The following is a 125,416-nucleotide window of genomic DNA, read 5'->3' as shown; positions in this document are numbered from 1 at the left end:
CATTCCGGACACATTCCATTATAACATGGTACACGTCTTCTAATACATCACATTCATCACAATTAGGAGAAGGAACTTTCTTCATTAAGTAACCGAATTGGTTCAATGGGATATGTCCAGAACGTAGTCTCATCATCAATACAATATCACGTCTATTAAGAAAACAATCAATCCACGGTGTCATTAGAGGATGAGGTTGGATCGTCTTGTACCAAATACCCTTTTCTGTTGATCTCTTATCAAAGTATTCTTTCCATAAAGTATAGGTTCTCTGTTTGGCTAAAATGATACAATCTGTATAAAAAGGTAAAGTATTACATTCTACTCCATCATGACAAGCCAGCCTGGCTATGGAATCCACTACTTCATTACCGGCTATACCTACATGAGATGGAATCCACTGCAGAATTATGGTCTTATCTTGCGATTGTAATTTGTCAATTATATTCAAAATGGAATAGGCAACTGGGAGACATCGAGCGTTCGTGGTACACCGAGCAATATGCTGCAAAGCACTTTTAGAATCTGACAGAATGACTATGTGATTGCAATCTAGTGATTGGATGTAGGATAAGGCCTCAGCAATGGCAACCAACTCGGCGTGCATTATAGACATATCATATTTTAAATGTAATTTAACCGATACATTCAATTGAGGGTCATAAATCGCAGCACCTAACGAGTTTTTTTCTTTAGAACCGTCGGTAAATATACGGTAAAATCCAGAGTAATTGGTACGTAAAAAAGCGTTAACAGTAGTTCTTAGGGAAACTTTGTCATACTCGCGCTTAGATTTGTCAACAGAAGTAATGTTTAAATTAATAGATTTAGAAACATCTATATGATTTACCCATTTGTCCAAAGTAAACATTTCCAATACTTTACTGGAATACATAGTTGTTGACTTATACATATTATGGGTAGTAAGAAGAAGAGGCTTTTTATTTCGCAAAGTGTCTCGATCTTGTAAGTCATTATTTAATCCATCTAAGAGTTTGATAGTTGTGTTGTTTTCAAAAGATCTAGATTTTAACCAAAACTTGGATGCTAAATAGGTGCGACGAATGTGCAACGGCTGCACACACAGTTCACATTCCATTGCGTGTATAGGAGTAGACTTAATAAAACCGCCGATAGTCCTCAATGACTGATTTTGAATTTTATCGAGTTTGTACAAGTGAGAATTGCAACTATCGTCATAAAGAAAAGACGCATAATCCATTCGACTACGAATTATAGCAAAGTATAATCTCCTGAGATGTTTTGGGTGTACACCCCATCCCGCTCCAACTAGAACTTTTAAAACATTGGAATATTTCTGAACCTTTTGAACCAATTCGTTAATATGTTTTTCCCACCTAAGAGATCGATCCAACCACATTCCTAGATACTTAACACACTCAACTAACTCTATTTTTTTATCATTAATTTTGATGCTTACAGGTTTTCTATTAATACCTTTTTTAAACAAACATAACTTAGTTTTAGATGTAGATATTTCAAGACCGAGATTATTCAGACATTTGTTAAAATCATTAAGGGACTTTTGTAATACATCCTCGGCCTCCTCTATAGATTTCTTTGTGACATATAAAATATAATCATCTGCATATTGTGAAAAGTAAACACCTGTAAGTGATTTTTGAATATGCATAGTATAAACATTAAAAAGCAATGGCGAAGTAGGATCTCCCTGAGCCAACCCGCGACCAGTAGATCTTCTTAACATAGATGTATCAGTTTGTATTGTGAGATATCTTTCCCTTAAGAAATTCCATAGATATCGACAAATGTGATGTCCAACTTGTAGCCTGTCAAGTATTTCAATTAAAATGGGAACATTTACATTATTATATGCATTCTCAATATCTATGAAACTCCCCAAGGTGATCATATTTTTTGAAAATCCGGTCTGAATCCGACTAACTAAGCTACTTAAATTATCCAAAGATGATCGACACTTTCTAAAACCAACAGTTTCCTCGGAAAACATACATCTTTTTTCTATGAACCATTCCAACCTCCTATTGATCATAGAGTGAAATATTTTACACAGACATGAAATTAAAGAGATTGGTCGAAGAGCAGAGTCAGAGGAGGGGTCTCTTCCGGGTTTAGGTATCGGGACTACACTAATTTCTCTCCACTGAGTAGGGACAAAACCTATGGAGTAGAAATTATTGTACAATGATAATAGTAAGAGTTTTCCTTTCTCAGGCAGATTTTTAATCATAGAAAATGCTATCCCATCATGACCCGGAGCCGTATCTTTTGGTTTAATGCAAGAATCTAATTCATGTAATGTAAATGGCTCGTCTATAACCGTGCTACCCGACTCAATCACTGGCGTCGACGGAGACACATAATCTGGCGTCAGAGAACAAAGAAGATTATGAGCTTTTTCTACACTAACATGAGGCCGAGAGGACCTATAGCCCTTTACCCATTTCATCCGAGACCAAACTTCAGAGGCTGATGAGGACTCGCTTATGGAGTTGCAAAATTGTTGCCAATTTTCATTTCTACGTGTTCTAATAAGTCTCTGAGTGTCTCTTATCTTAACCTGAAGTTGCTCAAGATTTTGTGGTGTAGGATTTCGTCTGAACAATGAGAGAGCTAAACGTCTTTCGGCAACGGCTTTGGATAAATCCTGGTTCCAGTACGGTTTTGGTTGGAATTTTTTTGCTGGCTTATTGTTAACTTTAATATACGGTATGAAAAGATCAGCAGCTTCATTTATAATACTTAAAAAACAATTATATGATTCTTGAGGAGCTTCAGGCAATGACAAATCAGCAAACTTATTTTCTAAATATATTCTGTACTCGTTCCATTGAGCCTCTTTATAGTTTCTCCTTGGTACAGACTTAACACAAGAATTTAAATATGTAGAAATCTTTATAATAAGGTGATCACTTCCTAGTGATTCTTTAATAACGTTCCAATTTAATGCAAAACAAATATCAGTAGATACTATAGAAATATCTGGAGACGACTCCTGTAACATTCCATTGACTAAGCGCACTCTTGTGTGGCTGTGATCATTAAGAGAAACTAGATTACAGTCCACAAGAGAATCATATATTTGACTACCCCGAGTATCCGTTTTATATGACCAATTGGTGTGATGACCGTTAAAGTCGCCCATGATAATCACGTTATGTTGCACGATTGAAAAAATAAAATCCCAATCACTCTGCTGAGTCACTACTTTAGACGGACAGTAAACTGAAATCACGTTTTTAATTTGATCACAATTAAACACTTTAACGTAGACGACTTGAACACCAGGATTAGGGTGTTGAACACGACAATGTTCAGACTTGATTGATTTATGCGTAAGGATTGCAACACCACCATATCCATCCGATCTGTCTGCCCTATATATATTATAATTACTAATGCGAAAATAACAGTCGGTATCTAACCATGTTTCACTAAGTGCCGCTATATGGATCTTCTCCTGAATAAGTAGATTTTCAAACGATGCTAACTTTGGTCTAATACTTTGTGCGTTCCATTGCAACATGTTAAGTCTGCACTGCTTTAAGTTATTAGCCATCTGTGGCGTTAAAAAAAGATTTTAAGCAGGACATATCAAGTATATTCTTCATAACAAAAGATAAAAGCCATTCTAATCCAGTTTGAACTCCCAATTTTATTTTTTCAACAATCGTCAAGTTTTTCATGAATATGATATCTTTTAATTTATCAATTAATGAACTAAATTTAAGTTTATTTTCATTTATTTCCTTTGGCTTGCTCGTTATTTCTGGTAGAACGTCATTGTCATCAGTTTCCATATTTAATAAGTTTTTATCAGATATACTATTATTACTATCATCTTCTTTTCTCACTTCGGGTTTCCTGTGTTTAGGTTTAGTACGGCTTGTCTTTTTAGGTGATGTAAACGATACATTATTGTTACCTGTGGCATCACTATGAACCACAGCTTGGGTCGTCACTATTTTTGCATATGCTGGTTCGATTACCGCAGGCTCCATTGTAGATCTTTCAGCCACCGAAGTCGTCTCAGTTGTCCTGAGGGTCGGGGGAAAGTTTTCCTGATACATAGATGCCGCCGGGGCTGGCGGGCTGCTAGAACCTGGTTCGTATTTATTCAACGCCTTTTTATATGTACAATTAAATTCAGCCATAATCTTCCTTATGTTTCTTTCTTTTTGGTAGAACGGACAAACTTTGTCTAGAGCCATGTGATTTCCTAAGCAATTACGACATGTGAAAACAGTTGTTTCGCAATTCGAATGAGGGCCTCCACACTTAGGACAAGTACATTTTTTGGAACACGTTTTCTTTGTATGGCCATACCGCCAGCAATTGGCACATTGTGACACAGGAAATAGGTATGGTTCAACCTTGACTCGCATTTCATGTATATAAACGTAAGGTGGTAATATGGGGCCTTTGAAACATACACGTACGGTCTCACTGTCCTTCCATCCTGATTCATCCGAACTTTTTCTACTTAATCTTTTTACTGAAACTATTTCTACTCCGCATGTCATACTTTCCATCATTTCTTTTTCTTTTAATTCTAAATCCACATCTTTTATAATACCATAAGAAACACCAACCTCGTATGTTTTTTGGCACCGCCAGCCCAACTCTTCGTGCATAGCAACCTTGGACATAAGCCGCTCAGCGCTCGTATCATTATCAAATTGGATAAGCACTTTATATGAATTAACGTACCTGACTCTAATGATACCTAGGATATCATGACTTTTTAACAACTTCGCTAGCGCAAATTGTTTCGGCAGGGTATCTTTGCAAGTAATGCTTATTTCTGTGCCCACGGATAAGTCTGGGTTAAACACATAACGGCGTTTTGGATTTTTGGTAACTAATGTCCATTCATCGTCCTTCCTCTTAGCCGCATAGGAATGATCTGTCGTAATCAATGTATTAGTACTAACCTTAGGAAACTGTCTAGGTTTAAGCTTAGCCTTGACCTTAGGTGACCTTAGGTCATCTGATGGATTTGTGTCACCATTATCAGGCGTCATTTCCTCTAACTCGAAGTCCATATCACGTTGTGTTAAGTCCATATAATCATTTTGTAGGCATACCTCAGACTCGGAGCTATTTACGCGATTTGTAGCTTCATTTGCGCCATCATCTCCATTGAGGGACATTGGTATCGGATCCCGACTGTTACAGTCGGGACCGCTTCAAATTTATGAAAAACCAGACAGTTAATAATTTATGAGTATCTTAAAACACAAATAACTGAAAGACACGCGTTAATTGAATATAAAATTAATAATTTTACACGAGAATTTTCAAAACACGTCCTGCCGCCATAAAGTTTTTTTTTTTTTAAAAAAAAGTAGTCAATGAGTTAAGCTTTGGATTCCTCCGAAAACGGTGCCGTCATATTACGGCCGCTATATAGCGTTGACTGACGTCACTAGAACGTTGTCTATGTAAACAAGATGGCGCGGTTTCCTAGACGGCGTTACGTTACGTTGATTGTCAACGTAACGTAAGATGACGGCCGTCATGACGGTGTCGATAGTTTCGTGAACGTTTTATTAGATAGCGGTGACGCCATTTTGAATAAATGACACGAGATTTGAATAAATGATTCCGTACTACGATTATTTTCCTCTTCTGATAATATTTCATCCTCCAAGTAAATTATAGATGTTCAAGCAATTCTTGTCAGTAGGAAAAGGCGCGAAATTCAAATTTTCTATGGGACGTTATCCCATCGCGCCTACATTTTTCAAATTTGCCGCTTTGACCTTGGTGGATGACGGTGTGTTATGACGCCGTGGTACTTTCCACATGTCGCCACCGTAAAGACGGCCGTCTTTTGCGGCCGCTATATGACGGCCGTCATATGACGGCACCGTTTTCGGAGGAATCCAAAGCTTAAAGCTCTTTTTTTTTAACGGACAGTTACAATAACGAGATTTTGCAGCATTATTTAATTTTAAAAAGACTACTATACGCGAACGATTTCACTTAATGTTGAAAAAAAATATTCATTTGTTTTAGTGAAAATATGCGGGGAAATATATTGTTTTATATAGCAACACTGCAAATCATTCACTTTGTAATTATCATTCAATACAATCATTCATTACATAGTCTGTGCTGCGCTGTGGCAAAGTGTCAAAGTCAAAAGTGTGACGCTGTCACTGCTGTATTGTGAATGTTGAGATTGTTGAGCTGTTGAGTAAACAAATATTTTTATAAATATCATAAATTAAGCGATGTCTTATAACAAACGGTGAAGCGTATAGGTTCTAAAAATGTTTCCTACAAATCATAAAACTATTTTCGTACTCGATCATACGCCATACTTTGGTATATCATCGGAGAATCCAATAGACTTCGATGTCTCTAAAAGCCGGGGCCCTGGCTATGTCCCTTTACCGCCTGTTTGCAAGTCTCTATGGACTTGCAGTGTGGAAGCTGCAGTTGAATACTGCCGTATAGTATGGGATTTATTTCCTGAAGGCAAACTGGTAAGGTTTTATATTCTTAAGTAATGTAAGTCACGAGCCTCAAGAGCATCTCAAGAGGTTATTTTTACACCTAGCTATTACTCTAATACTCGAATTCCGTATTTCAGGTCCGATTTGTTGTCAGTGATTCTGCAGCCCACATCCTTAATACTTGGGTTGCATCACAACAGAACTTAACCCATGTAAGTAGTTGATAAATCTAAAATGTATACATAGCAATTAATTACTACGTACAAAAAGCAACGACGTGAACGAAATCCGTGTGCCGCACATGAGACATGTGTGCATGGGGCATATTGAATAAGATACACGGTTTTGTTGAAACATTGCAGCAATATAGTTGAGTGTAGCGGTCTGTTCATTTGAGGGATAATCCAGCTATCTGGTAACTACACATGGCCTTTGTTCTGTCTAAAGTATTGTGTAATGAAACATGACAGAATCAATTAGAGAGCAACTGACTAATTATTTTGACTACTCTACTTTTTCTTATTTTATACCAGAGAATAAATGGAACAATACCCAGAAACACCTGTCCTCCTAATGTAGGTATTAAATAGTGTATCTGAGAGTTATGTAACTTAAAAACTATAATAGATGTCATATACTGTTCCTAAGTGGCAGTGGTGTCTGCATTAATGCATATTCTGTTTCTTATGTATATGACATTTATTTCGGTCAATCATTTTAATAATCTGTTTCGCTCAGGCAGGCACAATCGGTTGCGTTGTTCAAGGAGAGGTTAAAGAAGCTATGGCTATCTGATCTGACTGATTAATTTGTCTATATTTCTATTGTATAGTTGCTTTATATCTTTCTAATTCTTTCCAATTTTTAGTGTATTTTCCCCATTCCTTTTTGTGTAATATATGTATGTTTATCCTATACATTTTATATGTATTTATATCCTTTATCTTTCTGGTACCTTGTTGTACATTTTGCTGCATTTGTCACCCTCTTTTCACTTTCTCCTCTCATCTACTCAAAGGTTAACTGGAAGAGATCCCTCAAAGGGATAAGTTCGCCTTTGTACTTCTTACTAATTGTATGTTATTTTTAATATGTCTTTTTGTACAATAAAGAGTTTACTACTACTACTACTAATAGTCTTACTACCTAAAAACACAAATCAAAACACTAAATATTTATTGTTTGATTGGTTCTCTAATTGGAATTATGGAACATTTTAAAAGTGAATATTCTAGTTTAGTTAGTTTAATCTGTATTTTATTAAAAGTTAAAAAATAAACTTCAGTTCTAAGTAGTAAACTGTCAGTGAACTAACTATCCTCAGATCCTTAATGGCTTGTGCCTTGTTGGCGCGGTGCGGCGTGGTGCTGGAGGTGATGTTGTGGGTCTCTGCGCCGCCATTGAAGCCCTAAGTCAGCCATCACCCACACAATCTTCCAGGCCAAACTCGGAAGCACTTTTTCAAAACAGGTAAGCATGGAAAAGCAATATGCTGGGATTACTGGGTGACTTTCTGTAGAACTATGTTGATATGTTAAGCAGTAGCGAGGCCATAATAACACTAACATTACATACTTCTAAGAAGGGATGTTGCGGATGCCGATTTTTTGACATCCGCGGATGCGGATTTTTAAAGGCTCACATCCGCGGACGCGGATGCGGATGTGAAGATAGGTACATAAAAAACGTCAAATATTACAGTTTAGAAATTTTTATTTCAAAAAACCGGCCAAGTGCGAGTCGGACTCGCGTTCCAAGGGTTCCGTACATTAAGTCCCAGTCACGCTTGACTGCTAATTTCTAATAGGTTTTTTTGGCTAATGACTAAATTACCTAGCAGTCTAGCACTTACGTCGATGCTAAGACGTTCCTGTACCGACCTGTTCCACATCCGCATCCGCATTAAATCCGCATCGATTTTATGCGGATGCGGATGCAGATGCGGATGTTGAAAATAATGCGGATGTTCCGCGGTTGCGGATGCGGATGCGGATATTCGCAACATCCCTGCTTCTAAGTAGTGATGACAGTAATTTAATTTTGACATTTCGCTGTTTCAGAGGTCGAATAATCTGCATAACAAGTGCACGAGATGATGACTCTATAAGGAGTCTGGCAGAAATAGCATTGAATGCTCTCATCCAGCAGAACAAGAAAGCATCCAGTCAACCTAGTACATCTGAGTCAACGAGCACTGCTCAGCCAGAGTAAGTTTTATTATAAAGACTAGCGACCCGCCCCGGCTTCGCACGGGTTAACAAATTATACATAAACCTTCCTCTTGAATCACTCTATCTATTAAAAAAAACCGCATCAAAATCCGTTGCGTAGTTTTAAAGATCTAAGCATACAGACAGACAGACAGCGGGAAGCGACTGTTTTATACTATGTAGTGATGTTAATTATATTGATCTTAACCTCTCCGATCCCACGACCTCTAGACGCCTTATAATTACGACCCATATTTGAGCCCTTGGGATAGGACATAAAAAATAAACATTAGGCGAGTGCACACAGAACCAGCCGCCTCGCGAAGAGATTGCCGCTCGAGGTAGCTTGGTTTGTGGTACCCGCCGCCTATTGAAGTTTTATTCCGGCCAGATACCTAATCACTAAGAATCTTTTTACTTGACATACGTTACACGGCTGGTACTGAATGGCAGTATGAGTGTGCCTTAAACTTTCAAAAAATAATTAAAAAGGGAAATTGTTTTTGATATGAAGGTTCGATTTGAATGATGCTTTTTTGAATAATGATTATTTTACCATATTTTCTCGCATGGAGAAAAGCACTATACATGCCTCAGCAGGAATCGCAGTTCGTGGATTCGTCTTGGACAAAGTGAACTCGAAAATCATCCAAGAATTGCAGTTTCCCGGCCTCGGCGATTATGTACTATTAAATGTAACATCTACTTTAAAAATTTCAGGGTCTACCCTATCCAATATTGCCATTTAGTAATAATAAACGTTACTCCAGAGAAAGCCGAAATCAGAGTGAATAATCAACCATTAACAGAGGTAAGACATTAGACAATAAAGAAACATTGATAAAATTGTACTTTATTGCAGGGGTTCCTAAACTGTCCATTACGACTTAAGGTCAATGAAACCCGGTAGGTTTGCTTTGCTGACTTAGACTTCTAGAGATACGCCCAGTTTACAAGAAAGTCGCAAAAACATAGAACATGTAAAGGGTGTAGCATAGAAGAGAGTTTCTTTTATTTTTTGCCATTTTTATATATTGTGAATTTTTTTGCCACTTTTGTGTTATTTCTAGTCAGGATCGCGAGCCCTTTTCATCTTTATAGAAGAAAAAAAGTGTCCTAAAATTTCCATAAATTTTTCAAACTTTCCTTTTTGTTACCACCATACAAAGTATATGGGGAAAATGGTAACATAATAGGGAAAAATCTCTGGGACATCTTTTTACCCTATTAGGATCGAAAGAGCTCGTGATTCTGAGTAGAAATAACACAAAAATGGCAAAAAAGGTCACAATAAATAAAAATGGCAAAAAATAAAAGAAACGCTCAGAAAAAGTTTAGGAACCCCATTTTTATTGAAACATTATTTATGTATAGGAACAAAATACTCATTGCAACACAGGCTGCCAGTGGCATAACTATTTAACCGAGACTACCTGAGAATTTGACCAAGCACAGGCCTTGATTGCCTCCATTCAATGAATTTGCCATGCCCTTCACTTGGTACAAAACATTCTTCAGAATTTGAGTTTGTGAGGAAAGAAATCGAGTCGGGAAATAAAAAATATAGTCAGAAAGACAGATCATTATGGTGGGAGTTTCTACCTGCCAGACAATCTAGAAAGTTACGTTTGCGTACGAGTGAGTAGCATGGTAGTGCAAGAGTATAAGTAGTGCAAGTATTCGCTGCGTGCACGACTGGTGCTGCCCTCATTTTGTCGGACTTTCTACGTTAAATCTTATGGAGTAAAATTAGTTCAAGCGGCTGCCGCTAGTACTAATATCGGACATTCCATAAGATTACCTACATGTGTTTGTGACGATCAGTGCCACTTCCCCCTCCACCGACTTCGCACATTGCCAATAATAAGGGTTGATTTAGCCGCGCTACCCCCCAACCAGATCTGCAGTTCTGAGTTAGGGTACTATAGAAGTTATGAGAAGTATAAGACAAATTTTCAGCTTGCCTCAAATACCTACCCTAAAATGTCTACCAGCTCTCCCACTATTACATAAAAACGCCTGACTGTAAACATATTTTCTAACATTACACTTGATTCTAGATAATTAAATATTCTCGCCACATACGTTTCAGATGGGGAACGGACTGATGGGCGTCGAAGTGATAGTCTCCAGGGCAAGCGCGCTGGCAACACTGCTCGGCCGTTTGGTGTTGCCACATTACAAGCTGGTCACCACCACTGTCACCGGGATACCGATGAAGGTGATCCATCGATTTATAGTTGGTGAAGCAAATCTTTTCGGTAGCAAAAGACGGCATATTTGAAAAATCGCGCGTAGCAACACTACGTTGGAACTGTTCGAAAATCGCGTGTCATTTATATCTTATCTGTGGGACTGTTTTGTTTAGATTTCATCGTTGTTCGATGTACATTGCTGATTTTTGTTGCCTAGGGATACCATACTTTAGTTTGCTTTACATTGCTACTGACATATCCAGCTTGACAGACTATAGTATATTTATCTACACTCCATCATAAACAAAAACATAAATGTGCGTTCGAAAACCGCATATGATGAACTTCACTGTTTTGTTAGAACATAAACCATACCCATTCCTCTGGTTTTTAGGGTTTCGTAGTCACGTAGGAACCCTTATAGTTTCGCCATGTCCGTCTGTCCGTCCGCGACTTTGCTCCGTGATCGTTAGTGCTAGAAAGCTGCAATTTGGCATGAATACATTAATCATACATGGCGACAGAACGGTAAAAAAAAAATAGTGTACCTCTCAGTGTCAGTGTCAGTGTGTAGTGGGCCTGTGCCCAGCAGTGGGACGTATATAGGCTCAAATTATTATTTATTTTATTATTATTAGTGTACCTCTCCCATACAATATTTTTAAATTTTTTTTTGTTTGGTCCAATTGTGTGGGGTAACTGGGGTATCGTTGGATAGGTCTTTCAAAACGAATAAGGGTCATCGCAAAACGATTTTTTGATGAAGTGAATTGCTTGGAGAACTGAGTGACTACTAGCGCCATCTAGTGTCGAGTAGTCACATTAAAGGGTAAGGACGAACGGTGCTGTAAACCTTTGTTATATTAGCTCTATTTATTTATATTAGGAAAAAATAACAGTTTTAAATGAGTTTGGTGAGCTTAATTTGGTTTCTGTTTCGTAATTTCTATTGATCTCCATTTGACTGGATTTATTACCATATGGACGAAGTTTGTTTTTTAACAGAGTCTATTAAATATTTTATTTGTTTATTTAACCTTTATTGCACAATACAAGAAGGTACAAATGGCGGACTTAATGTCCTAAGGCATTCACTACCAGTCAAGCAGAAACTTACAATTGGTGCGAAAGAGAAACCCAGTGCAGAGCAGTGTGCAGAGAGATAAAAGTCACTTATCTAAATAGTACTAATATATGTATGTATGTATGTATGTCACTTTATTGCACATAAACAGGTTTACATAAAACGGACAAAAACAAAACAAAAATAAGAATGTTATGTACAAAGGCGAACTTATCCCTAAAAGGGATCTCTTCCAGCTAACCTTTGAGAAAATGCGAAAGGATCAAACACTAACAGGTGAAAGACAATTTAATATGGACAAATAGCAATATGAGAATTTTGGATACACATAAAGGAAGACGAGAGCAATAAATAAAGAGAAAACCAGTACTACCTACTCATAAATACGCATAAACTATAAACATACTTATACATATACTAAAAATAAATAAAATAGTACTAATATATATAAATATTCAAGATTAGCAACCTCCATACAATTGGAAGACCGTCTATTAGCTCCTCTACAAATGGACGAACGAATGAATGGTGTGATTACGATTAGCTCTGGGTTCTCTTAGGGAAATTTACTGCAATGTTTTGCCGCCAAAGTGCAGCACTAGCGCCTTTAGTAAACCATAGAGTAACTTATACATACTGTACCTTAACCTTTTCGACGCCGTGTCAAACACAAAAGCTGTCACGCTGACGCCACGTCACCGAAGTGTCAAAACTGAAATTGAACTTTATGCATATGCACGTAGGTCTATGTTGCTCTATGATATGTGACCGATTAATCGGTCTTTGGCGGTGCGGATATATCGTTCATTGGCGTCCAAAAGGTTAAACTGTTTTTGACAAGTTATCACAGACAATCAAATATGACATTGATACATCAAAGCGGTGTGTTTACAAAGGGCCTACCGGGAAACTCGAAATAGAAACTCGGCTAACTGCCTCTTTATCGCTCGAATATGCAAGAGTGATAGAGAGGATAGATAACAAAATTTCGACTCTCTCGCAGAGTTTCACGTAATATTCCCTATTCCTACACTAAAAGTCTCGTCAAGCTCTCAAATATGCTGACGCACTGACAGCATTGAGGTATATAACAAGAGACGACATCTCGAACAAAATGTTTCCGCACCTCAGAGAAGTGCATGCACTTCTTTGCTTTTAGTACGTCACCGACCACTGACGAGATGCCACACATGTACAGAAAATTTTAAAAAAATAATTAAAAAATGCCTTCGTGCGTGTTAAAAAGTTGCAACAATAGCACAAGAAAATATAATAAAAGGGATGGAATAACATTTCACCGGTAAGCAATGGAATAACTGTTGATTTACTATTATTTAGTTTATCACGAAACGTCACTTTCGAACATTCGCGGCTGGCAGCCATTTTCTTCGGCGCAAAGATTAATTTTCACAGACGTGACACATTGGTACCTACCTACGAAATGGTTGTATACGTTGTTAGTTAATTGCACAAAAGTTACGAAATATATATTTTTCTCGTTATTTATTGAATGTTTTAGTTATAATAACGTATTTACATTAAGGGTGGTAAGTGCAAAATTGTTACTGAGAATCAAATAGCAAATGTGATGAATCGTTAAAAAATTTAATATAGTCCGTGATACTAGTATGTACCTAGAATATTGTATAGAAATAATATTTTAGGAAAGAATCCTCGTTTTCACTCGTGCGATATATAAGTAATTTAAAAAAAGGTAAATTATATTCAAGTTTGCGTTTGCGGCAAGTTGCTCGGTATCACCTATATATTCACGTCGTATAATATTGCAGGTCATTAAAAATAACCCTGTACGTAGGCAGAATATGAGCAGCTGTCATAACAGTTTCGCCTCTGGCCTAGATACGCTTTTTCTTCACCTTAGTGACAGACGTCAAACGCCGAAAATGGCGGACACATGGTGGACAGAATTTGTTCGAGATAGCGTGTCTAGTTTACATATTATGTCTATGACTGACAGAGCTACATTTCCCACTTTTTGCTGTTTACGGCTAACGTCACTTCTGTAAAACGTTATATGATTACGATAACAGATGGCGTTATAACAGCGAAACTAGCCAACGAAAATTTGTACGACTACCCTTGTATGCCATCCGCCAACCAATGTCGTTTTACCATCGATTTTTTCTAAGGCCTGGCCTTTAAAAAAATATTTTTGGTGTGGCCTGGCGTTTATTTTTTTTATGTCCGGCCATCATACTACTATGAAAGAATTTATTTATTTGTACTACGTTATTTATTGTCTTCGGTTACCGCGATAATTACCAGGGATGTTGCGGATGCCGATTTTTTGACGGATATTTAAAGGCTCACATCCGCGGATGTCAAGATTAGGTACTTAAAAAACGTCAAAAGTTACATTTTTAGTATTTTTTTATTAAAAAAAAACGAAACGTTTAGTATTTGAGCAAGAACATAGGTGCGTTATACTTAATAAACAGTAACTTGGCCGACTTTTCTGGATCTAGACGATTTCGTAATACTAGGTAATGACGAAATTACCTAGCATTTACGCCGCCGCTAAGACGTACCTGTACCGACTTGTTCGACATCCGCATCCGCATCCGCATAAGCTCCGCATCGATTTTATGCGGATGCAGATGCGGATGTTGAAAATAATGCGGAAGTTCCGCGGTTGCGGATGCGGATGTTCGCAACATCCCTGGACTGTACTATCGTGTGATGTTTTATGCTTTTCATTATATAGCAGTCACATAAACTACTTTTTTCTCTTTTTTTATGATGTAGGCGGTAAAACAACAGACGAATCCCCTGATGGTAAGCGATTACCGACGCTCATAGTCACCCGCAACACCAGAGGGGTTGTAAGCGCGTTGTCGGCCTTTAAGATGGGAATACGCTCTTTTTTTGAAGGTTTGAAGGTCGTGTCGGTCCGGAAATACCGCCGGCGACATATCGTAACATAAAACATTCATATTTTCAAGATACTGTTAGACTTAATGCCAGAATATGTCAATAGATGGCGCTGTTCTGGGAGCGATTCATGGTTACAACTGTTTATTGTAAATTATACAGATTTCACGCGCTTGTCGGGTTATGTGTTCACTTCGAGGTCCTAGTGACCTTTGTTCCATTAGACTAGACGATCATAATGGTAATTTTTTAAGCTCCTCTCTTTTTTTATAGAGGGGCATAATTAAGCTTTGGTTTCCTCCGAAAGCGGTGCCGTCATATAGCGGTCGTCTCCATACAAATACTACGACATCCATATTTAGCCGTATTATTTAGTATGGAGACGGCCGCTATATGACGGCACCGCTATCCTAGGAAAACCGATCTTTACTAATCATTTATTATTTTATTTATTTACAATCGTGAATATATATTCTAGGAAACACCGTTACTCAAATACTCATAACAGCCTGACTCATGGCAATCAAATATATCAGCAGCATTGCCGGAACGGCGGTACGGATTTTTTCCACAATCGATTATTTTTCCCACCCCTACTCCTGGGTTGGTCGCGTTTTATAAAAGGTTCGTAACATATAATCGCTTTACTTTCTGGTTAAAAGGCATAATAACCATACCCCGCAACGGAGCTAGCAAAACCGTAGCATATGACAGTTTTGTGTCAGGGTTGGCGATTCTGATGAACCATTTTGCTTTAACTTTATTGTATGTAAGATTAATAAAATTGATCGAGAACCTTGTTGACCCTCTTCCGATATAACCCGGTTTAATTTACTGTCAAAATAATATAAATTAACAGGTCAATGTCAATATTAGATGCGTTTCAATGTATCTGTTATTTTGTTTATAAAATCACGTTTTTTTACGCATTTCTTTCAAATATTACCATGGAATTTTCACTGCTTCAAAATATTGGCGTGTTTGAAAACAAAGAAAAAATATTTTTTGTACTTTAGTTTATGCGTAGTAGTGATAACCCTGACGTACAACTGCTACAGATTTGCTAGCTCGGTTGCGACATAAAGTAAGTATAGTATAGAGTAATCGGCCCATACAAGCCTCGCTTAGTTCCACAAAAATCCAAGAGATGTCACTCAGAGCACCATTGGGCCTAAATATATATTTGTGTTATTTCAAATCTTGCCAATTTTTAAATTAACATGTATAGTTCTAATTTATTTAGCATATTACAACAAAAACCTTTTAAAACATCCATTTACACATAGTAAATCGACGCAGAAAAAAATAAATAAATAATGGCATGAACTATTCTAAGCGCCATCTATCGCATTACTAGACAGTTAGTTTCTTGCCGTTGTAACACACTAAATAGCTCGATTGTTTGAGAAAGACTATCAATAGATGTCACTGTAGTAAATCCTCATACTTTATGATCATATCACAGACAACATATCAACATTATTAAGTAATAAATAATATAATTTTTCTCAAAAATGGACGGCAAAGTCGACGTTGCCGGTTAAAAAATAGGTCGCGAAGTGTGTAGTTTATGGTCATTCTAAAAATTAAAAAGTTAAAAACATTGCTGTCTCGATTTCGGGACTGCAATGTTGCATACAAATTCCATTATTAAACGAGTTCCAAACTTTTTAAAACTTTAAATGGCCATATCAAATGAAGGCATAGGTCCATTAAACAGCCGAACAGATGATCAGCACTTATTATTAATATAATGTTGGTACCGCGACTATTTAGGTGTCTCAAATACGTTGGCGTATTTTCAGCAGAAAAATACACTTCTATTTTTTTTAAAGGCGGCAAGCAAATCTTTTTAATGGTTTTACTTTTCTCTGTGAAAATTAGAACGTTGCTTCTGTAAAATATCTCTTGCACCATTTTTGAGAAAAGCACTATATATGACTCGGCTGGAAGGCTACTTGCTGGCTTCGGATTCAATTAAACGGACTCCCAAGGTCGTCCGTTTAAAACGAATCCTCAGCTTGCAAGTAGCTACTTCCGAACCTCGACAATAATGTACTATTGTTCTTAGAAACGTGATAATAATTAAAATATATTAAACCTACATGGTATCATCAGCCACACTGTTAAGTGTTAACTGTACCGATGTACAGTTAGGAGTGTTGCTGTTTGTATATTAATTTACTTAACCTTACGCATTACAAAATTGTCCTCATATAGCTATACATATATTTTAGGACAGTCTTACACTAATCGACCTACTTGGTAACAAAACATTGTAAATTCTTGAGTAGTTTGAATAGCAGGGCAGGTGACAAAAACTTGCTCAAAAGCATAGAAGGTAGCATCCTATAGAAGTGGTGTACGCGTGCCTCCGTGAGGGACAAAACATGTAAATTCGACCAATCATAGCGTCGCATTGCGCCGCTATGATTGGTCGAATTTATTTGTTATGGTGGGCAACAAATGAATTCGACCAATCACGGTGGTCAATTTACGGTGGGGAATAAAACAAGATGTGAGACTGTGACAAGGACAAACAATAATAGCGCTTTCGCTGCTACTCCTACTGAAAGATACATAAGACTATCCCGTTCTGTCAGTTATCCCCTGCTTCTATTCATGCTCAAAAGAGAAGAGACATCCGACATTTAAAAAAATATCCCTATATGTATGAGAGCAATAATACAATGTGTAAATGTAAATACATACATATCTTATATTTTATGATCATATCAAAGCTGGAAGTCCTAGGTTCGGATCCCCCTAAAAGTGTATTAATATGGTGTCCCATGGTGGTGGCCCATTTGTCCCCGCCGCCATACAAGAGGTGTGGACAGATGGGAATAGATATAGACCATTAATATATACACACACAATTAAAAAACAAATAAATGTCCTATGAGGATTTGAACCCAGGACCTCCTACTTCATAGCACATAGCAGAGCAGGGTCACTGTCACTACTGACTAGCTAGGAGGCCGTAGAAATAATATACAATTTATATATATTTAAATTAAGTACAGTCAGCGTCGTATAGTAGGTCGCATCCAAAGTATTCAAATAGTTCAGTACGCCATACAAATAATATGGTGTACCGAACTATTTGAATACTTTGGATGCTACCTACTATATGACGCTGACTGTACTTATATAACAATTAACAAATCAGACTGGCAGCCACAGTTTAATGGCTAATCTAGGATTAAAACTTTTTAGTGGCTTGCCATTATGTTCAAAACATTTAGCTTCATACCACATCAAATATTTAAGTTTACCGCCATTGCCCGCCAGCATTGAACAAATTGGTTGTTAGTGGGTAGACAAAATAAAGTCACTATCATGTTAAACATTGAATTTATTAATTGTATTTTATTATTTTTAAGAGAATCTTCATAGCATGTGTCTGTCCGTTGAAACAGGAATCAATCTCAACCATCTTCCACTCAAAATATTTTACTTGTGGTACAGTCGCCATCAGATATATCGGAGCGGCCAAGGCGCTCACAAATATCTGAACACGCCTCTATTGTCAGGGCGTTAGAGTGCGTGTTCAGATATTGTGAACACCTTGGCCGTTCCGATATATCTGATGGCGACTGTACAGAGATGCATTGACTATTTCATCTTCACTCTCTTGTTGCATACATTGTAACTTCTAGTGGCTAGAGGCTGGGTCCTGAAATCAGAAACATATTTTTTATATATAAAATGTAATAATATCACAATAAAGTTTAATACACATTGCCTTCACATTGGAGTCTGTTTGCAAACACTAACCATTGTATAGATTTAGACCAAGAAAAGTATGCAGCGATATTGATCGCCTGCGCAGTACATGTGTTATTTTAAATGTCAAACATCTTTGAAATTATGACGTACCTTTCTTCTTTCTTGCTCTAACTCTAAATACTTTGGAATCTTTTGCTTGCTCGGGTATCAATATTAGCATGGGGGGTTAAAATAAAACTTGACAATAGTTATTAGTGGGCAAGGGGGCAAAGCAGTTGTTTAACCGCTCATGCTAATGTTGATTCCAGGGCAAGCAGAAGATTTGAACTATGAGCGTAGCGAGTGGTTCGAGAAGTGGAATCTTGAGCGTTGTGAGAATTCAAGGCACGAGGGTTAAACAAACATTGCCACCTAATGAAACACAGAATTTATCACCATGCCAATGCAGGGAAAATACCAACTATAAAATACCAAAAAAATCAAATCCACATGAACATTATAAAGAATTTATAATTCAAAATCATCATTTAAAAGTAAATTCTACCAGCTAACATAAGGAAACTCAAAATTTAGATCTGATTACTTTGCCCCACATGTGGGATAAATCATAAATGCAATTTTCTCATTAGTATTTGAACAATCAAGGGGGCCTTTACCAGTTGGTGTGGTGATAAATTATTTAATTAACCTTTGTATTCAAAACAAACTTACCTGAAGTGTTAATTTTTTATCAATTTTATCATTTATTGGCAAACAGTAGACACTGTCAGATTAATATGTAGGTTTTACCATTAGTAGTGTTCCGTTACTACATCGGCAATTCACGTCATCATCACAGGTCTTTTCGTCTATTGCAGACGATTTATGCATTGCTGTTTAGACAACGGGTTTGGTGATTGTGGAGGCCGATGCGTGAGCGGCACGACCTCCCACATTTTGGGCACATGTCACGCTTAGCACAGTCTTTAAAGCGCCACATCGGTCTTCCAACTTTCCTTTTAGCATACCTACGCAACTGCACCAAGCAAGACACGTCTAGGTATTCTATTCACGTACTTGTACTATAGTTCAAATGAAGCTATAATATGAAATTAATAAGTTTGTATAAACAGAAACAAAGCAAAGGCAACCAACAAACGCGGTGCCGCTTTGTGGCGACTTGACTATTTGACAGTTTATTTTTAGTGTTGCCGTTGAAAGTTCTTTCTTGTCCCTAAATAGAGCTTTTATGATTTATTATTATACAATATTATTAGTTCAAATAAAATATGATATTCCAAAAGACTACAAATAATATTATATAGTACTTAAATTCCAAAATAATGATAATTATGCCTCAGTGTCCATTTCTGAGGGCCTACCGCGAACCACGTTCGACGTGTTGCCTCTCTGTCGCACTTGTAAATTCGTACGTAAGTGTGACAGGGAGGCAACACGTCGAACGTGGTTCGCGGTAGGCCCTCAGCTTTTTTAAGGAACAGGCGTATAACATTACCCTGAAGTAGGGGACTAATTTTAAAATAGCAATAATCATTACTTGATGCCGTTTTTGACGTTTCTGTGCACGCTGTTGTCTGTCTATACTTATAGGTCACATAATTAGTGATACAAACACCTGCCTGGTCAATATACGCAAAATTAGATATATTTATTCTAATTATAACAGAAAAAGTTTATTAAAACAAACATTAAATGCTTTTGTATAATAATTTCAGGTTTGATAGGTACGGGTTTTGCCATGGGAGAAGTTGAAAAGGAACGTTATGAAAACATATCTTTGTATGTATAGGTACTAAGATGGTACAAATCATGTACAAATCTGTTGCTTAAAAATAAAAGCACGACGCGACGTTGCCAAACTGCTATGAGTTACTGCGAAGCGAGTCCAGTTTAACTCGACAACGTCGCATCGTATTGTTACAATAGGGTATTTTCGTACTAGTCAAATCAGTTACTTTTTTATAGTTATTGCAATGCAACTTGTATCGTAAATTTTTAGAAGGCACGATAAGAGTGAATTGAGCATGAATTGAGGTATTTTATCTCATTAGGATCGAAAGAGCTCGTGAATTTGAGTACAAATAACACAAAAGTGGCAAAAAAGATCACAATATAAAAAATGGCAAAAAATAGTAGTTTTCGATATAAGTGCGAGAAGTATGTCATTTTGCACGAGTACCGAGCTTTCGATTTTTCCGGAAATATACTGAGGGGCTACCGCCAAAACCGAAATTCGCAAATTGCGGGGATCTTTCTCTTTTACTCCAATGCAGGCGTAATTAGAGTGACAGAGAAAAATGCCCGCAATTTGCAAAATTCGATTTTCGCGGTTATAGCCCTGTCACTTACAACGGATGCCTTTGCTTTGATATCTGGTGGCGTTAAATTAACTCCAAAATCGTCTGAATCACTCATTTTTATTTAATAACTTATGCTTTCTTGGCAATTACTTACAAACATAAATCACTTTAAATGTTGAATAAAAAAGGCGGGAAGGGAATAAAAAAAGTTTTACTTTTAATTGCCATTTTTTTCAATGTGGATTCTGTTGTCACTGTTGTCAGCATTATGCCAATTGAAGAGAAATTGTATTATTAAAATTAATAAAATTAATTTTCAGAACATATAATTATACATGGTCAACCAGATCTTGACAGTAGAAAAAGGCGGCAAATTTGAAAAATGTAGGCGCGAAAGGATATCGTCCCATAGAAAATTTGAATTTCGCGCCTTTATTTTACTGACAAGATTTGGTTGACCAGCTATATGTAAAAAAACATGAATCTTTTGTTATTTCATTATATTGATATATATCTAATTAATTACATTTATATTAAGTGTATAAAGTGTATTGTACGAACGTCAGCTTCATTCTGTCGCGCGCTGTTCAAGTAATACTATTGGGTCTCGAATAATACTCCTTTATGCCCAATCGCGCGTTGTTCAGGTGGGTCATTTATAAGCGGGTCTCGCATAATACTCATTTATTTAAAATGTATCAATCAGATTACTTTTTAGCACTAGTGTAAAAAAATCAAACTTTACGCACGATTTGCAGCTACAAAAACTAAACTTTTTGAGCAATTGGATTAAAAAAATATAAAGAAACGCTCAAGTACCAGTGGCATGGTGGCATATAGACGGACTTACGCCAGTAGTAATGTCTAATCCTTTTGCCATGCACCAATGGTAGCATGCGCAAAATTATTATGACAGGTATTTATTTTCAGCCGGTTTAAATAGTTTCGGCAAGACTTATGTAGCATTCTTATAATATATAAATATTATCATCACCACAGTATCGTTTTCCGAAATTACTTTATGGTTATACCGTTTGGCTACGCTATTTCTCTGTACCCTGCCTCTCCCTTCCCTCCCTGTACTCCTTAAGTGCCCGAACTCTCTTTACTCATACTGAAAGATACATAAGACTATCCTGTTCGGTCATTTCCTTCCACCCCTCATGCTTGATCCAGTTTTAAACTAGATTCATGATTTATTCAATACGCTATAAAGCGACATCTGTTGATTACTTCTAATCGTTGGCAACGACATATGTCTACTAACTTTCAATGAAGACGTATAGATGTCGTTAGGAATTCTATGATTTGGATGTGACACAGCGCCATCTTGTATCCATGATAGGCAACAGTGCTTTTTCAGTGACGCCATCTGGTAATGGTGCGCTTTTAGGCGGTCACATTTGAATGTATGGGATAGCAGCGTCTGTATATATGTAGTCTGTGGTTGCGAGGTATGATAATAACAGATAAGGCTAGTCTTAAAATCAAGGAATAAAAGAAGCTAGTCTTTGGAGGCGTGCGGGACCGAAGCTAAACCCTTTTGATACTTTAATAAGATGTAAGGGGTACGATTTTTGACACTTTTTGTCTTAGTTTTATTTTCATATGGCGCTTACACCGTTAAGATATTACTGTATTGTGACCGATATTAAACTTTCGTGAGACATATTTTAAACTGTTTATACGACAACGGAAAACTCACTCACTCACTTGAATTTTTAGTCGCTATTGGCGACATGTTTCGGGCCCATCGGGGGTCCATCATTAGGCTCGAGTGCTCGCGGCGACTGCAACTCGTGCACTGATCGCGCCGCCCGCCTCGTCGCTCGTTGCGCGCGCGCTGACAGGGCGGGGGCGGGGGGCGCGATCAGTGCACGAGTTGCAGTCGCCGCGAGCACTCGAGCCTGAGGATGGACCCCCGATGGGCCCGAAACATGTCGCCAATACCGACTAAAAATTCAAGTGAGTGAAACCGTTGTCGTATAAACAGTTTACTGTATTGTGTTACAGGAAGAGCAAAACGCGAGCTCTAGCGCGAACTACGACGTAGAGATTATTCACTCGGCTGAGGCCCACGCCGGCCTCCGGGCGGCACAAACGGCAGCGGAGGCCACGGAATCTGTAAGTAAAATTTACAATTTTAGCTTACAAATTGTTTTGGGATAGCGTGATTATGACAAGGTCTTATATTTTCAATCACAATGTAATTAAAAGTGATCGGTATTTTACAGTACATATGGTGCTAATTTACGTGCGTGCGTCGAAAATTTAAAGGCCCATATGTACTGTAAAACGTTATAAAATACACGTGCGAAAAGGTAATTCGCAACTCGTGTCAATTTAAAATACGACCGAAGGGAGTTTGCGTTGCGAATTTCCTACTTTTCGCATTTGTATCGTAATGTACTAATAATACATTTATGGACCCCCTTATTCATAAACGCGCTACAAACCTCAATTAGCTTATCATCGTCGGTCCGTATCTGTGATTTTGATTTATGTATTTGTAAGAAAGGGATAAAACATAATAGGCTACACGACTAATTTTTTTTTATGGTATCAATCGATCGGGTTTGTTTTTAGGATCAAATGTCTATATGCGACTCATTGCATTAAAGTAACACAAAAGTCAGAAATTGTAGTCAAAGGCCGACAGTCGCACTTCACTAGCGAAACGCCCTATACAAAACGGCCAAGGGCCGTGACGTCATCGCCCATCTTGTAGTATGGACAAAACAAGAAAATTGCGTTTTTGTCGGTGAAATATTGCGTTTATGTATATTCATAATTCATAATTTATTTATTGCTTTTATGGGTTTTACAAGATTTTATAGTATTTACATGTTCCAGCATAAACCCCGTTGGGGCACAGCAATATACATAAAGACTTAAAAACTAATACTTATAAAACTAGCACACACTAGCAATTAACATTATTAAGACTTATAATTAAGATACTCCTTTATATTGTAAAATGAGTTTTCAACCAAATATAGTTGCTATACAATATTTTATTGCATGAAATGTAAGGAATCGAATGGTACCCTTACTTTTATCGTTTTTGGAAGTTAAAAAAAACTTAAATTTTGAAACTTTCAGGTCCTGTATTTTTGTAATTTTTCAATATTTTATTTTAATATCCACATTATTGTGATAAATTGCTCGTTTGCTATCTATTTTACTAGATTTTGTTATAAAATTCAACATGTGTCATCATCCCTATTTAACTAAATCAGGCCCGTAAAATTTTATGAATAAGGGGCACTTGCACCATTCACTAACCCGGGGTTAACCGGTTAAACCTGGAGTTACCATGGTTACCAGTACAATTTGACACTGAGTTAACGGTTTAACCGGCTATCCCCGGGTTATTGGGATGGTGCAAGTGGCGCTAAGGGGGTTATAATACGGCTGCGGGTTATCAATCTAGTATGGATGACAGGTGGTTCTGCGGTGGTGGACGCCGCGCGGCGCGGAGGGCGGCGCGGGGGGGTGTGGCGGGCCGCTGTGGCGCGTCACGCCCGCGGACGTGGCGTCCCGCCCCTCCGCCTGCCTCGTCAACTTCCTGCTCAACGGCCGCTCCGTCACGCTCGAGGTGCCCAGGTGAGCTGCACGGCGAGTGACCGTCACCAGCCCGAGCCCGTCACGTTCCTCCGAAAACGGTGCCGTCATATGACGGCCGTCATATAGCGGCCGCAAAAGACGGCCGTCTTTACGGTGGCGACATGTGGAAAGTACCACGGCGTCATAACACACCGTCATCCACCAAGGTCAAAGCGGCAAATTTGAAAAATGTAGGCGCGATGGGATAACGTCCCATAGAAAATTTGAATTTCACGCCTTTTCCTACTGACAAGATTTGCTTGATCATCTATAATTTACTTGGAGGATGAAATATCATCAGAAGAGGAAAATAATCGTAGTACGGAATCATTTATTCAAATCTCGTGTCATTTATTCAAAATGGCGTCACCGCTATCTAATAAAACGTTCACGAAACTATCGACAAGGTCATGACGGCCGTCATCTTACGTTACGTTGACAATCAACGTAACGTAACGCCGTCTAGGAAACCGCGCCATCTTGTTTACATAGACAACGTTCTAGTGACGTCAGTCAACGCTATATAGCGGCCGTAATATGACGGCACCGTTTTCGGAGGAATCCAAAGCTTAAGTGCCAGTTGCACCATCCGCACTTGACAGACTGATCAACTTCACTAAAGTGTCATTCAATAGAACTTGCTAACTATGTAAACAAAAGTTACTAGTAAATTGACATTCAGTGTCAATTTTAGTATGGCGGTTTGTTTGACACTTTACTAAGAAATTTGCCATACAATAAAAGGAGGATGGGCAGATTTGTATGGACATTGGCCTATGAACCAATAAGAATAGGCGACATACCATTGGATAGGTTTTTTATATACTCCATTTTTTTGTATGACGAGACTGGTCAAACGATTGGTTAAGTTTTGAAGGAGGAAACAGTCGAGTACGAAACCTCGATATTTGAGATTTTTACGCAGGATTTTTCGCCTTGTCCTTATCGCACTAGTTTTAGGAGCCGCTTCCGTTAGCGAGACGGGTATATTTACCTAAAATATTTAAATCTCAGCTCCTGTTGGCTCTTAATGATCTGCGACACAGGTACTTAGTATCGAAAAAAAACTATACAGTCACGTTTAAACTCACACTACTTTTTGCGGTGATAACTTTTTTCACACAAAGATTTGGGACTATCTGCCATAGTAAAAGTATTAGAACTTAGAATAAGCCCAGTGACATATTGCTTGTCCTATTGGCCTATGCCAATTTGCCCACCCTCATTTAGCGAACTATTTAACGATGACAAACAGTTTGGTGTAACCGACCCTAAGTGTAAGGCCTGAGTGGACGCTCGAGTTGGGCGTGTAGCGTCGAGCGGGGCGTCGCGGACAGGTTCAAACCCGTTTGAGATTTGCAGCGGTGATAAGAGCGTGCAGTCATGTCGAGCGAACAAATAACTAAAATATAAGAGTACCTATCACAGTATTAAAATTGATAAAATTGTACAAATTTTAATACTGTGATAGGTACTCTTATATTTTAGTTTTATTATTATTTTTCTCTTAGTTTATTGTTGTATGCACAAATAGCTCTGTTTTACTCTGTAGAAAACAATTTGAATTAACATGATGTTAAAATATTTTGATTAAGGAAACTGTAAGTCTAGTTTTAAGAAAATTTCCAGTGTTATATATAACTATAAAAGACTGTTTGTTTCTTGAATAAATAAATAAATAAATAAAATAATTATTGAAATACAAAATAAACCATCATCATCATACTTTAAATAAGAGTATTTATTTTCAATTTTATTATATTACCTATACTTATAATATCTTACAATTAATTTTAAAAATCAATCTTGTGCTCCAAAAATAGTCAGACAACTGTTCACGCACACGTCTAGAGGTTAGGGAAGAAAGCCGTCTGACATCGACGTCATGGTGGCTGCGGCCGATTCACACGAGCGGTGAGCGTGCACTGAGGCCAGTCTCTGGACGCTCCGCTCCGAGCGTGCACTCAGGCCTTACAACGTGTTACAGGAAGGGCGGCGGCAGGTCTGCGTCGCACGTGCTGGCGGCGCAGGGCGGCGAGCTGTGGATCGGCGCGCTGGGCGGCCGCGCGCCCTACGACGAGCCGCCCGCGCTGTCCGAGGGCGCCGGCGGCCGCGTCACCGACTACAGGTACCTCCCACCCCGCCCCACCCCCGCTCCAGGTACTACCCCACCCCCCCGCTCCAGGTACTACCCCATTTCGCACGTGCTGGCGGCGCAGGGCGGCGAGCTGTGGATCGGCGCGCTGGGCGGCCGTGTCACCGGCTACAGGTACCTCCCACCCCGCCCCACCCCCGCTCCAGGTACTACCCCACCCCCCCGCTCCAGGTACTACCCCATTTCGCACGTGCTGGCGGCGCAGGGCGGCGAGCTGTGGATCGGCGCGCTGGGCGGCCGTGTCACCGGCTACAGGTACCTCCCACCCCGCCCCACCCCCGCTCCAGGTACTACCCCACCCCCCCGCTCCAGGTACTACCCCATTTCGCACGTGCTGGCGGCGCAGGGCGGCGAGCTGTGGATCGGCGCGCTGGGCGGCCGTGTCACCGGCTACAGGTACCTCCCACCCCGCCCCACCCCCGCTCCAGGTACTACCCCACCCCCCCGCTCCAGGTACAGTGGGCCAAGAAAGTGGTCTACCAGTCTTGACAAAAGTTTCTGCGAGATCTAACGATAGCTAAGGTTGACAATGACGTACAGTTGACGTACGTGTGTCGACCTTGTCTCATGACGTTCAAACGAACCTCAACCGTAGGGTGGTAGACCACTTTCTTGGCCCACTATACTACCCCACCCCCCGGTCCAGTACCGCTGCTTGTGTAAAGGTGACGTTTGACAATACAGGTTCCACAAAACGGCTTCATATATTTCGGCTTTCAAAGCGCTGTATTTTTTCGCAGCCTCCGACTAGATCAGTAACTATTTGAGTGAATAAAACTTCAAATTTTAAGTTTTACACGTCCTCCGTAACATGATTCACCTCCTGCTAGCGCCATCTTGTGTTGAGTAGTGATAATCATTGTTGACGTTAGCGAACGAGTATAAACAATACAGCGCTCAACGCCTGTGTTTATCGTCGTACATTTTAAGTTTAATTTCTCTATTTCGTCCACTAGATGGCAGACCATCAAACGCGCCGATGAACTTCCATCTACTGTAGGGTGCAGCCTTCCTATTGGCGTGAAGTGTCTTTACACTTCTGACCTTTGTCAAGATAATGTTTTCGAGTTAAAAATGTTCAGGAAAACCAGCATCATTATCCTATGGACAATACAATAGTAAACGATTTGGGTACATGTTACTGACATTTTCATCCTACACCTTTTAAAAATAGAATGTTCGCATCTACCTCTATAGACGGGATTCCACCAGGGACATTGGTGGAATCCTGCCTTAAGGCGCGCGACACTGTTCTATGTCCGCAGGAAAAATGAGTAACCCAACTATATTACAAAAAACTAAATTGTCATGGGTAAAAGTGCATCCTAATATAATTTGACAGGATTAAAGAGTTCGGCGCGCTCATGCAACAGAACCGGCTGTTCCCGCTGCGCGGCGCCGGCGCCAACGCGCGGGCCAAGGCGCGCCTGCAGCGCCACACCACCTACTGGCCGCTCACCATCTCCTCCACGCTCGTCTTCAACCTGGGCTCCGTGAGTATGCAACAGAACCGGCTGTTCCCGCTGCGCGGCGCCGGCGCCAACGCGCGGGCCAAGGCGCGCCTGCAGCGCCACACCACCTACTGGCCGCTCACCATCTCCTCCACGCTCGTCTTCAACCTGGGCTCCGTGAGTATGCAACAGAACCGGCTGTTCCCGCTGCGCGGCGCCGGCGCCAACGCGCGGGCCAAGGCGCGCCTGCAGCGCCACACCACCTACTGGCCGCTCACCATCTCCTCCACGCTCGTCTTCAACCTGGGCTCCGTGAGTATGCAACAGAACCGGCTGTTCCCGCTGCGCGGCGCCGGCGCCAACGCGCGGGCCAAGGCGCGCCTGCAGCGCCACACCACCTACTGGCCGCTCACCATCTCCTCCACGCTCGTCTTCAACCTGGGCTCCGTGAGTATGCAACAGAACCGGCTGTTCCCGCTGCGCGGCGCCGGCGCCAACGCGCGGGCCAAGGCGCGCCTGCAGCGCCACACCACCTACTGGCCGCTCACCATCTCCTCCACGCTCGTCTTCAACCTGGGCTCCGTGAGTATGCAACAGAACCGGCTGTTCCCGCTGCGCGGCGCCGGCGCCAACGCGCGGGCCAAGGCGCGCCTGCAGCGCCACACCACCTACTGGCCGCTCACCATCTCCTCCACGCTCGTCTTCAACCTGGGCTCCGTGAGTATGCAACAGAACCGGCTGTTCCCGCTGCGCGGCGCCGGCGCCAACGCGCGGGCCAAGGCGCGCCTGCAGCGCCACACCACCTACTGGCCGCTCACCATCTCCTCCACGCTCGTCTTCAACCTGGGCTCCGTGAGTATGCAACAGAACCGGCTGTTCCCGCTGCGCGGCGCCGGCGCCAACGCGCGGGCCAAGGCGCGCCTGCAGCGCCACACCACCTACTGGCCGCTCACCATCTCCTCCACGCTCGTCTTCAACCTGGGCTCCGTGAGTATGCAACAGAACCGGCTGTTCCCGCTGCGCGGCGCCGGCGCCAACGCGCGGGCCAAGGCGCGCCTGCAGCGCCACACCACCTACTGGCCGCTCACCATCTCCTCCACGCTCGTCTTCAACCTGGGCTCCGTGAGTATGCAACAGAACCGGCTGTTCCCGCTGCGCGGCGCCGGCGCCAACGCGCGGGCCAAGGCGCGCCTGCAGCGCCACACCACCTACTGGCCGCTCACCATCTCCTCCACGCTCGTCTTCAACCTGGGCTCCGTGAGTATGCAACAGAACCGGCTGTTCCCGCTGCGCGGCGCCGGCGCCAACGCGCGGGCCAAGGCGCGCCTGCAGCGCCACACCACCTACTGGCCGCTCACCATCTCCTCCACGCTCGTCTTCAACCTGGGCTCCGTGAGTATGCAACAGAACCGGCTGTTCCCGCTGCGCGGCGCCGGCGCCAACGCGCGGGCCAAGGCGCGCCTGCAGCGCCACACCACCTACTGGCCGCTCACCATCTCCTCCACGCTCGTCTTCAACCTGGGCTCCGTGAGTATGCAACAGAACCGGCTGTTCCCGCTGCGCGGCGCCGGCGCCAACGCGCGGGCCAAGGCGCGCCTGCAGCGCCACACCACCTACTGGCCGCTCACCATCTCCTCCACGCTCGTCTTCAACCTGGGCTCCGTGAGTATGCAACAGAACCGGCTGTTCCCGCTGCGCGGCGCCGGCGCCAACGCGCGGGCCAAGGCGCGCCTGCAGCGCCACACCACCTACTGGCCGCTCACCATCTCCTCCACGCTCGTCTTCAACCTGGGCTCCGTGAGTATGCAACAGAACCGGCTGTTCCCGCTGCGCGGCGCCGGCGCCAACGCGCGGGCCAAGGCGCGCCTGCAGCGCCACACCACCTACTGGCCGCTCACCATCTCCTCCACGCTCGTCTTCAACCTGGGCTCCGTGAGTATGCAACAGAACCGGCTGTTCCCGCTGCGCGGCGCCGGCGCCAACGCGCGGGCCAAGGCGCGCCTGCAGCGCCACACCACCTACTGGCCGCTCACCATCTCCTCCACGCTCGTCTTCAACCTGGGCTCCGTGAGTATGCAACAGAACCGGCTGTTCCCGCTGCGCGGCGCCGGCGCCAACGCGCGGGCCAAGGCGCGCCTGCAGCGCCACACCACCTACTGGCCGCTCACCATCTCCTCCACGCTCGTCTTCAACCTGGGCTCCGTGAGTATGCAACAGAACCGGCTGTTCCCGCTGCGCGGCGCCGGCGCCAACGCGCGGGCCAAGGCGCGCCTGCAGCGCCACACCACCTACTGGCCGCTCACCATCTCCTCCACGCTCGTCTTCAACCTGGGCTCCGTGAGTATGCAACAGAACCGGCTGTTCCCGCTGCGCGGCGCCGGCGCCAACGCGCGGGCCAAGGCGCGCCTGCAGCGCCACACCACCTACTGGCCGCTCACCATCTCCTCCACGCTCGTCTTCAACCTGGGCTCCGTGAGTATGCAACAGAACCGGCTGTTCCCGCTGCGCGGCGCCGGCGCCAACGCGCGGGCCAAGGCGCGCCTGCAGCGCCACACCACCTACTGGCCGCTCACCATCTCCTCCACGCTCGTCTTCAACCTGGGCTCCGTGAGTATGCAACAGAACCGGCTGTTCCCGCTGCGCGGCGCCGGCGCCAACGCGCGGGCCAAGGCGCGCCTGCAGCGCCACACCACCTACTGGCCGCTCACCATCTCCTCCACGCTCGTCTTCAACCTGGGCTCCGTGAGTATGCAACAGAACCGGCTGTTCCCGCTGCGCGGCGCCGGCGCCAACGCGCGGGCCAAGGCGCGCCTGCAGCGCCACACCACCTACTGGCCGCTCACCATCTCCTCCACGCTCGTCTTCAACCTGGGCTCCGTGAGTATGCAACAGAACCGGCTGTTCCCGCTGCGCGGCGCCGGCGCCAACGCGCGGGCCAAGGCGCGCCTGCAGCGCCACACCACCTACTGGCCGCTCACCATCTCCTCCACGCTCGTCTTCAACCTGGGCTCCGTGAGTATGCAACAGAACCGGCTGTTCCCGCTGCGCGGCGCCGGCGCCAACGCGCGGGCCAAGGCGCGCCTGCAGCGCCACACCACCTACTGGCCGCTCACCATCTCCTCCACGCTCGTCTTCAACCTGGGCTCCGTGAGTATGCAACAGAACCGGCTGTTCCCGCTGCGCGGCGCCGGCGCCAACGCGCGGGCCAAGGCGCGCCTGCAGCGCCACACCACCTACTGGCCGCTCACCATCTCCTCCACGCTCGTCTTCAACCTGGGCTCCGTGAGTATGCAACAGAACCGGCTGTTCCCGCTGCGCGGCGCCGGCGCCAACGCGCGGGCCAAGGCGCGCCTGCAGCGCCACACCACCTACTGGCCGCTCACCATCTCCTCCACGCTCGTCTTCAACCTGGGCTCCGTGAGTACCCGGCGCGGCGGCTCCGCACAGAACGAGCCGCCAAGCGAGGGAATTGCCGCGCGAAGCAGCTCGGTCGGTGGCGACGTGCCTGCGGTCGAGGTACGTCTACACAGAACAGACCGAGGTGCTTCGCGCGGCAATGGGGTTGGGAACTGTCATAGATGGCGCCATCATAGCTTCAGTCCATAAATTACCCCCATAAATTACGTCAATTACCCCCCCCCCCCCCCCCCTAAAATCATCCAAAAATCATGCTTCGAATAACCACGTTTCCTCCTACGTCAGGCTACCATCATTCGATGACCAGACCCCCGGCCCCCTTTTTCTATGAGACTTGCTTGGCTTAAAGGGCTGGCATCCAGGGCATTAAAAAACTAAAATTTTACACTATTCTAGGGACTGACAGGGCAAGCTATGATGGCGCCATCTGCTAAATACTTCGACCGGCCAACCCCATTTCCTGGCGAGGCGGCTCGTTCTATGCGGACCCGCCTATTGATGTACTTTGTTAGAAGTTCAACCTTTCTTTTTCCTAGGATAGTGGTGCCGTCATATAGCGGCCGTCTCCATACTAAATAATACGGCTAAATATGGATGTCGTAGTATTTGTATGGAGACGGCCGCTATATGACGGCACCGCTTTCGGAGGAAACCAAAGCTTTACATTCTCCTGGGTGACTCTCTAAAGATCGGTTTTCCTAGGATAGCGGTGCCGTCATATAGCGGCCGTCTCCATACTAAATAATACGTCTAAATATGGATGTCGTAGTATTTGTATGGAGACGGCCGCTATATGACGGCACTGCTTTCGGAGGAAACCAAAGCTTAATACCGTTTTCTAAGGCAATTAAAGTCACCATACACTCTTTTGTGGTAGTTAAAGCTTATAAGCCCTTTCCATTGGTAGAAACCGAGCGCGTCAGTAAAACGTGGTGTACGGTATCTTCAAACAAACTAGGCATGCTCCTATTGTCCCCAGCTAACGGGACAGAATAACGACAAGAAATACTTGATCCGCCCTAGAATGAGTTCGACAGTGAGTGTTAGAATGGAATTTGCCGGTCGAAGCGTTTTACATATGACAATCCTATTTTAGTATCAAATTCTGTTTTTTTATGTCTTTTATGACTTTTTGACCCGTATCCATCTAACCAGACAACATGAAGAAGCAACTCGAAATTTCTATCATTACTTTAGCAGTCTTCTTGATAAAATGAAGCTTTACCATCTGTTTTTGAAGAATAAAATAAAGGGAGCCTTACGAGCTGGTGTGGGGAAACGTAATTAATCATAACCTATTTGAACGTCACGTAATTTTTTGTACGCGACACAAAAACAATTATATATTATTACGTCTACAAAAACTCCACTAGATGGCGGTGTTATGTATGATACCAAACTGGCTAACGACTCTCCATCGTAAGTTTAATTTATACGAATTGATGTCTCCGTTGTTACCGTTACCGTTACCTTTCCATATAACAGTTGACGTAGAGATCGGTTTCTCTACGACGTTTCCATTTGTGACGTTTATGTCACATAGTTTTTATAGGCCCGGTTCTTTAATACCGGGGCCGTTATTGTATGAAACTAGCAGATTCAAAATATGAAGTCCACAAGAGTAGGCCAGCCGTTTTTGAGTTACTTATTGCAAAAAGTCTTCTCTTCTTAGTAAAAAGACGTACAAAACGCTGCGAAAGTACTCCCTTATGCTTGTAATGTACATAGGTGAATCAACTTTTTGACATGTCTAAATGCCAATGCAATTGGTTTGACCAACTTTAGTTGATCCACCCTGGAAAAAAAAGTTAGTCACTTTTTTGCACGCGGCATGATACATACTTTTTACGTCTAACAAAAACGCCACTAGATGGCGTTGTTACAAGGCCCAACTGGCTAGCGTCTGGCCATCGTAGTTTAACTTTACGAATTGACGTCTTTCTATTAATTTATTATTATGACGGAATGTCGTAGAGATCGGTTTCTCTACGACGCGGTGTTGCCAGTTGTGACGCTTATGTCACATTATTTTTAGAGGACCGGTTCTTTTATACCGGGGCCGTTATTGTATGAAACTATTGCGTATCAAAGGACTGTCCCATTTCAGACTACGGCCACATTCGAACTTTAAGATACGTCAAATACTAGAGATTGAAACGATACGGTTTGGATATGTCAGTGTCAAAAGTGACGCGTTTGTTTGAAGAAACGTCACTTTTGACCCTTTTTTGACGTCGATATCGTTTCAATCTCTAGTATTTGACGTATCTTAAAGTTCGAATATGGTCGATAGACAGAGATAATCATACTATATCATATATTTGTCTTAACTAGTACTAGCACCCAAAAGAAAAGGATGAGTATAGTTTTTTTGTTCCTATTTACTGACAAATTGGTTTGACCAACTAATAGAAGATTCAAAATATCGGCCAGACTATGCTCATTGGCACTGTCGCAATCACAACCCTATTGGCAAGGTGCGCAGTCGGTGGAGGGGGAAGTGGCGCTGATCGTCACAAACACAGGTAATCTTATGGAATGTCTGACATTAGTACTAGCGGCAGCCGCTTGAACTAATTTTACTCCATAAGATTTAACGTAGAAATTCTGCCAAAATGAGGGCAGCACCAGTCGTGCACCTAGCGAATAATTGCTTAATGACATGTGTCTGCGTACCCATCGTAGGTGCGAAATACTTGGTTGATCGCTGACTGTACTTTTATTTTAACAGGCAGTTAATACAGTTGGTCAAACCAATTTGTCAGAACCAGGAAAACTATACTCATCCTTTTCTTTTGGGTGCTAGCACTAGTGTAAGACAAATATAGTATGATTCTCTCTATGTTTGAAATGAGTCATTTGACAAACTATACAGGGTCATTTTTGGATCGTTAGCCATATTGTGCGAGGTGATTAAGTAGGTCATACTGAACAACTTTTTCTATGGGACTAACCCCGAAATCCCAAAAAATTTTTTGCCTTCCCATAGAAAACGTCGACATCCACTCGACCAAAATGTATGAAAAGGCCAAAAAAAATTTGTGATTTCGGAGTTGGTCCCATAGAAAAAGTTGTTCAGTATGGCCTACCTAATCCCCTCGCACAATATGGCTAACGGTCCAAAAATAACCCTGTATATATGTATTTGGATTTGTTAGCTTTGTCCCATTGAGAGTTGCCTGCGGAAAGAAAAGTACAGTCAGCGACAAAAGCGTGTATCAACTTGTATTTTGGTATTATTTCCAAGGTGATGGAGCCCCTGACCCGGCTGGTGGTACAAGAGACACTGACGGAGGACGAGGTGGACACGTGCCGCGGCGTGCTGCTGGCTCTGCTGGGAATGGAGTCGCGACACGAGTTCCCCAATGCACAACTACCGTCAAACTTGAGGTACCTGCTACAGTTTGTATTTTGGTATTATTTCCAAGGTGATGGAGCCCCTGACCCGTCTGGTGGTGCAAGAGACACTGAAGGAGGACGAGGTGGACACGTGCCGCGGCGTGCTGCTGGCGCTGCTGGGAATGGAGTCGCGACACGAGTTCCCCACTGCACAACTACCATCAAACTTGAGGTACCTGGTATTATTTCCAAGGTGATGGAACCCCTGACCCGGCTGGTGGTGCAGGAGACACTGACGGAGGACGAGGTGGACACGTGCCGCGGCGTGCTGCTGGCGCTGCTGGGAATGGAGTCGCGACACGAGTTCCCCAATGCACAACTACCGTCAAACTTGAGGTACCTGGTATTATTTCCAAGGTGATGGAGCCCCTGACCCGTCTGGTGGTGCAAGAGACACTGACGGAGGACGAGGTGGACACGTGCCGCGGCGTGCTGCTGGCGCTGCTGGGAATGGAGTGGCGACACGAGTTACCCACTGCACAACTACCGTCAAACTTGAGGTACCTGCTACAGTTTGTATTTTGGTATTATTTCCAAGGTGATGGAGCCCCTGACCCGTCTGGTGGTGCAAGAGACACTGACGGAGGACGAGGTGTACACGTGCCGCGGCGTGCTGCTGGCGCTGCTGGGAATGGAGTCGCGACACGAGTTCCCCACTGCACAACTACCGTCAAACTTGAGGTACCTGAGCCATTTTATTTAAAGTTGTCCCCTACACTTTTTTTTTTCAAACTTGGGATTTTTTATGTTATTTCTACTCAGAATCACGAGCTCTTTTGATCCTAATAGGAGAAAAAAAGTGTCCTAAAATTTCCATACATTTTTCGATCTTTCCATTCCGAGACCGCCATACAAAGTCTATGTAAAATGGTACCGGAATGGAAATAAAAACCTTGGGACACTTTTTTCTCCTATTAGGATAGAAAGAGCTCGTGATTCTGAGTAGAAATAACATAGAAATTCACAAATTAAAAAAAAAGTGTGGGGGACAACTTTAAATAAAATGACCCACCTGTGCCCTGTTTATCAAAAGCTTGTAACTTGTAATACAAGTGGAAGTCCCTTTCTAACAAAAGCTGCCAAAAAGGGACTTCCACTTGTATTACAAGTTACAAGCTTTTGATAAACAGGGCACAGCTAGTGTTTTTTTTAGCATTAGAAATAAGGTAAACAATCTTGATGTTCCTTTTTATTGAAAAACACTTTTGAAAAATAAGCCACACCAAATATGAAACAATTATGAATCATATACGATTATTTACATTCTATTGCTTTTGTAAGTAATAGTAACTGATTTAAAAAAAAGCGTTTTTCAATTAAAAGACGCGTCAAGATCGCGTAGTCTTTTTCTAATGGTAGATCACCGCGAGCGCGGAGGTTTGGCTGAAAGATATCGTATTTGGCGGTAAGACGGATACATTTTAGGGGGTACAGTAGACTTCATAAATATATATACATTTCTTCACCTTAATCCATTGCAACAAGGTGACAAAATGTATACATATTTATGAACTCGACTACTGTACAACTTCAGAAGGAACTTGTTGTTACCGAATTTGTCGCTAGATGTCGCTGCGCTACGCCAATGGACATCGTACATCGCGGTGTTAAGATTTTTCCTGATTCAATGACCTTCTTCGAACAAGTTTAACTTGTTATCGCTTCTCGGCCTTTTGGCTAAGATCAAAGTGTAGTATCTGTTCTTTTCAGCTTAATATCTGAAAGTTCCCTCACTGAGGGACCAGTATATTAAACTGATTTTTGTAAACCGACGGGATGTTCGGTGCTCGCTCCACTCCCGTCACGGGTCGGCCCGGCATTGCAGTGCCGCCGGGATTGGCCCACATAATTACTTGAATAATTCTATATCTTTCCGTCGAAGTCTTAACATATTAAACGTTTGCGTTTTATCACTTTTATTAAAACGGGATCTCGTATTTTTCTCCTGCAATGGGAGGCAAACGTTTTAGATATAATAAATATGTATTTCAAATTACCATTCAATAGTAGTTTATGCAACAGTGATATAATAAGGGTTCTTAAAATTCAAGGGTCGAAGTTACAAAACGAGACGTAGTCGAGTTTTGTAAAAAAAGACCCGAGAATTTTAAGAACCAATTATGAGCTGTTGCATACATTACTTTTTCTATGACAGCTGCAGCAAAAAAAAAAAAAGAGTTGTTATTAAAAAAAAGAGTTATTATAAAAAAAAAGTTATTATTTAAAAAAAATTGAGTTATTATTTAAAAAAAAAGAGTTATTATTGTAAATGAAAACATACCTCTTTCAATCAAGATGATCGGAACTTGTATCTTTAAAAAAAATAAAGCAGTTGTATTATACTCATAAGATGACTGCTAGCAGTCATCTTATGAGCCTATAGACAAAGCATTCAAATGACATTGCTTTAGATATCACTGTCAGTCATTTAATTGACACATTTAAGTGCTGGAGTAGAAAAAAATATTTTCAGATTTCCGTCCGGTTATTAGGTTATTGACTACCAAAGTAAATTTTAGAAGGTAATACTTTGTTATATGTATCTTCCTTTTTACTCCGTGGGTAAATTTAGAAGGTCAATCTATAGTCTATACTATAGTCTCCTTCCTGATATTATTTACTAGGTACCCATTAGAATTAGTTACCTTTTAATCAATTACCTTCTTTTTTGACTCGTTGGGTGAATTTATTTTTATTTATTTATTTTCCATGAGGAAAAATTTGGATGGTAAAATTTTACAACCACATCCTTCCTTTCTAGAATGTACATTACCGCTCGAGTCAAAGAGGAAGTAAATATCATCTGAATTTTCCCAGTGTGATAATAAATATTTGATTCGTGATCTGGGGGCCGATTTTTGAATTTCGATCGCTCGATTTCGTCACTCGAAAATCGGTGGAAAACGGCGAAATGCTAATTTTTGAAATACGAGCGATCCAAATTTGGAATCTATTGGTATTGACCACTCGATTTCAATTCTATTAGTAGAATTTAAATGCCTAGTAGTGGAGATATTAATTAAAGAAATACACGAAATCGAGTGGTCGAAATTCAAAAATCGGTCCCCTGTCTTCCCGCAGGGGCAAGTCGAGCAGCCGCCGCGAGGAGCAGTGGCGGCAGGTGTGGAGCGAGCTGGAGGCGCTCGTGCGCGCGCACTCCGCCTCGCCCGCGCACCGCGCGCTGCTGCGCACGCTGCTCGAGTGCCGCGCGCACAACCACCAGGACAGTCAGTACAATACTACTTGAGCAGAGAGCAGGCGATTTTTTGTATGGATTTTATGGGCCGGTTACGAGAAGTTAAAGAGCTGGCGAGCGGCTGCCCCTCCTACAATTGCTACCTACCCCCTCTGTTAATTTTAACAGACCGCAGCCGCATTTTTAGGGTTCCGTAGCCAAATGGCAAAAAACGGAACCCTTATAGATTCGTCATGTCCGTCTGTCTGTCTGTCCGTCCGTATGTCACAGCCACTTTTTTCCGAAACTATAAGAACTATACTGTTGAAACTTGGTAAGTACATAGATGCATTCTGTGAACCGCATTAAGATTCTCACACAAAAATAGAAAACGAACAAAAAATTCTGGGGGTTCCCCATACTTAGAACTGAAACTCAAAAAATTTTTTTTTCATCAAACCCATACGTGTGAGGTATCTATGGATAGGTCTTCAAAAATGATATTGAGGTTTCTAATATATTTTTTTCCTAAACTGAATAGTTTGCGCGAGAGACACTTCCAAAGTGGTAAAATGTGTGTCCCCCCCCCCCCCCTGTAAGTTCTAAAATAAGAGAATGATAAAACTAAAAAAAATATATGATGTACATTACCATGCAAACTTCCACCGAAAATTGGTTTGAACGAGATCTAGTAAGTAGTTTTTTTTAATACGTCATAAATCCCCTAAATACGGAACCCTTCATGGGCGAGTCCGACTCGCACTTGGCCGCTTTTTTGAATAATGAATCTGTATCTTTCAGGTGACAACCGCGCATCCGTAATTCGAGCGACGACGGACTCGCCGCTGTCGCCGACGGGGGCGGGTGCGACGGCGGGTGGCGCCGCGGCGGGCGACGTGTGGGCGCCGCGCTCCGTGCTGGACGCGCTGCTGGGCGCGCCGCGGCCCTCGCGCCGCGCAGACTTCGCGGGCCGCATGGCCGCTGGCGGCCGCGTCGCCGTGCTCTACCAGCACCTGCAGCAGGATGTGGAGGCGCAGCATTAGGGGTCCCCCCCCTCCCCTCCCCTCCCCTCCCCCCGGTCTATTCTCATTCATACAATAGGGATGTTGACATGAATCGCGAATATATAATATGTTATGTTTTTACCATAGCAGGGAATATTAGAACGCGGAAAATCATATTTTGCAAGTGTAAATATGCGTAATAAATTAATTAAAAATAATCAAAAGTATTTAAAATAATGCCCAGTATCACGTGACTGCAAACGCCAATCGGAGCGCGTGACGTAATCACAGTGGAATCACCAAAGACAAGTTATAAAACGTATAAAACCTGCCTAAGTGTCTACAGATTATCGTACCGAAACGCGATCTTGGTGCGGTGCGGCGCACGAATCGATAGTGTGTAAGGTGGTGCGTTAAGGACGCAGCTATAAGTTAGAGCGAGAAAGAAGGTCGCTGTCCGATGCGGTAGTGTGTTAAGGCTTTAAAAAAAATTGTCAGTTGCCATATAAATTTAAAAAAATTACTGACAGCAGTTTGTTTAAAACGCCGTTACGTCATCAAGGTCACGTGACAGTTTGGTGCGTTTAGGCGCGAAATTTAACACGAAACTTATTATACATGTTTTTTTATTCAAAATTAATGAATATTTTTTTTTCTGTAATTATTACGTGTCTATCTACATGCTATCTACAAAATGAAACCAGTTCTAAAAAATTGTCAACATCCCTATTTTAATTGAATCGGAGGTGGGCTGAGTGCGGATGCTTGACCGTTCCAAAATTCGGTGCGACGTTTCACGTTATCCGTTTGTGTTCCATATCCTCTTCAGCGTAAGGTACTATAATTGCCTTTGACAAAAATAAAAAATGCCCATCTCTGCTACAGACCGCATGCGATTTTAATAGTACGGTTCGAACTAATGCGATTGTTAGTATTCATCGCTTTAAGGGCGTCCGCTAGCGCGGGTGCACGCACGCGGGTGTCATTGTAGGTAAGACCCGCAGCACGCGTCCGCGCTACTCGATTGCTCATACTATTTTTCGTTAACCCACGTCAGCTAGCCCTTAAATGTCCGTTTCCAGTGTAAAGTCCCGAGACTACCGGCTCCCAGTACTGCCACATGTAGATAATTTGTACAATTTGATGATGAATTCTTGTTAAAACTTTTAAGACTGGCGTAGAATTTTGTATAAATCATGCGTGTAAATAACCTGTGAAAATGTTCATCGATTGTGTGGTAATCAGACAATGCTATTGTAAATTATAAGGGAAAAATAATGAAACTGAACACAATGAGTGTATTGTGTGTGCTTGTTTTATGTCCGTGTAGGCGTGTAATTTAGTAATAAAGAATTATATTTTGCATCCCATGTTTTTATTTTCAAATACATAGGTAATCATAAAGTCCGTAATCTAGTTGCACTGTCAAGTTTGATAGGGTAGTTTGGGGGGCACCCAAATATTATACACCCTAATTTACATAAAAAGCACTAATAACGTCTTGAAGTGTAAAACCGAAACAATACTAAAGAATACTACTTTTATGTTACGCAGTCAGTTAACGAAAGGTCATTAATTTTTTTGATGATAATTTTCATCTTGATGAATTAAATTCCTTTTTTTTGGTTGAAAATCATTTATATTACGTTATCGTACTAATAACCTGTTTATTTACTCCCCAACCTATCCGATCGCCTTGAAAGCGCGACAAGATGCATACCTAAATATTTTGATGTTATTTTGTACCTTGGTAGTTAGTTCATCTCTCCTTTCAAGTAGCTAGCTTTCTAGAAATTATAGTATGATCATATTTACTTGTTTTCCTAGGATAGCGGCACCGTCAGTCATATAGCGGCCGTCTCCATACTAAATAATACGGCTAAATATGGATGTCGTACGTCGTAGTATTTGTAGACGGCCGCTATATGACAGCACCGCTTTCGGAGGAAACCAAAGCTTTAGGGCCACCCCACATCTAGCGTCTTTCGAGCGTCGGCGTCTACAACTCTATGGCCCTGCTCGACGCAACGTCGACGCAACTGCGCAGCGACGTCATTTTCCATAGCGCTGACCGACGCCGACGCTCGAAAGACGCTAGATGTGGGGTGGCCCTTAGTGTAGTTGTTCATTGTATCTGTTGGCCTTGTTCTATTTGACTCAGTGTAAGGCCTGAGTGGACGCTCGAAGCGAAGCGTTCGGCGGGGCGTGCAGCGTGGCGTCGGGGTCAGGAGTAATTTGAGCAGCGTGCACTAAGGCCGCTCCTATACGTTTGCAATTGCATTTGTTTAACATACACGCCGCACGCCCCGCCCCGCTGCACGCCCAACTCGAGCGTCCGTAGTATTCCCGTGGGGTGGATTATTTGACTTCAAACAGGTGTCAGTGAAAGAGAAATACATAAGATAAAGGAATTGTAGTTTGTTTGGAATGAAAATGCGACATTATGAAATTAATATTTTATATTTGTTCAATAAAAACTACATTGTGGGCCCGTGTAACACCCGGCGCCCGGGTAACACGTCCTTTGTATTATCTTGTTGCATATAAACTCTGCGGGCAGACTGTGTCATAAGGCAATGGTGAGTTGTCGTCAAGGCATCTGGTCCGGTAGCGGCAGCGGCCGCCTAAACGTACTTGTTACAATTATTGGAATGTCACGCGGGATGCGAACGTTCAAACATTAAAATTATTACAAAACAAAACCTAACACTAGGCTCAGTCGAGCCGCCGTACACTCGCGTCGCAGTACACTGAGTGCGCCCGGCATAGTCCGTCGATACGCATCCAAAATATCAATACCCTATAAAACTTACAAAACCGACCGGTAATCTTAAACTTAGGGCTAAGTTACAATTAAACGGAATTCAAAATAAATTACCTAGGTACAATAGCTTAGTCTACAAAGTTATTTATAGGCGCACGGGGTTTGGTGGGATGCGCGTGTCAGTGGGTGGCTTCTCGCAGCTTCTTGGCCACGGGCGCCGCCGGCGCGTCTAGCGAGTCTCCGAGAGAGTTCTCTTCCGCTGAACTCGCCTCCTCTAGTTGCCTGTCAACAACGATCCGCACGTTTAACATTGAAACTTACAATACATTAGGTCAAATAGGGGGTAGTGACAGCCTGGCAGGACAATCAAATTATTGTTTGTAGTGGCAAATCAAATCAAATCCTAGGTGGATATTTCATAGCAGAATATGAAAAACTAAGTTGCCATTGCATTTCCTGTCTAGTAAATTTGCATAAAAAATATGGTAGGCTGTTTAACCTTTTCGACGCCGCGTCAAACACAAAAGCTGTCTCTCAGACGCCACGTCACCGAAGTGTCAAAACTGAGATTGAACTTTATGCATATGCACCTAGGTCTATGTTGCTCTGTGGTCTATGACCGATTAATACGTCTTTGGCGTTGGACCTGCGGTGCGTATATATCGGTCATTGGCGTCCAAAAGGTTAATAAAGTATAGATTTCTCAGAATTTGTTTCAAAAGCAATACTGCATTTTTGTTGCGTAACAACAATAAGTACCTACCTACAAATAAATAATGTGGTGTTTAAAATAATTAGCGCAGCCAACGTGATGTGGCTTTTTCTCGATGCAGAACATTTTTTTGTATCTAATTAAATACATTTAATGTCACATAAAACTCATCAGTACACATAAACATTGTTATTACATTAGAAATCGCCTACATTATTTTGTCTTTTACGAGCGAACCTCATGCCAACCGATCAAAAGAAAGAGCGGGTGCTTAGACGAGCCGATCACGATTTGTTGGCCAACACCATCATTTATATTTGCGCGGCGTGGGCGGCTGGCTTTGTAGGCGGATGTCATTATTCAAACACGTTTGTTCAAACTTCGCTTTATGGATGAGCGGGCCTGTAGTGGCATACGATTCAGTGTAATGGTTGACCAAAAACTATGACTTAAAAAAATAAATAACACAATGCCAATTTAATTACGTCGGAATTTAAGGTAAAAACAATGAAATTATATCGCGGTAGACCCGTTTGTGTAATTAAATATGTGTACAAAACGCGAGAGTTTAAAGTGTTACAATGATAATTTGATCAAGTATGCATTTAAACATTTTTAATTGTATATAGGGTGGTAAATTAACTGAATGTGGGTAAAGGTGGCCCGTACCTGGGGCCCCATTGCGGCATGTTGGCAGTGTCACAGTGTGACCAAGTCTGGCTGGCTATGGAACATGTTTAGTTACCGTTTGGCGCGCGGCGTGCTGAAGGCCGAGTCGGAGTTGTCGCTGGGCGAGGCAGGCGTGGCGGGCGTGGCGGGCTTGGCGTCCAGCGAGTCCTCCGTGCACGACGTCGGCGTGTCCTCGAGCACAGAGTCGGCTGCTAGCTTGCCTGCAACCAATACATCAGCCGTTACACCTGTATGTTATGTATGGGCTAAATGTTGGGATAACCAAACTGTGTAGCAGTTTAATAATAAATAATGTGTCATTTAAAAGTAACACAGAATTCTGCTCTCAATTTTCATATTAACGTAGAAGCTGAAGTTATAAGCAAAATTTTTGATCTCTTTGAGAATTTTGCAACAATCTACAGACTGCACAGTTGGTAACATAACTAATCACATACAAATGCCCTGGATACTTAAGAATCAAGTGTATAGTGCAGCGGTCGGCAACCTTTTAGCAGCCAAGGGCCAGTAGTTAACGAAGTTGACACGGGCCGTACTTTGTTTATATTTATGACTTTATCAGGCATTGTCGTTTGTCAATATTACATACAAATTAACCAAGGGAGCTCGCGGGCCCGCAAGTGACAGGTTCACGGGCCGTAGGTTGCCGGCCGCTGCCCTAGTGTATACACTTGTTAAACTCAACTCAAACAGACTTTAGTTTGCTACTCACCGTTGCCATTGGTGGGTGGTTCAAGATTACTTTCGTCGCTTGGCAGCGGTGAGCCTCCGTTTGTGGGTGCTGGCGTCGAGCTGGGGGACTTTCCAATAAGTTCTGGCCGTAGATCTGACACGATGTTGTGTGTCCATATCGCCAGCTCAACCATGTGTGGGGACCATTTTGTGCCACAGCCATTTGTCTCCTGTCAGATAAGTTTGTTTTGAGAACATGACAACTTAATGGTTTTATTTTATAGGTATACTTACCTACTACGTAAAAAAAAACTATGGCCTCACAGGCGCTAACCTAGTGGCGCGGAGATGATTGATTTCCAGTGATTCGAGTTTTATTATTACAAACGATTCTGCTGCTTCTACTGTTGCCTATGTGTTTAAAGCTTTATACTGGCACATAGATGCTACTTGCTACTAAAGATCGACAATGTTGCAATAATGCGGCAGAAAGTATGTAGAGTGTATTCCAATTAGCATTTGCTTATTTCCAAATGGGTTACATTAGAGCTGCTTTGTTATTGTTAGTAAAATGTGATATTTAACTACATACCTTATTTAACCTATCACAGACGGTCTGTATATGTGAAACAAAATTGAGGTATTCCTTGGCAGTGAAGTCGCTCCCCTCCATCTCAGGGATAGCTTGTAGGCATTCGTCGGCCATGAAGGGTGCTATTTCCGGGCTCGCCGCCGCTAGTAGTGCCGATGCTGTGGCTGTGCCTACACCTTTTAAGTTGCTGAGTGCCGTCATAGCTGATTCGATGTTGGGCAGTTTACGGAATGCTTTCTTTGTCTCGGCCATCACAGCTCGTGGTGTGTTCACTTTTATCAGATATGATAGTTGTGGATAAAACCTCCCTCTCTGCAATGGTAAAATGTTTAATGTTTATTGATCTACTTGAAACTTTTTTTTTAATTAAAAGTCTTGTGTTTTAAGTTGCTAAAGGTTTTTTACTTTTTTGTGATGAGTTTATGATTATGACAAGTGATAGGGTTTCCTTATCCATACCTTGTTTTTTTTTCTTTAGCAAATTTCCTAGTTGTCGTGATAAAATTCACATGTCCCAAATTCAATATAATTTTGAAATTTAATATACATACTACATGTAAGTATATTTCATTGTAGGAAATTAAACCCATTTGCTTCGAATTGCTGAAACTAAAATCAATCGCTGCTTTGTCTATGAATTTATCAATTTTGTTTGTTGTTCGAGAAAAACGCAAATGGACGGAATAGGCCCTATGACGGAATTAGCCACATTGACCTTAGATAAATATAATATTTCTGATATTAAACAATTGACTGTGGTGAAGAAAATGTGCTGGCCACCAGCTGTTTTATTTCAGCTACATGTTATGATGCAGTGGCGAAGTGGGCCGTCGCCCACGGCCTCGTGGCCCAAGAGGGGCCTCGTGCGAGACCCCTTCGGGCACAGTGAAAGAAAAGGGCCTCACAGATGCGGTTTCGCCCATGGCTAGATTAGTTCACGCTACGCCACTGTTATGATCAGTGATCGGAATTGGTAGTGCCATTTCACGGGACTTCGGTGCGTAAGCTTAGTATGGATATACCTTTTCACCCCGGGATTTCATATTACCTACTTCAATTAAAGACATGCCAAAAAATTTTTTTGTGAAAAAAACCGGCCAAGTGCGAGTCGGACTCGCGTTCCAAGGGTTCCGTACATTAAGTCCGACTCACGCTTGACTGCACATTTCTAATAGGTTTTCCTGTCATCTATAGGTAAAGAACTATTTTGTGTATTTTTTTCAAAAGTTTAGTTAGACCCAGTAGTTTCGGAGATAAGGGGGGGGGTGGAATGGTCATTTATTGCCTATTTTCTTGAATAACTGCTAAATTATTAATCCTAAAATTATAACTGAAATCCTTACAATGAGCTCTTTCATTTGATATGTAACACGATATAGTTTGAAAAACTTTATTTTTTAATTTTCTCATTTACCCCCCAAAAATGGCCTCCATATTTAAAATTCACTTATTTACGTTACACGTCCATCTTTGGGTCACAAACTTACATATGTGTGCCAAATTCCAACTTAATTGGTCCAGTAGTTTCGGAGAAAATGGGCTGTGACAGACGGACGGACAGACAGACGCACGAGTGATCCTATTAGGGTTCCGTTTTTTCCTTTTGAGGTACGGAACCCTAAAAATTAGAGTCTTGGAATCCCGAGTCTTGTCCATGTTAAGTACAATGTTTGAGGTCATTTACCCCAAATGGCACTACCTATTCCGATCATTGGTTATGATGTATCAGTTTACAAACACTCACCGCTTGTTTCCATTTCATGAGCTGCACCAGCTCTTCGTGTATCATATGCGCGTCCTTGCCCCTCGACTTAATCTTCTTTGGTAATTCATTCTGGTACCTGGAATTAAAAAAAAAAACGCTTATTAGAAGAAATTAAATGCAAAAACTTCTTTAATTAAAGGCAAACTATATTGTTGTAAACCTTGTAACTCACAAATCGGGGAAGCCAATACAATATATTTTTTTTTATAATTCTGTATTAATGGGTATGTCTGATTTATTTTATTATGTATTGAAATGGAAGCAACTATATTTATAAATACAAAATTCTGGTGTAAATAAATTGCTAAAGTTAATTAAGTAAGTTAATTGTTAAAGTTAGTTGTTAAGTTCCAACTAATCAAGTTGCTAACAGTGGTGATAAAGTATGTACTTAGTACCTTAATTTAATAAATTTTACCTCTTTTTTTTAGTCCTAACTTAATTGATTTATTGCATTGGGAAATGGTGTGTTTATAGATTTACAATTCTCAAATAAATATAATGCCAATATCTTATAGGTACCTAGGTATTTTACGTCAGCCATTCTTGTTTTTAGGTTTCCATATTTTAGTTATTTATAACAAGTCAAACATGTGTTAAATAATTGAATAAATGTGACCTTGAAAATTACTGCTCTTATACCACAAGAGAAAGAAAATAATAAAAACAAAGGAAACTCAATGAAAATAAACAGGTAAGTATCAGGAAGAAGTTTCCTCAAAACAGTTTCATTATGAAACGTGCAAAGTTAGTCGTTAATAAAATGATGACTCATTGTGGTCTTAAAATTAAAAGTTGTGACATAAAGGGACCTTAAGCTGCATTTAGATATCCTTCTTAAAAAAGGAATAACTAAATACTCTGAAATAACATGAATAACATCCAAGTGGATACAAAATAAAAGACAGTCACCATTTTGAGCGGATGTTAGCGTACCAAACAAAGCATTCTCAATAGAGAATATAACATAAAGTAAGCATATTTTTTAATATAATAATATGATTATACGCTTTATCTTAAGTCCTAATTAGCAGAGGACTTAACAGAATTTACAGTAAAATGCTTTAACATAGAGTTAATTTGCACGTCATGATATAAAGGCAGCCACCATTTTATAACGCCCGAGCACAGAGATATTTTCCCTCATACTGCTTCAGGAAAAACGATAGTGTCAATTTGACATCGATCCCACGTGACGCAGTGATTTTAATGAGCGGTCCGCGAACTAGAGATGCAGTCCGCGAGGGAGGTAGCTATCAAATCAGTTTGCACGGATACACACACAATACAAGTTCATTGACACGCCACGGCCGCATTTTCTCCTCTCAAAGACGAACACACTTACCAGTTGTCTAATTTTATGAGCTCCTCTGGTTTCTTTGTTTTCTGTTCAGCTTTTAGTTTAATCGCTTGTGGGTATAACTTCAAAATAGTGTCAAATTGTTTTGCATCTGCCTCCAGAAAGAAAGTAGACGTGTCTTTCGCGGCAGCCATTGTGAACGTTCTAAATGTACAGTACAATACAACACTGCGTTATTTAGTTAGCTATAGCGCCGAACTCAACGCGGCGGCAGCACCTGGCAAACTGGGCGCCCTCTCCCCACTCGACGCCATCTTGTCGAGTGAACCTCGTTATGACGTTCAATATTATTATTTAAAATTGTCTTTTTTCTTAGCTATTTGTTAAAAAATACATTAAAACCTCTACAGAATGAATAGAAGTTATCAACGAGGACCTAATTAAGTCCTCTTTATAAAGTAGGACGTTCCAGAGCGCTAAATCAAAGTACTAAAATACACTTACTCGACATTACAAGGTCATATCGGCTACACTTCAAGTCGTGGCAGCGGACATTTGCCTGGCCCCAGGGAACATCGGGATAGGAAAAAATAAACCTCATTTTGCCTTCAAATCACAACACTTGATAATTATCAAGCACTCAAATCAAAATCACGAGTAGAAATGAACACTGTGTTCACAATTTAGTCACGTCGACCTCGGGGCTTTATCACAATTTCCTTAAACGTGACGCAACACACGACACCGTTCCACCGAAACGACTTTGGTAAACACGCATATTTTCCGTTGCATTGCAGTACACACTGAGCTCCGAGTAGTCATGAAGTAGTAACTAGCGTGTACATAAGGCATTTAGGTAGTAGGACGTACATATCACCGGGGTGGAACGTCACCACACCAATCGGCTTTGTTGTTTTGTTTATAGATCGCCATGTGCTTTAAATACTTACTCCCTCTTAGAATTCAGGTGGATTACGATTGATTGAGATTTGGATAACAGAGCGGTTCGGATTAACGCTTTGTTAAATTGTCGGACATGTAACATATCATTAATTATGCTTTAATTATCTATTAGTGCTTACCCATTAGCTAAAAATACTTTAGTTTTCTAATTGAACTTCAAGTTTTCCGTTACTATTACAATAAGTCGGTAACTACCCACCGTTTCATTCAAATTATTGTAGGTACTTACCCAGTTACGGCTGTAAAAAGAATTAAGTACCGCGTCCACTAAAATTCTGATAATACCTACCTCATATTTAAAAATGAGTTTACGTAATTCTTAAAACGTGTCGTGTGATCAGGCCAGTCCTGGGTAGATTTTGTTCTTGAAGATGGCTAACGATATTTTTAATAAGTCCCATCAAGTACATGTCATCTTGAAACTTAAGTCATTGTCAATAGAGGTGACAGCAGGGTGTCATCTATTGGGCATTAGCGTGTCGAGCACTAGTACGTTTACCTTATCTACCTACCTGAGAAATTCTACGAGTAAAGTGTCGTGATGCCGACATTTATTTAGATTACACAGAGGTACTTACCTATTATTTTAAATCTGAGCTCATACTTAAATATCACTATAACTTTGGGGCAGGTCCACCGGAGACAGACAAATCAGATACCTATATACATTTTAAGAGAATGATATTATTATTATATTTGTAGGTTGACTGTTGACCTAATCCTGCCCATCCTGTCGACCAACACGACAGACACGGTAACAGTGACACCGATTCAAATGTTCACCACGAATACCACGATATAGTTAAGAATTAGAACCTTGGCACACCAACCTTTATTACTTCTAATCGTTCTAATCCCAATAAAGTCTCCATACAATAAAATTTCGCTCACTGTACATAATACCTACACATACCATCTCAGCGATAATTAAATTGTGAATTATTATATCTATAATATAATAATAATGTGAGCCTAGCTATATACGTCCCACTGCTGGGCACAGGCCTCCTCTCATGCGCGAGAGGGCTTGGGCTATAGTCCCCACCTTTGAATTTCTTCGCAGATGTATGCAGGTTTCCTCACGATGTTTTCCTTCACCGAAAAGCTAGTGGTAAATATCAAATGATATTTCGTACATAAGTTCCGAAAAACTCATTGGTACGAGCCAGGATTTGAACCCGCGACTTCCAGATTGAAAGTCGGACGTCATATCCGCTCGGACACCGCCGCTTTATATCTATAAGTATCTTAAATATTTAGATATTAAAGAGTTTAAGCTCTTTGCTCATAAATTACTCTACGTAACTATGATACACATTTCAAATCTTGAAATGATTAAGTATGTACATTGGCTAAATAAATTTCAACAATTTAAAAATCTCAATATTCATTAAGTTGCGATAACGACCATTAACGCGCATTTACCTATTCTGCTCCAATTTTACTCGAGTCTTATCCAGCATTTAGGATGTCGCAAAATGCTATAATTATGAGTTTAGGGCCCAAACTAACTGTATATCAGCTAGGCTGTGTTGTTTAATATTTTTTCTTAGCCGACTCATTGAAGTAATTGAAAAGAAATACTTAGGCGAAGATTTCTCTATCCATGATATCCATCACGCTCCTGTGTTCGTGAAAAAAGAATAAAATAAATACTCGACCGAGTTTATACTCGGTCGAGTATTTATTTTATGCATCTTATGATGTGGATCGCAGCGGGGCTCCGTGGCCCCTCGTCCTTCGACAAGGGCACGTTATTAATGAAACCATCAAGTTCTCCTTCTCTTCTGTTCCATTTTGCACCGGCTCGACCGGCTTGCGTATATGGCTTACCTAATTGCTGAAGTAGTTTCTGTGCTGAGATAAAACGCAGAAACTTGTCAGTGCCGGAATTACTAGTTACATAGACAGTTTTATATTTTGGTTTCAGGACTGTCTAGATTTCCGTTTACATTACAAATGAAAAATATGTATATTTATTCCTACCCTACAATATTATAGTTATTTGTACAACAAGAGATCAAAGTTTGATATTTCTTCGAGTGCTTATTTTGAGTCCCGTGCAAGCGAAAGATTCTATACTTAGAATCTTGATCGTAGTAAGGGACTCAAAAGCGCACGAGATGTAAATAACTTTGATCTCGTGTAGTTCACAAAACTTTCACCTCAGCGGTGAGAACATATTAGAGAACCCGAAAAATGTATTCCTTCTTCATCACTTACCTCTATTCACTCATGTTTTCTTAAGATATACCAACAATTAAGTTTTCACCTCAGTAGCTCGAACAAGGGTACTTTGCTACTTAAAAACAGTGAGCAAAATCGCATTTTGCTCACTGAGTGAGCAAAACAGCATTTTGCTCATTTTGTCTCACTCAGTGAGCAAAATGCGATTTTGCTCACTGTTTTTAAGTAGCAAAGTACCCTTGTTCGAGCTGCTGAGGTGAAAAATATATTATCTACCCAAACGATAAAAATATCTATAAACGAGTATCATCCAAATCCCGTTTAAGGTTTTCTTATACAACTTGCTAAATAATAAAACATGAAACAAAAGAACAAGTGCCGGTTCTGTAATCCCATCCTATTATCAAAGACTTTGTTCTGTATTCAAATTCAAAGATAACGTGCCACAAACGAACTATTTGTGTCGCTTTACAACCCGAGTTCCAAGTGTTCCAACAAAATTATTATGGCTTCAAAAGGGTGCGGACTGGCAATACCCAGCCCCTAAAAGACGAGGGACGACACAAAAAAGTATAGTAGCTACGAAGGGAACAAACGCGCCGTGCGCCGAGGGTTCGACGGTTTTAGTGATGTTTAATTTTTTTATGCGAGCGGGACCGAAAATGCGGGCGAACAGCCGAGCCGACCGTCTGTTGGAATCGATTATAAGCAAATTTATGCAAATTTAAAAAAAAATAAGCGTTTTCAGGGATATTTTTGTAAAAATTTCCTGTAGACAAGAACATAAATTATAATTATAACACCATGTTAAAATCACAATAAGAGTACGGTATGTATACGTAGCGTCACAGAATAAATAATAGTACGTAGCGTAGAGATAGATTGTATCTACCTACATGATGTACCGATAGGGGCTTTAGTCGCATAAGAGCCTGCTAAAATAGTTTTAGATAAAGTTATAATGCGGAGGTAAATTAAAAAAAAAAGATACAGCTACGCTGATAGTTACAATAGCTATACAATACTAAGTATTTATAGTAGTGGACTGTATCTACTTAATGTATTTTATTAAAATTAAGAAATATTCGCATTGTAAAAAAAACTACTGCTCAACAGCTTGCTCAACTGTTTTACAAGTTTTAAAGTTCAATAAAAACTTCATTTTTATGCAAGAGTGACTACAACGTATACATACATATATCCCTAAATATATGGAACCTTACAAAGAGTGACGTATGTTTAACGACCAAATGTTTCCAAAAGCCCCTTATTAGTATGTCAAGCAACGCAACGAACATAATATATATCGCAGCACTATCGCAGTGGGAATTAAAATCGTTTCTTTTGCGCCAAGGCCGGCGAGTTGCGATACCTAATCACAATGTGCCGACTGAGCAGTTAGTCTTGACGCTTAACGACTGTCGCCTCGGGCGTACCAGTATTAATGTGATTTCTAGCCAAAGCATTGTTACGAATCGTGAGGTCAAGGTATACGTGGCGTGGGACGAGTTCAGAATAATCAACACAATGTTGGTGAATCGAGTAGGCGGCAACGGACGGGCTGCGCGGCCGGGCGATACGGATAAAGCGAGTTAATTTTACATCAGACCGTTAGCGCTATCTGTTGCCGATCGTTGGTAAGAATATGCTTGCGAAGCGGCCTCTATCGGATACTACGGTACTAAGTTATTTGGAGGGAATTTCTCTTTTTTCAAATAATTTTGAATGAAAATTCACGAATTATAATACATTCTGTTTTAATAAGCAAACCATCCATTCCTTTATCTAGGTCTATAGTGATATCTAGTATATTAGTATATATATCACTAGTACCTACACCTAATATGCTAAATACTAAGTATTAAATCCAGACGAAGCTTAACTCCCAACTACTTATACATTCATTTGCAAAACGCCAGCGTTACTATTACACTATTCTTCCCTAATAATATTGTCCTTGTTTTTCTTCGCAACCATCTTTTAATTCAAAATTATCACACGTAATGCAAGTCATAATATGTTGTAGTCTACTCGTAAACGAAATGCAAATAAAAATATCGATGATTCCAAATGCTCGCAAATCGTCGCCCTGTGTGGATACTGTGGATTCGACAAACTTGACGCTTGACAGGTGTATGAAATTATACAGGGTGACTTGAAAGGTGGGAAAAAAGTAGTAGGGTTCTATTTGTGTTCATTTTTTCAAAATAAGTCTGACCTTAATTTTTTTTATTGTTGTAAGTATGTAGTTTATTTAGGAGTTTGGCTCTTTTAGTTATATGTAAAAGTGAAAACTTAATTCATTTCATGCCGGATGGAATGACAATGACATTGACAACTCACTACTTTAAACACTATCTAATTAGTTTACATTCTTGAGCCCAGCCCGTATTTAATTATTTAGTATAGAAAATGTGGGTTTCTGAAAACAATTGTAAAAATACGAATACAATTTAGTTTAGTAGGTATTTTTAATAAATTCCCTACCAAACTGAATGTATTAACAGTGTTCTGTTAAATTTATAGAAGGTTCTATGTTCAATATAAAAAACTTCTAAAGTTTTTTTAAAAGAGATTGCCCGCGTCGCGATCGATCGCGACTCGCCACACAGAGGAATATCATTGGAAGCAACTACTCAACTCAATGAAAAGGTTTCACGATGCTTTCTTGAATGAATTGACGTCACTACGCTACGGTTACAGCTATTGTATTATGTAGGATTATAGTATAGATGATTGGGTTCTTTCTGGCGTCAGATATTCTGCTGTTGAAAATGAAATCACGAATTAGTCACAAGTCGGTAGCGATGTGAGCCGGACGCCACGCTCTTTGCTTGCCTTCGCGCTCTTTCGCGCCGCGGCCGGTTCCCCGCGGATTTAGGCCAAGTGTTTCTCTTTCCTTCCTGGCCACAAACGTAACTCTATCCCTTTCTCCTAGTGCTACTTTCATTGATGTAATCAGTTCAATGTTTACACTTAGATATCAGGTGATGAAAATTCATTGTGTTTTGAATGCTGATAAAGGATTTCTCAGCTGGGTGCCGAGCTTTATGTAGGTATATTTTCTAGTATTGATTAGTAAATTACAGGGTTTTGTGTGGAATGAGTACCTAACATATTTTCGTTGCGGTGCTGTCATTGGCCACATGCTGAGTTATCTTTTAAGTAGGTACGCTGTCGTATCAATAACACAGAAAATACGTCCGTTGTTATTGGTTTCGTAAATGTTGTGTAACAGATTTTGTATGTTATTGGATCTTGTTTACCTACCTTTACCTACCTCTTTAATGAATATTCAAGCAGAATAAAGATTTATATTCAATAACTTCGTTCTGATAGATTTACGATATTTGGTATGTATCTTCTATATGTCAACAAAAAAAAAACCTATTTACACATCAGTTACATAACGAGCGTAAATATACCTACCTATTGGGCTATTGGCTAACTTAAGCTTATTGGCTTTGGCTTATTAGTTCGTCGATTAAGGAAAACCTCGTATGACTACTTCAAGTAGGCACTTATGTTATAATTGGTTCCTCGTACATTATGGGGGTGTTTAAAAAAAAAGCTAAATTTACTTTATAGGGTAGGATTAGTTATAGGGTAGGTGTATGCACCCTGTTATTTGTTACGTATCTGAATTACTTATGTGTTTTGTAGAAAATGTAAAACGTACTTACGAACGGTAAGATTAATCTGTAGGTATACCGTATACCAACAAATTGATCAAAAGCAATATAGGTATACCTATATCTAATATTATATTTATATTCATATGATAACCTTGGGTTAAACATCGCTTTTGACTTTGTATTAGATCTTTTTACGTAAGAAAAGAAGAAATCCCTAGAATTCCAAGATTTCCAAGTAAACAACACTCGGAGCGTCTTTGCATATCAACCTAAAATGGCACAGCTCCAAGTCTGTTACTGGATGGCCTTTGTGCCTACACTGCTCTGAAATGCACACTCATTTCTTAGTGCCAAAGTCAATAGCGAGCAAGAGAAAAATCAGCTAATTTCCGACTACATTATACCTACCTATATTTTTCATTGGATTAAAATGTCTCAAGTGCAAAATATGGGACATCTATTGTCAAGTAGCAGTAGGTACTGATAAATCCGCTAGTTGACGCTAGATGTCGACTACGAAGATAATAAGCGTTTTGGTAACAAAACTGATGTATGGAATGAGCACTCTATGCTATTGCTTACTTATTTCTCTGTAGTAGTGAAATATACATTTTTACTACATACCATACCATAAAATGTATAATTTTCTGTCTCATCTTTGAAGTCACCCTGTATATGTTTTAGCGCACATAAAATAGGACATAAAAAAAATTTAAATTTAATCTGTTTATTTTCAAACAACAGGTTAGTTGTACAATCTCAGTTACAATCTCTATATTTGGAGATTATTTAAACTAAGCTTAGCCTTATATAATTATATGTAAACTTATTTTGTTTTGTTACAGTTAGTTTGTGCTTACATGTTAATACTAGTTATATCTTACATTTAATTCATGTTAATCTGTGCTTTCTTAAGTGTACTCTTTGCTTTATCAGGATATTTTTCTAAAGTTTCTACTACTTGTTTGGGTAAGCTGTTCAGGATATTAGGTAGGTATATTGACCAGAGCCTTTTCCCATATTCATTGGTATGTACATAAAATGCTAAGGTGATTTACGAGTCAATTATAGGTACCTAGTACTATAGTACACTATATATGAATGTATGTGACTACACCGTAGCTGCATGATAGCTGCCTACGGTGATACGGTGGTCGCTGTAATCCGGGCGGTCTCGTCGCGGGAGACTTTCACGATATTATATGTTACTTCACTTACTTCCCCGACTAAGAGCGCCTTCGATTCGAAATGAAGTCCGAACGTGTCAAGCAGAAAATTTTGCTGAGAATTTAGAATGTTGAGAAGAAATTTTGCAAAGATGGCAATTGGGAAACCTCTGTAATCCGTTAAACGTCCGGTTTTTGTCCGTTAATAAAGACAAGTACTTATAACCTCATACTTTAGTTACCGTAAAATGGGGTGAGTAGGCGTAAAACTGACATTCAAACCTAGTAACATTTTATTTTTACATATGCAAACTGAATGGTGTATATAATAAGTGTTCCGGACGTTTGTATTTTAGTTTTATTTTATTTTAGGGTAGTTCCATTTCATAACTTTGACGATAAACAGGAAAACCCACCTCACCCCGTAGTCCCTCGTATTTGGGGTGAGTTGGGTTTGCATACAAAGGTGATTTTGGAAGATTGTTGGATCGATTTTTTTTATTATGAATTATGAGTATTACTATATATAGCTCCATTTTAAATTGGAATACATTATTTTTGTAGCAGCAGCCTTAAAATCCCTTCTCACCCCCCTCTCAAACCTTCTCTCCCCATTCATAACCCACCTCTCCCCGCGAAACCTACTCACCCCGTTTTACGGTAATACAAAAAGTGCACTGATATAGGAGGATGCCTATTTCTTTTACTTCATCAATTGCCTGACTATAACTAACTCTAACTCTAGGTACAGGTAGGTATGGTATGACACATATTTAATGCAGGGGTCGACAAACTTTTGAACAAAAGCACACAAAAGATCCAGCCGGAGTTAAATTTGTAAAAGTCCTCAATTTCAATGACGAAGAACCACGAATATGAATTTAATATATTTAAATGTTCATTTTGGGATACTAAAGTAGGTAACTATATATGTATGTATTAGGTACTTAATCTTTTGAACGCCACGCCTACTATAAGGGCCACCCCACATCTAGCATCTTTCGAGCGTCGCGTCGGCGTCTACAACTCTATGGCTGCTGCTCGACGCAACGTCGACGCAACTGCGCAGCGACGTCATTTTCCATAGCGCTGACCAGACGCCGGTAGACGCCGACGCTCGAAAGACGCTAGATGTGGGGTGGCCCTAACAAGACTCGATCGTGAACTTGATCGGAACGCACGAACGTTAATTTGGCGGTAAAAGGATTAAAATGCCTTCAAAAATATCGCTGCCTGCCACGAGGCGTTGGTGGGCTTGGTGGCATATGCACACTCTGACATTCATCCATTATGCTCAATTTAACCCCTGCACGGTCCACAGTCCAAGCAACCAGTTAGTGTAAAGGACTTCCTCATTAGCACAATGAATAAGCGTGTATAAGTAGTTGAGTAAATGAAAAATTAGAGTAATTCAGCTCTATTACAATGCGTGCTGAAATGTTTACACTAGATATTTATTGATGTATATTAGGCTCCCCTTAACGTGTTTGGTTTGCCGCTTTTTGCCTTTGTGCTTTGTAGTGGGAGTTAATTTAAGTGAGGAAAGTTTTAGATGCCTTAAAATTAAAATTAACGGCACGTAACGTAGTATTATTTATTGACAGCAATGCCGAAGCGGGAGTGAAGCGTCTTGATCCTTTTCATTTTGGACAAAACTGCATTCTTAAGTCTGTCCGGCTGTTTTCCTCTTACAGTTTGCATTTCTCAACTGATTCTCGTAACGCTTTGTGAGCAGGTTCGATATTTATGTATCTGTAGTCAGAGATGTGAAAAATACTTTATAAAAAGTATTTAAATACAAAATACAAATACTTCCTTGATATACTATTTCAAATGCAAAATACAAAATAGTTTTTGAATTTGTATTTAAAATATAAAATACAAAATAGGTATTTTCAAAATACTTTTTAAAAATACAAATACTTTGCGATAGAAGGTACTCTGAATAGTGAATACCTAGTCTGAATTAAAAAGTATTACTCAGAATATCCGAATTGAAAAGACTCTCTTCATTCTTTGAAAACAGTGTGTTAATCAGTCCTCTATCTAAAGTGAAAATTTCTAGTTGTTTGCTCATATTAACCGGAAGGATGGATGGATGATGGTTTATAACGGGCAATTTTTAAAAGCATTAATTTAGATTTGTAATGTTTTACAGCTAGTATAATGCCTCTCGTTAGTGTGATGAAAACGTCTCGTTTGTGCAGAAAAGTTTCATCAGGGCAGAAAAGTTTGTTCTCCTCTCGTACCTTGAAACCCTCGCAACACTCAAGATTCCACTTTTTGAACCACTCGGTACGCTTGTGGTCATGTGCGACGTTACTAAACAGATTCAACAGTATGAGAGAGTTGCCAGGATTGTAACATCAGAAGAGATTGTAACTCCTACCTACATTACCTACTATAAAGTATTTTGTATTTTGAAAATAGAAAATAGGTCCCAAAAACTATTTCAAATAAAATACAAAATAGTTTTCTTCAAAAGGTATTTAAATACAAAATACAAAATAGGTATTTTGCATTTAGTATTTGCATTTTAAATACAAGTATTTCAAATAAGTCACATCTCTGTCTGTAGTTATTGACAGATTACCGAGGTCTACGATCACAGAGCCAGTAGTTTAAAATGAATCCCAGTTACAGACTTTACCACAATACCTCGGACTTTGCTCTCGAACGCACTCAATTACTACTAACCGATGTCACACAATACTGTGTATAATATTATGTATAAAAGCGTGTCACATAGAATTAGCGTGTTACTGGTGTAACGAACTTCGCTATCAGTAGCGGCATTGCTATCGCAACGAGTGGTGATCTCAATCTCTGGTCAACCAAGGTACTTATTTGTATTTTTTTACATAGTTTCAAATATTTGAAATGTCGCATTATCAAAATGAGCTGTAAGATTAAGGATATTGAGCGAATAAGGGGATTATTTTCTTTAATATACCTAGTGGTTAAAATATTCTGATTTAGGTAGTAGCTGTAGGTATCTTGTTTTTTTTTCAATATTTATTGTCTTAGCAAGCTTATAGACATATTGCACGAGGTGATTGATACGTTGATGTTTACTGAACAAATTTTACCGGAACAACCGGAAATTAAGAAAAAATAATTCGCTGTTTCAACTTATCAGAGAGTACCTAAGCTAATAGTTTATAGTACTATATTATATACATAGTAACAATAGTTGAAGATGTGTAACAATAGTTACTTAAGTAAGTTAAACATAATCGTACCTATAAAGTAAATATTTTGTGATCGGATCTGTACCATTATCTTTTACAAACCTACACTAACTTCTATTTATCAATACGTTGATTATGATAATATAATAAGCAGTATGATATATTTATGCACGTTTGTTTGATATAGGTATCACGTTTTTAATTGCCTACTTAAGTTGCCAGAGAGATAGTGCAGAACTTGACCCCTCGGCTTGCCTATTTTAAGATAATTAAGCACTTTTATTTCTTAGTGTTGGCCATTTGTGATAAATTATTGAATCATTCTTGATAATCACTTATAATTGCATAATATAATATAGGTACATACTGGTACTGGTAGGTACGGTTATCAAAATGGATCAGATTAATGCGTCAAAAGTATCTGGTATAAAACCCTGTACTTATGTAGAACAATTACTTAGACTTATAATTGCATAATAATAACAAAACTTCCGTGAGACAAAGACATATTAAATATATGCTCGACATGTTTCACTTCGTACCGAGAAGTGTCATCAGGAGCTTGCGTTTACGGTGACGGACCGGCGCAACTCGACACTTCTCGGTACGAAGTGAAACATGTCGAGCGTTTTTCGACTTAAAATACGTGAGTGACCCGTTTTTAATATATTTAATATGCATAATAATAATACATAATATACATACTGGTAACTGGTAGGTACGATATTATTTCGTTACGGTATAGATGGTACAATCAGCATCAAATTGGAACATTCGTGACCATGCAGCCAGCCACTTTGTAATCATTTTTAGGGTTCCGTACCCAAAGGGTAAAAACGGGACCCTATTACTAAGACTCCGCTGTCCGTCCGTCCGTCCGTCCGTCCGTCCGTCCGTCCGTCCGTCTGTCACCAGGCTGTATCTCACGAACCGTGATAGCTAGACAGTTGAAATTTTCACAGATGATGTATTTCTGTTGCCGCTACAACAACAAATACTAAAAACAGAATAAAATAAAGATTTTAGTGGGGCTTCCATAAAACAAACGTGATTTTTGACCGAAGTTAAGCAACGTCGGGCGGGGTCAGTACTTGGATGGGTGACCATTTTTTTGCTTGTTTTGCTTTATTTTTTGTTGATGGTGCGGAACCCTCCGTGCGCGAGTCCGACTCGCACTTGGCCGGTTTTTCCGTATGCCATTCTATTTTCCTTCTCGTGACACGTTATTGTACTGATGTGCCGTCGAAAAGTTTTCATAAATTGCAAATTTCCGCATAGATAAATTTCGGAAACATCTCATATTTTTATAGGACCCGAAATTTTCCGTTCAAAATGAAGTTTCCTTAATTTCCTATGAAATTTTCCTGAAGTTTCTCATAACTTTGCCAATTCTTTTAAAAATTTCCGCAACTTGCTTTCTTATCTTACCTGCTTACTTACATAACTTACGGTTTTGAACCGGCTTCTTCAGTTTTCACGGCTAAGCCGCGGTTAGCTGCGAAAGCTGAAGACGCCGATTTTAGTAGTTACATGACAGTTTACAAGACATAGGTACCTAATACGCGAGTTCTTTCGTTTAAGAGGCAGTTAAAACTAGTGCTAAAGTATAAGATATCATCAGTGATTTAATTAGTGTCACTTCAGGAAACGTCTTATTGTAAAAGAAAACAATAAACTTGTTAGTTTTAGCGTTCTGTAAATTACAGCGAGAAGGCCACTCTGGCCACTGAAACAACGGATACTTGGAATGGAAGCTGTCATATAATGTATGTAGTTGCCGAGGTCGTTTAGTTTACATAACATGCGGATATCGACCGCCGGTTATTCTTCAATCGAAAGCGAATATTCGATAAGTACTAACGTACCTAGTTCAGTGGTCTGGGTTTGGAGAGTATAGGTAGGTACTTATGTAGGGTTTTAGCCTGGGCTTTCTCTACTCTCAAGTCTCGAATCCTTCTTAGCCAAGTAAGTACCTCTATAAGTAGTTTCTTTCGCTTTCTTTACAAAAAGATAGACCAATTTATGTAGTTCCAGTAATTAAATAGTTTTTTTTAGCGTTAGAATTAGAAAGAAGGTAGGTTAACAATCTCGACGTGTCTTTTCATTAAAAATTTTTTGAATAACGCTTTAAAAAAAATAGTTTATTAGTAGTAGGAGATCCGGCATATATGGTCGACCTTCACCGATATGTCTGACGGATGAAACTTACATATTATGAAACAAAATATGTTCCTGAACATAAATTAATAGAGTTGCCTAAAGAAAGTCATGTCAGTATGGTCAAGGCTATTTTTAATTAATTAAAAAAAAAATGTTTCTTCAAATTTAACCGATCTGTCTGACAAACGAAATAATGTTCCAATGGAAAGTATACAACTTGTACAACATAAATCAACTAGGTTGCCTATCTTTTTCCGGTCACTATTATGTGGTTGCCGTGTTTAAACAGGTGACTTTTTATCGATAATTGCACTCATCTGTCTGAAGCTTGAATTATACATCAAAATGATGGTAATTTTGCGAATACAGTGGCATAGGGTTGCCTGCGAAAATCCGGTCACAAATAAAGGTTGCCAGGCTTTTAAATAAAATAAGAAGGGAAGACTTTTAGCGATAACTCATAAACGGCTTAACTTATCAAGTTTGTTTTAATTTTGTTTGAATGAGTTTTTTAAGCTCTATTTTTATGATTTTTTTCATATTTTTTGGATCGATTTTTCAAAAGTTAGAAGGAATAACCGTTTTTTGTTCTTTCTAAATTATTATTTCCGAAATGATTCACTTTATCAAAAAATGTTGTTTGCAGGCCCCTATTTATTTTTAAAGACCTATCCAACGACACCCCACACTATAGGATTAAAACGATAAAAAAAAATCACATACATTTTGTTTCGTTCAAAGCGATTATTTGTGACGTACCACGGGTAAAGGTACTTTATGGCGGTTGGCGCTTACGCTATTATTAACGCCGCTCCAATATTATTGCGGCGCTATGCGACGTAAGCGCCAGCGGCCATAAGGTACCTTTTGTCGTGGGACGTCACATTTTCGAAAACATTCACCTAATCAAAAAATGTTTTTCTAAGACCCCTATTTATTTTGAAAGACCTATCTAACGATATCCCACATTACGATGGTTGAAGTGAAAAAAAAACCTCATATACATTTTGTTTCGTTAGAAGCGATTATTTTCGAAAATGTTCACTTTATCAAAAAATGTTTGTTGAAGACTCTTATTCGTTTTAAAAGACCTATCCAACGACATCCCACACATTAAAGTTGAAACGAAAAAAAATCGCCACACACATTTAGTTTTTTTCGAAGCGTTTATTTCCGAAAATTTTCACTTTATCAAAAACTGTTTATAGAAAACCCCCATTTATTTTAAAAGACCTATCCAACAAATAAATAGGGTCTGCAAACAACATTTTTTGATACAGTAAATCATTTCGGAAATAATAATTTAGAAAGAACAAAAAACGGTTATTCCTTCTAACTTTTGAAAAATCGACCTAAAAAATATGAAAAAAAATCATAAAAATAGTGCTTAAAAAACTGATTAAAAACAAAATTAAAACAAACTTGATAAGTTAAGCCGTTTATGAGTTATCGCTAAAAGTCTTCCCTTCTTATTTTATTTAAAAGCCTGGCAACCCTTATTTGTAACCGGATTTTCGCGGGCAACCCTATGCCACTGTATTCGCAATAAAATTACCATCATTTTGATGTATAATTCAAGCGTCAGACAGATGAGTGCAATTATCGATAAAAACTCACCTATTTAAATACGGCAACCACATAATAGTGACTGGAAAAAGATAGGCAACCTAGTTGATTTATGTTGTACAAGTTGTATACTTTCCATTGGAATTTATTTCGTTTGTCAGACAGACAAACAGATCGACAGACAAATCGGTGAAACTAAAAGAATTTTTTTTTTCAAAAATTAATTAAAAATAGGTTTGACCATATTTCTTTAGGCAACTCTATTTATTTACGTTCAGGAACATATTTTCTTATATAATATGTAAGTTTCATCCGTCAGACATATCGGTGAAGGTCGACCATATCGGTCGATCTTAAGACTATAGAGTCTGTGCGGAAAGAGAAGAGTCGTGGAATGTATTGGGCCCCATACATTCCATGACTCTTCTCTTTCCGCACAGACTCTACTTATGAAAGCAAAAGAATGTAACAGATCGTAGGTATATAATATGATTTGTAATTTTAACATACTTGCTATGACTTATTTTTCAAAAAAAAAAGACATGTCAAGATAGCTTGTTACCTTCTTAGTTAGTGCATTGATATCGCAGCCTCATTGTTTGTACAAATATTTATGCTCATTAATATGATAATACTTACATGTAGGTAGGTATATCCTCCTCATTGAGGGATGACTTACTTAGGTGTCATGAAAAGGAAGAGAATCAAAGGGCATAAGCCCGGCAGTCGCACACATAAGTATGTATAATGAAAAAAAAATCGTTTAGATACTTAATGTCGGTCGTGTATTAAATAAAATAGGTTCAATTAAGTATTCATCATCCATTCCATTCGCTACTTTCAAAATCGCAATACTTACCAAAGTTTTGTACTTTTAAAGTAATATAAATTCAATTGTGGTAATTAGTATTTGCGTAAAGCACTCGGGTTTTATTTGATCGACTTTAATTTTCTCGGCAGGTATGGGCGACGTGATATCGAGTCGCCATGCCGATTCTACGCAACGCTGATCACCCCGCGTCGCAGGCCACCGACTCGGTGAGCCTGCGCTACGCGGTGGCCGTGCTAGGGGCCTGGGCTGCCGAAGGAGGTACGTGACGTCATCAGTCTAACACTCCGTATATTGTAGCAAGCCATGTCGGTTCTACGCAAAGCTGACTGGACTCTGTAAGCCTAACGCTACGGCTTACGTAGGCGAACAACGCGCGAACGCCGCGCGGCCGCCGCGCCGCTTCGCGTCTAAATCGCTCATGTACGAGTAGGACATACCTATACGTATCAACGGTTTGTTTCATCCTCGCCGCGCCGCGCCGCCGCCGCGTCGCGCCGCTCCTCCGCCGCGCCGCCGCCCCGCCGCGCCGCGCCGCGCACTGGCGCTGCGGGGTTATTCCCACTAGTTACCACCAAGTTGTTACCAGTAGTAACTACTAGGAAAATTATTCCCAGTAGTTACCACCAAGTTGGTTTAGTGGTAACTACTGGGAATTTTTATTCCCAGTAGTTACCACCAAAATTTTGTTAGAGTTAATACTAATAAAAACAGTATAAAATAGTATAGTTTAAATATAGAGTGATTTAATAAACAATTATAAGTTGATTAGTGTTTTAGTAAACTGCCTTAAACATGACCAAGAATATTGAAACAGTTTAACCGGTACTAGTACCTACAAAAACTATAAAATATGTAAGATAAATTTAATAATCCATTTAGATTATTTTTCAAGTGATTTTATTAGGTAATTCAAAATCACTATATATTTATACTATACTATTTTTATTAGTACATATTTAACTCTAACAAAATTTTGGTGGTAACTACTGGGAATAAAAAATCCCAGTAGTTACCACTAAACCGAGTTGGTGGTAACTACTGGGAATAATTTTTCCCACTAGTTACCAGTGGTAAAAGGTGGGAAAAAAATTCCCAGTAGTTACCACTGGTAACAACTTGGTGGTAACTAATGGGAATAACCCGCGCTGCGCGGTAGAAGTGTTCGGAGTCGGAGCCTGGGCTGCCGATGGAGGTACGTCAACAGTCCAGCACTTATTATGTCAGGGCATACTGCAGGCCATGTCGGTTCTACTACGCGACACCGATCTGACCGACGAGTCTGCGCTACAAAGTTAGGCACTCTTTACTTTTTTACTCGTTGCTATCAAGTAGGTACTTACCTTAGATATCAAGTTCAAAATCCTATTAGTCACCAGCCGAGTGCCGCCGGTGAATTCTATTCTACTAAATAAAATAACCGTTATCATTATCAACCTAGTCATCAGCCAAGGAACTCTTGTGGTTCCAAACTGTCAGTCGGTCTGTCCATCCCCTGCTTAGCTCAGTGACCATTCTAGTGCTTAGAAGCCCGTTAAGTAATTGATTAAAAATTGCTATTCTTCATTTCCATATTTAAGAAAATAATATTAAAGTGTCGTTTATTGTCATGCAGCTACGTACCCCTTCGACTTGACGAAGACGCGGCTGCAAATTCAGTCCGAAGTCGCAGCCGCTAACAAAGCCGGATATAAGGTACTATAATTATAATTTAATCCACATTTATAAGCTACTAAATCATATTTCATCACATCGTAGAATTTTTAAGCCTATAAGCCTCCCATAATCCCATAGCAAAACGTTTTATTTTGTAGATCGAGAACCATGGCATGATAAAAACAGCAGTTGGCATCGCAAAACAAGAAGGCGTCCTAAAACTATGGAGTGGCCTGATGCCCATGTTCCAACGACACATCATATACTCGGGCAGCCGTCTCATCTTCTATGAAGAATTCAGAAACAGGTTCAAGGATGAAGATGGAAAAACGTCTTTGAAAACCGCGTCTTTGGGTGAGTTTAAATTATCCATTTAAAGTTTTATCTCTTGAATGGTAAAGCACAAATTTGACTGCAAAGTTCTGGAACTGGTTCGTCTTTAGTGGAGTTCTGTATTATTTTCTTCATTTCAATGTACTATAAATAAAGCAGATAAGTTTTGTCGTTTCGTTGTTAAGCAACAAACAATGAATTCCGGAGAACAGTAAAAGCATTGTGTTCGAAAACAATTGACGCGTATTGAGAATCAGATTTGAATGAAAATAACACAGCAAGTAATAGTTATTTCTACAACAAGAGATCAAAGTTTGATATTTCTTCGAGTGCTTATTTTGAGTCCCGTGCAAGCGAAAGATTCTATACTAGATTCACGAGCGTAGCGAGTGAATCTAATTAAGAATCTTGAGCGTAGTAAGGGACTCAAAAGCGCACGAGATGTAAATAACTTTGATCTCGTGTAGTTCACAAAACTTTTCACCTCAGCAGTGAGAACATATTAGAGAACCCGAAAAATGTATTCCTTCTTCATCACTTACCTATTCACTCATGTTTTCTTAAGATATACCAACAATTAAGTTTTCACCTCAGCAGCTCGAACAAGGGTGCTTTGCTACTTAAAAACAGTGAGCAAAATCGCATTTTGCTCACTGAGTGAGCAAAATCGCATTTTCGCAGTTTTTAAGTAGCAAAGTTCCCTTGTTCGAGCTGCTGAGGTGAAAAATAAAATGCCGTCACTGCATTTATTTAGAGCTATTCCGGGAGCAAGCAGCAACATTTTATTATAGAGTTACTTGCTTACCTAATTAATATCATTTAATCATTTCATTTAATCATTTAATCATTGCAATTAGCATAATATGAAACGATAAGACGTATATAAACGATTCGAATCTTTCCTCACTGTTATTACCGAATTACTTACCTCTCGGAGAATTACCTCACCATATTGAATAAGTTACTGCTTCACGTACATTTCACGTAGGTGCATGTCAAAATTTACAGACCGTATTTTTTACGAATGTTCCACGATATTTACGCATTGTACCTATATCGTGGAACACTCGGCTGGAACGAAGTTAAGAGAGGGTCGTAACGGAAACTCGTGACGGACAAATCTTACTTTTTTCGCCTAGCCCCCATCCGCCAAGTCCTTACCGTCCGATAAGGAAAACTTCGTTCCAAAAACTCATTGCCTTATTACGCTTTGTGTGTTTAAACCACTGGTTTAAACGCGTGTGTTGTTGAAGCGAAGGCGGGCTGGCGGCGGGTGCGCTGGCGCAGCTCGTGGCGTCGCCCACGGACCTGGTGAAGGTGCAGATGCAAGCCGAGGGTCGCAGAGTTCTGCAGGGCAAGCCGCCGAGGTATACTGGCTGCTGGCAGACGTACAAGTTGCTGTATAAGGAGACCGGGATCCTGGGCTTCTGGAGAGGTAATTCATTATTTTTCATTAGACTATTAATTTTAAAGTAAAACTATGTGGATACCGAAAGCCCTGAAGCAATTAGAAGAAATCTCTGTCATAAGAAATTTAGCATAGTTTTCGTTGCTCATGTCTGTCTATACCCGTGCTGGTGAAAGCTGATGTAAGACCGAGGTCGAAGGGTTCTACGAGGTTTACTGCCATGCTTCAGGAGAACGGTATCCTGGTACCCGCCATTGGTCTTTTTTTTAATTTCCCTGTTATTAGGTACCTAACCCTACATATTATACTTAGGTGGTATTCAAGAGTAGCTTTGTAGATAGAAATTTTATCGTATTAAAAATTGCATATTCATCGTATGACCTTACGTTAGACATCTCCGCTAGCTCTAATAAAACTCTTGACTCTGTCTAGGTGCCGTCCCAAACGTGCAACGGGCAGCGCTAGTCAACATGGGCGACTTAGCAGCCTATGACTATAGCAAACAATTCCTGATGCGGGAATTCGGCATGGCAGACAACGCATTGGTGCATGCCGGAGCGGCGTTCGCGGCCGGTTTTGTAGCTGCCGTTGTGGGCACTCCGGCAGACGTGATGAAGACCCGCCTGATGAATCAGCCCATCGGTCCGGATGGGAGGTAAGAATATACACAGCTGGAGTCTCCAATTTTTTATGCCACTCTTTGACAGGTGTAAACGTTTATTCTGAGCAATAACATTCATAAATAGGGTGCGTGCATTTATCCCAACGTACTGTCCTTAATCATCCGATTTGATGTCCGTATTCTTCCCTAACCGCATCGGTCTGTTCATAAATGACGTCAATGACGTCATCTATTTTTGACGATTTTTAAAATCATCCAAAAATCTTGCTTCGAATGACCCCGTTTCCTCCTACGTCATGCTACCATCATCCGATGTCCAGACCCCCCCCCCCCCCAATTTGAAATGACGTAATTTATGAATAGTCCCCCATTGGGTAATTAGGTATAATTATTACGGACACAAGGCATTTTTGTTTATTTTCATATATATACCTATTATACCTAAGTACCTATTTTTTTTATACTTGTTGATTAATAACAGATAATTATTAATGTAAATTTTTTAGAGGAATGTCCAAAGTTTAATTATAAACAAAACGAAACTGATTACTACGTACTTAAGATTTTTTTTAAGTTTTCCCTTACGTGTCCGCAATAATCCCATCCTCCCCTACTTGGTACCTACTTACGTACTGGAGCGCATTCTAACTTTATGAATTCCCTGACAACTTTAACGGCTTCGTCTAATAGATTTGATTAGATGGGTTTCTTTAATTAAGTTACGAGCCCTTTGGGCAGAGCTTTACGTAGGTAAATGGAAACTTTCGACAAGTACCCACACTGATTGGTTCACCCATCCAATCATCATAATCAACACGACAAGTTGACAGTCAATTTTGCTAAACATTGTCGCTATCAATTCATTCATGTTAACTATAAATAAATAAGCGCATTGACTCCGTAAATGCACATTATACATTGGGAGATAACGACTAAGTACCAATGAATCGAATCGACCGAGGTCGGCCGAACGCGGTCAAAGTCGACCCGCGGTCGGACAAGCAATGTCGTATGACCCGTTTTTTCCATACATACCTACATTTTATAAGTATAACTACACAATATCCACAATGTTGTATTTAGCGTGGACTATAGGTACGTGAAAATCAATACTTTGCTGTGACTTACCAATTCCAAGCGGCTTTAGGATATCTCCACCTTTCTACAAAAGCACGACGGTTAGTTTCATCTATTTGACTAGGCGGCCCCTTTAGTTAAACTCAATAAAAGTTCAGAATATATTGTGGAATATGTACAAAAAATTGTAAGGGTCTCACGACCCTATAGGTAGGTTAGGCTACCTATAGGTACCTATTACCTAAGAGCTACCTTGAAGGTCTGAAATTAGAATAAAAGACATAAATCTTTCCCAGACAAGAGACCACTTTTTCGTATGCCACCAAAGCCGATTTCAGTAACGTGTCATATGTCAGTAGCACTTTCTTTTATGACTGACCAAGCGAATCATGCCTTGCCTAGGAATGTAGGTAAACCTAACCTTTTAATATGAAAAATGATGAGTGTTCTATTTATCAGTACCTACTGTACCTAATGGAGGTGTTTTGACTGATGATATTAATTATCGTAATCCATTGTTTTCTATCTTTTCCAGGGGTGTCCTGTACCGTGGCATGATCGATTGTCTCCAGCAATCAGTGAAGAACGAAGGCATTTTGTCCTTGTACAAGGGCTTCTTGCCCCTCTGGATGCGATTAGGCCCGTGGGCGCTGATCAACTGGATGGCTTTTGAAAACATCATGCTTGCCTTAGGGGGAAAGACATTTTAGAAAACAGAACATCCGTTGCTGAAGTTAATAGAAATACTTAAGCAAGACAGTGATTTAGGTAACGTGAATAGTCATGCAGGGTCAATGCAGGATACTCTGCGGGCTGGCGACAGTTTTACAAGTTGTCTAAAGCCTTGGCCAGACACAGAGCGCGACGCAGCGCCGCGTCCGCGTGCCGCGGTCGCCGCGGCACATGCTAACAGGTTACCGACGTCAAACAGACTGCGTCCCGCCGGTATCACGCCCCGCTTCTGTCGCGCCCCGCGCCGCGCGGCCCCTTGCGTCCGCGCAGCGCTGCGCCGCGCGGACGCGGCGGGCCGCCGCGTCGCGCTGGGTCACATCAGTCGGATCGGACGTTAGGCAGCGAGCGGTGGCGCGCGCGATGAGGGCGTGTTGAGAGCGCGATCCGCGCGCGCCCTGTTTGAACAGTCATCGCGTCGGCATCACGCGGCGCGGACGCGGCGCTGCGTCGCGCTCTGTGTCTGGCCAAGCCTTAATAGAAGTTTGGGCAGAGAACCATAAAAATTGAAACCTAAGTCTAAACTTGAAGGCAGGTCTATACTTGTAAAAAGCTAGCTTCTTATAGAAATCCTCTTGACATTAAATTTCATCAAGTGTAGAACGTAGCGTAACGTAACATTGCGTAGCACAATTTTTATATTTTATTCATTTGTTTTACTGTGTTGTTGTTTTTTTTTTTTAATGATATAGGTATTTTAATGTGGAATCATACCACGTAGTGATTATATTCTCTTTGTCATAGACCAACTACGTTTAAGTGATAATGCGGGGCCTCTTTTCTATCGATGTTTTTTTACGTTGTTTTGGTGTTGTCTTAGGTAGAAAACATACATACATACATACATACATATAATCACGCCTATTTCCCGGAGGGGTAGGCAGAGACCACGGATTTCCACTTGCTACGATCCTGACATACCTCTTTCGCTTCCGTTACTTTCATAATATTCCTCATACACGCTCGCCGGTTTAGGGTGCTCTTGACCTGGCCTTTCTTCAGGATTTCCCCGATCTGATCGAAGAAAGTCCGCCGAGGTCTGCCCCTTCCAACTCCCTCTTCTACTTCTCCCTTATACACTCTCTTTGTCAGCCTTCTTTCACTCATTCTTTCCATGTGTCCAAACCATCTCAACATACCTTTCTCAATTTTTGTCACTACATCTAGAAAACATACTTCAATGAAAACACCAAAAACATGCATAAAAAATATCCTTAGCATTTAGGGCAAGGTGTGAAAATATAGAGATAAGTAAAACATAGTAGGTACTTGTTTGAACCATATTACGATGAATTGAATTTGAAACACTTTGATATAGCGAACTACACAATTAGGTGCTAGAGACAAACCAAAGAAAGTCTGCAGCGCTAGATTAAAAGTAGTTTTTAAAAATCAGTATGCGACAACACCACAGAAAATGGATTAAATTGTCTTGATACTTGTGAAATTTCTACCATATTTACCGTCTATGAAAAAATTAAGCTGTATGCACAGCTTAATTTTTATGGTAAAATAAATTTCATTCCAACAATAGATGTCACTATTAATATGTAGACATATACTAATATTGATAAATAATATTGGGAGAATGTGACATTTGGCTTCATCAAAATTAATAAGCTTTTGTAATATCCGCGACGGCGGTAAATAGGTACAGAGAGCCTACCGCGAACACCGAAGTTCTCAATATGCGAGCATCTTTCTCTTTTACTCCCATTAAGGCGTAATTAGATTGACAGAGAAATTGCCCGCAATTTGCGAACTAAAGTTTTCGGAAAAACGAAATAAACCATTAAAACAATAAACATATATTAAAAATTAATTTTAGCTTTAACTAGTAGGTACCCATGCCGTGAGCATAAGCATGGAGGTTGTGGGTTCGAGCTCAAAACCCGGCTAGTACCAATGAGTTTCTCGAAATGTTAGAGGAAGTTCATAAGTATGCCTATACCTATTAGGTGTGTTCAATTTGCTGTGAAACCTTTGTCTAAACCAATATTATATTATCTATCTTAATACTTCACCATATGTACCTACATATGGTGATAAGCGCTGGTGGCCTAGAGGTAAGAGCGTGCGACTTGCAATCCGGAGGTCGCGGGTTCGAACCCCGGCTCGTACCAATGAGTTTTTCGGAACTTATGTACGAAATATCATTTGATATTTACCAGTCGCTTTTCGGTGAAGGAAAACATCGTGAGGAAACCGGACTAATCCCAATACGGGCCTAGTTTACCCTCTGGGTTGGAAGGTCAGATGGCAGTCGCTTTCGTAAAAACTAGTGCCCACGCCAATTACTGGGATTAGGTGCCAAGCGGACCCCAGGCTCCCATGAGCCGTGGCAAAATGCCGGGACAACGCGAGGAAGATGAGATGATGTACCTACATATGGTGAAGTATTAAGATGTTTCATTCCACTTACCCGTCATCAACTCCAAATTTTGTAAACATTGTCGTTTTTCAGCTTGAATCGCCTCGTGCTGACTTTTTACAGGTGTAAAATTATTCGTCATGCGGAAAAGTAACTCCCGCACGCCGGTTTTGTAAGGTTTCACCATGTTTATTCCGTTCATCACAAAACACAATGAATATTTAAACGATTTTGACAAACACATACCATAGTGCATGACGTTTACTGACTGCTTAAAAACATTGCCATATGTAGTTTTTTAATTCGATGTCAAATTATTGCGCTGCAGACTTTCTTTGGTTTGTCTCTATCTATTTTTTGAAATATTCGATTTCAAGTTACATAGGTATATATAGCCAACCCTGTTCAATCTGGTGTAATAAAGGGCAAACAACTGATGAACAGGATCATTACATTAACCATTAATGTTGTAGGTATAAGTCTATACTTATGCCGTTAAGTTAAAAATGTTACACCACCACCAACGTCATTGTCTAATGACATTTAATGTCATTATGACAAAGCCAAATGCTTGTTATTGGAGGTTTAGCCTACTAAGGGCCACTTGCACCATCCCCGTAACCCCGGGTTAGTGAATGGTGCAAGTGGCCCTAACTCATTAGTACGTTTATTTCATACCAAAGTTTTATTTTAAATGTTCCATTTGTTCTGTAGGTACTACAACTTGATGTTCATAGTCCGCATAGTAAGTAGGTAACGGCTTTCCCACGGCGTATACAGTAAGGGTGGAATCCAGGATTCTTGGCCAGGGTCAGACATCAAAGATATGTAAACAGAAATCATAATTAAATTATTTCACTAGTAACGCAGTATATATTTGTTTGACGAGTGACCGCGGAGAAAGCTGTTAATGATTTTACTCATTTATTTTATCAATTGAAATGAGTAATTGAACAAAATAGGAAAATCCAAAAAAGTTTGTACCTACTTCGTGTCGTCGAAAAAGCAGTTTTACCTAAAGCTGTGCCATTCTCGAGAAAGTTAACTTCATTTTGTATTGGTAACTTATACTACCTACTTCGTATATATTACACCATCGAATGTAACTGCTCAAATGGACAAAGACATAAACACTTGTCAGACACATGTAAAAAGTACGTTGTTATGCAAAACTTCGTCGTAGTTCGGAATCGTACTTCTTCCCCGCGTTATCCCGGCACACGCCGCGGCTCATAGGAGCTTGGGGTCCGCTTTCTTTCTATCGAAATCGTACTTATTACATCATATTATTATAACATATTTTTCATAAATAAATATTATTTTTTGTTTTCCTGTATATTTTATAAGAATGCCGTTTACTAAATGTGATGTTATTTAGGTATAATAAATTATTAAATTGTTGAGAAGCATTGTTTCTTTTCTATTGTCTTTGCTCTTAACGTACCCTCTAGTGTGAGAGCCTTTTTAACCCTCAAAATCAGGAATATAAGGCTCGGAAAAACGCCCGTCATTTTGAAAACATTACCCTGTTCCGTGCAACACAGACTTCGACTCGTAAATGGATCCTAAATTATAATTTGTTTTGAAATGACGGGCGTTTTTCCGACCCTTGATTATATGTAGGTACATAGTTAATCAAAAATGAACTTTCACGCCTTCCAATAAGTTATATTGCGTTACACTATACCTACAATATTACTATTTTTACACATCATTTTTATTAGTTTTATTACAAAAACGGGACTTAAGTACCTTCCTATATCTGATTAAGTCCTGTTTTAGTAAAAAATATATGTACCTAAATTGGCACCCCATACAACCTGGATTGCGCAGGTCTGTCAGTAAAATCTCTGCCTAACATAACTTGCGAATAATGGGTGCAGACAGGTAATTTTTGGAAAGCTAGCGCAAATGTATTAAAATAGTACATACCTACTAGCATCTCCGAGAGAATAAATGCCATCATTCTAATTCATTCTGCTTTAGCCAGCTTTCGTCAATTTCCCTTTACTATACATAAAAGAAAAACACGAGTTTACAATATTAAATTTATTAGTAAAAATATTATACATCTTCCACAATATTGGAGAATTATAACTTAATTAATTAAATATTTGATTATCATAGATTATAGCACTTCTGATTTCTTAATTTTCCATCATGCACTTACTACTACAGCGGGAAGCGTCAGCGTCGCGGACGCCGCACAGTTAAATGCTCAGCTCAAGGGGAACTTCGAATGGCACGCTGCCGCTGACGCGTATGCGATGAGCGGACATGTGAATACGAGACATGCGTGATACGCAACAGCCACCAGTTACCGGAGACGATATCTTTGATGCGTTTTTATCAATTGGCGTGAAATAGTATTACGTGTCCGCTCACCAGCGTGGCATTCCGCCAACAAACATGCGGGGGAAATAAAAAAAGCGGGAGGCTCATGGAGCTCGAACGCCTCATTATAAAAGTCTACCAGGTATGCTTCCATAAATATAGTTATTTTGGGTATATCTCAACAAAAATAAATATCTACATTGGATCAACGAGCACTCAAAGTTTTATTAATTTCAAAGTCTTGACTAATGTAATGTTAAACGCTAAGTAAGTGCAATGACACCCCCAGTGCCACATTATTCTCCCTGGAAACTAAACGAATCGTAGGTATTACTGCAGGAGCCGAGTCATATGTCACTATATTATTTAGATATCATTTTCATCTATTATTATTAATTCGAATTATTTAGATATTAAATTTTCATTCACATCCCTATTAAGACTAAGATGGGTAACAAAATTTTAAAATAAATACATCAAAAGCGATAAAAAGCGTAGTGTTACACAATTTGTATATTGATATAAAATCCTCGCTGTACATCCGTCTATCAAAAACATTGTCGATTCGTAAAACTAATTAGTGGATAATACAAAATATACGGGCGTTACCATTTGTGCGTAACACAACACAAACTATAGTCTGATCCTATACCTACGGAGAGCTAAGCTGTTTCAGGACGCTACAATTTTATATCCTACTTGACTATGGTACCAGATTATATAATTTTTTGTATAGGCGTGATAAACATAAGATCGAAACATGTAAAAAGAACTTAAACTCTATTCCTTAACATGTAAATGGTAAATATTTAAAATGAGCAATATACTAATAAAAAGGATAAATAGTGGTCATAAACGTATTCTAAAACCAAATCATAATCAATCATGTTGGGGGGGAATTCAGTAATTACCGAGTTGATCCCTATTACCTTTACACTAAACACAGGCATTCAAACACTACAAATAACATTCTGGCACGTATTAAAAGGACAAAAAACAGATTCATCCTTCAAGTTGTCACAATAATTTAAGATATGGAAAGTAATCGATAAATTCGTCACACAGAACACTACACAGATAAAAAAACACGACACGAAAGGAAGTTTTGTACTCCCGATGACAATTCGTATTACAAAATAGTATTGCAAAACACAAGGCAGTTGCGAACTCTCAAGTTCCATGGACATACGGCGGTACGTTAACAATTAATACGACAATTAATTATGTATATAAAACCACTTATTGACCGACTGTTGGACTTGAAGCACCATGTTGAACATTACGTAAACCAAACGCTACGGACCTCAACGCTACGACACACACTTACACCTTGCCTTTATTCTTAGTATGGAACATTAGAACATTACGTTACGAGATATGAGATGACTCCACTTGCACTGAGAATATAATTATATCCCAGTGAAAATCTATACTTAGGTACATATCCAATAGTCACTTTTTCATATGGCAAGGTCACACAATAAATTTCACTTTTTCGGTTATAAAACCTTAAAGACGTCACGTAAAATGTGATACGGACAAAATACTCTTCTTAGTGTATTAATCAGTTTAGTAGTTTAGGAGAGGATGTATAAGACTAGTTTACAAGTTCAAACTGATAGAAGTGACACGTGGTATGAAACTCGATGGTATATTAGATTTTAGTTTTACTAATGTCGTACTAGAATTAGGTTTAATTTGTGAGCCAAAATCTAAGGCATATAATCGACCATTTGTTAATACTTAAGTTGAGATACGTCATAAAGTTACGAAAAGTGGGGTTTGCAATTCCCTTACAATAAAGTTGTATGATATTTGAGTCTGACCTGTCGGAGACCACAACACGCCGAAATAATTCCCGATTATTACATTCGCTGTAATCAAACGAAGTACTTTAAGGATAAAATCTAAGATATGTTGTGGTCTTTGCCAAGTTTAAAAGCCTGCAAAAATGGCCGTCATAGTTATTGCCTAGTGTTAGTAAGCAGTGCTGAATTAATGTCAGTTGCTAAGATAAGAAAGAACGTAGCAATTTCCGTCGGCAATTATCGACCAAGATTGGTGCTCCAAATAATGCATGCACGTAACTTGCCCTTAGCATAATTCAAGACTGCTTTAACATTATCATTCACTTATGGATGTTCTATCAGAATTTCAATTCAATTTACGTAAATGCTATGTATTTAAAATGTATTTATTAAGTTTTGAAAATCTGATGATGTAGTTTTCAACCATAATCACATAAGTAGGTAGATAGAACCCACGCATCTAGGATGTTTTGCCCGATAGCTGAAAAGTCACCATATTGACCATTATACAAGCATCGGTGGCTTCAGATATTTTAGGCTCATTGCCGAGGCCATGGTTTATTGGTTTGTAAAAGAATACACCAGACAGAATTTAGTCGTCATAATCGGTAGATATTGTCAAAATAATGCTCGCGACTTGACTGATGGATCCTTCTACTTATATTGTCAAACTTATTTACTAGCTTTGACTACATGCAAAGCCGAACAGGTATTGACAACAATGTCATGTAATGTTAGCATTACTTTCGTACAAAATCTTGTTTGACTTTGCCTGTCTCTTAGTTATATTTTACGATAGCTAGGCGACATAATTGTATATTGGTGTAAGAACAATCCGTCTATTTCGCAATTTGATGCTTGTTGGAGTTAGCTTAAAATAATATAATGTGATTGGACCGGACAAAATGGTCATATTTTATATGCCCACTGGTCGATAAGTGAACTATCGCCTGGGAAGATACGTAATAAACGAAGGAGTACAATCCGCGCGTGAGTTATCCAGGCATATCCCTCGCGCGGACCGTAGAGGTGCGTTCGGTTACCGTTAAATAGTAAATACGTTAAAAGTTATATTTTGATAACAAAACTTCCGTGAGACACAGACATATTAAATACATTTAAACCGGGTCACTCACGTATTTTAAGTCAACTATTGTTCGATAGGTTTCGCTCCATAATGCATCTTCACGAGCAATCGTAGACTTAAAATACGTGAGTGACCTGGTATAATATATTTAATACGTTAAGAGTTCGTAAACCCTGGATTGATCATGTCGTAATTTGACTGTTTACAATTATACCTAGGCAAGTAGTGGCCATTCTTGTCCGATATTAAGCCTGTTATTGAGACTGCCGCCATAATTAGATTTTAGGGGCTGGTCTCACATCTGGCAACGTGTCTCTCCAAAAGGAATGTCCGAAGCCACACAAGGAGTTTCCGTTAATGCGAGAACAGTATTCTGCTTGGTTTTAAAATCCCTGGGTAAGTTCGGTTATAGGCTTCGAGCAGAAAGTTGTTCGACGATCAAATGTAGATGTACTTAGTTATCAAAGATGTTTGTATAACTACAGATTAGGCTTGTACTAGACTTAGCATACTTGAGAGTTGATGGCCATATTTCCATGAATTTTGCATTACGGGAATGTTAGTCGGCCAAGAGAACATTGCCGTATTATCATGCCGCGATCAGAAAGGGATTAGAAATAACAGATTTCCATACACTTACGTCAAAATCAATATGGATTGACAGCTATCTCAATCCCTTTCTAATCGCGATTCAGTAATATAAACGATCAGTAACGGTAAGCGAACGCATGGTGGAAGTAGTATTACCGGTGGTGGTGTCACGGTACGGGCGGGCCGGGGGTGCACTATGAGTGGTAAGCGGTCACGTACGAGGCGGGGAACAGGCCGCGGCGGTGCGCGATCTCCCCCTGCAACACGAGGATAAACGTTATGCCTATGCATGCTAGTCTATACCAGGGATGTTGCGGATGCAGATTTTTTGACATCCGCGGATGCGGATGCGAATATTTAAAGGCTCACATCCGCGGATGCGGATGTCAAGATTAGGTACTTAGAAAACGTCAAATATTACATTTTTAGTATTTTATTATTAAAAGAAACGAAACGTTTAGTATTTGAGCAAGAATATAGGTGCGTTATATTTAATAGACAGTAACTTCGCCGACTTTTCTGGATCTAGGCGATTTCGTTATAGGTAATGACGAAAATACCTAGCACTTACGCCGCCGCTAAGACGTTCCTGTACCGACTTGTTCGACATCCGCATCCGCATAAGCTCCGCATCGATTCTATGCGGATGCGGATGTTGAAAATAATGCGGAAGTTCCGCGGTTGCGGATGCGGATGTTCGCAACATCCCTGGTCTATACTAGAAATCCTCTAGAGTGAGTTTAGAGCAATTATTTCATGAAACCGATGCTGCCAAAAATACGGGGGTGCGGGGGGACGAGGTGAGCGAATCCCGTGCCGTGATTGACTCGAAGATGGAGTGAAACTACCGTATAAGTGGCAGAGTGGGTAGCGTTACTATGCTCAGTCTAGAGGATGTCTTGTCTGTGACGTTATGTGACGCGTTTGTCGGAGATTATGACGGAGTGAGCAATCGAGAATACCATAAGGAAAATATATACATCAATGAAAAAAAAAAGTAAGTTAAGTGTAGTGTGTAGTCTAGAAAACCAATTTTGTCAGTAGGCAAATTTGTAAAAAGTATTTTATGTGCAAAGCGCCTTTTCTAGTAACAAATTGGTTTTCAACTTTTCACATCACCTATTCGGAAAAGGGCTTTTCTTTCCTGCTAGGAGGAATCAATGTGGCACTTTTCTTTTCTAAGACATTCTTTTTTCTTTCATACTATATTTTTGAGTAAAATAACATTTTGAAACATAATAATTTCCTCATAGGTGATGTGAAAATCAGTATGTGGTAGCAAAATCATTTCCAACTTAGGCGTTAACACTTGAATCCCTCACTACGATTAGGATTATATTTTAGAATCCATCGGTTCAGGATTCAATTAACGCCCTCGCCGTAAATATGTCATTTTACCTTGTGACACAATCTACTATTGGAAGACTATAGGGCCATTGGCTGAAAGTGTTAACATTGTCAACATACCTGCCACCAGTGCTGGTCGGAGCGGTCCGTGACGGTGATGACGTCACCGCGTCGGAACTCGAGCTCGCCGGCTTCCTGCGGGGTGAAGTCGTATAGCGCTTGCACCAACGTCTGTAACAACATGAAATCGTCAATTAGATACGGGCATACAAAGAAAAAATATATGCTTCAGTCGTCCTCATTTTCTTAGAACGTAGCCGAAGTTGCCCGAGACCTGCGACCTGGTCAACGGTTTGTCGTCCAGTAATTGGACAAGAGGAACCGGTGGAAGGTTGGTTTACTCGATCTAATTTTTAATTTCCTTTTACTTATGTAGTTTGACGAAATTATCTCCTTCCATGGTATGTTGAGTCTATATTTTGACAAATCAAAAATGGCACATGTCTTGGCAAATTTTGATTTTACTAGACGTTACGATATGTATATGACGAACAAAATGTAAGTGATTGATAATATTGCCGCCCGCAGCCTTCAAAGTTACGAGAATACAGTTAAAAAAGACTTCAATATTTACCTAAAAAGTTTCATTACTTTAAAAGGTAGGAATATATTTAAATGGTTTTCGAGCTAAAATGTGAATGTAATTAACCTAGATAATGGCATGGTGTAAAATGGCAATTATACACGCGTCGTGCACACGCAGCGCGTACGGGATTTGAATTAACTGAATTATTAAATTATGTCAAGTGGCTTAAACCAATAAAGGACTCTTGTAGTGTAGCAATCGCACCGTAAGAGGCTACACACTGTGACACACGTCACAAGATGACATTTACAAATTGTTTACATATTATTGTAAGGAGTAATTTGTGTTTTTTTGTGCAAAATGGCGTTGATTTCAACATATTTGTGGGATTACATTTTTGTAAGCTTGTGATACATTTAGTTCATCATTATAGTTTTGACGTGATTTAATGTTATTGTTAGTTTACAGTTTCAGTGGATAAGGTCACGTTGTTTACAGCTACGAACGATAATATTTAAAGTTTTTAAATATACGAACTCGTTACTTTGGTAGTAGGGGGTTATGAAAGCGAATATTGAACCGCAATTCGTGTCATAATTTCATCATGTTTTTTTATAGGTAATGTTGTCACCAATAATGATAAGACCAAAGATAAAAATCGGTTGACGCACCATTTATGCAGTGACTAGTCCACCATGTCACGTTTTCAACAAATGTAAGCTTCGTTTGGAGTTTATTTATAATAATAAACAAATTATGGGTGGGTGTGAACAAATTTAGTTAATTTTACCTTCGTTTTATTTAATATTTTGATTAAAATAAAATACGGGTAGATCTGAACGAAGCAATGTGATGCTACCTTCCTTTAATATTTTTTTATCGGTCAAGAACCACGATCATAACGAGAATGAATGGGATAAGCATCTAGAAGAAATACAGCTAGGACTTAATACCACATTAAATAAGGCAATAGGCAAAAGTCCGGCTGAGGTACTTTTTGGAACTAGACTGAGAACAAAGGGTGATGGATTAGTAGCTTCATTAATTGATCAAGAGAATTCAAGCCAACGCCCAATAGATGACGTGCGGTGCGAGGTTAACATGAAAATTCACGAGGAGCAACAAAGGAATAAGGAAAGATTTGATAGGGTTAGAAAAATAGCAAAAAAATATGAGGTAGGGGATCTTGTTAGAATAGAAAGAGACATTAGTAGTAATAGCGGCAAATCAAAAAAACTTCTACCTAAATTACAAGGACCTTATAAAATAGCAAAAGTGTTAGAGATGGATAGATATTTAGTTGAAGACACGCCAATAACCCGAAAGCGAAACCGAAAGTATGAAGCAGTTATTGCGGTTGATAAAATACACCCATGGTTAACATTTACGCAGGATGTTATTGATTCAGATAGCGAGAGCGGTAATAGTGATCTAGACATAAGGGAAGCAGGAGATAACATTGTAGATGAACCACAGGGCGAGGATAATTTGGAATGAATAGGAGTTATACATATGATGATTCTGATGTTGATTATGACGACGAAGTGATATGATGATGACAATATAATGAATTTTTGTGTAATTGACAGGATTTTGATTTCGAATTGACACACATATGAGTCGTAAGACATTTTGGAGTGTGATCAGTTTGATATGTGGACCTCTTGAATTGGCACACAAAGGAGTCTTAAGGACAATTTTGAGTGTGTTCAATCCAAGATGATGAAAGCATGAATTGACACACAAATGAGTCGTAAGACAATTGGGAGTGTGCTCAATTCATTACTTTGTAAATAGCCAATGAAAGGCTTTTAAGTTATGTAGCTGTAGGTTATATTTTAATTTGATTTAATGGTTATATATACTTCCCACAAGTACTCTAATGGTCAAGTGTAATAGGTATTTGACATAAAACTCGTATACTACGAAATTGTTATAATATTGTAAGTGAAAGAGACTTGTGAAAAATATTATATTTGTGCTGATCATTATAGGGCTGACTTTTAAGTATTAGATGTCTTTTGAATATGTACGACTGTAACTTACGATTTTACCTAAAGGTCTGTCCTAATGATTGTTAATTGTTTGTTATTGATTGTAATTGACGGAACAATTACTTTTGTAAGATGGCCGAACGAATTAGAAAAAAAAATGAAATTATATATATATTTTACTTTTCAATTATTATTTTTTTGTGTTAATGTATGTAGGTATCAGATATAATGTATGTATTAGTGTTTCTGAAGGTCTAGATACAAATATTAATTTATTTGTTGATTAACGGAGTTGATTAATAGGTTTTATATATTGTAATAATGCTATAACGAGAGGACTTCGTTTTTTCAGAATGGCCGACTGTAAGCTTCGTTTGGAGTTTATTTATAATAATAAACAAATTATGGGTGGGTGTGAACAAATTTAGTTAATTTTACCTTCGTTTTATTTAATATTTTGATTAAAATAAAATACGGGTAGATCTGAACGAAGCAATGTGATGCTACCTTCCTTTAATATTTTTTTATCGGTCACCGGGATATAAATACAGCCAGTCATTCTGAGGGAGCTCACTTCTTGTTTGGCGTTCAACGAATTCACAAGGTAACTCTGTTATCGTATTTTGTAATAAAATATAGGTACTTGTTATTCTCAGTTTTGTGAAATAAAAGGTAATTATGTTAAATCGAGTATTGAGTATGATTTATTTCCTTTTCTTAAAATCAAATGCTTTTACAAAAGTATACAATTTTCAAACCCAAGTGCAAAAGTGAAACTATTTTTTTTGACAAAAAATCTAACTATATGTCCGTTTTTGGCTATGACACATAAATGCAAATCATTGTGAAAATTATCAACGATATGCAGCAGCTTTTTTTATAGCCACTGTAGTTACATGCGAACCGGTCAAATCGTCCAATGCTGATGATGTGGACGTTTGCCTTAACTCCTCGTATGATGCCTGTCAAATTTGATCATTGAAAAAGTGACCTTGACATTTACAACAATAGATTAAAATTCCCACACACGGATCCGTGTCTAAGCATACGTGGGGTTAAGTTAAGCTCCATCATGGTCGATTTTTTAAAAACTCATTACGTACTTAAGTAATAAGCAGAACCGTATCATATCATAGTAAATTAGCCAAAAAGACTTTCTAAGGTACTTTCATGAATTATTAATGTAAGACGGCCTACATTTTTATTTAAATTCGTAAAACATTCTCGCGTATCCGACGTATCGGCATTCCAATTAATTTTCGCCATGAATCAAGTTCATCAGGTGTTATGTCTTGAATAGTATCGGCGCTCGTTCGCCTTGGAGGTAAATTAGTATAACAAGGCATGTTCGTATGTTATAACAGGAAATTTTTGAAAACATTTCTTCGAAATAAAGGCGAAAACACACTTATCCCACGTACACAACGTATGCAATGCATTATGACATCTGAACCTTGAAAGTTGTATGCTTAGAAAGATCTTGTCATACGCAACGCAACGCATGACAAGTATGTTTCTAAGCATACAACTTTCAGGGTTCAGATTGTCATAATGCATTGCATACGTTGCGTACGTGGGATAAGTGTGTTTTCGCCTTAAGTCTTTCATCCGATATTACCTAATCAACACCACATATTAACCCTAAACGTGTAAAGTATTCCTTTTAGTGGCAATTATATGGTTTATTTATAGCATTGACATTGACTATACAATACAGCAAAAGCGTGTAAGAAAAATGTCCAAGTATCATGCATTTATAGTTAAGGATATAAAATACACATTTCCCCGTGTTTAGTTTGTCCTTGGCTAGGACACTCTTTAGAGACAGATGTATCCAAGTGTCACAATGTCCAAGTGAAACAATGTCCTATTGTCAATAAGTCCAATTGTCATACGCTGCCAAAATGTCTAGGGACACTGAATATATGCCTCAAAGGAGAACAAGGGGTCCAAGTTATCCTGCCATCGTTGACAAGGTCTGCTATCTTCATTTTGAGTTGTGTGTCTCTCATTCCGTAGTTACCGTCGCTCACGGATCATGCATGACTCGTGTATAACAATCTATTTCTATGCTGTTGTATTATGAAAAGTTTTATAATAAATCTTTGGATTAGTCATCGAATAGATTATTTTAAACTGTTACTGTAGGTATATTTTTAACCTAGTCAGTGACTAATTGTAATGAATTAAAACTGGGTAACATTTATTCCTCGTCCCGGCGGCACCAACATAAGCCATTACTCATAAACGTCTGTCAAGGAATAAGTTTATAAATTGATGATCAAATCACCTTAACGCTCTTCTTAGTGTACTAAAGAACAAGTTCCGTAAACACTACGTCCTATTTTTACAGTTGTTAGTCTTAGTTTTTTTTTTTTTAATTATGTTTATGTGCTTACAACATAGGCATTAATGTCAAACCAGGGCTCGGAACTGGTTTTTTTGTAAAACACGAAATAGCCCAGTATTTTAAATTATTTTATGCTCTTTATGTAGGACTGAATCTTGTATTTAGGTAACAACTTCGTGTTATTAGATTGACCCATTAAAAATGAAATAATAAACCAAAGAACGAAAAAGAACGTAATAATACCAGTATTTTATGTATGAAGAAAAACCGGTTCCGAGCCTTAGTCAAAACATACGTTTTTTGATTAGACTAAGCATGCAAACATTCCCCGTAAAATAAATAAATAACAATAACGGAGGCCCGTGTGTTCTCGTGTCGGACTGCTATTTGCACCCAGAGATTATAGAATAGCATAAAACTGGAACATCATTCCCGTTGCCTACTGTCCTTACCGAGCGTAACGCCTCTACAAAAACAATACCTAATAATATCTTAAATTTACCCCCACAAATTGTATCATGCAAAATCTATACTATTATTTTAACTAGCTTGATACAATATGTGGGTAGTTTTTAAGAAATCACCTGGTAAATGTCATTTCCTATTTTTGTCCCTATTGACCCCACCGTCCCTATTCATCCCGTTGACGGTATTTACCTTGACATCTATAACAGTTAAACGTTATAATTATTTTACAGGTTACAATATTTTTTTAAACCACGACGGTGGCAAACGCAGCCTTCTGGCATGCAGCGAACCATAGTAAACGCAATTCTCTGGGCCACTTTTTTCCCATGCCCATCAATTTTTTACATTTTCAATTTCTTTAGAGCACGCGCGGGTCCCTAGGGCCTACTCTGCCTAATGGTCAAACCGGCCATGTATTTAAGAATTCCTGTGGCTTTACACTCTTTAGAGAATCGAAATTTCCACATTAAGTAGGCCGAGAGTTGACCAATAATTTTTGGAGCTCATTTTCCTAGTGTGGTTGAAGCAGTGCGCTCGATGGCTACGGGAATGGGTCCTGACCGGGTTATTTTCGTTACTTTATCAGGGTCAACGCCGCACTATTTACTCTGACATCGGCGCGCCTTTAACATGGACAAACTGATATTGATTGAAACTACTTTCTGGAACTAGTTTGTAGAATAACGTCGGTTGGGGACCGAAGTGCCTCGACGCCGTAAATTATTTTCTGATATGTAAGGCATTCTAGTATAGTTAGATTTTCATCTTCATCATATCATGCCATATCTATGCAGACGTCCAGTACTGAACAAGACTTCTTTCAAAGACCTCAACAAGAAACAGGAGAGAATACATATACATACTCGTAGGAAAAGAGAGTTTTATTCTGTGGTTTTCCCAGTTTGTAAAACATTAAATTCGGCCAGCCCGGGATTGCGATAGATTTAGATTAAAATAATCATTATATTAAATAACAATATAAATGATCCTAAATTAATACATATATATAAATTAATATTATTATGATTGTCAACATTATTTACATACATTACATTATTAAATAAATTAATAAAAACTATGGACTGGATTGTCAATTTGTCAGCCCATCTTTTTGGGAGCCTGCTGTTACCCCAACGTTTTCCATTGTGTGGTCTCCACTCTAGACTTTCTGTTTGTGAACTAGGTCTGTCGTTTGTAATGCATATTTTGAAATCTATAACTTGTAGGTACTCTTTATATTAGTTTGTTTGAATTATTGCTGTTTGAAGTAAAATTTTCACCGCCTAATAGTACCGACAGTTCAAGCCTTGCTTCTTTTGGAGTTCAATAATTAATTATAAATAAATAATTAATATTAGGAGACATCTTACACAGATCAACCTAGCCCCAAACTAAGCAAAGCTTGTACTAAGGATGCTAGGCGACGATATACATACTTGTATAGATAAATACATACTTATATACATAGAAAACACCCATGACTCAGGAACAAATATTTGTGTTCATCACACAAATAAATGCCCTTACCGGGATTCGAACCCGGGACCATCGGCTTCACAGGCAGGGCCACTACCCACTAAGCCAGACCGGTCGTCTGTTAGATTGAACTCTGTGAGAGTGTCCCCAATATTTATTTATCCAAGTTCGCTATAGTAAGATGTAACATGATTACTATAGCATGTAAGGTTATAAATAGTTATATGGGGCATTATCTATGAAAAGGGACCTTATTGTCGATACGCTGCACAGCGTCGCGCGGCATTGTATTTATAACGGAGCATCGTTAATAATGGCGTAAGCGCCATCGACAAAAAGGTCCCTTTTCATAGATAACATCACATATTTTCGCTGTATTCAATCTGTATGGAATTAATAAAGCTTTATTCATGAATTCATAGTAAGATGTGTAGATCTTACCTCTTCTGGCACGACATCTTTGAGCTTGACGTCCTGTAGACGGCTGACGGACGCCGTGCGATGGTAGTCCACGAGTTCGTTGAGGGAGTTGAACTTCACCACCCAGAGGAAGAATTTGCTCGACGCGTCGCGCAGCACTTTGAAGTGTTGGACGCCGTCCGGACATCTGTTGAAAACAGACAGGCTGCAGTTGAGGTGCAAAAAGTTAATAAGTTAATAATGTAACATAAGTTTACATCTATTGTCTAGCTAGTATCTCTAGCCATAAGAGCACTCTTTCTTCAAGGTAAATGGCAGTCATAAAATGTGGAATCGTTTGTCAACCGTGTCACACGTTTAACCGATAAGTTAAATGTCACAGAGTAAACAATCTTTACAGGAAAACTGGACAGATAAATACCTATAAATTTAATTACATATGACATGAATGCGGTCACCACAAATACGTCTAAGTAATTAAATTATTATCATAATTCTTCATTTGTGTTAAAGACCAATAAGACATTAGATACTCTAACAGAGTTAAGTACCTACGTCAAATATTAAATATACGTCAACTGAAACCCGAATTTTACAAGTTAGGTAAGTTTATGAGAAATTCCATAGACAGTTTTTACATTACGTTTACGTCGTCCTCTCTAGTCATTTCCATGAGTAAGACGAATTTAACAACACATTAGACGTTAACATTCATTAAGCCGTCTCGAACTGTAGGGCTTACGAAATAGATATACATATAGTTTGTCAAAGGACTGTCTCATTTCAAACATAGACAGAGAGAATCATACTATCTTTGTCTTACACTAGTACTAGCACCCAAAAGAAAAGGATGAGTATTTTTTTTTGTTCTTATTTACTAACAAATTGGTTTGACCAACTATATGTACCTACATATTATAAGTAGGTACTATTCTCCCTCCTCCATCAACAGTCTCAACAATAGTTTTAAAAACCTGTGTCCGCTGACAGGGAAGGATTACAATAAAATATTGTTACATCGAAGCAATTACCAATTTCAGGAAGTTATTTATATTTAACTCAGTTTTACTTTTTTCCTGAATAAATAAGACGAATTTCCTTCCCCCTTACTCTCACCTATAATAAGTAGGTATCATTGCTACTGCCGAGCAGCTCCAGCTCCACAGATTTCGCTGAAAGCAGTTACCTACACTATGACTGCTAATCAAAGTAAATAAACGGTTATAAAAAATAAATCAAGTTCCAAGGACCATATCCAATGAGTCACGTTTGAAACCAGTGCGTTAACATCACACGTACTTTATTCAGTGTGTTCAAACAGTAAACAAATTGTTTATTCCGTTGCAGTCAATTGAGAATTATGAGAGATGCGCAAAACAGTAATTTCACGTAGGTATTACTAGATTTATGAAAAAGTTTCGTTTTTATTAAGTCTGGCTTTCTTAATAAAGGGTACCATCTAGGTACTACATACTGTATTTGAATAAGATTGTCGTCACCTGGCTGTAATGGATTTCAGCAGCCTCAAGAAAACATAGAGGCGACATAGAAGTGCCTATTCAGATTCGCAGTTCCCACCTTTGATTCATTCTATTATGGCCTTGGAGAGCGGAGAATAAGTTTGCTCTAAATCGTCCGTCAAGTCTTTGATGTTATATGGTTGTCGTTAATTATTTAGCCTCGTGCGTTATAAAAGTCATTTTTAGGGTTCCGTACCCAAAGGGTAAAAACGGGACCCTATTACTAAGACTCCGCTGTCCGTCCGTCCGTCCGTCCGTCCGTCTGTCACCAGGCTGTATCTCACGAACTGTGATAGCTAGACAGTTGAAATTTTCACAGATGATGTATTTCTGTTGCCGCTATAACAACAAATACTAAAAACAGAATAAAATAAAGATTTAAGTGGGGTTCCCATACAACAAACGTGATTTTTGACCGAAGTTAAGCAACGTCGGGCGGGGTCAGTACTTGGATGGGTGACCGTTTTTTTGCTTGTTTTGCTCTATTTTTTGTTGATGGTGCGGAACCCTCCGTGCGCGAGTCCGACTCGCACTTGGCCGGTTTTATATAATACTTGATGATACCGGGGTTTTGTTTTTAATCCGGAATGACAAAAAGATGTTCAATATTACTATCTTACGCATTCACAAGCACGCAATTTTCGGTTGTAAGTAAGTACACTCGACTCGAGTTTAATAACTTTATACCTACATTAAAATTAAACATCATAGTTTCGATCACTTATCGCCGGAATTACTCGTCAAAGTGCTAATGAGCTACAAACAAACACGATCAATAAGTCAATGACTAATTCTGAGATAGGCCCTGTCTATATTAAGAATGTGTAGTAAACGAGTTTGGTACGATCTCCTTACTTAGGCTGACTCATTATTTTCGACGGACTGGTTTAAGTGGAACGACGGAAAAAGAGTAGAAATTTGATTGAATATGTCGCGAAAAGCGGAATAGGATTTAATGAGAAGTAGGTTGGCCGCGGACAAGAAATATTGTTAGATATTGTATTATAGCTCAAATATTTACAAAGGGTGATTGGATGTGTTTAGTAGAATTCGATATCAATTTCTGCGATTACGTAGATTATTCTTCATTTTATTACTCGTACTTTACCAGACGAACAAATGATAATGTTTTTCAAGTTTTTTCTTTGTTACGCCCCGCATACGGCTAAACTGTTTTTTTAATTAGACTATTTTTATAAAATAACTTTTACGGCTACTCGTGAAGTTTACGTACGTACGTACTTTCACATGTTTCTCAATATATCGAAGGCGAAATATTACAAAAATAGCGATAGAACCATACGAGCAATTCATGACTAACACAAAGGCCGCGCGAGAGATATCGAAAAAACATATATAAAGCTGCCCCAGCAGCTACTCTATTACTTGCATCCAAGTATGACTCACTCGAGCAGCGTGCTTTTTTTCTGTGCCAAGACAAACAGACGCAGAAAATGTCTACCGTGTTTGATTCGGCGTCCAATAGCCTAGAATATAGATGTACTAAATTTACTAATAAATAACTACGCCTATAGATATTAACAGAATTAGAACCAGCACAGAGTTAACAAAAAAGGAGTGTAGGAAGTTATTATCAGTAGGTAAAACGAAGTAATTAGTCTAATTATTACGGACCAGGAACTGCTTATCTCTCTCAAAATAGAAACGCCGGTGGAAATAAGAACAAATACGGGTCCATATTGAGTCGCATAATAATTGATTGTCCTAATGTAATGTTACGCATAAAACTCATTGTACAGAATTATTATTGTGAAAAATTATAAAAGAAACCTAACCTAACCTACCCTGTTCTACACAGCCTATGCAAAATATTTTCGAAAATACTTTCTGTTTCAGCTGGAGAAAAATTATGCGAAGTCTTATGCGTAACATTACATGAGGACAATCAATTATTATGCGACGAGATACGACCCCCATAAAACAGTTCTAAATCATAAAACTGCGTTCACATCATTCTGATCTGATGAGATAAAATTAATAGGTATAATAACGGCGACAGAATCTTTTGTTATATCGGTGGCAAAAAAAGCACACGGTATACCGGATGGCAAGCGATTATCGTAGCCTACGGACGCGCTTGTTGTTGTTGTTGCTTGAGACAAAAACATGAGAAATATATACGATCGGTAGTTTGACTTTACTACCGTCACCAGTACCTATAAAATTGTACGTTGTACAGTTTCCTCTGGTCAAGAAAATAGATTCTCAGCAAGCGTATTTATCATTAAATAGGACAACATTCTGTCTTGTTTTCTGTAGGCTAACCGCGATAGTCGAAGATCGAAATCTAGTTATCCGCCTCTTGGTTGGCAAACTGTTTGTCACCTCTATTTCTAGGAAAGTATTACAAACACTGGGACATTTACGTTACGTCAGGGGAATAACGGCCTTCATCAATGAGGATAACATGGGAAGTAGGAACTAACAAATATTTGAACTGGGAATTGTACAAGGAAACCGTTTAGTAGCACAATTATCGATAAGGAATTTACTGTTGTAGTGTAGTCATGTACTAGAGCAACACTTGATTGGCCATTAGTAAACTTTATTGTCAATAAACAAACACAAATAATTAGTGTCCGACCGAAATTTCGGATTCGGAAGGTTTCAGTAAAAAAAAAATGTTTCGGCCGAAGGTTCGGTTTAGGCGAAAAAACTGCCCAACCTTTTGGTCGCGCCGAAATTAGGTATATTTTCCGTAGTGTGCGACGTGCGACCGAAGTTCCGGTTTCGGTAGGTTTCGGCATAAAACTTATGTTACAGCCAAAGGTTCGTTTTCGGCCGAAATTAGAGCAAAACCGAACCATCGGATTCGGCATAAAATCCGATTACAGTCAGACATTACGAATAATTAAAATTGTTATTGGTATATCATAATATGTGGTCTAGTAGTGAATCATGTTATGATAAATAAAAAGACTCATCAGCAAATTACTAATCACAATGCCTACTTTGGTAAAACACATTCTGCTCTGTTATTGTTTAATAACTTGTTTAAAGGTCCTTTATTCTTTCTTGATAAGGTTGACATAAAATTGTAACAGTAGAAGTACATAATGTCAATATTATTCATTCATTGAACTACATACTAACAGGTTCTGTTATCAATTAAGTACATTGTTCCTTAAAATGACAGTAAAATAAAACATTACCTAAAAGGTTGAAAGGGCTTGCCTGAATCATGTCTGCTGAAAATTATTACGTAACTCAAATGTTCCTAAGGTCAATGAACATATTTTTTTTACCCAAATATATTCACAAACAAAAAAGATATACAACAAATAAATTATAATTGCTTCTAGTTAAGTAATCACGTAAACCCTGCAATCAGAGCTACCATTACCTAAACTGAAGTAAAATCATGGTTTTTCACCAAAAAATGGTAATTTTTTTTGTAGTGACACAGATTTTACTTGAAAGCTTTACTAAAGCCTGCCTTGACCGGATGCTCCCCAGACAGAGTCCAAACTATGACTATTCCAGCGAGCCCAGGCAAGGGACAGATGGCAGCTATACCTAATTTAATCATAGAAATAAAAACTGTGACCAGGATGAAGGCATAAAAACTTGCTATGAGAACAATTTGATTGATATGTCGGCGGCCGATCGTAAGATCAGGCAGATCGTAATGTTCCTGTGTAATGTTTTGACGATAGTGACATTAAACCAATATATAGGTAGGATAGGTTCGTTAGGTTGCTTTAGATGCCCGAAGGGCAAACTGCCCAGAAATAAGGAATCCGTCGACTCAGGGAACGGGTCAAAGATTTTCACGTTTCACGATATGCCTAGGAATTTCACGATATGCCTGATCTTACAATCGGCCGCCGACAGATACAAAAGCATATTAACAAGAAGATCTTACTTGACAGATAAGGAGAAGTCTCCAGGGCTTGATTCACTGATCCTTATAAGAAATCCACCTTCAGGCTTATTTGCTAATAGTCTCTCAGCATCCGCTCTCGTGATCCTTCCATAATACCAACTGGAAATAAATAAACTGATGTAGATAAAGCTATTTACACATCTGTTACCTTTCTACTCTTCCTCATACATGACAATCTATGTATTGCTAGCACAGCACATTATATTAAAATGATTCCGGATATGTTTCAACTTACAAAGATTGTTAAAATTTTTTGCTAAAGCTTGTTGGCAATTTGCTTGATTTAGTGTTAGTAGTGTTGAAGTAACAAATTATTGATTTTGTAAAAGGTTTTATCTGAATAATTTCAACTATTCAAGCATACAAGCATTTCCAGTAATTTCTATGTAGATGAGGAAAATAACTTCTATTATCAGAGTATGAAAATATTGACAACCAGACCAATAATATACTGTTGTGTTATATTGGCTCATGTGAATACAACTTCAAGGAAAATAGTTGATAATTTAAGATTATAAGTGAGAACCTGTAATTGGCTCTGTTATTCTATTGTAGCTTAATGCAAAACACAGAAAACATCATACATTTTGACTTTTCTGAATAAATATTTAAAATACAATGGTATAGAAGGCCTGTGTTTACGTTTCTGGGCAGCTAGAAGTTAAATACTGTTTGTTTATTAATAAATTAATAAACCATTTCAGTTAATATAATCATACTAGTATAAAAAGGTTAATGTTCTAATAATCAGCATCTACTTTTGATCACATAACAAATACAAAGTAATGTACTTATGCAGCAATGTTTCTAGAAACTAAAGCAAGCCTACAGTTACAGTTGGCTGAGAAATTGTATGGGAATTTTGTAACAATACAAAAAGTGAAATTCATGTAACACATAAGTGGATGAGCTTTACGAACTGTTTACGAACCTGTGGTTTTTCATTTGAATATAGTTGCTAGGTATTAGTCCTTCTCTGCCGTCTAATTCAGCCCTGTACCAATTCATGTCTTCCTCCATATTTAGTATCTGAAAGAACCAAGTTCTAGATAGAATCTGCGTCGGTACTTTACATAACAACTCGGAAACTAGGTTACCGTGTTAAAAACTTACTTTTAGGACCTGGTTTTTCCTAAAACTCAGTTCATCATCAGCGGTAGCAGTGAAATCGTGTTTTGCTATAGCCTCCATGATCAAATTAGGCACTTCACTGAAATGTCACCGATTACCAAAATAACTCACAAAGTATTATGCTATATTCACAGTACTTGGGGTCAAGGCAGTAGAGTAATCATAATGTATGAATTATCTTATAAACTGTTTTAAAATAATTTGTTACTGTATAAATACTTGGAACAAATTATTTATTCTTTCGTTCGATCTTCACCCACAGCCACAAATCAAAAACTAATGTTACCACAGTGAAATAAGCTTAAGCTCTCTTTAGCACGCCTAGCACGGACCAAATATTACATTGTTTTAGAAAGTTTAGAAACATTATAAAAATTTGGTATGAAAATTTGAAATAATAAAGTCTGTGCGGAAAGAGAAGTTTAGTAGGATATGTGCGCAAAGTGAAGAACTGAAGAGTCGTGGAATGTATGGAGTTTCTAGAAGTTTAATAAAAACAAATATTTTCATTATAGTCTGCCAAAACCAACTCGTCAGTCAGTAAGAACCAGAAAATTTATACGCATCCCTTTCTTTTGGCTGCTAGTATTAGTGGGACACCGCTTAAGACAAAGACAGTATGATTCTCTCTATCTATATTTGAAGTGTACACAGAAATGAATAAAACTATAGCTTCATCGCATTCTGCTGGGCTGATATTATTTTCTATAGCTGGTCAACCAAATCTTGTCAGTAAAAAAAAACGCGAAATTCAAATTTTCTATGGGACGATATCCCTTCGCGCCTACATTTTTCAAATTTGCCGCCTTTTTCTACGGTCAAGATCTGGTTGACCAAGTATAAGTTCCCTGGCCGCGCACGCACGGAATTTTCATTCGGTTTCCGTATGGAATGACAGGAGGGAACGGGACGTCGCTCTACAAATGCATAGCGCGTTCTCGCTTGCACATGTCATTCCGAACGTCTGCGGCGGGACTAGATCGTTTCACACTGACTGATATGTACATTGATATAGAATAAATATAGGCAGCCAGACAGTTTTTTAAGTGCGATAAACGCGTGTCAGTAGAAAAAGGCGGCAAATTTGAAAATATAGGCGTGAAGGGATATCGTCCCATAGAAAATTTGAATTTCGTGCCTTTTTTTACCGACTAGATTTGCTTGACCACTATACTTGGTCAACCAGATCTTGACAGTAGAAAAAGGCGGCAAATTTGAAAAATGTAGGCGCGAAGGGATATCGTCCCATAGAAAATTTGAATTTCGCGCCTTTTTTTACTGACAAGATTTGGTTGACCAGCTATATATTACAATGAATACAATTAACAAAAGTATAAACGTCCGATTAGGACCGAAATCGGTTAAATACACAAGCTGTCAAGTTTGACATTTCTTTTAAGTCCATTCGCTCCCAGTGGCATTACACGCGTAAGATATTTTTCTCTACAAATCATTATTTATTTCAGGAATCTTTCGTTTTAGATACTAAAATGTGTGTAAAGTTATAAGCTCTTATATGTTGTATGTTTGTTCGAGTGTTATTTTTGTACAATTCAAGAAAAGGTGTCTTTGTTTTGAGTTGTGAAATCTTCTTTCCTCAGGTTTAGTCGTAACACTAATAAACGCAACGATGTCGGGAGGATTAGATATATTGGCCCTCAACGAGGAGGATGTCACCAAGATGTTGGCTGCCACCACCCACCTTGGGGCAGACAATGTACATTTCCAGGTAAGCCGCTACATAACCTAAAATTTCGTATAACTTAAGGTTTTTCATGATGATATAAGAATCCGTTCCATATCTTGTCTGATGCATACTGACGATCTATTCTCCCAACTGAAGATAAACACCCAAACATGTAATTAAAAAAAGTTGCGTGCCGGTACTTAATATATTGTGTATTTTAGATGGAAACATACGTGTACAAGCGCCGTGCTGATGGTACCCACGTGATCAACCTGCGGCGCACCTGGGAGAAGCTGGTGCTGGCTGCTCGCGCCGTCGTCGCCATCGAGAACCCCGCTGACGTGTTCGTCATCTCTTCCCGTCCCTTCGGACAGCGTGCTGTGCTGAAGTTCGCGGCACACACTGGCGCCACCCCTATTGCTGGACGTTTCACCCCTGGTGCCTTCACTAATCAGGTAATCTTTGAAATATATATGATATGGAATGTAATTGTTTGAGTAGTGTTCTAGACATCATTTGCTGCAAAGTGGCTTGATAAGTTGGGATGCAGCAGTTAATGAGGTTTGCAATAGACTGATTTTGTTCAATTGCCATAGTAAAAACTTGCAGCTTAGCTAATAAATAAGAATTATTAGAAGTATAGATGAATGGGCTTATGCAAAATTTCTTCAGGGGACATGTCAATTTGAAATTTAATTAAATAACACCAAAGTTATAATTCCAATAAATAAGTACCTAATTGATTTTAATTCTGAGTAGAATTTTATAGAGAAATAAGATTATTTCTCTATTGCTAAATGTGTTATGATTATGTTGATGAGATTGTCAAGTGAACTGTGTTACTAAATGATGATAACATAACTAAGGAACCACTGACTGCTATCAGCAGGTTGATTAAACTTTATCTGATATTCTTTACTACATATTAATGTAGTATTTTTCTATTATTTATACTCCTAACAAGTATGATGTTCAACAGATCCAAGCCGCTTTCCGTGAGCCCCGTCTCCTGATTGTGCTGGACCCCGCCCAGGACCACCAACCCATCACTGAGGCTTCCTATGTCAACATTCCAGTCATTGCTTTCTGCAACACTGACTCACCTCTCCGATTTGTTGACATTGCTATCCCATGCAACACCAAGGTAACTTACTTGGACAGTCAGCTGTAGATTTTGACAGTGTTCAAAATTGACATAATTTTAGTTCCTTGTCTTACACTAGACATTAAATTTGCTTGCGTATGTGTGTTGTGTTTTGTATTTGTGTTTGTTTGTTTGTTTGTGTTTTTGTATTCCATTAATGGGTGAATCAACTTTTTCTTGTCAGTTGTTGCCATGGTTACGTTCTCCTGGGTCACTCATTAAAACCTGATTTTTAGGCATTTAAATTCACCAAACACGCTTTTTTGTGATACTTATAAACCCTTTCCATTGAGGGTCGTCTACCAGGCGTGTGAGAAGAACGTGGTGTACAATGTCTTCTAACAAACTATGCTAATATTTTCTCTTGGCTGACTGGACAGAATAACAACAAGAAATAGTTGATCCACCCTAATAAATAATCTTTTTGTGCAATTACAGTCATCCCACTCCATTGGTTTGATGTGGTGGCTGCTTGCGCGCGAGGTGCTCCGCCTCCGCGGCGCGCTGGCCCGCGACCAGCGCTGGGATGTTGTGGTGGATCTCTTCTTCTACAGGGACCCTGAAGAGACCGACAAAGAGGAGCAACAGGCTAAGGAACAGGTGAGTCTTAAGTACTGGCATAAATGCTTGGTAGATCTGATTCAATTAAACTATTTGTATATGACACCGTAACTTTGGGAACCCGCTAGTTTATAATCTAACGTAGGTAAGGTTAGGTTAGTTTATAATCTCCCTACTATCAGTTTATAATTTAACTAGCGAGGTTATAAACTGACGAGTGTTAACAATTTTACGGTGACATATACAACTCATAGAGTTGCCAAGCCAAGTGGAAAGAGAATCATAGAGATACATGTTCTGTCCTGCTGTATTAGATGTTTCATATCTTTAAGTTACTTCCTTTGTGAAAAGGACTGATAACACTAAATTCATTTAAGTATTTATGGTTTGTAGGATATTTATGGCAGGTTCCCTTGTTACGGCCAGATATATTAATGTTGATATTTTTTCTAGGCCGTTGTGGCCCCCAAGCCCGAGGTGCCGGCGCCGGCGCACGAGGACTGGGCGGAGACGGTAGAGCCGGTGGCATCGTGGGCCGACGACGCCGCTCCCGCCGCTGCCGCTGCCGCCGCGCCTGCCTTCGGCGCTGCGCCCGCGCAGGAGGACTGGGCTGCTCAGGTGGAGTATCTTCCAGCATTCCCTATCTTGCGCCAGCTCTTTGACTTTCTGATACGACACGACCCCCACTTTTTCTTTCACTTGGTCTAGAAAGCTGCGTCTGGGTTTTCCTTTACCCCGCTTGCGTCCTATCCGCCCATCCAGGATAGTTTTAAAGAAGTGGTTGTGTCGTATTAAGTGTCCAATCATTTTTCCGCGTCTATTTGCAATGGTGTTCAGGATAGCTCTCCTTTCATTCACTCTTCTTAGCACGTCCTCTTTCGTTATCCTGTCTCTCCAGCTAATGCCTTCCATACGCCTCCAGCACCACATTTCAAATGCTTCCATTCTCTTTCTATCTCTTAGGGTCATTGTCCACGTTTCACTTCCATAAAGGGCTATACTCCAGATGTACACCTTAATCAGTCAAACTGTTAACATGCGCGTTGGCTGTTTCGTTTCGCCACGGGTATGACCTCACTGCCAAATCAGAAGGTTCGAAGTTGGCCAGCTAATCTCTCTACCTCCTTAGCCCTTTCCTACGCTTCGGGTGTAGGCCTCCTTTATTTTGTCCAGCTAATGTGGACACTTAAATTATCGCGTAATACACTTGATATTCAGTGCAGTTACACAGGATTGTTATGTAAAGTTTTACACAGATAGTATGACACAGACGCAATATCGCACACGCGGTTTCATACAATAAGACGAAAACAGGGGGTGTAGAGGTTTTGTATAGGAATGAATACGATTATTAAGTATACTTGGTCAACCAGATCTTCACAGTAGAAAAAGGCGGCAAATTTGAAAAAAGTAGGCGCGAAGGGATATCGTCCCATAGAAAATTTGAATTTCTCGCCTTTTTTACTGACAAGATTTGGTTGACCAGCTATATAATGCAATTTACAGGTACAGGACGAGTGGGCCGCGCCCGCGGGGGTAGCGGCGGCGCCTGCACCGGCGGCGCCCGCGGCTGCGCCGTCGTGGGGTGGCACCGGCCAGGACTGGACCGCGTCCTAAACGGTTCATCGGCTAAATAAACTCACTCAAACATGTCTAAACACTTTCATTTTACTTGTCTTAAACCCCCTTTTAACACCTTCACAGTCCAGTGCCCCATAAGGGACACGACGAACAATCTCCACAAGTCCGTGCCCCTGCCACTATAAGATATGACTATGACAAACACGCCTAAACAAACCTAACAGAGATATTTTGACGTTTTTTAATCTGCCTTTGAATTCTAGTCTTCAAACAGGCAGCAGCATTCAGAAAGATATTGTAAATGCGTACCTGGGTGCGTAGCCAACATGCCAATCGTTTACGCTCCGTAACGAACGAAACAACTGATCGCACTAATATGGAAAAGGTCAATGTCACCTTGGCTAGGCACCCAGGTGACCCATATACAGGGTGCTTCCTGTAACAGGAGCAATAAATTAAACTAAAGGCTGTACTCCTCAAACTGACCAACATTTGTTCAGCAACTTTATAAAAATATGAATCCTTTAGACTTCCTCCTTTTCATACAAAATAAATGTTACCTTCAATGTACGCTGACATCGTGTATTTGACGTTGCTTGTCACAGTTGTCACGCTTTAAACATAACAAAATTTGCAATACATTGCGTCTTAGAATAAACTTTAAAGTGTAATAAAAATCAAAACATGAGTTATTTTCAAAAGTTGCTGAACAAATGTTGGTCAGTTTGAGGAGTACAGCCTACAGTTTAATTTATTGCTCCTGTTACAGGAAGCACCCTGTATATGCAGCATGGACGTGTGATTGAAGTACTTTGGGACTGCTGAAATGATAGTTCGATTGGCCAATCTAGGTAAGGCCTGCTTTCGTACCCTCTAAAGTACTCAATTCTAAAAGCCGTATCTAATACACTACCGCACCGCGACGAAAACTCCAAATATATTCCAATTAACCCAGCTTTGACTATTTGAAGACTAGCCACCTTATGCTTTTTTTTTATACTACATCGATGGGCAACCAGCATACTGCCCGCCTGATGGAAAGCAGTCTTCAGAGCCTATGGACGCCTGCAACTCCAGGCGTTACATGCGCGTTGCCGAACTTTAACACTCCGCACCCTCGTTGAGTTCTGGCAAATTTAGTCGCCGGCAGGAACACAACACTAATCTAATCTGCTTTAGCATTCTGAACCTTAAATCAGAGTGCTAAAGTTGAAATTCGATTGGCACGTATGTGGTCGATAAATCTAACCTACCATGCCTGGAAAAGGGTAAAAGCGTTTTTAAATTTGTTGTTCTGTTGGTGCGGTTCCACAACCACCTTTACCTATAAAGGTTACCTACTCTATGAACGTCACCACCTTCGTTACCTCGACCCAATGTAAACGCACACTTACGTACCTACACAAAGTTTTTAATTTTTAATGTGTCTGTACAGATGAATCCTATAAACACAGGTGTATTTCGGGCTGCCTTGATTTGTTAATATTCTTAAAATCATCTTCTGCAGGGGAGTGATACTGGCAACTTTGAAGAATTGCTTGGCTGGTCCTTGGTTTAGGTATTCTGCTTCCAAGGATTTTATTCGTGTTCCATTTTCTAAGATACCCTAAAAAGTTAAAAACAAAAATCATGTGAACAGTCAGCAGCAATAGTTGCTAAGCGGGCGAGGTGTTCAAAATGATCTTGACGCGACTTTATTGTTAAGAGAATAAGAGCGCGTCAAGGTAATTTTGAACACCTCGCCCGCTTAGCAACTTCTGCTGCTGAGCCGGCTGACTGTACCTATACAAACAAACAAACAATGCTTGTTTGAACAAACTAGCATATTGTTCTGATACAAAGCAGCGAGCAAAGCTGGATTTCATTCACTATGCTCAGTGGGATTTTTTTCAAGCACCTTGTCACTTTATATGCGAGTTCTAACCACTGTTCTAACTCTACAGTACCTATCTTTCAACTTACGAGTATACATAATATTTTACCACTATCCCTACGCAGTTGTATGAGAAGTTATATTGCCTAAGAAAATGAATTTCGAGTGTCTCGCTCGTTAGGTACTTTCCGCATCGAAAAAAATTTGTTTTCTTGTTCCGAAAATACTATGTAGCTATGTAGTCAGTTGGTAGTCAGCAGCAGAAGTAAAGTAAATAGTTAACTTAGTAGTTATAGTTAAGAAATATGTAAAGAGGTCGTTTGTTGACGCCTCACCCGTCAACAAACGACCTCTTTACATATTTCGATGAAAAAACCTTACCTAATCTTAAAAGAAAAGATTTTGACAGTGATTTTTTATCGACTGGTAAAATCTAAAAGTAAAATGTATAAGAAATCGGTTATCGAGTGTTTTTTTTGTGTTTGAATAGTGTTATTAGTACATATTATATATGTCGGTGTGTTAGTGATCCGTGTAGGTATAGTATATTGGTCATTTATTTTTGACCTCACCCGCCATGCGAATTTATGTAAGTACCTATCTAAATTCTCAGCTTAGGACAGGTAACTCGCAGTAATAAACAATAAGTTAATAATTATGTAATGTTTTTGTCTGTTTAACTGAATTTAGGACATAATAGTGCCTATGAAAGATAAACTTACAAAAAGGACGAAGTTCTTCGGAGCACTTTTCGCAGTGTCAGGCCGAACGTGCTCAATGCTGATGCTTTTTACTTCTGTAGGATCTTTCAACTGAATGACAATTTCCCCACGCGATCCACTGAAATAAAACATGACAGGTTGAGACGATAACCCATTATTAGGTGGTGATTCCTATAACGTCCCGTTTTAGGATGCCCAGATTAAACAGTTCCCTGTGATCTTGACCAAATGTTTTGTTGGGGCCTTTCCCACGCTTTATTTACCGTTACACTTTGTTGACACTTTTGAACCTTTCTGCCCTAGCGGCGTCGGTACTCTGTCCTATGTCGAATGTCGACAACCTTGGTTTTTCAACGTATCTGCTCATTTCAAATTCGATTTAGGATACCTAGGTACTACATCAGGGACATACCTAAGCGAAAACGAAAACACCCCACGGAGACGTATATTTGTGTGAAGGTCTGTGTTATTTTAGTTATTTACCTAAAAGGCCAGCAGTCAGAAGGCACGGCGCTTCGCTTGGCCAGCACAGTGCTTGTGGGGGGGCTCGCCCGCCACAGAGGCAGAACCCCCCAAAGGGCGACGCGCGACGTCCACGGCAACGTATGGCTGCCTCGAGTAACTGTTGCATCCTCGATGTAATCTTTTTCGTGCTGCGAGGTAGCGGTATCTGGTAAATAAAGAATTGTTTAAGTAAGTCTGTCGGTGTTCTACAGGTTGCACTTCGGGGAGAGTGCTCAAGAGCTACACGAGCTTATTCCACCGTCCCCATTCTACCATCGGACTTTTAGACGCACGGCCGGTTTCCATCCTTACTTGGTAGATATTCCACCAATGGGTCATTCTCTCATTTCGTGCAAATCGGTGAGATTCTCTCGATTTGTAATTTTTCTTTTAAATGGTAAACTTTTGTGTTTCGTCAATTTGTGGATTCATTTATTAACATTTTTCTGCTAAAGGCACCTTTGTAACCTTATTACTTTTCATTTAATAAGGCTACTGGTAATGAACTACGCGCTGGTAATGAAATCGGCCGAGATGGTAATTTTATCTGTGGACGGTAATGAAACAAACTTATGAAATCGAACATAAAAAAACTGTATTTCAAGAAAATTAACACCAATTAAAATCGACAATATTAAAAACATGTGTCTTAAGCACTGTGGAGATGATCAAACCGACTTAACATACACTTGGGGTTGACAATCTCAACTTATAATGTTCAAGCTAGATGGTACATTTACCATTTACTTATCATCATTATAAGTCGAGATTGTCAACCCCAAGTGTTTGTTAAGTCGGTTTGAACATCTGCGCACCATATCACATAAAACGTAGTTTTCAAATTTTCAAAAATTAGCATAGACAAAATATATTTAAATCATTCGCGTTTTGTACCTATGTAATTTATTTTTATCGTTTTAACCCTATAGTGTGGGGTGTCGTTGGATAGGTCTTTAAAAATAAATAGGAGTTTGCAAACATCATTTTTTGATAAAGTGAATCATTTCGGAAATAATAATTTAGAAAGAACAAAAAACGGTTATTCCTTCTAACTTTTGAAAAATCGATCCAAAAATATGAAAAAAAAAATCATAAAAATAGTGCTTAATAAACTCATTCAAACAAAATTAAAGCAAACTTGATAAGTTAAGCCGTTTATGAGTTATCGCTAAAAGTCTTCCCTTCTTATTTTATTTAAAAGCCTGGCAACCCTTATTTGTGATCGGATTTTCGCAAGCAACCCTATAACCACATAATAGTGACCGGGAAAAGATAGGCAACCTAGTTGATTTATATTGTACAAGTTGTATACTTTCCATTGGAACTTATTTTGTTTGTCAGACAGATCGGTGAAATTTGAAAAAAAAAAAATTTTTTTTCAAGAAATAATTAAAAATAGTCTTGACCATATTTCTTTAAGCAACCCTATTTATTTATGTTCAGGAACATATTTTCTTTCATAATATGTAAGTTTCATCCGTCAGACATATCGGTGAAGGTCGACCATCTTAGACTACAAAGGCTCCCCTATTATCATATACAGTTTTAAATGTTTATAACAGCGTAGTATTTATAATTACTAAGCCTCTTTTCATTAAATGCACTGCCTCGAATATATTATCATTACCTTCTTAAGTCATTCATTACCTTCCCCAGTAAAATTGGAAGGAAAAGAAGTGAATGAAACCGATATGAATGAAGTTTTGGAAGTTTTTGTCGCCTACATCAGTTGGCATCAGACCTTAATTTTGCAGAATAAACCACCTGAAAGGCGACACTAAAACACTTCATTACGTATAATTATAATAATGTACACTTGCTACTTACTGTATAAATCACGCGATGGCGATGAAGACTATCGAGAACCACACTCCTTCCCGACCCGAGAGATCGTATATATTTTCGCTAACAGTGGCACACGGGCATCCGCTACGAGATCATGCGGCCAACTGACTGACGAACAATGTGTTGCATCGGCGGTAGGCGCTATATACCCTCGCTATGTAGCAAAATATAGCTAATCTATTTCTCGCGTCGGTAATGAAGAAATTACTTGAACCATACACTTATAAGGCTGTATAGTTTTTATTATTTATTTCTAGCTTCTAATATTATACGATTTAAAACATAACTAAATAAGTCATTTATTGCACAAACAACGAATTTTCTATTTGTAGTATCTTAAGGTTAAAATGTAGGTCAAAGTTATATCTTCACGCGTTACATATAGAGATGAATGAAAAAATTGGGTGTTAATTGTACATATAAAGAAAATACTAACTTTTTTAGAATTGTTCATTGGAGATACATATACTTTAGGCCCTATGTTACAACCTTGCATTAACAGATATTCGAAAACGCCACCACATTTTTGGTAAATTTCCGAAAACACCGATTTGCACGAAATGCGAGAACGACCCCAATTCGCACGAAGCGCATTGCTTCCTCTTTTCTTATGCGCACTGCCAAGGAATGGAATTCCTTGCCGGCGTCTATATTTCCGAGCTCATATAACTAGGGCTTGCAATTCGAATATTCGAATATTCGAATTTGTCGAATATTCGACCTGTTTTGATATTCGAATATTCGGCCGCTCAGGTTTCGAATATTCGAATATTTTTTATTACTATAAAAAATCTATGTCATCCGCTGTAGTTACAGTTTCTGCGTGTTTTACGGGTATTTACATGCAGTGAATGAGGAACGGTAGGTACCCAAATACGAAGGAAATAATATTTTTACTGTATTCCTCTCGATAGACTTCGTGAATACAGTGAAACCTAACTCAATTTAAAAGAAAACGAAATTAAAAAGTATGTTATTTTTACGGTGCGGAAGTTTTAAGTTAAAGGGTTCTGTTTATTCAGTACAAGCGTACGTTTAAAAAAGCGAATTTTTGAAGTCTAAACCTTGCCACTTATCGCAATTCTCAAATTTAATCATACCAAACCTGCCCAACTTTGTAATCTAACCATGCACCTTTAGCTGACGAATAATCCACCCAGTACGCAAGTAACTTTTTCCCTTAAATATTCCAGTATTATATAATTAGCCGACCGTTATAGGAATAATAACTTGCCAAAACAAATAAAGTGAATAAAGATTCAAAATACAATGAAATTAAACGCCTTTTTACAGGCCTCTGAGTGATTACAAGTTAATTTAAATCGGAAAATAATTACCTACTAAAAAAAATATCTTGCATACCTAGGTGTTTGGATGATTAAAGTTATATTATTTCACGCAACGACGCATTTATAATAAGTTTTATCTAGAAATATTAAATACGTCTAATTTTGGCGGTTTACTTGTTTTTATAAATGTGGGCATCTTATAAATAGTAGGATAATAAAATCTAGTCAATTAAGTGGATTTCTGCCAAATATCCTTAGTTTTAGCAATATGTGAAAAAAGCTTTTGAATAAAACTATAATAAACCGATTTCCCGTTCCTTTTCTTATTTTTTATAATATTCGAATAATTATTCGAATATTCGAATACGTCGCCAGAAAAAGTCGAATATTCGAATATCTGAAAGTTTCGAATATTTGCAAGCCCTACATATAACCCGGCAACCTTCAAATCAAGAGTGAACATCAGGCACCTTCTGGGCAGGCTCGCTCCATCGTAGGCCACGTCTTTGTCTCGGCTAGTCTGTGGCCATGAGTAAGCCCATTTATAATAATAAAAAAAACCGGCCAAGTGCGAGTCGGACTCGCGCACGGAGGGTTCCGCACCATCAACAAAAAATAGAGCAAAACAAGCAAAAAACGGTCACCCATCCAAGTACTGACCCCGCCCGACGTTGCTTAACTTCGGTCAAAAATCACGTTTGTTGTATGGGAGCCCCACTTAAATCTTTATTTTATTCTGTTTTTAGTATTATAGTTATAGCGGCAACAGAAATACATCATCTGTGAAAATTTCAACTTTCTAGCTATCACGGTTCGTGAGATACAGCCTGGTGACAGACGAACGGACGGACGAACGGACGGACGGACAGCGGAGTCTTAGTAATGGGTCCCGTCCCGTCCCGGAACCCTAAAAAGTAAGATTACTTTAATTAATTTAGAGCCGTGTAGAAAGGCGGGCACGGTTTGTGTTTTTAATACTGAGATACTAGAAGAATTGATAAAAGTTGGATAGCTAATAGGAGGTGGCTACTATATTCTTGTATATTCTTTCCTTCCAGTCATATTATGGGTACCTACCTACATATTATCACTAGGTACCTACACCATATAAAACAAAGTCCCCCGCCGCGTCTGTTTGTTTGTATGTTCGCGATAAACTCAAAAACTACTAAACGGATTTCATGCGGTTTTCACCTATCAATACTTAGAGTGTTTCTTGTCTTGAGGAAGCTTTAGGTGTACAATTTGTTAAGGTTTTGTGTAACCCGTGCGAAGCCGGATTGGGTCGCTAGTTTAAAGTAAACATTCTTTGTTAATGAGACATTTTCCTTTCCTTGAAATAGCTAAAATTGTAGGTACCTACAAAATTGTAGGTACCTACAATTATATTGACAGTAGAATTTCTTAAGCTCTAATGTATTTCTAAAAGCTTTTTAGTGCCGACATTTATTTGTCTTTTCCTTGAAAATGAATTATTATCAAACTTGCGTTGGCAGAATAAAATTTATAAAATCTCTGACTCGTAACGTTCTGGGAGTCGGAGAAACATAAAAGCTCCGAGCTACGAATATGCTTAAATAAATAGAAAAGTTTTTATACGGAAATTATTTTGAAATTGTGATTCTTTGACCCTTGGTATCTAGCCAAAATCAAAGAGACTTCGCTTGGGGCTCCATATACAACTACAACTAGGTAATTCAAATTAAATAAATATATGTTGCACTCTCCGAGTCTTAGACATTTTTACTAGGCCCCACTGAGTTCGGGTGCACCGGTTACCGTCTGCTGTAGACATATTTATTTTCTTTGGAATAAATAATGCAGGTCTACTCTGGGCCACGTCTAGGGATTGCAATCCAGATCCGAAATGTATGAAATTATTACAAATACAAGCATACTTAGCTGCCATGTACAATTGTTAGTAAAAACAGCGTTAGGTACGTAAAATGGGCCATTACAGTTGTTTCAGGAAGCCATCAATTATTATAACTATGCCTCTTGTCTTACAGTGCACTTGGCTGCGAGAATCCAAGGGGGGTAATACTAATAAAGCAAGCGAAGTTTCTATGCAATATTGTGCTTGGCTATTTCTCAGAACGAATAGTGGATGGATTTGTTCAGATTTTTTCGTGCTTTTTTCGCATGCAGTGAGAAATGGTTGCAGGAACTTGGGTTTCTACTTAAAGCTTATTGGCAGAGCACGGAATTCTCGTAGCATTTTTGAGCTGTCATAGGGACTTCTCGTTAATCGACTTCCGATTATACATATGTATATCGATAAATACAGAATACAATACGTAAAATATGATTACCTACGAGTAGAAGTAAACAACATGCAGTCTTCGAGATAACTTCGAGAAGTTGGTATCCAAAGGTTATCTCGAAGAGATCGCTCATAAGAGTTTTTACTTAAGAAATTGCCATTTACAACTAAATACCTATGCACGTATAGTTATATAAGGTCAAACCGATGTTTTAACTTCCAAGAAACTAAAGTAACACAAACTTACTCGTTCCTACCTAGCCGGTAACAAAATAAGTTTCGGATTGGTGGAATATCAAAGAAAATACAAGTCAAAGTTTCTCCCCATAATGGCCGCGGTGTAACTGATTAATTATAACGTAGGTACCGTTTTCTGCATATAATTTTCTGCGTTGTGGGTGTTTTAACAACGACCAGTACACGACATTTCGCTTTGGAATTGAAATATGGGTGCGGCCGTTTGGCCCAATTATAAAGGCTGTTTTCCTGTTGGACTGCTCATAATTTAACTTTTTTTGGATTGTTTATTTTGAATGGCAAGGAAAACTAATTAGGTACCTGCTAACTTTTAAAGGAAAAGAGGTTACTCAAACTGCATTATTTTTTCTCCGTGTTAAGAAATTAAGTTAAGTAGGTAAGTACTTAACGTTTATTATTTACTAGCTTTTGCCCGCGACTTCGTTTGCGTGGACTTAGTAATTTGGGTAGCTTATTTTTATCCAATCTGCTTATTATCGATTCCCCATACAAATTTCCACCCCCCTTTTCACCCCCTTAAAGGATGATTTCTGGGATAAAAACTATTATATATCCTTCCCCACAACTCAAACTATCACCAAATTTCATTTAAATCGGTTCAGCGGTTGATTGCCCATACAAATTACCACCCCCCTTTTCACCCCCTTAAGGGGTGAGTTCTGAGATAAAAGTATCCTATGTCCTTCCCCGGGAGTCAAACTACCCCTATACCAAATTTCAACTAAATCGGTTCAGCGGCTTAAACGTGAAGAGGTAACAGACAAAAGACAGACAGACACACTTTCGCATTTATAATATTAGTATGGATTTACATTTCGTTTTGGTTGATGATTTGGATGATTAATGAAAATATTGAGAATGAAATCATCGAAATGACCCACTTTCATTAGTCTTGACTCGAGTGCATTTTTATAGGTATAATTGGCGTGAAACTTGATGATTCTGTCGAACTAAAAATACAATGTAAATAGTGATAATAATTGCTGTAACTTATTATTTGCTTACCAGCTTTAGATGTTTGTGACCTTATTATCATCAGCCGTCGAAGCCGCTGCGTATTTCTGAAAATAACCAATTTATTTTGCAAACAATTTATACAATAGTGCTTAGGCATACTAGGTATTTCAATCATTTTTGTAAAAGCTCTCTTTGACGAGGGAAAGTCCTTTGTTCTGACAGTTTAGTCACTTTAGTCAGCACCTAATATCCCGAAATAATCGTTGATGTCTTTTATTGTATTTTGGTAAATATAGTTATTACGAATTACAACAAGTAAGTAGTTAGGTATTGTTAAAAGTCAAATGGGGCTCGTTGTTGTAATAGTTACAACCTTAATTTTATTTCACGAGACTTTTATAGTGTTTTTTTTACAAAGTTAATAAGTACCTCAGTGCCTGTTCCGCTTTTAACAGAGATGCAGAAATACTCTTTATCACATAGCAGCACTCTTCTTCTGCTGAAGTCTCTGCATGGACTAGAATGAAAATTGTTACTTTCATTAAAGCAACAATTGCAAATCCGGATTAACATAGTAAAAGTGTAGTACAAGTACAACTAGTAAGTGGGTCAATTTCACCAAACGAGCATTTTTGTCTAATTCCCATGGAATTTTGAAATACCAACATTACACAAAAAAAAATATGCTGATAATTTGATAAAAAATATAATAAACATTAATTTTCTTATGGGGTAAAAATATTCATAAAACTATAAAAGTTATTTCAATTTAAAATTTTGGTCAGGGCACGGGAATTAGTGTGTCCATGGGAATTAGATTTTACTAGCACGGAAATTAGAACATGGCACAGGAATTGTTTTCTTAGCTTATTTTGGTAGTTAAAACTATTATTTATGTATATTTTAATCTACAATAATATACTTCAACCATACTGAAGCGGCATCGAACATATTTATCTACTTTAATTTTAGTTCGGACGACAAATCTACGAAAGTATGATACACTAAAAACTACGTATTTGACTAATAGTTTCCTTGATTTTAATGGCAACTAATCTCTCTTTCTTAGTAAAATATATATATTTCAAAACAATACTTTGAGTAGTTGCGTAAACATGTCCGCCTTACATACAAAACTATTCATTAAAAAGTGTCATTATGTATCTGCATGTAGATAGGTACAAGGTGTATGATCTGCTTTATGGCCGTATAGGAAATGATACTAAGAAATAAATAGGGGCACAGAGAGAAGAAGTTATTGTGTAAGTTAATCTGAAGAAATCGAATATGCTGCCTTCATAAATTCATAACACAAACAATTGTTTAACCACATATGTTTAGGTGGGGTAAGACTATCACCGGGGTAAGACTATCACAGACAGACAGACATGACGAATCCATAAGGGTTCCGTTTTTTGCCATTTGGCTACGGAACCCTAATAAGGTATCTAATAGTATTACGGTTTTAATACCCCCCTGGCATTGTCTAAAATAACCGACTTGGTTTCACATTACATCTCAAAACTTTTTTTGTAGTAGAAGAACTGCGTTGCGAGACTTGCATCTTTTTACATGTAATGTTTTTGATAGGATCCCATCTCTTTTTGTAGGCTGTCCTTCTTTTCAGGTAATCATACCCATACCATACTGATACTATGTATACACATATCATAACTATATACATCTTTATTCATACTCACATCGTACATCGTAGTGTACCTTTACTTTCCCTACTAATTGTAAGAACTAAAAGGTAAATTTGTTATCGCATATATTTCTATAGGATTACAAACTTATTTATGCAGTTATTAGATCTTTAGAACGTGACTAATATTGCAGTATTATTAGATTTTTATTGGCTTAAAAAGCTTAAACCTAATTACGTTTCAAATTTGGAACTTGTGGGTGTGCTAGAAGTACCTTAGAATAATGATGATCGTGAGTGATTGTGTCAGTGACAAAACTAAGGGATTTTAAAGTGCATTAATTCTTAGATTACATGTTCAAATTAAATGTTATTTTGACCGTGCCACTTTGTTTTGCTCGACTTGGCGGCGGCACTGCCGTGTCCCCAGATCCTTTGTCCTTCCCCGGGCCTCAAACTATCTCCATGCCAAATATCATCAACATGATATTGGTTCAGCGGTTTAAGCGTGACGAGATAACAGACAGACAGACAGAGATACTTTCGCATTTATAATATAGTAAGAATAGGATATATTTAATTTTTCTTGTATTAGAAAAGCTAATTTATAACAACTAATCTATTAAACGAGCAATTCTTGTATATATTTCGGGGATCTCGGAAACGGCTCTAACGATTTCGATGAAATTTTATCATATATGAGGGTTTTCTGGGGTGAAAAATCTATCTAGGTAGGTGTTATCTCTGGAAAAACGCGCATTTTTGAGTTTTTAGGTAGGTAGGTACCTATATGTTTTCCAAGCAAAGCTCGGTCTCCCAGATATTTAAACTTTATACGGCATACGCTGTCAGCTGTCAAATTTACAAAAACAAAACATTGCAAATGTGATTCATTTTGTTTCATGTAACCTTAGGTACAGGTATTATAATATGTAATAATTCCAGAAATAGTTTTATGTTTATATAATATTTTAATGTTATAATATGATCAATGAATAAGGTAAGGTGGGGCAAGACTAACAGTACAAGGATTCCATACAAGTGATAGTCTTACCCCGGTGTCGTCTTACCCCACCTTACCTTACGTATTAAAATTGCCCGGGTTATTCGGGTCGATCCTGTATGTAAGTACTATAGTACTTATACTAAAAAACTATTCACAGATTTTTGTGCATTCTTTAAGATTTCCTTAAATGTAAAATAGAAATATATACGTCGTATTATTATTACATATAATATATATTCAATGCCAATATATATAAGTAATAATAATATGACGTAAACATTGCCAATTAACTTACAGTGCCCCCAATAAAAGATTTGTTGACAATATATGTAATACTTTCTAATTCCCGTGCCACTTAATCAGCTGTTTTAGGTAAATTTGTTATGGGAATTAGGGCACGGAAATTAGAATTCGTAATAAAAAAATTCGCCAAAAATTTAAATCGTGTTTTACCAAACTGTTATGTTATCGCTTACATAAAGATACATAAAGGGCTCCTAAATATGACAATTGCTATTGAAAAGCTATGTGGAAAATAAAATTTATAAGGGGCATCGAAATTAGAAAAAAATTGTCGCCCACCCGGATTCCGAAATACTTACGCGATTTGCTCGAACACGCCGCGGCTTGACTTACATCCGCTTGCTTTGAGAGACAGCCGAATACTGCCAGTACAGGTGAGGCGGGACACGAGGCGGTTCAAATACAAACGTCGGCTGTCAGAGCCCTTTGAGTTTTGCCGACGAAATTTTACTCGCGCGCTCGGACAAAATTTAAACATCGATCACGAGTTATTTACCACAATGAAGTTAATACTGTATGTGCTCAGTGATAGTAAATATCATCTAGTTTAAGTATTTGACACTAAATTAGTGATACTAATGTAGAATTTTTCGTAGGATTTTTCATTATGCTCAAAAGTAGATTCCGGACAGGGCACGGGAGTAGTAATTTGAGCCTTTAGGTATTTTTATGTGTACTCTTAAAACCAACTAATCAGTGAATTCATATGGAACTCGGTGTGAAAGTGTGACTTCTTTATGTAAAAAAATAATGGTAAGTATTGTCTGATGCTAACCCGCGATTTTCATCACGGACAGAAAAAAAATCGTGTTCAGAAATTGACCCAAGTACAAAAAATACATTGTTGGTTTAGGTGTCCAACTAAGGCATACTTTCTACTCCAGATTTAGACCATCTATTGCCACATTTCCGAGCAGTGGCGTGAAAAATTACTTATACGCAATAATTATGGTGTGTACAATAATTCGAAAGATTTAAAAGTGGAAAAATTACTGTCTTGGGTGAGACTTGTCTTGAGAGGCCGTGAGTTCAAGTCTCACCCAAGACAGTAATTTTTCCACTTTTAAATTTATTCTAAGCTTAATAGCATCGTTCGCAGACGTTTCTGCTTGTTAAAAATTAAAATTCGAAAGATATTTGTCTACAATGACGTCAATGAGAAATATTTTGTTGGGTAAGCACGCTAATGTTTACATAGATCAATAAAATAGTATTTATGGTTCCGTACCTCAAAAGGAAAAAACGGAACCCTAATAGGATCACTCGTGCGTCTGTCTGTCTGTCTGTCCGTCCATCTGTCACAGCCTATTTTCTCCGAAACTACTACCTACTGGACCAATTAAGTTGAAATTTGGCACACATATGTAAAAGATGGACGTGTAATGTACATAAATGAATTTTAAATATGGAGGCCATTTTTGGGGGGTAAATGAAAAAAATAATAAATAAAGTTTTTTAAACTATATCGTGTTACATATCAAATGAAAGAGCTCATTGTAAGAATCTCAAATATATTTTTTTTATAATTTTAGAATAAATAGTTTAGCAGTTATTCAAGAAAATAGGCAAAAAATGACCATTCCCCCCCTTATCTCCGAAACTACTGGGTCTAAAATTTTGTAAAAAATACACAAAATAGTTCTTTACCTATAGATAACAGGAAAACCTATTATCTAGAAATGTGCAGTCAAGCGTGAGTCGGACTTAATGTACGGAACCCTTGGAACGCGAGTCCGACTCGCTCCGGTTTTTTGGATACGTTAAAGTTACATAATAAGTCAGGTGACAACCAAATCTCACTAATTGCATCAGAATAATCAAATAAAAATCAGCCTTGTTTTAGTACCACTAGGGTTCACTTTAGCTCTGAACTTGTGGAAGTTAAATAGTAAGTAAGTATTTGTCGCCACCTGACAGTATATTAGACCCTGTTTACACATTGATTAGTGTTTGGTTCAAGTTCATACATTTAATCTCTTTCTATTTCATTTAATACTCTTAATCTATTTTTGCACATTCCTGCCGTTATGTACCTACATGTACATTCTTGTATAATGCCAGACAGATCGTTAGTCTCTGCTCTGCAAAATTTGTTGAGCCAGCATTAGACTTACGTATGTAGCTTGCACAAGCCGAGGTGCATTGTGGGTCATGTTCTCAATGTTTAGTGTAAATGAGCCATTAGCATTAGTGCAACACCTGCAACTAATTTAGCGTGCTATGTATTTTTTGGTTGACAAAGGTATCATGAGTATCATGACCATAATACAGATGTAATAATTGAATTTTATCGTATTTTCTCGGAAACGTTCGTAGTATTTGTCATGCTACTTCAGTCAACCTCAGTACTTTTTGTACAGAGACTGACTGAGATAGCAAGACATGTTCGTAGGTTTCCGTCAAAATACGTTGGAAAAGAATTATGCGCTACATCTGTAATGGACATGGTTCCTTTGATTTAAGTACGTAGCTGATCTATAGTAACTTTAAGTATAAAGTGACTGTCTAGTACCTACAGTCGGCGTCAGATACATATAATAACAGGCGGCCAAGGTGCTCAAAAATATCTGAACAAGCAGTTTAACGCCTTGACAACAGGGCCTTAGCCGCTCCGATGTAGGTATAAATCTGATGGTGACTAATATATTTGCTGATATGTATGTAATAGAAATGCATGGTAAATACTTAAAATAAATCATAAATGTTTCATGTCTTTTTAACTGTACAGACAATCAAGAATTAAATATGTGAGTACCTATAATATATGCTACTCTGCAGAACCTAGTTTAACAAATAGATACTTAGAGTCGAACAGACTCTAGTGACAAAAAAAAAACTCGTATAAGTAGAACAAATAGAGAGTATATCATAAAAGGTACTTACACAGAGAGATTAACCTTGTTTTCGGAACAACTTTGGTTATAAATCTGGATTGCGCAATAAAGCTAGACTGTCTTGAGTAGGTCACTGAAAACAGTTTAGGGATTTTAATAAATCGTGCTCATGTAGCCAATTATTCGTTCATTACAATACTGCATACTTATAGTTTATATGTAAAACAAGACTCTATGGACTCTATGGTTGCTGCTCGACGCAACGTTTTCGCAACTGCGTAGCGACACCATTTTCCATAGCGCTGACTAGACGTCAACGCTCAAAAGACGCTAGTGTGGGGTGGCTCTTACCTTAATACACATTTTCGGAGAGTTGCTCCTATACTGGCACTTAGTTGTTGTTGTTACTGGCTTCGCAAATTGATCACAGGAGATCTTATTTTACCTTTATTAATGTTTAAAACAAAACTCACGTATTATAAGAATAACTAAGAGAAGCATAAAAACCAGCCAAATCATATTATTATCGGCAGGCTTCCCGTTCGTTTGTTTACACCGTGTTCTATTCCTTCTTTTACAACTGGAATTAAAGTTCCCAGCGGCCTTATCTCCATTTAGATACTCCCAGATGTTTTCTCGCAAAGGATAGGCGGATCGCATTTCACGTGGCGACGCGACTTTTAGCGGTTGTTTCCTTTCGTAAACTTTGCCTGTAGGATTACCAGATATAAATTAGAAGAGATCCTAGCAAGTATTATATTCTTTGGAAGAGACACTAGCAAATCAAAATTACATGATTCTAAAGTAGTTATATTTTGTAAAAAACCTGCCAAGTGCGAGTCGGACTCGCGCACGGAGGGTTCCGCAGCATCAACAAAAAACAGAGCAAAAAAATCGTGTTTGTTGTATGGGAGCCCCCCTTAAATATTTATTTTATTTTATTTTTAGTATTTAGGCAACAGAGATACATCATTTGTGAAAATTTCAACTGTCTAGCTATCGCGGTTCATGAGATACATCCTGGTGACAGACGGACGGACGGACAGACAGCGAAGTCTTAGTAATAGGGTCCCTTTGGGTACAGAACCCTAAAAAACATAAATATATACGATTCTCGCAATACTATCTGGCAACTGAAGTGAATGATATCTCTTTCACGCATGGTAAGACATGGCAATACTGAAAGGGATGAACATATGTCTTCGGTCGCCACGCCAGATGGTTTTGCGGACATGGTGGAGATAGTAGGGTGTGTCCTAAATCCTGAATAAATTCTGACTTAACCGAAAACCTGTATGTTGGCAGTATCTCAATTACTTATCTCATTTATTTGTGGAAAATGTCGATACTTTTGTATTCATCTTCAGGTTACGGCAAACGGTGAAAGCATCCTATGTTATGAAAATTGTATTGAAGTTTAGCGACATTGCCTGGATGCCTGGGGGAAAGTATGGGCAAAACAGACGGTAAGGTAACTTGAGCTACCGCCCGCGCACTGCAATTTACTTCTCGTTTGAAACGCTTTCGCATTTAATGAGTGCCGCCAGAAAGGTTGGCCGCACTCACAGATATTCTACGTAGACGTCGCATCTACTGCGGTATTAACAAAAGCGAAACATAACCATGATATGATTGTTTTGGTTATGGGGAAATACAGTGAAGTAGGTACCGAATTTAAACATTAATTGTTTATTACCTACTGATTCTTTTTAGGGTTACATAGCCAAAATGGCAAAAAACGGAACCCTTATAATTTTGTTATGTCCGCCAGTCACATCGATTATACTTACCTATAGGTAAGTACATATATTTTCCACAAAAAATATGTTTAACATGATTATCAAGCCAATAAATAATGAGTTTATTTTCAAGAAACTTATCTTTTTTATTCATAAAGATACGGAACCCTCCATTATACGTGGTTCGACACGCAATAGGCAGATTTTTTTAAATTTACGTTTAATATCATCATATTATATCCAGATTTATATAGATAATCCTCTAGGGAGTAATTCGGGTACAATTAACAAAACAACTCTTTGTTTAACGTTTGAAAGAATACATATAACGCCGGCTGAGAATACGTTTGTGCCTCATCCATTTTTGGGCAAAATCATTTTTTAATGATTTCTAAAATAACAAAAAATATGCTATGCTATAATTGACACTAATCGATTTTTGACAATTAATACTTTTCTAAAATGTTGTGCCATATCCGCATTTTACTATAGGAGAATTACACTCTGTTAACAGAAAATTATTACAAAAGTGTGACATATCCAACACTTGTGTCGTATCATACATTGTACGTTTAACATTTACTCATCAAAAACGGATATGGAAATAATAAAAATGCTTTTATTTCATGATTACCAATATATTTACAATATTTGTATAGTACTATAAATATTAAATATATGTGCCTAAATTTAATGATAAATAAGTTCAATATTTCCTAAATGTAAAACTTTTCGAAAAATATTTTTTTTTCGCTTTTTCTCGCTCCCCTGTAAACCAATGTAAGTAGCGTATGGCACAAACGTATTCTCACCCGGCGATAAGTTATCAGGTATATATGAATTAAATACAAAAAAAAATGTGTTTTGCACAGCGTGATCGTTGCCACACAAAATAATTCACGAAAGTTTACGTGGTCTACTTAGGTAGGTACATATATATGTCTGTTTTCGTACTCTAATATCCCAAGTCCATCTCAGATGATAATGCGTGTCGCGATAATTGCTATGAAGTAAGAAACGAAAGCATGATAAAAAAAAAACAACGGGTTGCACTCCGGAAGTGCCGACAGAAGTGAAAACTCAATGACTAGTCCAAAATGTCTGCAGAACTATGTATAATTGACCCATCCTCCTTTCTATTGAAAAACTTTAGTTCCGAAATTGCTGGTCAGTGAGCTTGTTTAAAATTCGAAATTCAAATTTGTAGCGTTAATTGTTTAAAATTCGAATAGAAATTGTAAAGTTACCTTGCCGACCTCGCATCTAAATATATTTGGTCTAGGTCTAGAGGAAGGCAGTGTAGGCTACCAGTTTCACTGGCAGCCAGCACTGGCTTCAATAGGCCTGTCGCTCTATTCCCGCCAGTGCTGGCAGCCAGCTTTATACGAGGCCAATAACAAGCCAGTGCTTTTACTGGCAGCCAGCACTGTTGTCGTCTGAACCTAGCTTTAGGGCTCATTTAGACGACACGCCATTGAGGTTAAATCAATTCAGCCAACCGATCGAATAACGCAATGTAATGAAACTCGCATGCGAGTTCTCGCCCCGTCTAAGTGAGCCCTTAGAATGATAAAACAAAGAAAGTTAATTACTGACAACAAAGAGAAGCCTTTTTTTACCATGCCACGCTAAAAATATTTCGAATTTGCTTGAATACATTTTTAACCGACTTCCAAATCTAAAAGGAGGAGGTTATCAATTCGGTTGTATGTTTTTTTTTTATTTTTTTTAATTTATTTTTTTTATTTTTTTATGTTTGTTACTCCATATGTCCGTCATTGCTGGACCGATTTTGAAAATTTTTTTTTTGATTGTAAGTATATGCATACAGATTGGTCCCGTTTTTGTCAAAACCCAGTTCTGATGATGGGATCCATGAGGAATCGAGGGAACTCCTCAAATCTTAAAGGCATACATATAGTGATTTTTGTGTTTTTATCAACAAATCAAGCATATACATTCAGAAACGTGACATTTGATGAAGTGGAACTGCTGATGATGATCAGAACAGAACTCTTCAACGACGCATAGTTCATGTTTGGCGATTTGTCCTCTTCGTTATGTTTGTTAAGCAAGTTAAGTTTTTAAGCCACATTTTTGTCAAGCTCGAGTTCTGATGATGGGATCCATGAGGAATCGAGGGAACTCCTCAAATCTTAAAAGTGTGCGTATAGAGATTTTTGTATTTTCATCAGAAAATCAAGCATTTTTATTAAAAACTGTCGCATTTGATGAAGTGGAACTGCTGATGATGATCAGAACAGAACTCTTCAACGACCCATAGTTCACGTTTGGCGATTTGTCCTCTTCGTTATGTTTGTTAAGCAAGTTTAGTTTTTAAGCCACATTTCTGTCAAGCTCGAGTTCTGATGATGAGATCCATAAGGAATCGAGGGAACTCCTCAAATCTTAAAGGCATACATATAGTGATTGTTGTGTTTTAATCAACAAATCAAGCATATACATTTAAAAAGTAACATTTGAGGAAGTGTACTGCTGATGATGACCAGAACGAAACTCTTTAACGACGCATAGCTCGCGTTTGGCGATTTTTTCTTTTCGTTATGTTTGTTAAGCAAGTTAGGTTTTTAAGCCATATTTATGTCAAGCTCAAGTTCTGAACATGGGATCCATGAGAAATCGAGGGAACTCCTCAAATCTTAAAGGCACACGTATAGAATTTTCTGTATTTTCATCATAAAATAAAGCATTAACATTAAAAACTGTCGCATTTGATGAACTGGAACTGCTGATGGTGATCAGAACAGAACTCTTCAACGACGCATAGTACATGTTTGGTGATTTTGAATTTCGATTTTGACTTGGACTGGGACCCGGACTCGGATCCAGATCCGGAGTCGTACCCGGATCCGGTTCGGACCCGGACCCGGACCTGGACTCGGATTCGGACTCGGACCTGGACTAGACCCGGACTCGGACCTGGACTCGGACACAGACCCGGACCTTGACCAGGAAAACCACTATGATACCTAAACTAAATAAACCACTATGATTACCTACCATAAAATGTAGGTATAAAGTATGATGAGGCCAAACCCCTCCCGCTCAAATCCCCGTACACCGCACCGCATGCGCCGTTAAGTGGGTTAGGTTAGGTTAGAACTGCGAGCCTTACAGACACGAAATGCTTCCTTTTCTACATAGCGCACCATCTACAATAATCTTTCACCGGGCCGCATAGAAGTCGGTTTTTTTTTCTTAAAAATTATAACTATAAACGATCATACACACGTCAAGTATCTAATTAAAAAAACTTGTAACTCAAATGTAGTTTATTTGACGGCTCAAATCGATGCTTGTTCTCTCTCTCGGTTAGAAGCTTTTAGTATATGTATTAGAACTAATATTACCAGTAGATGTGATATGTTAATTAAGGCTTCATAAAATATTTATTTCCTACTTTAATCATTATTCACAGTGGCAGGTGGCATGCTCCAATTGCATTATGTAGCTCGCTGCGATTCGGTTTTCAGGTCGCGCAAATTAGGGCTAGGACGGATATAGCTAATATTTTAATATAGCTCCTGTCGAACTGCTTGGGAACCGGCTTATTTTGAAGTTATCGCCCGCTTTGATAAATTTATGCGATTTTAGCTTTATTGGTTTATATAAAGTTAACATAATTGTCTAGCGAAAACGTTTACGTAAGCCCTAGCAAGACTACGAAGTAGCAAAATAAATAAAATCTCCAAAGGTCGATGCACGTACAAAGGGCTCCGGACTGGCTTCTGTTTTAAAAATATATAACATTTTAGTCGTTTTGTTAGTAGCAAATTTTACTACCTACGTTAAGCATTATATGGCAGTATTAAGCCTTGTGGCTGTAACACTATTTAGTTACATACATGTCTAGGTTGCCTTAGACATGCGTGCTAAAAGCTAAGGTTTAAAACAAATTATTTAAGAATGGTACAGTCACCTGCAATAATATGTTACTCTTCGAAGGCCGCAAAAATATGTGACACGCTCTTATGGCTCTACAAATAAGATCGTGTCGGATACTGTTTTTTGCGGCCTTCGTTTTGTAACATAATATTGCAGGTGACGTACTGTACATTCACGCTTACCGGCCGTAGAATATCGCGAATGTACGACACAGTTATGAAATAAAGCCGCGTCGCTTTTGTCGAAATTTATGGAAATCTTACGCGTGCAACTCGCCATAGCTTTTACTAGTCCGTTTTATTTAATTTCAATAATTATGTCTGCAATAATATTGTTAACTGCATCAATAATAAGATTACAAGAGAAGGTGGTGACTGTTGAGAGCAAGCCGTGAAAAGAGGGTAAATTAAAAAAAAAATACGTTCATAATCTCTCACTCAACAATTTTCCCGCCATTACTATTCAGAGAAAAAAGGCAAAGGTTTTTTGCAATTATGCCAACCATATATAGTTTGTCAAAGGACTGTCTCAGTCTCATTTCAAACATAGACAGAGAGAATCATACACTAGTACTAGCACCCAAAAGAAAAGGATGAGTATAGTTTTTTTTGTTCCTATTTACTGACAAATTGGTTTGACTAACTATAGCTACCAAATTTATTATTTTGTTTCTTAAAATTATTACCGAAAAAAAGTATTCCTAATTATGATCCGAACATATACTTTTTACTCTTTGATCCGAACTATCCGAAGTGAAAGTAAATAACTTCGTTTCAAAAGTATTCTTAATCTGTTTGCTTGCTGACCTTATAAATCCATAAAATTTTATAAATTAAGTCCATGACCTGTTGACATTGATACCGTTAAACAGTTAATTATTTGTTCACGCATTTAAGACTACAAATTTGAATTTCATGGCAGAGGTTTTAAGTAAAATGTTGTATTTGAAGCGTAACAGTTTCTCAGTCATGATTGTATCAATCGCACTTCTTTTTGTTGTTTTTGTGTCTCCTGTGTTCGGTCAGGAGAACCAAGCGTTAGGTCCCGCAGCGCCCACAAATGCTCTTCCTATACCGTTCATGGATTTGTTTACTGCGCCATCAAATTATTACTCGGAACAGGTTCGGAAGACATATTCTGATCCTGGATACTCATATCATGTGTCCTGTCCGAAGTCCGATTCTCTCTCTTCGTTGGCTAGTGTTTTAGGAAGTGCCGCTAAAATAATGATGTCCGCTGCTGTTATAGTGTTCCTAAAAGTGGCGGCTGGTAAAATGTTGTTGCTACCGCTCACAGTGATGATTATTGCTAAGGCAGGATTAAAGGCGTTCCTGTTGTGGCCCATGATATCGAAGATGATCAAGTATTTTAAGAAGAAAAAGAAAAAAGGTCACAAATCAAGAATGATCATGGATTGTTCGGAAAGAATCGCTTGTGTTATTCAGAGGGCTTCGAGGAACGGCTGGGCAAGCCACTTGGGTGCGGCTGTTACTTTTTCCATAATAAACGACGTCGAGGAAGACGCTCCTTTTGCCAAGGTTCTACTAAGTGTTTTGGCCGGCGATAAGATTGCACAATGTATGTCACTAGACTGCGGTTCCGGAGTCAATATTAGCTGACACTTATAACACCAATAATATAAAATGCATGACTCAATTGCTAAACATAACCTACATAATTGTAACATGAAAAAGTGCCAACTTGCGGATATTTGTTATTTTTACCTTATAAAGCGCGATGATGCAATTTATACAAGTTTAGTTGTTCACAATGTCCCTGGCGGTAGCATTCTTGACGTCAGTTTTATTACCATATAGTATATGTACATTAATAGTCGACCCTAATGGATATCAATACGAAGTGGGAACATTGTTACCTAACGACGGAGTCTCGTTCTACCCGGAAGCAAGTCCACCAGCCAATTACGAATATCAGCCAATTACGAATATTCTGGAAGTTCCGCAAATACCTGAACAGCGCAACATTAGGCAGTTACAGCCGTCTCCACCAAAAGTTCCAACGGATACCTCGCTCATAAGAAAAAACTTGAACTCTGAGATCAACGACATCATCGAATCTTTGAACCAGTTGACAGAGAACAGGATGACAGAAAACAGGATGGATGAGAATCAGGAGTCGCGTGCCGCTGAGCGGGCGGACGAATATGGATTGTATCACCGCCCGTCTTATGGATACCCCCCAAGCCCACAGAACTATGGACCGTGGTCTCCTTCTTACGTACCCCAATACAAACACGAACTATCTCCCAAACTATCACTGTTAAAGCCAGATCTACTAGTGAAACCAGTGGCTACGAAGGCGGCAAGTAAGATCAGCGGTCTGATTGAGCTGGTCCTCGCGTTGCTGTCTGGATCTGCCCCCAACGATTGGGAGCTAAAAGGTTTCAAGGATATTGTCATCAACGGGATAGTGAAGCCTTTGCTGACTGCTAAAGGTGGTCTGAAGTCTTTGATCAGTAAGTTGAGCATTCCAGTGATTTCTCTATTGTTGATAAATTTGGAAGTGCTGATAACTATTTGGTGGTTGTGGGAGGAGGACTGCCCCCAGCCGGTGTACCACCACCCATCCCATGGATACGCACCGAAGCCGTCTTATCACGCTCCAAGCTATCCTACTCAAAGCTATTCTCCTAGCTTTAACTACAATCCGTATAAATAATTCTACGAAGAATTAAATTGATCCCAGTTTTGTAATAAAAGCTGTCTCACAACCATTATCTGCGTGTGACATGACTTATTTAAATCTTACACTTAGGTAATTTATTTTAAAGTAAGACTGAATATCGTTTTATGTAATAAAAAGCTCGTATGTATTAAACTCTACAAGAATATTAATGTTTTTTATTTATATTATATCTACCCTTGACAAACTCCCATAGGTACCTACTTATAGTTGGTCAAGCAGATCTTGTCAGTAGAAAAAGGCGGCAAATTTGAAAAATGTAGGCGCGAAGGGATATCGTCCCGTAGAAAATTTTAATTTCGCGCCTTTTTCTACTGACAAAATTTGCTTGACCATCTATATCTCTCAAGTGTCCTAGTTGCATAGCTACCTATCAATTGGTGACATAAAAACACGTTTTCTCTCGTAATTAATGTTTTTTTATGTGTAGGTAGGTATATAATGTTGTACCTACTGAAAGTTGTAAAGTACGTATAAGTAAACCTTAATTTTGGAGGACGTACCTACTACCATTGCTATTATATGTTAATAGCAAGGAATCTGCAGTTGTCCCTCAACCTTACCATTAACTAGGCTTTTTTTCGACCGTTGCGGTACCTACTGTATCATGTTCATAGTTAATGCGTTTTGGAACACACAATGATCACGTGAGTATAACGTGACCGACGCGTCCGACCCAACAAGAATGAACGAACTAAACTGACTGGAATACACGGAGTTCTATAACGATATATTGTTTTATTTAATACTTGTTTAATACTTAGTCATTAAACATAAATAACATAATACACCTACATATATACAAATAGTATAATATGTAGAAATAGTGAGTCACAAGCTCGGCAGAAATAGGTACCTACTATAAATAAGTAGGTTTGTAACGTTACGCGGCTGCTCTTTTTCCAGTTCCCACTTCTCACTACGAGTTACTTAGAACTTCTCGAGTCGACAATATTATTTATGATAATAGCCGTCGCTAGAGACAAAACGGGACCCCGTATAAATCAGGTTACATTAAAATTGATAAAGCCCCATTAGGAGTAAACAAAAAGGTAAGCTGCACTCTGTTGTCTTGGTTGTACTTAGGTATTATTAAATATAGCTGGTCAAGCAGATCTTGTCAGTAGAAAAAGGCGGCAAATTTGAAAAATGTAGGCGCGAAGGGATATCGTCCCATAGAAAATTTGAAATTCGCGCCTTTTTTTACTGACAAGATTTGCTTGACCAGCTATAAGTCCATAACAGTAACAATAGACCGTATTTAGGTGTTCTGCTAATGACACAAATGGTTGACTAAGTATATAGGCAGGCAGTAAAGAATTTAATGTCGTTAGACATTCAGATTTTTATTTGATACTTACGTTCGTGACGTAGTTTCTAAATTGTGAAGGGATTCCACACGGTGAGGGAGAGAGACAGAATCGATGTCCTTCTCTATGTACGTAAACCATATATAGTTTGTCAAAGGACTGTCTCATTTCAAACATAGACAGAGAGAATCATACTGTCTTTGTCTTACACTAGTACTAACACCCAAAAAAAGGATGAGTACGTAGTTAGAGTAGTTTTTTTGTTCTTATTTACTGACAAAATTGTCACCAAATGGTTTGACCAACTATACCTACAGTCAGAAGGATTTTCTGACATTTATCTCCTTGAACGCAGTCGTACTTGTTTGTAATTGAGACCAAAACCTATGGTCTATGCAATTTAAAAAGTTTTCCACAAAGGTTTAACAAAATCTGCGGTCATTGTGTATAAATTCGTAAATTTAAATCAAAAAGGGTAGGTACATTAGAATAATAAATTTAAGTGTGACAATGTAAATAAAGCCCTGATAGTGCTGTTATTGTCTAATTCCACGGTTTTGGCTAAGAGTAAGAGGTAATATTACTAGAGGTAGGAGGTTACCTAGAAAGACTACATTGAAGAAGGGAACAATATTTTATAAATAATATACTTTAGTAAGTACCTATGTATTTATTTTTTTACTCTTGTTTGATTACTTTGATTTTATTTAATCATTTTAGGGATTTGCTGCTGTCTTAAGAAAATATATTGTTTGCAACGGTATCTAATTAAGTTTTAAAACTCTATCGCGTCTGTCGTTTATGTACCTGTTGCACAAAATAATATTCCTACTTACTCATTTTAGCTGGAGACGTTCGGTAGTGTGAAACTAAAATCATACTAACTTATAATGCCAGTTTACCACTGCAGTTTAAATCTATTTCGCCACATTGTTTTAAAAGTAGGTACTATCCATATTTATACCTTCCTCAGCGGAAACGGGTTACTTTTGTAGGATCTTATGCGGCCTCAGCAAGCCTCGCCCTGGTAATTTAACTAAGTTGGGTAGGGACTACCATGCTCCTCGATAGTAACATTGCAATCTGCAGAACCTGGGAATTGGACGTTATAACCAGATTATCCGAAAACCCATGAAGAGGCTAACAAGTTTAGGCTAAATATCAGTTCGTTAGCCGATGTTCATTAGCTTGGCTGCTATTCCATTGGGTTAGCGAGCTTAGGCGTGCCAAACGCTTCTAGATTGGTCCCTAATTCTAAAACACCTAAGTTGGACATTGACATCTTTATTATTTGTGTGCATCTTATTATTGATCAAAAGTTGGCCAATTCAAATATTTCAAACTTACTGTGTGACATTAAAATGATATCTCAAGTCGGGAGGGCATGAGTTGAATTGGCCTCTAGGCTTTGTATGGCTCGAAACTAGAATAATTAGCAGTACTTACTTACCTTAATGAGTTTATTTTTGCGCGGAATGCTGTTCGCATAAAGCGAGATTTTCTTGTATTGTACCCGTTTATTCCGATTTTTTGTCACCACAAAAATTATAGGGACTTATCGTAAAACCGATTTGGAACCCCTGCCTTAGCGATAAACTCTTAAACTCTCGTGTTCGGGGGAAGCGATTGCAATAATAACACTTATCTAATAGTCTTGCTATTGTCGAGCTTGCGTATTGGCAGTCGTACGAGTTGATAGTAGGTATATAGACTAGGTAGGTACATAAATGTACATATATTTACAAACTTACCCTATATCTATATGTTATTAAATTAAAGGAGCAGTACTTGTAAGTATTTTAACATCGAATTGTATCACAGAAGCCCATAAACTGTAATATGATTGTATTTTTAATTATAAATTACAGTACAGTCATTACAGATTATTAAAATAAAATAGCTGCTTGATTAATTATGTAATTCGGTAACAAGATATACTTACCCTTACCAGATCATGCGTGGCCGGGTTTGATCGTGTACTACTACTACTGCAATTAGGCGTGTTGCGTGTTGTGAATTGTGAAGCTCGTCACCAATCGCTAAAATGATGACCACGATCACTGTGGCATGGCTGCTCTACACGATGGGCCAGCGCCGGCCACTCCAAGGGAAGGGACTGCGGTAGAATGAGATAGCAATATCACATGCTCCCTCGAACGCATAAATGCGTCCCTTGGAGTGGCCGGCGATGGCCCATCGTGTAGAGGAGCCATCAGACACTCAGAGTGAAGCGATAACGATGAATGACCATTATTTATTTCGACTCAAAGTCGTCACTTCTTTTTACTTTTTTAGTTTAGCTAGGCTACGATCGTACCTAGATTTGTATAAGTATTCTGAACTAGTCCCCATTCGTGTAAATGGGGTTGCTCCCCTCACTCGTCGGGGCGTCGTTGAAAAGGTAATTCAATATGCGGTAGTGATAGACAGTAAATTTGCAAAATAAGTATACCTCGTTCGTTATTTTCCCTAATAAAGCGTTGTCCCGCGTTTCACATTTAAAGGCTCCAGTACACAATGGGCCATCGCCGGCCACTCCAAGGGACGCAGCCATGCGGTAGAATGAGATAGTAATATCACTTGCTCCCTCTAACGCATAAATGCGTCCCTTGGAGTGGCCGGCGATGGCCCATTGTGTACTGGGGCCTTAAAGAGCTGTAAAATTTACAGTTAGGATTGGTTATTTAGCGACAATTTGGCTTTTAATAAAAGTTATTATCAAATTAGCTCCAGCTTGCTTTCGAAATTGTGTGACACCTAGGTACTTATAGTACCTACTTATGTATGTATAT

General features: G+C 39.0%; 8 protein-coding genes and 1 non-coding gene across 12 annotated transcripts; 6 read left to right on the top strand and 3 right to left on the bottom strand.

Moving 5' to 3' along the window:
- Positions 1–6,278: 6,278 nt before the first annotated feature.
- LOC134651157 (protein asunder) lies at positions 6,279–39,126 on the top strand. Its single transcript, XM_063506193.1, has 13 exons — positions 6,279–6,497; positions 6,605–6,679; positions 7,792–7,937; positions 8,528–8,674; positions 9,398–9,488; positions 10,770–10,898; positions 22,894–23,004; positions 24,326–24,486; positions 26,474–26,614; positions 27,984–28,134; positions 34,757–34,899; positions 37,990–38,135; positions 38,885–39,126. Exons 1-13 carry the CDS (start codon positions 6,282–6,284, stop codon positions 39,124–39,126), a joined length of 1,899 nt encoding a protein of 632 aa, XP_063362263.1. The 5' UTR covers positions 6,279–6,281.
- LOC134651270 (U2 spliceosomal RNA) lies at positions 36,566–36,758 on the top strand. The gene has a single exon (XR_010097090.1). It is a non-coding gene; the product is annotated as a U2 spliceosomal RNA (small nuclear RNA).
- A 2,402-nt stretch (positions 39,127–41,528) lies between the features above and the next one.
- On the bottom strand, positions 41,529–47,883 carry LOC134651084 (uncharacterized). Its single transcript, XM_063506070.1, has 6 exons — positions 47,628–47,883; positions 46,262–46,358; positions 44,518–44,829; positions 43,966–44,155; positions 43,309–43,453; positions 41,529–42,133 (listed from the first exon to the last, which is right to left on the bottom strand). Exons 1-6 carry the CDS (start codon positions 47,774–47,776, stop codon positions 42,031–42,033), a joined length of 996 nt encoding a protein of 331 aa, XP_063362140.1. The 5' UTR covers positions 47,777–47,883; the 3' UTR covers positions 41,529–42,030.
- Positions 47,884–53,492: 5,609 nt separating this feature from the next.
- On the top strand, positions 53,493–69,134 carry LOC134651140 (mitochondrial uncoupling protein 4). Of its 4 annotated transcripts, none has more exons than XM_063506168.1 (7): positions 53,493–53,788; positions 63,411–63,540; positions 64,895–64,974; positions 65,094–65,289; positions 66,527–66,703; positions 67,109–67,331; positions 68,911–69,134. In XM_063506168.1, the coding sequence occupies exons 2-7, from the start codon at positions 63,438–63,440 to the stop codon at positions 69,083–69,085; spliced, it is 954 nt and encodes a 317-aa protein (XP_063362238.1). In that variant the 5' UTR covers positions 53,493–53,788; positions 63,411–63,437; the 3' UTR covers positions 69,086–69,134. The 4 variants fall into 4 exon arrangements, with proteins under 4 accessions (XP_063362238.1, XP_063362236.1, XP_063362237.1 ...); XM_063506166.1 differs by having other exon boundaries at positions 53,495–53,784; XM_063506167.1 differs by lacking the exon at positions 53,493–53,788 and adding an exon at positions 58,264–58,372.
- An 8,273-nt stretch (positions 69,135–77,407) lies between these two features.
- LOC134650698 (growth factor receptor-bound protein 2) lies at positions 77,408–92,783 on the bottom strand. The gene is made up of 6 exons (XM_063505630.1): positions 92,477–92,783; positions 92,295–92,392; positions 91,343–91,462; positions 85,958–86,123; positions 78,763–78,873; positions 77,408–77,552 (listed from the first exon to the last, which is right to left on the bottom strand). Exons 1-6 carry the CDS (start codon positions 92,552–92,554, stop codon positions 77,490–77,492), a joined length of 636 nt encoding a protein of 211 aa, XP_063361700.1. The 5' UTR covers positions 92,555–92,783; the 3' UTR covers positions 77,408–77,489.
- Positions 92,784–93,821: 1,038 nt separating this feature from the next.
- LOC134651078 (small ribosomal subunit protein uS2) lies at positions 93,822–97,537 on the top strand. Its single transcript, XM_063506064.1, has 7 exons — positions 93,822–93,922; positions 94,096–94,223; positions 94,403–94,636; positions 95,161–95,325; positions 95,764–95,925; positions 96,340–96,504; positions 97,393–97,537. The coding sequence occupies exons 2-7, from the start codon at positions 94,125–94,127 to the stop codon at positions 97,501–97,503; spliced, it is 936 nt and encodes a 311-aa protein (XP_063362134.1). The 5' UTR covers positions 93,822–93,922; positions 94,096–94,124; the 3' UTR covers positions 97,504–97,537.
- A 1,341-nt stretch (positions 97,538–98,878) lies between these two features.
- Positions 98,879–113,702, bottom strand: LOC134650697 (sperm-associated antigen 4 protein-like). Its single transcript, XM_063505629.1, has 7 exons — positions 113,440–113,702; positions 113,016–113,099; positions 107,608–107,695; positions 107,227–107,282; positions 100,546–100,732; positions 100,063–100,180; positions 98,879–99,073 (listed from the first exon to the last, which is right to left on the bottom strand). Exons 1-7 carry the CDS (start codon positions 113,624–113,626, stop codon positions 98,879–98,881), a joined length of 915 nt encoding a protein of 304 aa, XP_063361699.1. The 5' UTR covers positions 113,627–113,702.
- Positions 113,703–119,362: 5,660 nt separating this feature from the next.
- LOC134651052 (uncharacterized) lies at positions 119,363–120,259 on the top strand. Its single transcript, XM_063506034.1, has one exon. It carries the CDS (start codon positions 119,526–119,528, stop codon positions 120,228–120,230), a length of 705 nt encoding a protein of 234 aa, XP_063362104.1. The 5' UTR covers positions 119,363–119,525; the 3' UTR covers positions 120,231–120,259.
- Positions 120,260–120,358: 99 nt separating this feature from the next.
- Positions 120,359–121,356, top strand: LOC134651051 (uncharacterized). Its single transcript, XM_063506033.1, has one exon. The coding sequence runs from the start codon at positions 120,382–120,384 to the stop codon at positions 121,288–121,290; it is 909 nt and encodes a 302-aa protein (XP_063362103.1). The 5' UTR covers positions 120,359–120,381; the 3' UTR covers positions 121,291–121,356.
- Positions 121,357–125,416: the final 4,060 nt, after the last annotated feature.

Source organism: Cydia amplana, chromosome 9, assembly GCF_948474715.1.
Source record: "Cydia amplana chromosome 9, ilCydAmpl1.1, whole genome shotgun sequence".
Taxonomy (NCBI): domain Eukaryota; kingdom Metazoa; phylum Arthropoda; class Insecta; order Lepidoptera; family Tortricidae; genus Cydia; species Cydia amplana.
Note: the sequence above shows the minus strand (reverse complement) of the source record. Positions and strands in the feature narration are given on the sequence as shown.

Coding starts and splice junctions, on each gene's coding strand:
- LOC134651078 (XM_063506064.1), top strand. CDS start 94,125: ATGTCGGGAGGATTAGATATATTGGCCCTCAACGAGGAGGATGTCACC. Junction 94,224..94,402: donor CAGACAATGTACATTTCCAG/GTAAGCCGCTAC, acceptor TGTGTATTTTAG/ATGGAAACATACGTGTACAA. Junction 95,926..96,339: donor AGCAACAGGCTAAGGAACAG/GTGAGTCTTAAG, acceptor TATTTTTTCTAG/GCCGTTGTGGCCCCCAAGCC.
- LOC134651084 (XM_063506070.1), bottom strand. CDS start 47,776: ATGGCTGCCGCGAAAGACACGTCTACTTTCTTTCTGGAGGCAGATGCA. Junction 44,156..44,517: donor TCTGTGATAGGTTAAATAAG/GTATGTAGTTAA, acceptor CTTATCTGACAG/GAGACAAATGGCTGTGGCAC. Junction 43,454..43,965: donor ACCACCCACCAATGGCAACG/GTGAGTAGCAAA, acceptor TATTGGTTGCAG/GCAAGCTAGCAGCCGACTCT.
- LOC134651052 (XM_063506034.1), top strand. CDS start 119,526: ATGGCAGAGGTTTTAAGTAAAATGTTGTATTTGAAGCGTAACAGTTTC.
- LOC134651051 (XM_063506033.1), top strand. CDS start 120,382: ATGTCCCTGGCGGTAGCATTCTTGACGTCAGTTTTATTACCATATAGT.
- LOC134650698 (XM_063505630.1), bottom strand. CDS start 92,554: ATGGAGGCTATAGCAAAACACGATTTCACTGCTACCGCTGATGATGAA. Junction 86,124..91,342: donor GACTTCTCCTTATCTGTCAA/GTAAGATCTTCT, acceptor TGTTTTCAACAG/ATGTCCGGACGGCGTCCAAC. Junction 77,553..78,762: donor CCGACCAGCACTGGTGGCAG/GTATGTTGACAA, acceptor CTCGTGTTGCAG/GGGGAGATCGCGCACCGCCG.
- LOC134651140 (XM_063506168.1), top strand. CDS start 63,438: ATGCCGATTCTACGCAACGCTGATCACCCCGCGTCGCAGGCCACCGAC. Junction 63,541..64,894: donor GGCCTGGGCTGCCGAAGGAG/GTACGTGACGTC, acceptor ATTGTCATGCAG/CTACGTACCCCTTCGACTTG. Junction 64,975..65,093: donor CTAACAAAGCCGGATATAAG/GTACTATAATTA, acceptor TTTATTTTGTAG/ATCGAGAACCATGGCATGAT.
- LOC134651157 (XM_063506193.1), top strand. CDS start 6,282: ATGTTTCCTACAAATCATAAAACTATTTTCGTACTCGATCATACGCCA. Junction 28,135..34,756: donor TCGTCTTCAACCTGGGCTCC/GTGAGTATGCAA, acceptor ATTATTTCCAAG/GTGATGGAGCCCCTGACCCG. Junction 34,900..37,989: donor CAACTACCGTCAAACTTGAG/GTACCTGCTACA, acceptor GTCTTCCCGCAG/GGGCAAGTCGAGCAGCCGCC.
- LOC134650697 (XM_063505629.1), bottom strand. CDS start 113,626: ATGCGATCCGCCTATCCTTTGCGAGAAAACATCTGGGAGTATCTAAAT. Junction 107,283..107,607: donor AAAGCGGAACAGGCACTGAG/GTACTTATTAAC, acceptor GGTTATTTTCAG/AAATACGCAGCGGCTTCGAC. Junction 100,733..107,226: donor GTCACAAACATCTAAAGCTG/GTAAGCAAATAA, acceptor TTTATTTACCAG/ATACCGCTACCTCGCAGCAC.